The sequence below is a fragment of the Sminthopsis crassicaudata genome, chromosome 3 (assembly GCF_048593235.1).
Source record: "Sminthopsis crassicaudata isolate SCR6 chromosome 3, ASM4859323v1, whole genome shotgun sequence".
In the NCBI taxonomy this organism is placed as follows: Eukaryota; Metazoa; Chordata; class Mammalia; order Dasyuromorphia; family Dasyuridae; genus Sminthopsis; species Sminthopsis crassicaudata.
The window spans coordinates 525,793,310-525,937,488 of NC_133619.1; positions in this window are offsets into that span (position 1 = coordinate 525,793,310).

Consider the following 144,179-nt stretch of genomic DNA (forward strand, 5'->3'; position numbering starts at 1 on the left):
TAAAGAAGGGATTCAAGAGAGTCCAAAGAGACTGCCATGAGAAAAGTGATTCCATCTCTTCACTTATGGCAGTCTTTTGTGACTCTCTTGAGAAAGATGGAAGTTCACCTTTATGCCATTTTCACTAGCTCCATCCTGCCCCTCATATAAGCCTGAAACATATAAAAAAGTAAAACAAAACAAAACAATATTGCAGAGATGTTAAAAACAGCAGTTAAGAAGGGTGGGCAAATTGTTCCAAAAGCATTTCCCTAGGATGTTTTTATATTGAAGTGAGCAGCAGCACACCATAAGACCAGGCATGTCTTTGGTATGAGTGATTCTCATTTTAAGGAATGCTATAATCTAAATGGTTTCAGACTTCTAGAAAATTATTTTTAGTAACTAGCTATCTCACCTTAGGCTTGTCTGAGGCAAGAAGCAAATGATCTGAAAAGGCCTGCACTAATTGGGGATCATGAATGTAGCCATTTGACTACTGAATCGGAAGCTGTACTAGCCATTAGGTTCAGTCTAAATCTGGAGCTTCTTTATTCTTTGAGCTAGCATAGATCCAATTATAGGATTTGGACTGAGGTTAGGTTATTATTTTTTTTTTTTTGTTGTTGTTTTGTTTTGTTTTTTGTTTTTATTACTGAATATATATATATATTTTTACATACCAAATTTTTTTTTTTATTTAGAATTTTTCCCACAGTATATATGCATGAGTAATTTTTTTATAATATTATCCCTTGTATTCATTTTTCCAAATTATTCCCCCCCTCCCTTCACTCCCTCCCCCCCCCCATGACAGGCAATCCCATACATTTTACATGTGTTACAATGAGGTTAGGATATAAGAAACATAAAAGTAAATGAGCTATAGTTAGTATGGCCCTAGATGATTTGGTAAAGAGAAGGGGAACTATGAGTCATCCTATCTATTTTCTTTGAATTGTATAGATATCGATATTTATCCCTGTTTACCAATTTCAAGGAGTTTCTTTAATAAATAACAAAGCTTTTGATTTTTTTTAGGGGGGTATTTTTTGAAACTTTTCTCTTTTAAAAATTTCCAGTTAACATTTTCTCTATTTTTCCTATCTTCTTCTAGTACTGTAAAAAAAGGAAAATAAAGAGAAAATCAATAACAAATATATGTAATCAGAGCAAATTCTTTTTTGTTTTAAAACGTTTCCCTCTCTTTTTACATGTCTCTCTGTTTGTCTCTCTGTTTTTGTTTATCTCTGTTTGTCTTTCATAAACCCTCTGTTCTCTGGCTGAAGAAGCATAAATGTTACGATCTTACAATTTATTACAGTAGCAATTAAAACAGATAGAAATGATTATTTACATTGTATTCCATATTAGAAGGTTAACTGCCAGAATAGCCACTGCCCTCTTTGAAAACAGAGGAAAGAGACAGACACATTGTCACTAAATCTAGAAACAGTTCTCTTAGAATGATAATTCAGATGCTACAGGAATTCTCATCATAACATCTCTCTATGAAATAAGCTAATTCCAGTATATCTCAGATTCTTTCTCCTTGACAGTTAACTCATTTATTCTCTCAGGATAGAAATTATCTTAGTCTTTTCTTTCTGTGCTTTGCAAAGTGCCTCCATGATGGTGAGCTCTCCCCAAGTGATCTTTAAAGTGTCTCTATCTAATAAGTGATTCCTCTTTCATAAAGATAACAATATTTAAAATTTGTGTGAGAGAAGCTCTTTAAATTAAGGTATTCTTGAAAAAAAAGGATGTATCAGAAATGAAGCTATGATTTTTAGAATCTCAAAGATGTAATAAAACCAGTTTCTAGTACTTCTCAGTAAGAGTCATAGAATGTTTCCTCAAGTTTTTAAAAACAAGCTTTTATTAATATCATATTTTTTATATCACCTTTGTTATCACAAGTAGGTTCCCCCTCTTTCCCAGGGAGTTATTCCATATCACAGATAGTATTTTTAGAAAGGGAGAACAAAAATGAGCACCACTGACCAATATATTGAAAAATATCTGAAAATGTGTGCAATGTGGAATACCTAGGGACCTTTCATCTCCATGAAGGATTGGTTTGGGTGTTTGCTCTCTTATCTACTCATAAAAGTTTTGCTTGATCTTTATATTTAGTTACATTTACTTTTAATTTTTTGGTATATTAGTCTTTCTACTTAAATTGTTGTTACTGTATATATTATTTTCTTAGCTCTGCTTCCTTCATACTACACCAGCTCATATATATCTTTCCATGTTTCTGTGTATTCATCACACTTATATATACTTTCTTACCACAAAGTATTATTACATTGTATTCACAAATTATTCTGCTGTTCCTTAATTGGTGGGATTGTACTTTGGTTCCAATTCTTAGATGGCACAATAAGGACTTTCTTCTTATCAGTGACTTTATCCATCACCTTGTCTGGATAATTGCATATTGTTTTTCAAAATATTTGTACCATTTCCCATCTCTATCAACAAGATAATTAGTGTGATTTCTCTTCTGCAATCCTTACAACATTGACTATTACCATTTTGAGGGGACATTTATTTATTTTTGCCAATTTGCAGAGTGTGAGTTGAAACCTGAATGTTATTTTGATTTGCATTTCTTTTATTAGTAGTAATTTGGAGTATTCTTCATGGGGCTGTGAATAATTTGTAGATCTTTTGATAGCCTTTAATTACTCATTTATTGGGAAATGGTTATTAGTTTTAGAAATACATTTATCTATCTATCTATCCAAACTCTTATCAAAGAAATTTGATACAAAGATTATTTTCCTCACATTTGACCAATTATCTTCTCATCCTAGATGTATTAATTTTGTCTGTGGAAACTTTTCAGTTTTAAGTAATCACAGTTATCCATTTTATTTTTTATAATTACCTCTATTTCTTGTTTTGTTAAGAATATATTTCCTGTCCATAGTTGTGAGAGGTATATGATGTGTTTCTCTTCTAATTTTTGTTAGCATGATTTTTAATATTAAAATTATATATCTATTAAAATGTATTATGCACTATTGTGTAAGATATTGGCATAAATCTAATTTCTCTGCCAGACTTCTTTCTCAATTTTTTAAAGTCAAACAAGGATTTCCCCTCCTCTGGATAATTTATATGTCTCCTTTATGAAATACTGGATATTGAATTTTATGCTTCTGCATCTCTCTTGTCTATTCTTTTCCATTGATCTCTTTATTCTTTAACCAACACTAATTGGTTTTGATAACTATTGCTTTATATTACAGTTTGAAGTCAGGAAGTGCTAGTTTCCCTTTGATGCTACTTTAAAAAATTATTTCCCTTGATATTTTAGATCTTTTTTTAAAATGAATTTCATTATTATTTTGTCGTTTTATTAAATTATCTCCTTGATAATTTAAGTGACATAACATTAAAAGTACAAATTAATTTTGGCAACATTATCATTTTTATTATTTTCAGTTGTCTTAGCCATGAGTACTAAATATTCTTCCAGCTATATGGTAAGTTCTTTGTTTTTTATTTCTTTATAAAACACATTGTAAGTGAATCTCTAAATACCTTTTGTGTGTTTTGTAGGTTGATTCCCAGACATTTTACACATTTTGCACTTATTTGGAATGGGATTTCACTTTCTATTGTTGCTTCTTGAGTTTTGCTATTGTATAGATTTTTTGAGGATTTATTTTGTAGCCTGAAAATTTCTTGAAGTTATTTAATTGTTTCATTTAGTATCTTTGCTAATTTCAAAGGATTTTCCCCAGTAAAACATTATATTATCAGCAAAAAGGGATATATTTATCTATCTTTATTCTTTTAATTTATTTCTCATTTTATTACTGTTGCTAGCATTTCCAGAGCTATATCAAATAACAATGAGGATGAGTTGGTATCCTTACTTCACGGTTGTATGTATTGGAAAAGGCCTATTGTATCCTCAATGAATATAATTCTTGCTTTTGATTTTATATAGATTAATATCTATGTACATGTACATGTAAATATATATCGATATATATGCATATATACAGATATATATGCATGTATATATGTGTATCTATGATTATGTGTGCATATATGTATGAGTATTCCTGTTCTGCTTGTTTCACTCAGCATCAGTTTATGCAAATCTTTCCAAGCCTTTTTAAAATAAATTTATTCATAATTTTTATTCAATGATAATATTCCATTACATTCATATACCACAACTTGTTCATCCATTTCCCAAATGATAGGCATCTATTCATTTTTCAATTCTTTGCCACCACAAAAAAGGGCTGCTACAAACATTTCTGCACATGTGGATCCTTTTCCCTCCTTTATGATTTCCTTGGAATACAGATCCAGTAGTTAGCATTGTTGGATCAAAGGGCATGCACAGTTTGATATTCCAAATTGCTCTCCAGAATGGTTGGATAATTTCACAACTCCACCAACAATGCATTAGTGTCCCAGTTTTCCCACATCCCCTTCAACATTTGTCATTATCTTTTCCTGTCATTTTAGCCAATCTGGAAAGTGTGAGGTATTGTTTTATTTTGCATTTTTTAAATCAGTAGTGATTTAGAGCATTTTCATGTGACTACAGATGGCTTTAATTTTATCATCTGAAAATTGTCTGTTTATATCCTTTGATCATTTATCAATGGGGGAATGATTTGTAATCTTATACATTTGACACAGTTCTTTATATATTTTAGAAATGAAGCCTTTAATAGAAATACTGGCTGTACAAAAATTTTCCCCAGTATTAGTACTAATTGCTAGTTGTTAAAATTTCTCTTTTAGTGTCCCTTTCCAAAAATAATTTTTCTCACTCTATACTCTTTTTCTCTCTAGGCCAAATTCTCAATCTCTGATGCATGATCCTTGTAATTATCTGTTCTTTCTTTTTCTCTGAATTCCTCATGTAATCAAAGCTTGCACTTTCTCTATGTGGTTTCTGCTATTGCCTTATAGAATTTACCCCATGGATTCCCCCTTTCTACTGAGCATTATTCCCATAATAATATCAATTCCTGAAGGTATCAAAGAGGATATGACCCCTTAGCAGGGACCCTCCTTTCCATGGTCCCAAATATGCAGCTAATCACTGATCCATGCACTTTTCTAATTATCTTTTTTTCCCTCACATTTACCTTAAAATCTCCTCTGTGGATTCCTGCACTTTCACTTCTTTAGGTACCTTAGTGTATTATTCTGCTGATAAGTTGCTGTAATCTCTTTGCTAATATTTTATTTTATTTAATTCTTCAAGGATTCCAACTCTTTCTGTTCCAAAGTAGGATGAGTATACTTTTTAATCACCAATTCCCCCAGGCCACATCTCCCCCTCACAAACCATCTCTCTTCACTCATTGGAGCATTTATCAGTGTAACTCTCTCACACCATCGAAGTATAGCCTCTTTCTTTTCCCCCACCCCTCTTCAACCTTTCCTTATTCTTCCTCATCCATTACCCTACAGAATCTTCTTTTTCTTGGACTATAGAGGCCGCTTTTCCCTTATTACTAGCCCTTAAATTGATCCAGAGACATCAAACATTCCTTTCTCCCATTCCCCCATTTCCTTTCCACCACTGATCCACCTTCTCATATTATAATGTAGTCCCACAAAAACAACAATGGCAACCATCAACAATCATCACTATCATCACTATCATCACAACCATTGATTCATCACAGGTAATGTTTTATAAGGTTCTATTCATAATACCCTTGTTCAGTTCTTTTTTAAGCCACACTTAACATCATATACAAAGTTAAGGTAAAAATGGGTTTCCTTGGGTACAATTAGAAAGGAGTCTCTCACTGGTTTGTGCTGTGCAGTTGTTATTGTTGTCTTTGCCTGCGACATTCATTTATTTCTCCTGCATTTCTGTTTTTAGGGATGTTTGAGAGGCAAATATTCTCATTTATAGTTTTCTTTCTTATAATACTTTGAATTTCTCTTTATTATTAGAGGTTCACCTTTTTAAATGTGTAGTTAAACTCAAGTTTGCAGGATAGTTCATCTGGGTCTGCATCCTAAAGTCTGTTGTTCTTTGGAATACATTATTCTAACCTCTCCTATGTTTTCTGGTAGGTACAGAATAGTCTTGCAATATTTGAATTTTCTTTCTTTTGTGTTTGGAGTCCTTTCTTCTAATCACTTGGAAAACTTCTAAATTGCATTGCTAAATTTAACAACTATGTATTTTGGAGTTTGTAGCCTTCATTGTTCTTGTTGTTTTCAATGAATTCTTTCAATTGCAATTTCATTTTCTTTGTTTTGAAGTTCTAGATCTTTTCTATAATTTCATTATAGTTAAACTTTTCTATCCTGTAATGTTCTTCTAAGAGACTTATGATTGTTAGATTATCTTTATATATTCTGTCTCGATTCAAGATCAGTATGTTTTGCTTGCATAAGAAATAACTTCTTTTTAATGTTGTTTATTGTTTCTCTTCTTCTACATTGTTTTTCACTGTTATGTTTTTGCATTCTAAATCTGTTACCTTCTTTATTGTTTCTTTGGTGAAGCTCACATTGTGCAGATTTTAGTTTTTTCTGTTCTGTCCATTACTTTTGCTCAACAGGCCATAAATTTGGTTCTCATAATTTTCATTTCTTTGATCTTAGAAATAGAATGTTGTGGTTCCTTGTCCTCCTCAAATTATACATAGTCTCATGTATTATCAAGTATTGAATTATTTCTTTTTGTTTTGTAGTATTTATTCACATATGAACACCTTTACTATGTCAGGAGACTATATTTTTATGTATTTACTCTTAATTTACCTGTTTATGTTTTATGTTTTTGACTTTTTTTTTTATTTTTCTGAAATCTTGAATAATTTCTGTCTTTTCCCTCCTATTTTCTCCTGTCACTTATATTCTCATTCCTCTCTGATAGTAATTTCCTTGGAGTTTAGGTCTCAAAACATTTCAGCCTCCTCACATACTGGACAATTCAAAATTCACCAGTGTAGGTCTTAGCCCCAAGTCACTTTTGTGTTGTCAGAACTGATCTCAACTTGGTGCTGGAAAAAGGGAGGGAGGGGGCCTGGGGTTTAGAAGAATGTCCTAGTGCAGCCTCACTGCCAATGGGTAGAAGAGGTGAAGGAGAGGTGTTGAATGGGATCAAGGTGAGTGGACATCATCAGTTCATAGGGTATTTTGAGTTTTTTAGATCTTTTTTGAGGTAGGATTCTGGGAGTCCAAGATCACGGAAATAGCTGAAGTTTCTTTATCTTTGATGCTTGACTTATGTGTTGGAGAGGATTGATAGTCTTAAGGATCAGAGAAAATGTCTGGCTTTCCATCTTGTTGCTTATGTACTTGACCATCTTAAATTAAACTTTTTATTCTTAAACAAGAAAAACTACTTTTCTACAACAGAGCCTTAAATAAAAGAGGATACCATAAAAAGCCATAAATCTGCAATTCACTTCACTTGCTTTGAGTAAAAAACACACACACACACACACACACACACACACACACACACACACACAGGATTCTAAGCATTTCTTTCAAAACTGTTCTGCTCGTCTGTATACTTCCTTCTCTTTAAAATTTGGCATCACTATTGCTAACATATGCGATTCTTTCCTGATCACCACCCCAAGTAATCTAGAAAAAAGGAGAGAAAATGTCTTGCAACAAATCAGCATAATAGTGTTAACAATATCATGAAAATTTAATATATTGTACTTTATAAATGAAAGAAATCAGGAACTATTCTCTCCTTTTTAAAGAGGAAATTGTAAGTTCCCTGAGGAAAAAAAAAACTACTTTCCATTTTGTTTTTGCATTCCTAGTTTGCTATCTGTGCATGAGGTTGTTTGGGAATGAAGGCATTGGGAAAGCAGCCATGCATGACATGTTTACATCAATGCTATATGAAGAAGTTCTATAGAATCTGAATTCACAAACTCCCTTCCAGTAGGAGAAAACTGAGAATGTAATGTTTGTATAACTTTCTGTACAATTTTAAAAGCGAATAAAATATATAAGAACAAACCTCAATTAGAATATGGAAAAAAAGCTTCCATAAACTTTTATTCTCAAGATTCACATCTTGATTAAAATGAATGCTGCTCCTCCTCCTTCTGCACTTTTTCCTTCTCCTCTTCTTCCTTCTTCCTAATTAAGCTAGAACAATTAACTTTTTGTTCTGTACAGTTTTCGTTTTTGATTTCTTGAGATATAGCTCTTAAAAGACAGGCTTTTTAAAAAGCACATTCTGTTTTAAATGGAGATACTTGATTATGCACTCTGGTTCTCATCATTATTTTTCACTACAATTATTTCAATCAAACTAGAAGGTGTAAAATGATACCTCAAGGTTGTTTTAATTTTCATTTTTCTAATCAATAATGTTTTAGAACTTTTTTTTCACAAGAGTATAATTTGTTTTGGTTTCTTAATTAGAAAACTGCTTGTCCATACCCTTTAACCATTTATCAATTGGGGAATGAATTGTATTCTTATAGATTTGACAAAGTTCTTTATATGTTTGAGATATTAAAAAAAACATATTTGAGATGAGACCTGCAATGTTTTCTAAAATGTAATGTTCTCTGTTGAGGTTTTCTTGGGGTCTCTGGAGGCAGCCTTTGTTTCAGTTCAGTAATCACCACATGAGTAGCCAGGGGTTAAAGTCCAAATCCTTTATTGTCTCTTTCAAAGTCATATCTCCACTTGGAACTTGCTAGTTTTCTAGAGGCCTTCCGGAGTCTTGGTTTCAGTGGAGAAGTGAAGGAGGAGAGCCTGCCACCAAGGTGGAAGGTGGTGTGATTTGGGATGAATCTGTCTGAGTCCAAGGGCTTGGACTTGTGCTCCAGCCTTCAGCCTCCAGCCTTCTGTCTGCTTGTCTCTGAATCTCTGAATCTGCAAAGGTTTGTGATTCAGCCTGCAGCCACCACAAAGGTGGACGATGGAATGAATCTGTCTCAGCCTCCGAGCGTTTAGTGCACTTGTCCTTCCTGGCCCTGAGAACTTCTTGCTTATATGCTACACACTGAGTACAAACCAATCATTATATCACTAGGAAACCATTATTTGTTGTAGGATTAAATCAATGCTAAACTAGATTTAACCATTGTTTCTTCAATTCCAGTTAGTACCTTGTTTCAAGTTCTGGCCCATAACATTTCCTTGTAGGATTAAATCAGGATTTCCAATACAAGATTAAATGATATTGGTGACACACCTGATCTTACTTGGAAGACTTCTAGGTTATGCCCATTACAAATATGCTTGATGATGCTTTTAGGTAATGAATTTAATACATTCATACATATAGTTTTAAGGATTTGGTTTTTTTTTTTGGAAAATAGAAGTGGGTATTATATTTTGTTAAAACCTTTGAATCTATTGATAAAATCATATGATTTTTATTACTTTTTTATTAATCAATTATGTTAAAAGTTTTAGTTAAGTTAAACCCATTTCTTCATTTCTGGTATAAATTCCACTTGGTCATAATGTATAATCTCTGTAACATATTGTTGCAATCTTTTAGCTAGAATTTTATTTAGGATTTTGGTATCCATGGTTATTAATGAAATCATTTTATAATTTTCTTTGTTTTCAGTTTTTTTGATTTAGGTATCAGTATCATATTTGTTTCATAAAAAGAGTTTGGTAGAATCTCATTTGCCTATTATTCCAAATAATTTATTTAATATTGGAATTGATGACTTTCACGAATGACTAATAATTGCCCCAACCCAACAACAACAGCAACAATTTCTCTCTAATTCATACCATTTATCACTCCAAACCCATACTAAATTCAGTTTGACTCAGCAAGCTTTTATGTAGTACCTTCAGCACCAAGACACTGGTCAGTATAGGACTAGAGATGCAAGTATAGGACTAGAAAGGCAAGAACAAAAAAGACACTGTCTGAAGGAATTTCTATCCTATTGGGAATATATAGTATGTAGAAAGATAAGTAAATACTGAAGTATACATCCTGCTTATTTCTTTTTTATAGGCAGAAGGGTGTTTTGTAAAGTAGTGAGTTTTCTTTGACTTTGATAGTCAAACAGCTGCTTCCTTTTCAGAGAGTAGCTGGGTTTTGCAGCAGAGAGTGCCTTCCTGGAGTCAAGAGAACTCATATTCTTGACTTCAAAACTAGCCTCAAACATTACTAGCTATGTGATCCTGACTGGATAAGCCACTTAACCCTGTTTACCTCAGTTTCCTTATTTATTCATTGAACTAGAAAAGGAAATGGCAAATCACTTCAATAATTTTGCCAAGGAAACTCCAGGTGGAAGCATGAAGAGTTACACATGAATGAATAACAGTCTCTTCAGAATCTATTTATGTTGTCCATATGGCTGGATTTTAGGAGAATGGAGTATTAAATATAGAGTTGGAGGATCAGGATTCAAATCATGGCTTTGCTACTTATGATCTATGTCATTTTCGGTATCTTGTTTAATGTTTATAGGCCTTAATTTTCTGATCTGTAAAATGAGGAGATTGTATTAGATGTATTCTGAGATTCCTTCTGCTCCTAGACCTGGAATCCTACAAATATAATTACACAATTAAAAGGAAAGAAGATTATTTCTTAGGTTAATAGGGAGAAACTAAACATATAATAGAAATTTTACAGAATCTACTTTTTATATATTTAATTTTATTAATTTATAGTTTATTTATGCATAGCTACTTACATGTTGTCTCCCAAATAGATTGTGAGCTCCTTGAGAGCAGGGACTTTTTATTTTGCTTTCTTTGTATCTACAGCTATTAATAACTGAAACACAGTAGGTGCTTCAAAATGTTCGTTAACTGGATAATAGAAAGTCACTTTGCAAATATATAAAAATAAAGTAATTATTATTTTTATTATGAATTATGGTCCATTTGCATATTTTTTTTTACTTTTTGTTGAGCAGGAGAAATGTGGATTTCTAATTCTGCTCTAATTCCTGAGTCAACTTATTCCTGTTTCCATGTTTTTTGCAGTGCCTTTTCAGTTGATTAAGCTAATATGGAAATGGAATGCTCATGTTATTCGATGTGGAAATCCAGAGTACAAGTAATGATTTCTTGTTTCAGTTCTCTTGATCTTAGATACTGAATTAATGTAGCTGACAGAGAATGGTGAGGAATAAAATGGATATGAATGACATGCTAAAATTTTTAAATGATCAAGATCCAGAAACTGGAAAAAATATTTTAGGGTATGGAATATCAGAACCAAACACAAGTATGGGAGCTCCATATTGCATTAGCTTTGAGGTACAGTTGAAAAAGACAATGATGGTGATCATATGATAGGAAATTTAGATTTTCCTTCTTTGAGCTGCAGATTATGACGTTACTGAGAACAAGCTTTTTCTCTTCTTTCTTTTAATGTACTTTGGCATATCATATGTCTGGGAAAGCCAGCATTTCTCTTAGGTGTCATTTATTTATGCTTTGATTTGTATAGAACTTTTATTCTAGAAATTTCAATATGATCTTCCCTCTAATGTTATGTATGCAGAGTAATATATTTTGTTCCTAATTATGCTAGTTTCCAGATGCACAGCCATGCAAAATAAAAAGTGATCTGGGCACAATCATATAAGTAGTAAGGGCTAAGTTGGAATCTGATTGTAGGTCTCTCCTGCATTTGTCAAGAAATGTTTTATATTATATATTATAGCTCTTTGTGTTGGTATTTATTACTAATCATCAGTATCCTGAAAACAGGATCCTATGTCTGAACTCTTTTACTTTCTACTATGGGGCTTTGCTCATGATGAATATTAAGTAAATATTTTCTTAATGAATTAAGGAATAAAATTGGATGATGACCTCTCCTGTATTGTTTTTCAGGAAATATATTTTAAAGCATTCTTGGAGAGAGAAAAATGTGAAAGGAATCATTTTCTGCATCTATATTTTTATTTGTCTGAGTGATCAGTTTTCCACGAGTCCAGAATATTCCCAAGTGAGGTTGAATAAAATGAATATTAGCACCTGGTCACTTCTATGAATGAAGAACTTTGATAATATATGTTTATACTTTTGTGAGTGTGTTTAGGACAGGGACATGAAGAAACTCTTGGACCCCAAATAAATTCTCATTTACTCACAATCCTCTATTTATCCTTTTCCATTTTTATCTCTTTTAGTGTCATATCCATAACTTTTTTTATTTTGGGATTCTGGTTAATCATTGAGAAAGATTTGAATAACAAGAAGGAAATCACAGGGCAGAAAAATAAAGACTAAAAAAATTCTAGATGTGTTGCTTCAACATTGGATGACAAATAAGTAGATACAAAAACATTTCCCCTGAGTCTACCTTTTTATGTTTACAACATATTTTTAGAACTGAAACATTGGGTCTAAGATAATAAATGATGATTCATGTATCTATCTTTACATGGTTTCTGAAATTATTGTTCCCTTTGATGGAAATGACCAGTTCAATAATGAATAGGACATAGAGGTAGAAAATATCTTTTCTTTTTTACCTTTTCCTTCCCTTCCCTTCTTTTCCCTTCCTTTAACTTTACTCCTCCAATCTCTTTTGGGTTCCAAAATGATGACTTGGAGAAAACAAAATAACCAGTCCTATTTTATTCTTGAACTTTTAGGAAAAAAACCCCAGTTCTGATAGAATTATGCATCAACAGGGAATGACTCTTCCTAGTCTCTTCTTGGTGGTCCTTTGCTCTATTAAGGATCTCCTTCCCTTTCTCCTTTCTTCCCTCCTTTCCCTTTCTCTTTCCTTTCTTCTCTCCTTCCCTCTTTCATTTCCTTTATCCTCTCCTTCCTTTCCTTTTTTTCCTCTCCCTTCCTCCCTTTCTCAATCTCCCTCCCTCCTCCTTTCTCTTTCTGTCATCTCTCTTACAAATATATAAAGTCAGTTATATTAATATACAAATTGTCCCAAAAGGCTTAGTGTAACACTACATACACACACACCTCAGTTTCATATTTCAAATAGAAATGTTCCCCTTTTCCCTTCTATACCATCCATTTGTACATAAGTTAAAGTACCATTATTTTGCTGAGCTTTCCTTCTACATTTGACCATTTCTAATAATCTTACAAACATCCATACAGAAAATTAAATAACACTTTTTCTTTGTGTGAGTCATAAAGTGGCCTGAAGAGCATGAGACTTTCATGAATAACTCATTAATATTAGCTAACAACCTACAATTTCTTCTCCCCAGCCCCTCTTGCCCTCACATGCAGATACTGAATTTATTGACTTATTTTGAATGTTTTCTTTGTTGATGCAGAGATTACAGGCGACTGAGAATTGTGCCAATCAGATGTTTACATCTGCCAGGGCTCTCTCCTTATTACTTTCCAAATTTTGGCATTCTTTGTGGGAGGGCACTGGAAATCTAAGCTGAGCACAATGTCAGGGCTTGAAACACTCCAGAGTATTTCTAACCTTTAACACTCATCAATGTCTTATCTCTTCACTCTCTCATAAACCTACAAGAAAGATACTTAATCTATGACTCTTAAACCAAGTTCTCCATAAGCCACACTTTCATTCTCAGTCTCTATCCATTCACACCGATCCCTTCCTCTTATCTACTTTCTCCTGTCTCCTCTTTTTTTTTTCTTCTTCACTCACTTGAAAACTGCTCTACACTCTATATAAACACCACCAGATTCAGCTTCACTCAAAAACCACTCAATCCTCCATCACAAATATACTCAAGGACTGGATCTTGTTTGCACAAATCAAATATGCTCTATTGCAGCATCAAAGAAATGTATTGATGCCCTTTAAATAGTCTGGGAAGATAATAAACAATTGTGAACAGCTGCTTAAACAGTATGACTTTTCTGCATAGCTATCTGCTTTTTTCCTTATAAGAGCTAAAGTTCTTAACTTTTGTATCATCTTCTTGTTCTTCAGCTTCTTCTAGGAGAGGAGACTGGGAGTGGGATTAATGTTGTAGAGTCTTAGAAAGAGAAATATCTGTAATCTGTAATGGGTTCCAGGATGTTAAAAAAATACCTCAGCTCATTTGAAAGTTTTTCCAGTTCCCTCAGGTTCATGATTGCCTTTGTACAATGGAACTCTGTGGTTATCATAAATAGTTAAATATAAATATAATAACTAATAAATAAATATAAATAGTTGCCACAATACTTCTGAACAGGGAATCACCAACTCCTCCTCATTTTTTCTCTTTTGACCTTTCCTTACAGGATGAGCTCTCATTTAAGAAACTGTTTACAATGTACTTTGTAAGCCTTATAAAGCACTATGTAAATTATTCCTACCACTACTATTCTTCTTCTGTTATATGCCACTATAGCATTCTTTGGAGAATAAGTAGTTTCCTTTTTTGGAAGAACCTCATGTTAGTTTTAAAGCTTTAATTTAAGTTCAGCTGTCCTTTTCTTTCCTGATGTCCTTTGGGTTATACTTCCATTCTCCAACATTCTGACAAGAATCAAGACCCCTCTTCTTCACATGAGACTTCGAAGCCTCACTTAGGAATACTTTTATTTCCTCTAACATCCTGGCCTGTGTTTTAGGAAATGAAAATGAAGAAAGTGAGGGGCATCAGCAAAGTTAGTTAAAAAATTAAAGAAAAATTATGGAATCTGGACTAGACTCAACTTATATCAGAGAAATACACATTTATTTTCAATTTCTGAAGTATCAAGGTCACCATTATCCTAAGGCATACAGGTATGATTTTAACTCCTTTAGCTCTCACTGCATCTCTTCATCCCTATTCAATCTGCTGTCAATGTGCTGTTGACATATCTAGTCCCGGTGTAGGCTTTCATCTCCTAGACTATTGCAGTGGTCTGTTGGTTGATTTCTTTGCCTTAAATTTCTCCCTACTCCAATCTGTCCTCTACTCAGCTATTGATTTCGTACTTTATTCAATAAACTCCAGTGGTTCTTTATCATCTTCAGGATCAAATATAAAACCATCTGTCATTCAAAATCCTTCCAAGCCTCCTCCCCTCCTACCTTTCCAGTTGTCTTACTATCTTTCTAAAAGGTATTAATCATGTGCTCTATGATTCAGTGAGACTAGCCTCCTTTCTGTTCCCTGAAGAGGGAACATCTCTAGACTCAGGATATTTTCATTTCCCCATGCCTGGAATACCTTTATCTCTCTCATGATTTGCTTCAAGTTCAAGCTAAAATCCCACTTTCTATAGAAAGTCTTCACTGACTACCCTTTAATACTAGTGTCTTCCCATTTAACCTGTATGTAGGTTGTTTTGCAAATATAGTCAATACTCAATATTTGTCCATTTAACTTTTGTTTCTTCAAGTAAGATTTTATTAATAACCTCATTTTCATCATACACACTCATGGCTATGTAAAGTAGAACAAAGAGAGGTGTGATATACGCAAGTTTGTGGAGGGATTTGTATTCTACTAGATGGTCTACTTTACTGGTCTCATTCACCTTATTGTTGTAAAGAGCTTCCATGCATTTATTGCATATTTTCATTGTTTATCTTTAAAATTCAAGTTTTGTGTAGTGATTATTCCCCCAAAGCATAATGCAAGTCCTCTAGACTCTAAGGTCAGTGATGTCAGATGCCAGTCTGGGTCTCTTCTGACAGCTGTGACAAAAGTCCCAGCAACTTTTCCCTTGGCTTTTAGAAAGTTGGCAAAATAGAGCGATTTACAGCAACATAGTATACAGTACAATGCTCTCGCTATGCTATCTGACTTAGAGAAAGGTAAGATTCAAGTTAAAAATTGTTTTAGTTTTGAGAATTTTACTTGCTGTACAGGATTTATAGTATTATAGATTGTGTGTTATGAAAAGTGAATATTATTGGAAATCAATTTTAAAAATTGAACTGTTAGCACAAAAGGTCACAGAATTTTATAGAATTACTGGTAAGAAAAAAGATTTTCCATGTTTCTAATTTTGTTATGTGTAGGGCATTTTATTGATTATTTCATGATTATTGTGTTAGAAAAATACATTATCAGAATTAGTGTTGTGAGGAATTAATTGAATGAAGATGCTCTCATGGGAATATAGCTTTAAATTATACTTTACTTGTGACTTGAGACTTTATATTATAAAGTTTCTGGTGTTGTCCCCTCAGTGTTTTCCGGTTACCCCTTAATTAGTATTTTAGATTAGCTTTTAAAGGTGATGATGGCTTTGAATTCTATATCTGCTGATATATCAGTTTTCTTAAATTAAGAGTCTATTATTATTGACTTGTATTCTTTTGTTTCTGGGTTAGATTTCTACTTAGAATGTAAGCTTGGACTCCCCCAAATAATGAAGAAAAGGCCAGCCTGGGGTAGTCGGAGCTTCAAGGGCTTCTGCATTTAGGCTATTTAATCTTGTGTTTAGAAGTTATTCTTTGCATTCCCTCCACTGACAAATACCTTGTCAGGTGGGAGATGCCCTTTCTTGTGAGATTGTAATAAACCTTTTTTTGCTTTTTCTTAGTCTGAGAGTCTCTGATTGTTTTTAGTGGATACTGTCCCACACAGTTCGGGAACTTGTTCTGAGACATTTCCTGTTCATGAGGGGTGTTTCCTGTACGGAATCCTTGGGCAAGGCCTTCCAGAGAATTCTCCAGTGGTCCTGGACTTGGCTTAAGAGCTCCTCTTCCAATTGTAAACCCCAGAAGAGAGATACTCAGAGAAAAGAAAAATGGAAGTGGGCTAGCAAAGGTAGAGGATTAATTTGGCCCAGGGGATAAACCATTTGAGAGCCTCTTGACAAAAATTGGCGAGGTATCCAGATGACTGGGCTTGAGATTGGGAGAATTTAGGCAGTTAAGACTCCTATTTCTCTTTGATATTGGAGAAAATTTTAGGTGGTTCAAGTGCATAAGAAATCTATTTTCCTGTGAGATCAGGTGAGTCCTCCATGAGAGAGGACAAACTATTGTGAATCATGGGAAAAGAACAATTTAAAGTAACTGGCTCTAAGAATTTATATAGTATACTGGAAGATAGCTCTCTGGATAATAGTTTTAAGAACTGGGAGAAAGTATCAAAAGGACAAAAAGAAAATTATTAAATGCCGTTGTTTTGTTTGGGCAGGCGCCCCACTTGGAGGAGATGTCTTTTGGTCAAGGTTTGGATCTTCCAAAGTCTGGGTGTGCCAAAAATTGGATCAGTATATAAATTCAAAGGAGCTTGTTAATTCTGAGGAAAGTGAATATGCAGCCTTGTGGTGGCTGCCTACGGGACAATATGTTTTGAAGGAGGAGGGAGAGGAGCCAGAGAAATTCTATCCTTGGGACCCCTTCTTGGCATTGCCTTCTTCCTATGCCCCCCAGCCGGCCACTGCTCCTTGGCTTCAGAACTCCCCTCCTTGATTCTACTCCACAGAGGAGCAGAGGAGGGGAGTTCATTTGCAGCTCTCTTAATCTGTCCCTGCTCTTCTCCGGGGAAGAGGATCCCTAAGATTGACATCCATTTTGGCTAGGTGTAGATGGTAGGACCTAGCAATTGGTCAAACTATTCTGCTAACCCTCATGGATCTTCCAGAAGGGTTCTCATCTCTTTTCTACTCTTTTCCATGCTACTCAAGGGAGCGTTTACAAACCCAATTCCTCCCTCGGAGAGTGGGACCTCTCTAAGTGAAAACAAGTCAGTTTGCTTAAGTTCCCTCCAAAGAGAACCAGGAGGAGAGGAAATAGTTAATGGTTTTAAATCAATTGAGTTTTGTATTTCCACAAATAAGACAACCATTCATTAGATAACTTGCAAGGATATACAGGCCAGGGGATATGAACTGGGTTAAGAGTGCATCATACAGGTTATGGATGTTCCAATGACTGCCTTGCAGTAAAACCTGCCTCATATTTGCTTTATTCAGCACTTTCTGGCCATCAGGGAGGTACCATTTACCATTACCATCCTCTTGGACTATCAGCTCTTAGGCTCATTGTTTCTCCTCTTCTGACAAAGGTGGAGTGACTAGACTTGGGGGAAAGGAGGGGATCAAGACCAACAGGAGGTCAGTCCATTCAGGTTCCTTATCCCTGCCCTTCTTGGTTCCTCATTTATAAGATGGTTTCCTCTAGCTTCAATGGACTGACCAGGTTGATGTCCATTCACATGTACAGTGGCAATGATCTCAGGTAGTAAAAAGTTTTTCAAAACTTGTAGTAAAAATATAGTGTGGGCTAATTCCTTACCCTTATTATAGACCATTCCACTTTCTTCCCAAATTTTTCCAAACACATGCACCCCCCCACCCCAGGCAACTTAGAATCAGTATAAACATTCCCTTCCTTCTTTTTCAATAACTTCAGGGTTTGATTGAGCACATAAAGTTTACTCTTTTCATTAATTAGGTGCCCCAAGATGGCTCTTATCAGATGGGAGATGTGTTTTTGTATGAGAATGTAATAAACCTCTTTTTGCTTTTTCTTACTCTGAGAGTCTCTGATTGTTTTTGTGGATGATATTGTCCCACACAGTGTTTTGCTATAAAGAATTGTATGCAGTCCAGAAAGTGGACTGTAGGGATTGAATATAGATCACAACAGATACACTTTTTTTATTGTTATTTGCTTGCTATTTTTTTCTTTTTGATCTGATTATTCTTGTGCAGCATGATAAATGTGGAAATATGTATTGAAGAATTGAACATTTCACATATATTTGGATTACTTTTCTGTCTAAGGGAAGAATGGGGGGAAGAGAAAGAGAAACATTTGGAATGCAAGTTTTTGCAAAGGTAAATGTTGAAAACTATCTTTGCACATATAAATAAATAGCTATTTAATAAATAAAAAAGCTATTTAAAAACAATTATATGCAGAAAAGTGTATTTTTGGTAATTTCTAGTAAAAATTACAAGTTTTGGTGGTCCCAGTAATTTAACCACAAATTCCCATAGAGTCAATGTATCAGCATTCACATTTTTTACTTTTTCTGTTTTCTAGACATGTTACCCCTGTGAAAGTTGGAGATTTACTGTAATTGTTCACATGGTTGTCTTTTTTGTTAGTGTTTTGATTTCTTGAGAGCAGGAACTGTCTTTCCTTTCTCAGTATCACTAGTCTTTAACACAATGCCTGTCACATGGTAATAGCTTAATAAATGCTTCCTGATTGACATGAAACTACAAATTGTTAAAATCAGCACCTTGAATCCTTTCCTAAGATATCTTGAAGACTCGAAGCTATCAAGATTCATCCTGTTTTCTTGCATAGTGGAAGATAATTATTTCCTTTTTTTTTTTTTTTAAAGATTCAATATTTTAAAAACTTTTTTGATTACATATGTACATTTATGTTTCAAAACATATTTCCTTATGAATTGTGTTGGGAGAGAAAAATCAAAACAAAAGGGAAAAACCATGAAAAAGAAAACAATAAAAAGGTGAACATAGTGTGCTTTGATCTGTATTCAGTTTCCATAGTTTTTTCTCTGGATGCAGATATCATTTTTCACCCCAAGTCTATTAGAATTGTCTTGGTATTGCTGAGAAGACCCAAGTCTGTCATGGTTAACCATCATGTAAGCTTGCTGTGACTATGTACTGTTTTCCTGGTTCTTCTTGCTTCTATCAACATCAGTTTGTGTAAGTCTTTTCAGACTTTTCTGAAATCAGCCTGCTCATCATTTCTTATAGAGCAATGCTATTTCGTTAATTTTATATGCCATAATTTTTTTGGCCATTCCCCAATTTATGGGCATCCCTTGATTTTTCTAAGTCTTTGACACCACAAAAAGAGTTGATATGAACATTTTTGCACATGTAGATTCTTTCCTCTCTTTTATGATCTCTTTGGGATAGAGACCCAGTAATGGCATTCTACCATTTGTTTTGGCATTGCAACTCTCCACTGAATGAATGAATGAGTGAAAAAATATTTACTAAGCATTTACTATACACTGGATACAAAACTAAGTGCTGGGGATACAAAGAAAAAGCAAACAGCTGCTGTCCTCAAGGAGTTTATAGTTTAATGCTGGAAACAATATTTATATATAAATAGGCACATATATGATAAATACATAGTAGATGGAAGAGGGAAAGCCAAACATTTTGAATCCAATTATAGTTGGCTGCTTTTGCCATTTTGACTTCACCTATTTTCAGTACCTTCTTTTTAGATTTTTTTTTGTCTTTCCATGTCTCACAAATTATTGCCCTATCGTTTATTATTAATGTCCCATAATTGGTAACAACAATACTACAATTCTACATTGATTGAGTGAATGATAGAAAAATAATTTATTAAGTGTTTGGTATGTACTTAGCACTTGCTAAATGCTGGAAATAAAAATGCAAAAAAACAAAAGTTTCTTCTCTTGAGAGACTTAATTTCTAATAATGGAAGACTACACACATTGGGGAATAATTGGTAAGGCTTGTTTTGACAGTTAGTCAACTAGCAATTAAATGGTTACTATGTATTGTATGCATGTAAACTTTTAAAGTGTAAATTCTAAGATTAGAATGATCTCCTAGGATGAAGGGCATAGACAAAAAGGTCCAGAGTGCAACCTGGAGAAGAATGAGGTCAAAGAAGTCACAAGGATTGTGAATTGACCCACTAGGCAGTCAGTCAGTTCAGATGCCCTTTCTGGAAACAAAGTCAATATTGAGTGAATTTATAATGTTCAGAGCAACAGGTAGAAACTGGTGGAGGTAGGTTAGAAGGCAATCTGACCTGGGTGAATGGTTAGATTACTGTAGAAGATGGGAAACAAACCATAGTCTTGAGGTTAGCTAGGTAATGGAGAGCTATGTAAATTGGCATGGCATTCAGCTGAGACAGAGCAAATTTTGAGTTGTATTTAACCCTACAAAGGGTCACACCTCTCTGATATCTCCAAGATGCAGTCCAGAACCTGAAGCTCAGAAATTAGGAAGTAAACAATGAGTAGGGCTGATGATACCAGACCCAGCCTCTTGTCTTCCCTTACTGTTTATATAATGAGACACACTCTAGTCTCTCAAATTATTCATCTTGTAGATGTTATTGCTTTCTTATGCTCTGGATTGACTTACTCATTTTAACTTGCTTTCACACTAGCAAGTTTAGGTTTTCAGAGGTTAGTTAAAAAAAAAAAAAGAACCTTGAAGTAGTTAGGTGAGAGTAAAAGAAGCTGCCATTTTGGCAGCTGGATTTCAAAGAAAGTCATCACTCTGTAGGACAAAAGTTTTTAAACTGTGGGTCATAACTCCATATGGAGTCTTCTAACTTAATGTGAAGGTTGTGGAAAATTTGGCAACAGTAAAAGGTATCAAATATTCTGCCAAGACTTAATTTTCTATGTAAAAATAAACAAGCATATCCATCTCAGTAAAAAATTTACTTTTGTCTTTAATAAATGGTAAAATTATATCTATATCAAAGAATTGTTTTAAAATAAATTTCTTAATGATTTATTATCAACAAATGTTTGATTTGTATATCTATTTTATATGCCTATATGTCCAGGATTGCATAAAAATTTTTCAGGTGAAAAGGAGTTGTGAGTGAAAAAATAATTTAAAAAGACTTGATATAGGGAATGGTTTCCTATATTCCCTTGAAGGAATGGGTTTCTCCCCAGCTAAGGGATGACTGACAGTTCAGTTTGTCTTGTTCATCAGCACCACCTGGTGGGTTACATTTACATATGATATACAGGCATTCTAGGGCCTTGGACTTGGAATGATTTAGTTTCAAATTTTGCCTCTGATATCACTTAAATCACTTTGTTGTTATTGTTATATTGCCATCACCCCATTTTTTTTTTTGACAATGATACTAAAGTTGTTTGCTGCTTTCTTTTCTAGCTCATTTCGAGGCAAACAGGGTTAAGTGACTTTCCCAGAGCCATATAATTAGTATTTGAACTCTGGTTCCCCTTTCTCCAGGGCCCAAATTCTTTATCCACTGTGCCACCTAGCTGAGCAAGCCACAATCTCTGGCAACTTCAACATACTGCCTAAAACACATTAGGTGCTTAATAGTTGTTTACTGACTGAAGGACCTAAGACTTATCTATTAAATGGGTGGAGATCCCACATGAGGAGTTTCTCACTTTTATCATTGTAGTTCTGAAAACTGACTTGATCCCCCCAAAATTATATCTGATTTCTTTACCCACACTGATATTTTTTGAACATACTGGCAATTAAGTAGATATTTGCTGAATGAATGAATAAATATTTCTCACTCCCTTTTTCCCTCCTCCCTTTGCCTACTCTTGGCATGGAGTTGGCCATGTAAATTCCTGTTTTAGCAACTACTATAAAGAATATTTGACATTTCTCCCTTTCCCCAATCTACCATATGAACATCTGCACCTAGAACCTAATGCATATAGTTTTGGAGAAAATTGGAAAGAGTTACAAGAGAATAACTCAATAAATCTGACAAAGGACTGCAATTTAACTCTTTTTCGTGACAATGGGAGTGAAATTCAGTCTACATTCTTAAGATCTACAGTTGACTAATATATGGGAAATCAAAGGCAGAATACTGTGATTTTTAAACTTTTTTGATCATTTTTGAATTTTTAATCATGAATTTAGAGCTGGAAGCAATATTAAGCATCATAAAATCTAACCCATTCATTTTACAGATGAAGAATCTCAGTCTGAGAAAGAAGTCACTTGCCAAAGTTCATACAAGTAATGGGTGGCAGAAGCAGGATGCAAACCTAGAATCTATGATTCTAAAGTCACTGCTACTTCCACACTACCTCAGATAGAAAACTGCATATTCTGGAAGATGAAAACCAATAGTTCGCAGAAGGTAGTCTTAGAGTCCTTTATTTCCTTTCAGGGGGTCTATATGGTCAAAACTATTTTCATAAAAATAGGAAGGTGTTTTAATTTCTAATGTAAATATTTATAGAAGTAACCCACATAAACAAAATATCTTGGGACATAGGGTTCTCAATTTTTAAGATTGTAAAGGAGTTTCAAGATAAAATATTTGAGAACTGCTGATGAAAATAAAGAATAGTTCTTTAAGGCTGGGAAATCAGAATTCTTGATATTTGCCTGAGTATGATGGGAACATTAGAACAAACACTTTTCACCAGGATTCCCAAAATTATATAGAAAATCTTCCATAGACATTGCTTCCTTTCTTTTCTAGTCTATGTTCTGCATGATTATCCTAAGGGGCCCAGATCCTAATTCTGTTGCTCCACTTTTTATAGTCTAAGTATACTCTTTGAAAAATCCTTTTATTATGGAATTTTCTGGTAAATTTTTCATATGTATTGGGTTCCTATTTCTTTTTTTTTTTATTAAAGCTTTTTATTTTCAAAGGATATGCATGGATAATTTTTCAACACTGACCCTTAAAAAACCTTATGTTCCAAATTTTTCTCCTCCTTCCCCCCCCATCCCTTCCCCTAGATGGCAGATCATCCAATACATGTTAAACATGTGCAATTCTTCTATATATATATTTCTACAATTATCATGCTGCAAAAGAAAAATCAGATCAAAAAGGAAAAAACAATGAGAAAGAAAACAAAATGCAAGAAAACAACAACAGAAAGAGTGAAAATGCTATGTTGTGATCTATACTCAATTCCCACAGTGCTCTCTTTGAGTGTAGATGGCTCTCTTCATCACAAGACCATTAGAACTGGTCTGAATCATCTTATTGTTGAAAAGAGCCATGTCCATCAGAATTGATCATTATGTAATCTTGTTATTGCTGTGTACAATGATCTGCCCACTTCACTCAGCATCAATTCATGTAAGTCTCTCCAGACTTCTTCAAAATCATCCTATTGATCATTTCTTATAGAACAATAATATTCCATAACATTCTTTATCATAATTTTTTAGCCATTCTCCAATTGATGGACATCCACTCAGTTTCCAGTTGCTTGCCATTACCAAAAGGACAACTCTATGGAAAAAATGGTTGCACTAGAGATATAACTATTAACTAAGTGAAAAAAATTGCTATGGTATAAAATTCACATTTCGGGAGCCAGACTGACTTACCCCAAATAAAAAAAAGCTTCTCACTCCTCTGACCAGTAGTGAGCTTAAGAAGTGTTTCATTTCTTTCATATGCTGTGTGGTGGTTTTCTGATTAATGTTCTTTTCCATGCTACTATAGACTCTCATTGAATCCTCTATTGTTCCTTCCTCCAGGATCATGTAGCATAGAGGACACAACACTTGCAGTAAAACAGTGAACATATTTCATTTGAGCTCTATCCCAAGCTTCTCTCAGAGATGACTCCCAGGAGAGTCTACCTTTGTCTGATAAATTACCCACAGGACAAGGTGACTTGTTCTAACTCACAGTCAGATAGAGCTTCCTCTTTGGAGCTCCAAGAGCCCTTACTGACTGAATGTAATGAAGTAGACAAGAGCCTGGGGGAGATGCCCTCCCACAAATACAGGAATCCTCCATTGTCCTACACATGCTGCCAATTAGAAATTTCTTATGCATTAAAGAGTTTCTCTTTTAAAATACAAATACATTACTAAGAGGTTTATACATTTACTTACATATTCTTGTTTATTATTTTAAACAGATTATCTTCCTTTTAAAAATTTAGCTAAATGAAACAAAATTTTATTAAGTCCTTACTGTATATAGAATCACATTTTTAGGGGCTTGGAACATAAAACAAAAATGAAACAGCCCCTCTCTTTCCCAAGCTTACTTTCTACTGGGGATGTTTTACACACACACACACACACACACACACACACACACACACACACACACACACACACACAGAGAGAGAGAGAGAGAGAGAGAGAGAGAGAGAGAGAGAGAGAGAGAGAGAGAGAGAGAGAGAGAGAAAGAGAGAGAGAGAGAGAGCAGGATGTAATCAGAGCAAAAGAAAGATCTAGATCAAATACTTAAGGAAATGTATATAGGTGGTCCAGATGAATTTGACTATAATTTGTTGTTATAAAGGAGGACTCTCTTAGTGGTAGGGAAGGTTATTAGAAATTATTGTGATATAAAAAAGAAAATAACATTAATAAAATATTTAAAAGGACAAAAAAATAAAGGAAAGATAGTAAGACTGCTCTGGCTAACAAAAGTCAATGAGTTTTGTTGCTAGCAGATATGTATAACATCGAGAAAAATCTGGTCTCACATGGTTTCTGACCTTAGGTTTTTGTTCTTGTTCAGTTTTAATTATAGATTAATCAAAGAAGACCATGGGAACAATGTCAGTCAGTTCAATCATCTGTCATATATTAATTTATTGTTATGTGCTAGACAACTAATCTGTCTGGGTCTTAGTTTATACAACTGAAAAAAAATTATGGTATTAGATTAGATAATCTTTCAGGTCATCTAATAGTTATTATCTAAAAGCATCTTTTAGTTCTTAATCTATGATATTGTGTACTATGGGTTTAAGAAAAACCTTTCATAGGAGTCAGTACATGAGATAAGCCTTGAATGAAGGTAGGAATTTTAAGAGTCAGAGGTTAAGGGGCAATGTATTCTAGGTATGGGGAGAGAGGAGTACAAGTGTGTGGAGGCGGGGAGGAACCCAGGAATGTTGAGTTTATGAAACAGTGCATGGGCCAGTCTGGATAGAATGTCCAATCTTTGGTTACATTAAAAATGTGGAAAGATAAATTGGAACTTCCCAGACTGGGAAGGGCTTTAAATGTCAAAGATGAGTCTTTTTGTATTTTATCCTAGTAGCCATAGGGTGTCTAAGAAGCTTCTTAAGCATGAGCATGATCTGCTCAGATCTATGGTTTAGGAAAATTATTTTGTCATATTTAAATGAAGATAAATTCTCTCTGTTTTAAAGATGACAATGAAAAATAGAAAAAAAAATCACTAATTGTAGACCAGTGAGGGTGGCTAATCTTATTTATTCACATTAAGATTAAATTTTTAAAAAGAGTCTTTTTTACAACTTTCAAACACACAATAATTTGTGTTTGAAATTACTTTGGAAGCTACCAAAATGTCCACATAAGTTAAATTTTAAATTAGCATGATCTACAATTTGCATATTAAAATATCAGCCCATATATTTCTATATCTTTTGACATTGCTATTATTCATCTTCAAATGCCCCAAAATATCTCAAGGACTTTAAACAGTTCTCCTACAATTCTCTATTTTACTTATACAGATAATTAGCAAATTGGCAGAACATATAGTACAGAGATAGTACAAAGGTAGACTTCAATTTATTCCATTTTCAGATAATTCTAACTGCTAGAAAAGTCTTTCTTATACAGAGTTGAAATCTGCCTCACAACTTCAATCTCTTCTTCCTAGTTTTGTTTCCTAGGATCAAGAAAAAAAAATCTAAAAATTTGGAACACAAGGTTTTACAAAGGTGAATGTTGAAAACTATCATTGCATGTATTTGGAATAATAAAATACTATTTAAAAAAACCCAAATCTAAACCCTTTCCAACATGGCTGCTTTTGGAATACTGGAAGATAGTTGTTACATCCCTCTTTGAGCAGCTATATGGCCCAGTGAATAGAGTGCTGAGTCTGGAATGAGGAAGACCTAAATTCAGACTGGCCTCAGATACTTCGCATCCACTGAAAGACAGATACAACAGCTGATGGGAATAGAAAACAAGAGTAAAAAAAAAAGCCAGTAAAATAATAACGTGACAAGGAACAAGAGTAGAGAGGAAGTTGGGGAAACATCAATGAAATATAGAGTCCTGACATTGAGAAGTCAAGTTTTACTCTTTAGTCAGGTTAGTTTTGTACATCATAGAGAATGTACAGGTAAGGGAAAAAGTTTTACTTTACCAGAAAAAGGAGAGGATTGTTTGACTCATCTATGAGTTCAGATACAAATTCTTTCCATTTCCTTTTCTGTGCAAATAAAGTCATTTCTTTGTTTGAGAAATAAAAACCTAAGTGTTTGTAAGGAAATATGATGACTAACCTTGGGAGGTTGTTGGGTACTGAGATTCCCAGGTTCCATTTAAGTGAGGAAAATGAATTAGAAAATTATAGATTTATCCTTCAAAGAATGCCCAGATTCTTGTGTGAAGATAGAAGCCATAATATAATGAAAATAGCTTCTGATGTATTTTAATCTCTAGGATTTCAATAGTACATTAAATCCTACCTAGTGCAGTACTTTCTATCCTTCACCCCTAAGACAGCACCTTGCACATAATAGATGCTTACTAAATGCATCTAGAAAAAAGAGGGCTCCCAAATCCTATAATTAATCTTTATAAAGTAATCAATGATAGAGAATGGCTTAAAAAAGATTGCTTCACTAACTCCAGGAATATACAAATTTCTTAAAACGTAAAGCACAAAATATAATTTTAGTATAAATAACAAGGAGCCACTGTTATGTTATGCTATAACATTGCTTTGTTCTTCTAATCTTGTATTCTTCCAAATAGCTGTCAAGGAAACATTGAAACACCACTTCAAAACATTTGGCCAGTTACATAACTATAGAGTTTCAAACAGAGATGATGCTCAATAATTCCACCAGAAGGAGGCCTAGACAGGGCAGATGGAAGCTCACTACAGAAATAGAGCCAGAAAAATTTCCAGGGACATGTACACTCTGCTGTAGGCACAGCAATTGTTGGTCACACCTCTGAATCCAGCCTTTCTTTGGATTTTAGTAAATCCTACAGTAAGAGAAGTGAGATAGTAGAACTGAGGATTAAAGGGAAGGGGAAGAAGTAGGTTGGGTGTAATGCAGTTCATTTCACTCTTCTACAGAGCAGTAAGTAGTTATATTTTAGTTTTCTTGTCAAATCCTAATTCTTCCTCCCCAGGTAAATGAACAAATATTTCAACCTTTTAAACTATCCAAGTCATGCAAATTAGAATTAGTGCTCACAGTCTGTTCTGCCTTTTATTGGCTTGATTTGTTTTTCTCATTCCTTTCCCCAGGGCCCCCAGAACATCTGCACAGTACCCATAATACCCACTGAAGTCAGAGGCTGCCAAAGGACTGAGGTCACTCCCCATGAAGCCCTCAGAAGTAGACAGCTGAATAATATCACAACAAACGAATCAGAAATACTCCAAGTTGACTCTGAGTCCAATGTTTGTTTTTTATTTATACCACTGAGAGAACAGAGAGTTTCTCTTCTTGTTGAGAAGAAGAGGAGACTGTTTAAGAGGCTAGTAAAATCACTTGAAAGAAACCTCAAGAACAAAGTCAATTAGCAAAGGAAAGGTTAACAACCTAAGTAATATAGCAGGGTTTCAGGAAAGCATTATTATCTTATATGTTGCCTTATAAATTGTATTGACAAGTTTGATTAAACTTGGCCTGGATAAGAATGTAGGATAAAAAGGGTTTGTCCAAGATATAAGGTTAGGTCTCTGTAATCTTTCTTGAAGCTCCTTCACGAAGTGTTAATCTGTTCACAAGGTTAGCTTTTTTATTAAGTATTAATTCACCTACACAGAATACTTCCCTTTCCACTTTAGTACCACATTAAAGATGCTTGATTCAATGATTCAGGGCCAATTCCTTATCTGAGCTACATATTTGGATTTTGCCTTTAAAAGGGAAAGAAGAGCCAAAATTAGAGTGGAGCAGCTACAAACAGAAGCTTGAACATGGTTCTCTCTGTTAGAATAAGGGGGAACCCTTCATACCATTGATGCCAGAGAATAATGTGTCCCATAGAAATGGCAGCAGACAGAAACTAGCTTCTAGAGAAGTCAGGAGCTACAGGAATATAACTAGTTTCAATAAACTAGTACTAGTAAAACAATAGTGAAGTTACTGGCCCTAGAACTACTTGATTATGTCAGGTTCTAAGACCAAATAGACATTCTTAGAACAGACCTTTGGGACCCTGGTGACTGAATTTCTGGAATAGGTTGAAACTGGAGCCTAGAATAGTAAAGGATAAAGTCATAACCTGAAGCATAGTAGAAGGCAAGTCTTAAAAGTTGAAAGGAACATAAGATGTTATCTAATCCAACTCTCATGTTCCAGAGAAGGACCTTTGGCTCTAGAGAAGTTAAATAGATTTCCTAAAATGACAGAGAAAAAGAGCAGCAAAGTCGTAATTTTAAACTCAAACCCTATGACATCAAGTATGACTTTTCCACTGTCCCATGAACAAACACAGATCTTGCTCTTTATTGGTAATGTGAATTATGCAGGTCCTACAGGTCCAGAGAGAAGAATCAACTCTCCTAAATTCTTTCTACAAGTTGGGGTGGCTGTTTCAATCTCATGGCAGTATTTTAAATCTGGAGGATAGTATAGATTCCTGGAGATTTTGAGACTTATTCTTTAGCAATCTTTAATACCCTTCAATCAGAGAATAGTATTATAACTCCAGAAAACTATATAAATCCTTCAGTGAAGGGAAAACTCATGTTAACTATTCTTAGACTTCAACATAAGTCCTTTGTGTTTTGTAAGGTTGCTTTTTATTATTATTATTATTTTTATAATCATTATAATTATTTGTGTGTGTGTGTGTGTTTAAGTAGTGCCTGTCCTATTAATTAATAGGGTCATAGATTTAGAACAGATGAGGAAACGCAGGCTAAAATATGTGAAGTAAATTTAATAATGGTACACAATAATAAGTAGTAGAGCTAGGTTTCAAAATAAAGCCCTCTGAATCTAAAATCTTACCTTTTCAAGTTGTATCATGAGCACTTTCATGAGAACTGAGGGTCCTTTCCTTTTTTTAATTTTTTTATTAGAGACCAATATAGAATGCAAATTCTTATGTTCCTAAGGGATTCTTTGGTGGAAGACATGAACAAAGAGGGATATATATATATATATATATATATATATATATATATATATATATTAGAAGCCTCCTATAATTGGATTCAGACTGTGTAAACCCAAAACTGGAGTTAGGGATTTTGGGTTATCAGGTAATAATGACTAAAATCAGAAGCCAAAGCTCCCCAAGGACTAACTTTGTAAAATGGGATATAATAATAATTACATTTATCCAGTATCAATAGCAAATATAGCACACACCAGTGTAGTTTTAATTGTATATTAATACAATGGAAGTTTATCTCTTTAAACAATGAAAGTCTTTATTTGAATAACTTGTGAAGGAAAAGCCTATGAAATGCATTACTCATTCCTCTGTTTTATAAAGCAGGTTGTAATAGAATGACATACAAACATAGAAAATAAGCTACAAACAAATAAGCATTTACTAAGTGCTTAGTATATACAAAGCATTGTGATGCATCTTGGGGGCATAATGATAAAACATTAGTTTCTGTGCAGAGGGCTCATATACTAGTTTGAGGGAAAATTTGTTTAGCATTAGAAGAAATAGTGGGAATCACTCTAGAGTGGTAGAAACTCTCAAAAAAGGAGTGCTAGATTTAAGACTCAAAAATCAGAGATGAAAGAAAAAGAATACATAGTTGATGGGCATGCCATCAATGTTTTATCCAGTTTTAATATAAAAATGTTGTTATATACATGTTGAATACATATGCCTTGGGTTTTCCACAGTGAAATTTGGATGATTAACAATAATTTTTGATTCAGATCATGCAATTGATTCTGAATTTATCTAATTGTATTATTGTTTAGTTCACATCATTTCATATTCCCCGTGGGAAAAAAAAAAGTGGGATACTTTATCAAAAGCTTTGCTAAAATCTAAATAAACAATGTCCATAGTATTCTCCTTATCTTCATCATGCTACATTGAGGCAATAACACTGGTGAACCTTTTTACTTGTCACATTCAATTTTTCTTTTCAAATTTTGCTTCATTCCTTACTTTTCAAGGAGAAATTGTCATGCAGGGATAAAAATTCAGTCAGCAGGTGACTGGACATATGGGTTTTAGACTTAGTATCAGATATCTTATTGTTCTGTTCTTAGAAAAAAATGAGGGGGGAAATAACAGTGGATTGATTCAGAGTTCAAAAAGTATGGCATTCTGAACCTTTATTAATATAGTTAGAGAAGGCCAGAAAAGGACTGTTTATCAATGTCAATGCTTCTTGCTCCATTTGTATGAATGACATAGTCATCTGTAGTCCAAGTACTTATTTTTTTTTCCTGGAATTATGAGAGTGTTGGGATGAAATCAATGCCATTCAATCACAAACTTAATATTCTACTTGGACTAGCAAAACTTGGTTCCAAACCCACTCACATCCTGGAGAGCTTTACCATAGCTAGGTTTCTAAGAAGATTAAAATATTTTTTTCCCATTAGAATATTAGATTTTTTCTTTTCTGAAATATTCCTGACTGAGATTTCTATCCTCAAGTCCTAATTTCCCAAGTGGTGTTCATTAATCATTAATGTCTTCAATTCTGCTTTAGCCTATGATAGACCAAGCAGGAATGTTGTTTTCAGTCATTTTCACTTGTGTCCAATTCTTCATGACTACTTTTGAGGTTATCTTGCAAAGATACTGGAATGGTTTGTCATTTCTTTTTCAGGCTCATTTTATAGATAAAGAAACTGAAGTAAAAAGGGTCATGCAACTAGTTAGTGGCTAAATTAGGATTTGAACTCAGGTCTTCCTGACTCTAGAACTAGCACTCTATCTACTGCATGACCTTGCTATCCCAATCAGGGAGAGCCAGAAGCAAATAATGAGGTGAAGTTTGTTTTTGTTGAAATCCTGCCTCATTTTCTTATCTTCATGTCCACATTCCCCTTGCCTTCATCCTCCTTTTCTGTTGAGCAAAACTTAGGGTGAAACCAAAATTTTCTTGTCTATCATTACTGGCTGTGTAGGAGAGCTATCAATACTATAGGGGAGCTAAGTTTAGGACCAGACAAGCTTGCTAAAATGTTCATTAGGTGACCACATAAAATAATTATTTGCATTGTGTCTGCCAAGGTCTGGCTCTGAGCCCAGAACTGAAATCATCAGCATAGTATCTGGTTTTATTTCACCTTTATGAATAATAATAATAAAATATTTGATTGTTGTAAGGACCAAGCAAAACAATACAAGTAAAACACCTTGTAAACTTCAAAGCACAATAAAATATAAGATATGGTTATTGATATCCTTATAAATTTTGTGGGAATAAAGCACCTTTCTACCTCAAGTTCCATGGGCTGTTTTGAATAAATAATTATGAAATTCATGAGTTGAGTTCCCATTCCAGGGCATGGTCTTCAAGTATAGACTATGAAGGAACCACAAGCCAAATATTTGAGATATTTAATTGAAGCAGAACATCAAGGCAAATAGTCATAGGAAGATAAGTAGGTAAAGATTCATTATTAGCAGTTTCCTTCTTCCTCCTCCAATTCATCTCTTTATACAGAGAATGAAAGGAACCACTTACAAGTTCAAGTGGGAAACTGACAACTTCTAAGGGTGGGAAAGTGATCCCTCCTGAGTGTTATGGGGTAAGACTCTTCCTTTGGCCTTGGTAACCAGCATTATAAATTCTGGATTTCTCTCAGTCATTACCTTAATTGATTCCAGGGTTGTCAGGATTTTGTCAGGTCTCCTGGGTTTAAAGAAGTTACCATAGGCCCCTCTTCCTTGTTTTGTTCCAATAAAGGCTCTTTTATTGTTCCTACCTGTCCCAAGGACATCTTCAGTTATAGCATTTCTTATCTTTTGTGGACATTTGCCTTCTCCCACCTTCTTTTTTCCCTATGTATTCTAATCCAGAACACTGGCAATTTTACCAGACACTCAATAACTCATTTCCATTCTTTTGCATTTATTAAATCTCATGCCTGAAATATTCCCTCTCCTTACTTCCAACTTTTAGCTTTCCTTCTTTCCTTCACTAGCTTTGCTTGCTTCAAATCTCATTATCTTCAATAGACCTTACATATTTGCCTCACATTCTCCTTCAGTCATTAGTGTATTTCTTTTGTGATCAATATCTATCTATTCAGAACATTTCCTGTTTGTATTTATTTATTTACATGCTATTTTTTCCCATTAGAATGTGAGATTTTTGAGTTCAGGGACTGTTTTTGCCTTTTTTCCCCCTTTATCTCCAATAGTACCTTTCTTTCTTTCTTTCTTTCTTTCTTTCTTTCTTTCTTTCTTTCTTTCTTTCTTTCTTTCTTTCTTTCTTTCTTTCTTTCTTTCTTTCTTTCTTTCTTTCTTTCTTTCTTTCTTTCTTTCTTTCTTTCTTTCTTTCTTTCTTTCTTTTCTTCTTTCTTTCTTTCTTTCTTTCTTTCTTTCTTTCTTTCTTTCTTTCTTTCTTTCTTTCTTTCTTTCTTTCTTTCTTTCTTTCTTTCTTTCTTTCTTTCTTTCTTTCTTTCTTTCTTTCTTTCTTTCTTTCTTTCTTTCTTTCTTTCTTTCTTTCTTTCTTTCTTTCTTTCTTTCTTTCTTTCTTTCTTTCTTTCTTTCTTTCTTTCTTTCTTTCTTTCTTTCTTTCTTTCTTTCTTTCTTCTTCTTCCTTCCTTCCTTCCTCCCTTTCTTTCTTTCTTCCTTCCTTCCTTCCTTCTTTCCTTCCTTCCTTCCTTCCTTCCTTCCTTCCTTCCTTCCTCCCTCCCTCCCTCACTCACTCCCTCTTTCTCTCTCTCTTTCTCTCTTTCTTTCTCTCTCTCTCTCTTTCTTTCTTTCTTTCTTTCTTTCTTTCTTTCTTCTTTCTTTCTTTCTTTCTTTCTTTCTTTCTTCTTCTTTCTTTCTTTCTTTCTCTCTTTCTCTCTTTCTAGCTTTCTTTCTCTCTTTCTTTTTTCTTTTTCTTTCTTTCTTTTTGATTTAAAAAATTAAATTTTGTTTAACATTGTTTAACATTAACATTTTTGTTTAGCACCATTCTCTTGATTCTACTCACTTCACTTAGCACCAATTCATGTAAATCTCTCCACACTTGACTGAAATCATCTTGCTGGTCCTTTCTTTTGGAACAATAATATTCCCTAACATGCATATACCAAATTTACTCAGCCATTCCCCAACTGATGGACATTCACTCAGTTTCCAGTTTCTTGCCGCTATAAAAAGGGCTGCTACAAATATTTTCACAAATGTCTGTTCTTTTCTTTTTTCTATGATCTCTTTGGTATATAGAGCCAGTAGAAACACTGCTGAATCACAGAGTATGAACAGTTTGATAGTTCTTTGAGCATAGTTCCAAATTTCTCTCCAGAATAGTTGGATCAGTTTACAATTCCACCAACAATATATTAGTATCCCAGTTTTTCCACATCCCCTCCAACATTTATCATTATCTTTTCCTGTGTTCTTAGCCAATTTTTGAAGTATGTAGTGATATCTCAGAGTTGTCTTAATTTGAATTTCTCTGATCAATAGTGTTTTAGAGCATTTTTTCATATGACTAGAAATGGTTTTAATTTATCTGAAAATATCCTATGACCATTTGTCAAATGGAGAATGGCTTGTATTTGTATGAATTTGAGTTTTCTGTATGTTTTAGAAATGAGGCCTTTATCAGTATCCTTGGATGTAAAGATTTTTTGCCCCAGTTTTTTACTTTCCTTCTAATCTTGTTTGATTTGTTTTTGTTTGTATAAAACCTTTTTAATTTAATATAATCAAAATTATTCATTTTGCATTTCATCCTGTTCTCCAGTTCTTCTTTGGTCACAAATTCCTTCCTTCTCCACAGATCTGAGAGGTAGACTATCCTTTGTTCTCCTAATTTGCTTATATTATCACTCTTTATATCTAAATCATGAACCCATTTTGAACTTATCTTGGTATAGGGTGTTAGGTGTTGGTCAATACCTAATTTCAGTCATACTATTTTCCAATTTTTCCAGCAATTTTTTTTATTTTTGGAAAATATGAATCAAGATTTTTACCTAAGAAAGTGGGGGAGAAAGCCTTAAAAAGTTTGAGAAAGAAGGGTAAGGTTTGGAAGAACCACTGTGGATAAAGGGATATTGAATTGATAAAAAGAGGTATAATAGGAATACCTCGGAGCAGTGGGGGCCCAGTTGAAATTGTATAATAGGAAGTGGGTCAGTCAGAATGGTTGCATAATTTTTGCCACCCATTTAGCAGTATGTATATAGGAACTAGGGTAACAAATGATAGGAATTATCCAAGACTGAGGCTTGACTGGATATTATCAGAGACATTATGGGGGTCATTAGAAATGCAGGAGAGAAGAACAGTGTAAAGTTGAATTGATTCAACTATAAAATGCAACAGTATAATTGGACTACCAAATACTAAGTACTAAATTCAGCAGAGCATAAAATTCTCAGAGAGAACTGTGTTATCTTTTTCTAGACATGAACAATGCCATTTTAGACTAAGCTTCCATTTCAATATAAATGAACAATCATTTTCATTCTGTATGTTTTTGTCTTCCTTTACCTCGTTTCTTGTACAAGAATAGTTAACCAAAGGACAGACAGTGTCTTTCTTGTTTAGGATCACCAATGCTAACAAACACACAGGTTAGGCACTATCTATCCCTTCCCTAAGAATACTATAAGCTACCCCCTTGGGCTTTTACTGACTGGTTTTGAAGCCATTTTGACTATGGATTTTCTGCATTTCCTGAGTATCTAAAGGCAATGTCTTGTGTTCAGAAACTGATTTATCCCATAAAGGCTCTCTTCTCTATGTGCCAAATAATGTTTCTCTCTGTCTTGACTTATAACTACAGGCATATATTCTGAATTATAACGCATTGAAATATCTTCCATAACAAGAAAAAAGTGCCATCAAATTACGAGGAGAAATAACTCCCAAGAGGAGGTGCAAGATACACTTGATGTTGGACATGGCATTTTAGTTGATCTTTAAAGGCCAGATAGGAATTCAAGATGCAAAGTAGAGGGATATGAGATTTAGAATATCAATTTGGCAGCTATGTGAAGAATAGATTAAAGAGGAGTGATCCCATAAGTAGAAAAGACCAAATAGGAAGTTATTCTAAGAATTAAGATGAGAAGTTACAAGTTCTCAAATTAGTGTGATGACTATATTTGACTATGTTTGCGATGCCTACTTGACATGTTGGTGGATATTTCTAGCAGAGAGTTGGTGATAGGGTATAAGAGGACTTCTAAGAGTTCTGGAAAAAAATAAAGGATGGCTAAATTGATAAGAGTTAGTTGCACAGTGATAACAAACAAACTCATGAAAGATAATATGATAACAGAGAGAGATGATATATAGAATGAGAAGTCTAGCACACATCCCCGAAGCTCACTTACATATAGATGGTGTGATATGGATAAGGAGGAAGCGAAAAAATATGAGAAGAAAGGATTCAACGAATACATGGAAAACCAGGAAAGGGAAATATCATAAAAACCCAGTGACAAGACAAGCCCAGGTCAATAATTAGCTAATTGTCAAAAGTTTCAGGAAGAGCATGAAGAATGAAGTTTGAGTAAAGGAAAAAGACTATAGATTTAGCAAATAATATTGTTTATAAGCTTGGAGAGAATAATTTCAACCAAATGATGTGACCAGAAGCTAGATTGCAAAGGAGAAGTCCATGAAGGGGAGAGTTGTTCTTTTTCTGTGGATAGAACCTTGGGGGAACAACCTCATTAAAAGGCAAAGAAGTCGGTATCTTGGAACTAGTGAAAAAAGACAGGAGTGTTTAGAGAGCTGGGAAGAGAACCAGGAGTATCTCAGAAACCAAAGGAAAAATAAATTATTTGATAGGAGGTTGTGTTCAGTGGTCTCAAGTGCTGCACCAGAATTAAAGAGAATAAAGAATCAGAAAAAAAAATGGATTGGGAGATCATGAGTCATTCAGGAAGTTTTGGGTAGTGATAAGAACATGAAATTTTTACCCAGGGATCTGGATTTGTACATTTGTTTTGCTACTAATTACCTGTTTTATGTCTGTAGGAAAGTCACTTCCTCTACCCACCATCTCCCTCATCTTTAGTTCTTGGGTCTCTTCCATCTATAAACTCCACAAGCCTTTGAGAGCAATTTGATTCAAGAAGATAATTGCAAAAAAGTTAAAGAATGAAGATTGATATGGCTGAATAAATTGAAGCATTGAGTTAAAAAAAACTAGAAGGAAAATTGAGAGGAGATATTGGTTTTGGGGGTTTCAGGGTCAAAGGAAGATGTGTGACCAAAAAAAAAGGATTTGGGACATTTGAGCATGTTTAGAGGTAAAGAGAAAAGAAGGAATTGAATATGTATGAGATGGATGAAAGGACAGCTAGAGGTGGGTTTTGGGGGAAGTGGAAGAATGACATTGAGATAAAAAGAGACTTTATCTTTATTATTGAGTAAGGACTTCTTTGACCAGAGGAAAAGAAAAGACGAAAAATGGTGAAAAGAGAAAATTTTGGGAATGTTGAAAAAGAATTCAATGAGAAATGGAATCAATAAAAACATAATGAAGGAAATGATAGATGTTATAGGAGATGTGGGAAAACGGGGACATGATGGCACTGTTGGTAGAATTATGAATTGATCCAATCATTTTGGAGAGCAAGTTATAGCCCAAAAGGTTATAAAACTGTGTACATCCTTTAAAACCTGGCAATTTCACTACGTAGGTTTATATCCTAAAGAGATTTTTAAAAAGGGAAAAGAATTTATATGTACAAAAATATTAAAAACAATTATTTTTTGTTGTGGTAAACAATTGGAAATTGAGGGGATGCCCAAGTTCATCCATTGGGAAATGGATGAACAAATTGTGATATATGTGATTGATATGTGATTGAAGATTATTGTATTGTAAGAAATGATGAACCGGGTGCTTTTCAGAAAACCCTGTAAAGACTTGAATTAATGAACTGATGCAACATGAAGTGAGTAGAACTAGGAGAACAATGTATACAGTAACTGCAATATTGTATGATGACCAACTATGACTGACTTAGCTATTCACTAGTGAAGGACTTATGATGAAAAATGTTACCTACCTATTTTCAAAAAAAAAAAAGAACTTATAGAGTCAATGGAGATTTCAGCATACTTCTTTAAAAATGTTATTTTTCTTAGGATTTTTTTTTTGGTCAGTGTTTTTTATTTTTCACAAACAACTAATATTTAACTAATGCATGACTACAGTGTATCAAATTGCTTTCTTCTCAATAAGGGAGGAAGGGAAGGGAAGGAGGAAAAGAATTTGGAAATCAAAATTTTAAAATGTTAAAAAATTATTTTTCATATAACTGGAAAAAGTAAAATGTTAAAGAAAAACTTAACAAGTACAGGGCTAATGACATTTTCCCCAAAACACTAGTAATCTGTGAGCTTCCTCTTCAAGGAGTCCAGTTTCTTTTTAGAATGAGCCTTGCCTTTTTGAAGAATCATCTCCTTGCCTCATATTCTTTGTTTAACCATGTGGTACAACTCTGTAGACCACAAGTTTTCTGTTGTAACAGTAGCATTCTTATGTGGAAAAAGTTCAAATTACTCCCTCCCAAGCCTACTGGCTCCTTTGCCAACCTATCCATTCAAACTCTTCCTCCCACTATTGTCTTGCCAGGACTTCTAATTAGGCTAATTTCTCATAACTCTCTTTGAAAGTCCATGTCCTGTTTTTCCAATATGATCTTCCTTTGTTGCTTTATGTGAAAATTAATAAAGCATTTCTAGGTGGAAGAACCCCAGATAATTATCTACTTTACCCTGTACCTGAACCAGATTGTCTTCCACAATATACTTCTACAAATTTTCATCTAGCTTTTGCTTGAAGATTTCTAGAGAAGAGGTACTCACTTGCTCCTGAGTCAATCCTTTCCAATTTTGGACAGCTCTAATTGTTAGGGAATTATTTTCTTATCTCAAGCCAAAATCTATCCCACCATTTTGCAACTCCCACCCAGTATTCTTAGTGCTGCCCTCTGGACCTAAACAGAGAAAGTATAAATGATATTCTACGGGACAGCCTTTCAAATACTTGAAGACTTCTATCTGCTGTCATCCTGACTCTGGTCACTTATTGGCTATGTGACACTAAGAAAATCACTTCCCCTCTTGCTAAAGAAGGTAAGGGATAAAAATAAGGCAATATGTAAAACAAAATAATAGACTATGCCAGTTCAGATGGGTTTAAAAAAGACTTGCCCCAAATCACACATCTATTTTCATGGAAAAGCAAGGGCTTGAACAGTCCAGTGCTCATTTCTCTCCATTACACTAACTATAGCAACAATAACACATATCCTTTTTATGCTGTTTGTTGTGTAGATGTGCGATAAAACTGGAATTAGTCTATTGGACAATTAAGAGTAAAGATACCAGTAAGAAAGGCATTCTTAATAAGGGGGATTGGTTAGAAGGAAGTAGTTGCTCCCAGTTGGCCAAGAACTCATAAAATGACTTCATACTTATTAAAATATAATCACAATGAGAAATGTGATTGTTATGTGATGCTCTTAATGAGTTATTCCATGATAGATAGTAGAAACAAATGAAATGGAGAGGGAAGGACCCCATTCACATGCATTCAGAATGAGAAGCCCCTATAAAAGCTCTCATTAACTTGAATTTCATCCATTGTTGATATAAAATACATTTGATGTCTGATATGTGCAATTGGCTCTGAGAAGTATAACATCACAATGAGGTATAGAGAATTATGCTTGAATGCCATTAAAATTTTAAAGGACTTATGTTCGCTTATTATCTAAGATGGAAAGTTGTAGCACGTTTGAAATCCCTCAGTGGCAAGGAGAGGACTGCTGTCATTGGGTGAGAAGTAGTCTCCACATAGCCATGAAGCAATGATACCATCTGTTATGACAAGAGAGAGCTCATCATTGCTTACTCTAAATGTTAATGGCCAGATTCCCCCTAGAGAGGTGATGTGAAGTCCCTTCATTCAATTTTAAGCTGTCACTTTAAGAAACTTGCAGAAATTAAATGAGTTAATGGAGCAGAACAATTCATTTCTGCACAAAAAATCTACACAGGGGAACTGGTTAATTGTTCAATTCTGTTCTCTAGGATAATGGTGAAGAAGAAACATTAGATGAGCTGATTGGTTGAGGGAGCCATTCAATCCACAGAGTGTTCAGAGATAGGGGAGGAGCTAGGCAGGAAAAATGGGGCAAACAGACTTCCTGCTGAGCAATTAGAAAATACTCAGACAATGTAGCAACACTATCCTATAACAACACAGATAGGGATTTTTTAGATCTCTGATGAGCATAATGCTTAAGCCAGTTCCCTTGAGTTTCCCCACCAGTTTAAAAAGAAAACTGATAATTCATTTTTACTTCAATTCCTTTCTTCCATCCTTTCCTCAGACTCTCAATTCTTAACAACTTGTCCCCTTCTCAATCCCCACCTCAGCCTCAACCCCGCCTTTTATTACTGGAATTACATTTTCATAAATCAAGAGCCCTGGGGCTCTGGAAAGAAGTTTGAATCAGGAGAGAGGATCTTTTGTTTGGGTCATTGCTTTGACACTTATCTCTGTGACTATGAATAAATCTTTTGTCCAATATGAATTTCTATTTCTTCTTTTCCAAAAAGGGGTAATAATAGCTATAGTACCTGTCTCATAGGATTATGAGGATCAATCAATATAATGTATAGAAATGGCCTAGAGTCACTCAAAGATTTGGCTTTATATGAAACAAATCTGATTCTGAGAGTTGAGTCTAAGGTCCTATTCTCCTTGGTTTAGTACCTCAATGAAGAGTTTATTTCAGAAAAGTCTTTAAACACAGGATATTAAGTAATTAGTTATAAATTATAATTAGACTCTTAATAAGCTTTAATAGTTTAAAACTGCATTAAGACTTTTAGGCTACCCTATATATTTTGTGTCTAGGTTTCCACAAATACGAGTATGAGAGGTCCCCAGATTCCATACAAGCATTCAAGATAGAAAATATATGTGAATAGAAGAAAACTTCCCTTAAAAAAATGCATAGATGCAAAGGATTCACAGGAACTCACAGACACAGAAAGAACATATAACAAAAGACTCAGAGAAGCCCATAACCAGAGGAAAAGCAATAATTTCCTTTTGGAGTTACCAAATTTGGCACAGCCACTAGAGAAATGCTTTGTAGTTTTGGCCACTCCTTAGCAAAGTTCAACAAATCCCTTACAGACATATTCCCCTCTATGCTTTTGATTGTACTAGAAAGGGACCTATATACTGTGAACAGGAAATCCTCTTTTATTCCTCCTTTTCCTTTAGGTCCTCCTCTTTTACCACTACCACCACGACCATCACTACTACTACTATTACTATCTCTACTACTGCTTTTACTTCTACTTCTATTACTACTACTGCTGCTGCTTCTCCTATTCCTTCTCTTCTTTCTCTCCTTCTGCTGCTGCTTCTGTCATACAAAGGTCAGAGAGACTGTGACATGAAACTAGAGCTTTGGGAAAAAAAAATCAGATTAAAATTTTTGTAATCTGCTGAAAATCCTCTCCCTCCCTTCAAGAAAACATTTATTTTTATATTTTGCTATTTTAAGTTGTTGTTGCTTTAAAAGTAAATTTATTCTTAAGCTTCCTTTTTTTTTTAAAAAAAATTTAAGTTCTGAATTTATTCTCTCCTCTCCACTACCTTCCTCACCCAATGAGAAGGCAAGCAATATGCTATCAAATATATTTGTGAAATCGTGTAAAACATGTTTGCATATTAGCCATGTTGGAAAAAGCAAGATAAAAAAGTAAAACATTTATTCTTCAATCTGTACTCAGAATGCATCAGTTCTCTCTCTAGAGGTGGGTAGAGTTTTTTGTTATAAGTTCTTTGGAATTTTCATGGATCATTGTATTGATCAGAATTGCTCAATCTTTTACTGTTAATCATTTTAACAATATTATTATTACTGTATACAATGTTCTCCTGATTCTGCTCACTTTCCCTTTGCATCATTTCATATGTCTTCCCAGGTTTTTCTGAAATCATCTCGATCATCATTTCTAATAGCATCATAACATTCCATAGCAATCATATATCACAACTTGTTCAGCTATTCCCCAACTGTTGGGCATCCCATCATTTTTCAATTCTTTGCTACCACAAAAATAGCTGTTATAAATATTTTTGTGCAAATAGGTCCTGATTTCTTTGGTATATAGACACAGTATCAGTATTGCTAAGTCAAATGGTATAAATAATTTTAAAGCCCTTTGAGAATAGTTACAAATTGATCTCCAGAATGACTGGAACAGTTCACAGTTCCACCAACAGTACATTAATGTCCTTATTTTTCCCTACATCCCCTCTAGCATTTGTCCTTTTATTTTTGGTTATATTACTCAATCTGTGAAGTTGTGCATAAAAGTTGCTTTAATGTGCATTTCTTTAATCAGCAGTGATTTATAGCTTTTTTCATATGATTATTGATAGCTTTGATCTCTTCTTTTGAAAACTATCGTCCAATTCTTTGATCACTAATCAATTGGGGAATGAGTCTTATTTTTGTAATCTGACTCAGCTCCCTATGTATTTGATAAATGAGGCCTTTATCAGAGAAACTTCCTCTTTTCCTTCTAATCTTTACTGTATTAGCTTTGTGCAAAAGCTTTTTAATTTCATGAAATAAAATTATCCATTATACTTCCCATGATCCTCTCTATTTCTTGTTTAGTCATAAATTCTCCCCTTATTTAATAGGTACATTTTTTCATGCTTCCTAATTTGCTTATGATATCATACATTATCTTTCAAACATGTACCCATTTTGACCTTCCCTTGGTATAGATGTGAGATTGCTCTTGTTTTTAAATCAATAAGAAATATAGGCATAGCATTAAACTTGTTTAATGTTCTGGTATAGATCTGGTTGAAAATTTGTTTTTCTTGTTAAATTTAATAAATAATTTGTAAATTTTCCCCATAGTATTTCTGTTTTTCATGGTATACATGTGTGTATATATACATACATGTACATACATGCATATATACAAACATACACACATATATATTCAATATATATTATGTGTGTATACACACATATATCTTACATTTCTAACTAATTTCTAAATCTAGAGTCTGTGACTCCGAATCCAGTGTACCACAATACTTTCCATGGGGATTGTTATTCACTTAATAGTATTTATTGAGGAAGGCAGATGGGCTTGGGAAGACTGATTTTCTTAAGTTTAAATCTGGCCTTAGCTGTGTGAATCTGGACAAGTCACTTCACCCCTCAGTCTCCTCATCTGTAAAATGAGCTTGATAGGAAAATGGCAAATCCCTCCAGTAATTTTTGCCAAGAAAACTCTAGATAGAATTAAACATGACTGAACAATAACAACAATGGTATATCAGGCACTATGCTACGTTCCTTCTAAAAATATCATCTCATTTGATCCTCATGACTACCCTGTGAGGTAAGTGTTAGTATGATCCCCATTCTATAGTTGGGAAAACTGAAGCAAACAGTGGTTGAATGATTAACCCAGAGTCACACAACTAGTAAGGTCTGATTTGAACTCAGGGCTTCCTGACTCCAGGGAAGATTGCAGACCTGGCCCTGAACCAGCATGTTCCTAGTTACCTCAACTACAGGTTGCTGCAAGAAGAATTTCCTGGAGTGCTGCTGGTGCATGAGATCTACATTTTCCATGCTTCCTAGCTGGAAGGCTAATGTTGGATTGAGGAGACTCAGGACAATAAATTCTCTGCGGCTTCTTTCAGGCGGAGGTGGGGACCAGTCAGAATGGTGGTTACCGTGATGGATGGCTTTGTACAGGAACCCGCCTGAGCAACATATCAGCTCATCTGCATACTTGGCAGTGTACTTTTAAGAATAGAATACACACTTCTTTTCCTCCTCTGCATTCTCATGTCTCACTGTGTTATGAAGGAGTAAAATGAGGCTCTTTTCCTGGTTTTAAGAAGTAAGCTGGTTCAACCAAAAGTGCTGAGTCTTGAAGTCAGGATGCTGTGATTAAGCAGCTGGGCAACTTCAAAGTGAGGTCAGAGGCCTGTGAAATCCATCAAGCCAGACATCTTGCTAGCATCCACACATCAGGTGACAGACTAGGAGGGGCTCCTGCAGAGTAGAGAGGAAAAAAAATTAAAACTGGACTTAAAACTAGAAGGGATCCTTTATGTACTAATGAGGAAACTGAGACCCAAAAAGTTTAAGCATTTTATTCAAGGTCACAGAGGTGTTAAATTGCAGAGACAGGATTTGAACACACATCCTCTGACTCCTGATCCAAAACTTTTTCCAGGGTATTAACGATAGAGAAAATGTCTTCAGCAGAAAAGTATTGAAAATTAAAAGAAAAGAACTTCTAAAAAGATGAGAGAGTGATTGGGATTCTTTTTAATGAGACATCAGAAGGCAATGATCATCTTGTTGCTCAGTCCTGTCCACCTTTTTGTGATTCTATTTGGAGTTTTCTTAGCACAGATGCTAGAGTGGTTTGATATTTCCTTCTGCAGCCCATTTTCCAAACGAGGAAACTGAGGCAAAACAGGATTACTTGACTTGCCCAAAATCACACAGCTAGTAAGCATCTGAGACTCTGTTTGAAGTCAGGAAAATGAGTCTTTCTTATTCCAGACTCTTTAGTCTATCCACTGTACCGCTTAATTGCTCTCAATGAACATGTTAGAATCCTACAAAAGAAAAAAGAAAAGAAAAAAAAATAGTCTAGAAAATACTCAGGCCCAAATGCATTCTGTCAAGTTCTATAAGCCTTGAATAAAGGGGTCTTGTCTTTGCTCTTCTATTTGGAGTTAAATAAAGCCATTTTAGTTTGAATTTCTTTTAATTATATTTGTAGTCATCTTTTTTAGGGATTGGAATAGGAGAGAAAATTATTCTCAAGCATAAATCTTCTGAACAAATTTTAACTGACTTTGATCTCTCACAAGAAGCTATAAGTAGAGACCAATTTAAGAGAGCATCCCCTTTCTTTTCCCCCATTTCTTATATCCCCTTTTGTTCTCCTCATCTCCCAAGAAAGAAAATATTCCAAATACAATTTAGGCCTGAAATAAAAATACTTCACCTTTCTTGCTGATTAAGAGAGACAACCCTAAGGCAGCTGCTGCATCAGGTTAAAGGAATGCCTCATTGTTAGAAAGGGCTTAACAGGGAGCTGGGAAGACTTGAGAAAACAGTATGATGAAGCATTTCCATGTGGAATTTCCTTCTCCTACTAAGCAGTTTCTAAAAGTGGACTTGTGATAAGATCTATAAGGTAAGACTTGTCTGTGATGCCTTAAAAAAGCAACTGGTCTTATGATTTCATTGGTATAGAGAATTCCTGGTGAGGAAATAGCTTATGTCAATGAAGGTCAGTACATCCTTTGTAACTCATTGTCTTTTTCTGAGATGTTGAGAAGTTGAGGCTCAAACTTTCATATATTTAGAGCTAAAAGAGACTTCAGGATCCTCTAACATTAAGTGATCATGTGACAAGAGGGAAGGAAAAGGAATAAGCATTAATTATATCTTGCCACTGGACTGAGATGGTTCCGGAGGAGATAATGATTGCATGCCCTTCTTTACTTAAATCCAGTTTAATTTTGCATGTCATGGCCATTACTTCCCAGAAGTCATGGTCTCTTTGAGAACAAAGGACAAACAAACAACAATAACAATGTACTAAGCACTGTGCTAAGCACTTTCACAGATATTATCTCATTTGATCCTCACAACAACCCTGAGAGGTTTCAAAGTTGTCTGAGGCTGGATTTGAACTTGAAGCTTCTTGATCTGACTCCAGCCCAACACTCTCTACTGCTCGACAAGCTTCCTACACTTAAAAAAAAATTTAAGTCAGAAAAAAGTTGAATGAGTTGTCCAGTGTCTTATAACCAGACTGATATGAAGGATTTACACGCAGGTTTTCCTGAGTCTGAGGCCCATTTGCTATTCATTTCTCCACCAGGCCTTTCATGATACTTATTATCTATGGAAAAATCTCTCCTCATTTCTCTCTGAAGAGTGTTTTAATGCAAAGTACATGGACTGAGTCAGGAAACCCAAGTTTGAGCCCTAGTTGGGCCTCTGTATGACCCCCCCAAAAAAAATCAGTTTGATTCTCTAGGTCTCAGTTTCCTCTGTCGTATGAAGGCGTTGGACTCAAGTCTCCTCTAGCATGGACATTCTAATAAATTAAATTCAATAGAAATAAAAATGAATGGTTTAATTTATCCCTTCAATAAAATATAGCTGGGATAGCCAGAATAAAGGTGTCAGAATAATTGGCTAATCCTTTAAAAGTGTGCCTGGTGCTTTAGAAAGACCATGTCTAGGCCAATTATCCATACTTTATTTAACATTTTGAATGAATGAAAAATGTATTAAGGCTTTTCTATACAGAATATACATATACATACATAGATATACACATATATGTGTATATATACATAGAGAGAGAGAGATATATAGAGATCTCTCTCTCTCTCTCTCTCTATATATATATATATACATATATATATATATATATATATATATATATATATATATATATATATATATATATATATATACACACACACATATACACATAATGAGCCAGAATTCTGAAGAAATTCTTACAATAAGGTGTTAACTCAGTGGAACTGATGAGACAATGGTTATCTAGTTTTAGCATGGTGCTTAATAGTTCTCTAGTTCAGTACATGTACTGAGTACTTAATATAATTCTACAAGATTGACACCTATGATGATGTAATTATAATAGAGTATATAAGCTGGAACAAACTCAGCCAGAGACAGTTCCATCTCCCACTTTTGTGCTGGCTGGAGGCTGGAGCACAAGCCCTTGGACTCAGGGATACTTCAAGACAGAGACTGTGATGGTGGTCCTCCTGCCTCCCCCACAAAAAACAAGACATATTCTGGGAGACCTCCAGAAAGCTGGCCTGGGCCCCAGGCAAGGAAACAGATGGTGAAGGAGAAAATAAAGAATTTGGACTTTGTCCCTGGCTATTCTCATGGTGATTATTTTGCTGAAACAAAGGCTGGTCCAAAGACCTCCAGAAAACTAACCAGAACATTACAACACACACATACACACTTATTGAAAAGCAAAAACTATCCCTGTCTTTGAGGCACTTGTAGTCTAATGGGGAACACTAACATATGCTGAATGTTAGTGGGAGTTGGAAGGACTTTAGAAAATTACTTAGAAGGCAAATGGGACCACTAGAGAACAGTTTGACATACCCCATCCCCAAACAGTGATAGATTATTTTGATCTTAGTTTATGGTTCCAAAATTGGAGAGAGGAGAAGAAAGAAAAGGTAAGCCCTCTGAGAGAAGCAAGTTGTTAAGGAAGCTATGAAGTCAAGATGGTAGGGGAGGAGACAAAGTGGTAAAGTGAAGCATGAGTGGAGTTTTCTGAAAAGGTGTCTGGAAGAGAACACTCTATGAGATAGATTGATGCTTCTCTTCCTGTCCAGGAACTTATCTCAATCTCATCCCAGTCAAGATGTTTATCTTGAGCAAAGTCTGAGAACCTTGTACAGTGCAGATAATCCATCTAAATAAAGGAGGCCCTAGTTATCAAAGTACTTTCAGGGATATTATCAGGAACAAGGAGCTTATTTTGCATCATTTAAATTCTTATCAGCCGTGATTTAAATTCTTCCTAAACATTGAATAACTTCTCCTTATAGCTCTAGGTTAACATAGTCATCTATTTATAAAATATATTCTTAAAATCTTTGGGGAATCTTTCAGCCAAATGGTAATGGTGAAAACGTATTCCCTCAATCCCCTTTTAATTAAAGAGAATCCAGAAGTGTATTGTGCCCTGTAGTGAAGCTCATTTCTTTCAGCTTCAATTCTTTCCTTTTCCAAAAGGAAGTAAAAAGCCAGCAAAAATCAGTTAGTTGTATCTGGAGAAAGATCCAAAGGATACTCAAGGGGGAAGTGGAATTTCTGCCTTGACCATCAGAGATAAGAGTCACCACAGAACAGAAAATGGCAGAGATGCCACCAGTGGAGGGTGCTAGGCTTCTCTCTGTTATTACAAAGGGGAGGCAACCTTCTATCCCCACTCAAATGTTAGTTGGACTGATGAAAAGCTGCTGGGCCTTAGGCCTGGTTCACATCTGGAGCAAAGAGGAAGATGGAGTGAGTTGTGCTTGACTTTGGAGCAAAGGCAGCTTCAGGATCCTGACTCTAGGTCCTGAGTCCCTCTGACTCTACCAGGCCACAGGGTTCCTTGAATCTAGTCCCTCTCTTCCCTTGGAGATCCCACTTTTTGAGACTTTCAGAGCTATAATACTATTCAATTCTTATTTATTTCTAATCCAACATTTTTCACATTTCTTTTCCACATTTGACATTTGTGGTATGTGAATATGGGAAGGGTAGAAGATTAATTCTGGACATATATATATATATATATATTTTTTTTTTGTATGGAGATTCCCAGTGTGGGAACTTTCCTTACTAATATAAACCAAAATGCTTCTATGACTTAGTAGAAAGATTGATAGAAATACAGCTAGTTTCAGGGATTTGTCCAAAATCCAGATTAATTCTTATATGAAATTCTAATCTGAAGAGACAGATTACAATCCATAGAATCATAGAATAATATCAGAGATCATCTAGTACAAACCAGTACTGAACAACAGACATTGAATATAGTCTTATTTGAATGCCAAACGACTGATAACAGTAAAATTTTATACACCTTAGAAAGCTGATAACTGGAATACTTAATTTTTTAAGGATACATGGGGGTTGGTTCTATGACTGCAGAATATTTTTTGGGTAACCCCAAAGTCACAGTAATTTTCTAAGTGAGTCACTCCTACAGGACAATGAAGCACAAGTATAGTAATGTGCTGTTCTGATCCCTACCTTTTCCCTTCCTCTCTCTTTTTTTAAAAAATCTCTCCTTTCTTCTTTCTCTTTCTTTGCTTCAGTGGTCCTCAAACGTTTTAAATAGGGGGTCAGTTCACTATCCCTCAGACTGTGGGAGGGCAGGATTATAGTAAAAACAAAACCTCACACTCTGTCTCCGCCCATTTGCCATAACCTGTCAGGCCTCATAAATGTCCTCAGCAGGCTGCATCTGGCCCACGGGCCGTAGTTTGAGAACCCCTGGTAGATCAATGGTTTGCATAAATGGTATTCCAGCAAGATGACAATTGGATTGAACACTGGACTTGGAGTTGGGAAGGCTGAATTCCAATTTGGCTTCAGACACTTACTAGCAAATCCTGGGCAAATTAGTTAGCCTTTGTCTGCTTCTCTTTCCTCCTCATAAAATAGGGCTAATAATAACACTTATCTCCTAAGGTTCTTGGAGGATAAAATGAGATAATATTTATAAAGCCCTTTGACCTTAAAGCATTATATCAATGCCAACTATTATTATTATTATTATTAATTTGAACCACTCACTGAAGTAGTTGGAATAAGTGCTTACTGAGTTTGAAGAATTTAAAAATAAGAAGACTCTCTCATTCATTTCACTTCCCTCATTTGGCAACAAATACTTCTCCAAATGAATGATTAGGTGGTAATTCCAGCACCAAGGAGAAGAAAAAGGAGGAAACCTATTCACAAGACTGACATGTCTAAAAGATTTATTAAAGTATGTTCTTTATAGTTGTTTGAAGATGGGAGTGGAGCATTGTGGGTCTCTAAATCTTAGCAGATTTAGGAGGTTGATGTTATGGCAGTTCTCCAGACTAAGGTGGTTGTGGCAGCCTTGAAGATGGCTTTTTTTTTTTTTTTTAGCATTGAAAAAGTTCTGTTTATGATGTATGTTAGAAATTCCATTTGGAAAGGGAAAGGAATATGTATTTATAAACAGTTCCCCATCCTGTGTCTGTCCCTGTGCTAAGATATTTTACCAATATTCTAATTTGATTTCCACAACAACTCTGGAAGGAAGGTTATATTATTATCCCTATTTGACAGTTGAGGAAATTGAGTCAAAAAAATTTTAAGTGACTTTCTCAAGGATAAATGAGTGTCTGAGGCTGAATTTGAACTTAGGTCTTTGTGATTCCAGACCCCGAATGCTCTTCAGAATACTATCTAGCTATATTCTGGGAAATTTCAGGAACTGGTTGGTAAGGAAGCAATGTATTATCTGCTCTCTCCTTTTTTACATCTGTACTTTGGATTGCTTAGCACAGTAATTAGGCAACTCAGAGTAGGAGAGAAAAGTGTCTTCCAATTTGCTAAAGTAATCTGTGGCTCAGGTTCATTTGCATAATAGGATTCTCCTTTTTTGATGAAGAACACTCCATGCCAGAGTGTGGAGCAGAGTTGGCAAGAGTTTGAGAGAGGAGAGGTCTTTCTTCAGGTGTCTAGCTTTGAGAGAGGACACACTATTTATTCCAGGTTCTTTTCTGAGAGAGGTTGCCAGAGGGAGAAGAAGACAATATATAGAAATGCCATTTTTTTTCTCCCCCACCAGGGATATTTTACTGAAAAGAACCTGAGATGGGATGTATCTTTTTTTTTTTTTTTTTAAATTATATGACAAGAAAAGAAAGCTCTCTCTTCTCTCAAATTCACTAATTTTGCCTCTCACATGGGCATGAAGCATGGAGCATTATCTCCATTTTACAGAAGAGAAATTTTAGGCTTATGACATATAAGATCACAGCTAATAAGTAAAAGAGACGAGGGAAACCAAATTACAGATGGTTAGGGATGGAAGTGATATTGCAGATAATCTAGTTCCACCACCTCATTTTATGGAGGAGGAAACTGAGGCCCAGGGAGTCTAGCTTGTCAAAAATTACAAATACATTATAGCTAAGAGAAAACACTGATACTTCTACACTTGTGTCTTCCTAGAGTGGAGTACTTACTGGGACCCTGGGCTAATCATTCAATCTTTGTCTGTCTTAGTTTTCATATCTATAGAATGGGATAATAATAACATCTTCCTCCCAGGGTGATCGTAAGAATAAAATAATATATTTGTAATGTGCCTTGAAAAATTTAAAGTGTTATTTAAATGTTAGCTATTATTCTTCTGACATCACTTCTTACTGGCCTATCTTTGCATCAGGCATTGATTTTTGCTGTGCTTTTTCTTTGTTAAACATGGCATCTCTACTACTGTCTCCTAGGAATTATCTCTCTACTGGTTTTGGTTAGATGTGGTATCTCTTGCTTTCTCCTGGTCTCTCTGCTAACTATTTCTAGACTTCAACTTTCCAAGGTCACCTGACAAACTTGCTAGCTTCATTCAGTGTGGTCAGATCCAGAAATTAAAAAACATCTTTCTAACAAGGGATAGATCACAACTTTTTAGTTATACAAAAAGCTATGTACTTAGAAACCTAGGCAAGAGCCCTTGGGAGGGTAAATGGTTAGGGAGAATACCTCTTGGTTGAAATAAAGTTGATTCTTTTAATTGTCTACATCTGGGCCTGAATCACAATTAATTCTCCTAGGGATTTAAGGTTATAAATTTCTCTATTCCCATCCAATTTCTTTCAGGGATTCTGTGTCCCCCATAAAGTTCTATGGAGGCAAAGCTTTGAATCTTACTTCATTTTCAAGATGCTTTCTGCCAATGATTTTAAGAACAAAACTAAAATAAGAAAGCAATATCAACATCTTCTATTTTCCAGACACATTTCTGCCTTTATTAAGTATATCTTTTGGCAGAAACCTAAACCCCCAAATCATCACTAGTTTTATGTTATATTTTAGCCAGAACTAAATTTCACTGTCTGCTTGTAGATAGTGAAATTTATATGTGTATGTATGTATATATATATATGTATACACACATATACATATATATTTATATATAAACATATATAATGAAATTTATATAGACAGTAAAATTTATATACATATATGTATATTTATATATTTATAACAATTCATCTGTCCCCTAACCTTTTCCCCCACTACATAACACTAATGAAAACAAATAACAAACATAATTTCTATTTCAATTTCAATTTTCCTTAGTTTTTCTGGCCAGACAGAAAGTGCTTTTCTCAGATCCTCCCCATCTATTTAACAAAGTAGGTAGTAGGTATAATAGAGTTTTCAAACATGATCCTGCTTGGTTTCAAAGCTCTTCTTTAGGTTGCTTTTAGCCAACCTGCTCTGGACCTTATTTACCCTTGAATTCTTCTTCCAATTGGTATTTGAATGATATTTTCTAAAGCAATTTTTAAAATGCAAATTTTGTTCTTAGCTGCCTACATTTTCATGAAATGTCCTGAGTATGAAATAATTGGCAATATTCCCATTGTGTATTAAATGCATGTGTGTAACTTAAAAGATTTATTTTTCCTTTGCCTGAAGTATCTCTCCTAATGAATGAATAAGATTGACTAGCACTCTTGCAAACTCTCTCATGTTGGGTGGCAACCATAATTATCTGTTCTAATTATGGGTCTCTTCTCCAAGAAGCAAGAGCCACACCATGCTCTCAGAGGGAGGTACACTGAAGATAATTGTTTATGATCTCTCCATCTCTTTGAAGTTATTTCAGGACAGAAGACTGGGAAAACTACCAATGGGTAGTTGTTATATTGACAACTTTTGGACTTACTGAATACAACACCTGTTTGACAAAAGTCAAAAGTGAGGTACTTTTCCTTGGCACTCTGGTCAGAGGTTACTCTTCAGTAGATATCATGTAGTATTATTATATACCTCAAATAGAAACTTTTTCTTTAATAAAAGTGCATTCTCATATCATCATTCTAGCATATAATGTAATACTGCCTTATCTGTGCTATAATAAGAAATGATTTCTTACAGAGCATTAGTCTGGGTGAATTAGCTCATTTAGCCCTTAGAGTTTATAACTATAAAGCTAAGATTGTAAGTGTTAGACTGTATGGATTAGTTTCACAAGACCAAGGACTACTGATTATAATTAGCTTATAGTGAATAGAGCTTTGTCCAGGAAGGCTGATATGTGTGTGTGTAAAGAGAGAATTGTTCTTTCTCAGAATGTACACTTCTATGCATCTTCCCAATGGCATCTCCAAGAATGGATTGTCCCCTCCTAGCCTGATTGTATCCATGGTGGGTCTTTGTTCTCTGACACTGCACTTTCCCAACCTCTTTTCCACTATTCTGTGTTGCTGGGTCTATTTCCTGAATTCTCCACCCACCAAATTTCATTGGTCCTAGGCAAAATGCAGGCAATTAATTCTTCCCTCAAAGCAAAACAAAACATCTTTGGAGTCAGGAGATCTGGGTTCAAATCTTAACCTCCATTTTACTACCTTTGTGATTAGGATAAACTTTGGGTTTCAATTTCCTCATCTTTAAAATAAGGAGTTTGGTCTCAAAGAAGAGATATGCAAAGCTATCTTTCCCTTCTCTCCCTTTCCAATTGTGGGATGGGAAAATTGTGGGAGGGAAAAGGGAGAAAGATACACATGAAATAAAATTCACATCAATGCAATAAATGACTATGGTGAAGAATGGGAATTTGCATTTATAGAAAACTGGCTGGGAAATAAATGAATGAAAACAATTTATATGCTTAGAATAACTCACAGCACTGAACTGCAGGCTTCAATATCATTGGCCTATTCAGGAAATACTAACTAAACAAAACTGCTTCTCTGCTCTCTACTTGACTGTTGTTCATCACCCCTCTTAAGCTGGGAAAATCCTCTTTACTCAAATATAGCCTTTATAAACTCTACCCTAACCCTTAAAAGACCTTTTAGAAAGTGTTAGTTTTTATGTATATATAACAATTCTCTGTAAGTGTGAACTGCAAAGTTTATCTAACTGGTTATAGACCATCCCAACTAGTAATTCATTCACTCAGATACTGAGTTATCCAATTAGAACTGAATTCACAACACTATTTAGATTGTGTCTTTAAACTAGTTCACCAGGGTACAAAAGCTCTACAAAGCTCTCTCTGCTTTTTTGTTCTCAAGCCAGAAGAAGCAGAAAAAACTGGAGATCTTGATAAAATCAATTCTCTCTCCAACTGATTAGGAATGATTTAGCATATAACCTCCTCTCACTTCCAACTTTGCCATAACTCCAACTGAGTAGCTTTTAGCTCCCTTGAAGTCTTTTTTTTCCCTCTTGAGTTCCTCTTTTGGCTCATGTGCCATTCTTCTTCCCCTTCTGATATTCCTATAGCTTAAATCAAAGATTCTCAACACAAACCACTTAAGGAATTGTGACAATAGTCAGAAAGAAATTTGAGTTAAAGAAGATTAAGTTAAAGATTCTTTAATGGAATCTTAAGCAAAAAAAGACTACTCTATTATGTTATAAATGTTTTTCCTCTGTAAATCAACAAGCACGTGCATGTTGGAAACATTAGTTTATTCCTGCAGTCATTATGATCATTTTGCATAATGATTTTAGTGTTATGGAGTGATTTTTATCAAACTCTGATGATTTTTCAGTAAATTCAATGTATTTCTGTAGTTTTTCAACCTGTCGTCAAATTGTTCCTAATATTTACATGTACAAACCCCAAGTTTACAATTACTAATGATTAGATAAATGCATCTACCCACATTGCATTCTGTATATTGCACTAGAGTACCTCCTTCGTTTCCCCAGTTATCTTTGTTATTAAGTCATTTCAATTGAATATGACTTTCATGACATCTTTTGGGGTTTTCTTTTATTATTATTATTATTATAGCTTTTTATTTACAAAACATATGCATGGGTAATTTTTCAACATTGACCCTTGCAAAATCTTCTGTCCCAACTTTTCCCCTCCTTCCCTCCACCCCCTCCCCTAAGTTGGCAAGTAGTCCAATACATGTTAAATATGTTAAAGTATATGTTAAATCCAATGTATGTATATATATTTATATAGTTATCTTGCTGCATAAGAAAAATTGGATCTAGAAAGAAAGAAAAAAAACCTGAGAACTAAAATAAAAATGCAAGCAAACAGTAACAGAAAGAGTGGAAATGCTATGTTGTGGTCCACACTCATTTTCCATAATTCTCTCTCTGGGTGTAAATGGCTCTCTTCATCACTGAACAATTGGAACTGGTTTGAATCATCTCATTGTTGAAGAGAGCCACGTCCCTCAGAATTGATCATTGTATAATTTTGTGGTTGCCATGTACAATGTTCTCTTGGTTCTACTTATTTCACTCAGCATCAGTTCATGTAAGTCTCTCCAGGCCTTTCTGAAATCATCCTGTTGGTCGTTTCTTATAGAACAATAATATTCCATAACATTCATATACCACAATTTGTTCAGCCATTCTCCAATTGATGGACATCCACTCAGTTTCCAGTTTCTATCCACTACAAAAAGGGCTGTCACAAACATTTTTGCACACCTGGGTCCCTTTCCCTTCTTTAAAATCTCTTTGGGATATAAGCCTAGTAGAAACCCTGCTGGATCAATGGGTATGCACAGTTTGATAACTTTTTGAGTATAGTTCTGAATGCTCTCCAGAATGGTTGGATTTGTTCATAATTCCACCAACAATGCATCAGGTCCCAGTTTTACCACATCCCCTCCAATATTCATCATCTTTTCCCGTCATCTTAGCCAATATGAGAGGTATGTAGTGGCATCTCAGAGTTGTCTTAATTTGCATTTCTCTGATCAATAGTCATCTAAAAATTGTTTATATCCTTTGACCATTTATCAATTGGAGAATGGCTTGATTTCTTATACATTTGAGTCAATTTTCTATATCATTTGGGCTTCTCTTGAAGAAGATTCTGGAGTGGTTTACCATTTCCTTCTTCACATGAGGAAACTGAGGCAAACAGGATTAAGTGACTTGCCCAGGGTCACAAGCTATTAAGTGTTTAAGGCCACATTTAAACTCAGGAAGATGAGTCTTTCTAAGGGCAGGTATGAATCCTATCTACTGTGATATCTAGCTGCCCTAATCATACCTCATCAGCTATGTAATCACATAACCATGATGTTAGGTACAATAGTTCCTAAACACAATTGTTAGACAGTTTGAAATCATGATTGCTGGACATGCACATTATAAGCCATATTGAAATCATTTTGGACTGTCACATATGTTCTGCAGAAATGAACACTAGATCATTTCTAGTTGCAGTATTAAGGCTGCTTTTCAATTTAAATTATCCTCTGCTTATCTTATCATTCTTATATCTAGTGAATTTCCAAATAAGCTTGTTGGCAATACTGGTCCATAATTTAGGTGAATTTTTATGAGAGTATAGCTGGTATGCAAGAGATGGAAGAAAAGTAAAACAATCTAAAGAGATTATTTCCTTATAAAAGTTAGTTTACATATAAATGCTTTTTAAAATGAAGCAATATATGGAAATAAACTTTAAGTACATTTGTCATTTAATATACTCTTTGCCATTACTCAATAGGTAAGTAAATATTTTAAATTACATAACTATTTATTTTGTCAGTTGATCAGACAACTAAATAATGAATTTCCATCTCTCAGATGAGATCCTATAAATTTTCCCTACCACTTTGTAATACATTTGTTTGAGTGACTATTTTTTTACCTTTATTCTTGTTATAAATCAAAATACAGAATCAAACTCTATGTAGAATTATATTTAAGAGTATATATTTATGTGATAATGAATCATGTATTCCAAAATGTATTCAAGTAAAAAAAAATCTAAAATAGAGACTAAGTTTTTATATTATGTTAGTTAAACATCTCCAAATTATAAGTTATTTTATTAAAAATGCTATTTATGTTCAATGCAGTTTGTAAAAGAAATTTAATATGAAGTCTTATGAATAGTAGCAATTATATGAGATCTTCCTAGTTTTATTTCTTTTAATTTTTAAATAATGCCCCACATAAAGTGTTCATAATTATTTTATGAATAGAGTTGTATTATTATTTATGCATTATGTATTATATATCATGTATTAAATATTAATTAAATATATAAATATTGTATATTATTTATAATTTAGAAATAATATACATAATAAAATTTTATAATTATATAACAAATTTTAATTTGAATTTTTGGGGACAAAAATTATTGTAATTTATAAACACTTAATGAATAAAATTAAGAAAATATTATGACTAATAAATTAACTTATCCCCAAAAATCATAAAACATGGTTTATTCTTATTAAAAGGGGTTTGTGGAACAGAAAACATTGAGAACCAACGAGTTAGCTAAATCTTCCTATTTGTTAATGGCGTACATTTTACTTGCCACAATTTTTCCTATTTTCTCTATCAACACATATTCCTTTTAAAATCACACCCCAGTCAATCATAAAATATTTACATGTGAATTAACTGAGGTAGCTATCCTACTTTGCAGGTCTGAAGTCTTCAAAACAGTAGTCTATATAACTCTTAAGTGTCCTTGAAATTTTGTCTCTCCCCACTCACATTTCTCTAATTTTTAATAAGTAAAACATATTTCTCTCCTTCAATATAGAATCAACCAGTCCCCTTGTCTTGACTTTTTTTTTAACAAAGAAACCCATCCTCACATCAATACTAGATTCTTTTCTTTATAAAACTGTCCAAATACTATCTAAAAGCTCTGTTCCCTCATATACTTATATTACCAATATATATTAAAACAAAGTTCTTTTTCTATTTTATTAGATACCAAATGTTCATCCACAGCAGTGATAATATCCCATATCACTTGGTAATGAATATATAACTTTATATGTATAAAACACTACTGGAGGTTACTCTCACTCTAAACTCTATTTAATAATCAATTATCTATTGATAATTATGATTTAATTAGCCATTGTGGATGTAAATATTGTGAGTTACAGTTATCAGATAATTCAGGTAATAATGATAATAAAAATCTGCATAACCAAATTTGTTAATTAAATTAACTAAAATTCCTACCTTAATGCTAATGGGCCAAAAGGATCATATTCATATATCAAAGATATCACACACCGTTATAAGAATCTGTTTTATATATCACTATATTTTATATAACACTAACCTGTTCGCTAAATATCACTATAGATATATACACATATGTATTTCATCATTTTTCATTTATCACTTAACTAATAAACAAATTCTTTCTTTTTAATGTTGAATGCTTATGTTTCTAACACATTGTTTGAAAACTAGGATATAAATGGTATAGATGGAGACCTTTTTAATGCAAATATCTACAGGAATTTAAAATAGTTCCTGTGGTCTATTTTTTAAAAACCCAAAGATAGGATTGTGGAGTGGAATAAATATTGGACTTAGAATCAGAAGAGACCTGGCTTCAATTTTTCGGAGTGTCATCTTGAATACTTTTGAAATGTTACTAAGCTACTTGGAGCATGGATATACCTATGTGTGAAATATGTAAAATTGTACCCACTTTCAAGTATTATGGTTTGGATCAAATGAGATAATGCAAGTGAAGTCCATTTGAAAGCATTAGATCAATACAACCAATGTTACCTTTCAGAAACTGAGAATTGATGAAGTTTTTTGTTAAGAATGGAAATCTCTGATTTGCTATGATGTATATTTTTTTGGCAGAGGATCTAAGAGTCTTAAATGGAAAAAAAAAATCCCAATCTTATGGGAAATTTTTCCCACTACTGGAAAAGAGATAAAAGAGGATGCTCAACCCAAGAGGAAGGATTTAGAATTTCATTCGGGGATATAGATTAGGAGAAACTGAAGGGAGAGAAACAGAATGGTACAGAGAGAACAAGTTATTGTTGGGAGAGGGATCACAGCAAAAATGAATGGAGAACCTCTCTCTTTGAAAGACTTGATGAGTGTTTGTATTTTTCATTTTTCTCTTCTTCCTTTCTGGGCACCTGACATGGAAGATATTTAATCCAAAAGTTTTCAGGTTAACTTTCCTCATAATTTGTGATTTAATTAGTACTCTAGATAAAATATAAGTGATCATAACTGCTTTTGGTCTAAGCATTTCATTATTTGTAAACAGGTAGTTGCAATGGGTAGTCAGGTAAAGAATGTGCTAGTAAATGTTTAACAATCTAAAAACAATTCTAAAAACAATGTACACATGACCCATTTAAGCTTAATGTGCATTAGTAACATTTTCTCTGTCCATTTCTTAACATTAGATAATCAACAAACTAATAAATCAAGCCCTGATCTATATTGTTTACTGATTTCCAAGGTGTAATTTTCACATTGAAAATTTCACAATGGACTCTCTCAAGCCCCATTGAAAGGCTCCTGGCATACCTATACAATCATCCACAATTCTTAATACTGACTGGAGTCTTGGGAACAGTTTAAGACATGTCAGTCTCTTAAGAATGTCAATTTATTTAGGTGTCTCCCAAATGGGTAAGATTGGGTCTAGGGCTTTTGCCTTTAGGCAAAAACAAATTGATTATAATTGTTGTTTAGTAGGAGATTTCCTCCCTTATGCATACACAGGGAAATCTTAAAATGATTTTATATACTTTACAAAGTACTTTCACTTTTCCCAATTAGAGAGTGTCCACATAGTACCCAATAGTAATAAGCATATTGTGAACTGTTTTTCAGAATCTGCTTTATTCACCTGGATCTGATCAAAAGCACACATCCAGTGAGGAAGTAATCCTTGGAAATAAAAGGGCACTCACTTTTGTTCATACTTTACTTCTCTAAAGAGAAACACAATGATAATAACTTTTATTTGTTTTTGATCCACTTTCACATGCATTATCTTAGCTTATCCTCCTGCTGACTCTGCAAAGCAGGCAGGGAACATATTTTTGTAAGTTTATAAATGAAGGAATTGAGGCACAGAAAATTCAGGTGCCTCATCTGAGGTTACATGGGTGGTAATTAGAGGTGGATTAGACCAAGTCTTCTGATTTTCCACTCCATGCTTTTTATTGTTTTTATTCTCTATTCCTTTCTGCCTCCATATATACATAGGGTTATAGTTATATATACAAAAGGTTATAGTTACAATTTGTGGCTGAAAATGGAGCTTGATTACATCCATAGACAACATGGTACTTTAGGGAGGTGGAATCATCAACCAGCCTCTCCTGAAAATTTGATCTAGTGAACTAAGATAATGATACTAAAAATATTGAATACCCCTGAGGTTCTATATTCTGGGTTTTTTTGGGTTATGACATTTTGTGGTTTAAAAGGGCCAATTATTTATGCCTCCCTGCTTTGGGGGTTGTTTCTATACTTCTAGCTATATATAAGTACAGTAAATATCCCTTTGTAAAAGCTACATGGTGTTAAACAGTATTGAATTGACCAATAACATAAGAAAGATATTAATTGTATCAGGCAATTAATATTGAGGAGAACTTGTCAGAATAAGGTCATTAAAGAAAGAGAAATGGTCATATATTGGGGTTTTGACTTGTCAGTGTGAGTGTGACCTGGTTTAAGTGTCCTAAGAGTTTAAAAGTTCACATAAATTAGAAGTCGTTGTAGTTCATTGTTTTTCTGCTAAGGACACTATTGGGTTCCTGTTTTTATGTTGGATACTGAAAGGAGTTTCCCCATTAGTTGTTAAACCATCTATTCATTTTTCTAGGACTGTGAAGAGATTTGTACTTAAGATGAAAATAGTTAGAAAATGTTCACTGAAGACAATCCAAAATGGATGAAAATGAGTTTAAGAATAGATGGATTAAGGAAATCACTTCAATTTTAATTGAATGTTTTCAAAATTTGGATTGTATTACTCAAGAGGGGTCTTTAAATTTGATTTGAATTCCAACTTTGTATTTCTTATATGCTTAATATGATGCTCTAAACAAAGTAAGTATTTCATGTTTGTTTATTGAATTGAATTTGTTGAATCAGAGTTCTGGTTGGGGTGGGGAGGCCAGAGTAAGATTATGCTTTATCCCTGTAGGAATCCTTCACATTTCTTAAAAGTGTGTGGTGTGATTAACTCTGCAACTTCACCCAATTTCAGGCTGTCATCTTCTAAAGATTCCATTCTTTTTTTGCATCCTTTCTTATCACCCATTGTCTCTTCTTTCCATCTTCCATAGTGTTTATTAATCATTAGCTATGTTTTGGGGCCTGAGTTTTGTGCTTCCTCTCTTCCAAAAACTGAGTTTGAGCTGAGACTTCACATTCTTAGTTTTGGATGTGAGTTGGTGAAATGGTAGTAGGACTATATGAATTCTTTTGGTTATTTTCAGATCAATTTTAAAAATTAAAACCATATTATAAATATTACTTCTAGCATCTCAATATATTGTCAGTTTTCTTTAAATAAACTATTTTGAAAGTAATCAGATTTTTATATTGCAAAGAGTTTAAAGCCACAGGTTCTAGATTCAAGGGCCTAATCTGTAAATAAGTGCTCTGTGATTTTGGGTCGGTCTTTTAAATTTTCTGAGTTGAGTTTCCTCATCTGAAAATAAGAATAAATAGGGAAAATGGGCAACAGGTAGAACAATGACTAGAGTTCTGGGTCTGGTGTCAGAAAAACTCACCTCCGTGAGTTCAAATCTAGCCTCAGATATTCATTAACTATGTGACTGTGGGTAAGTCACTTAACCTGTTTGCTTTAGTTTCCTCATCTGTAAAATCATTTGCAAAAGAAAATGACAAACCATTCCAATATTTTTGCCAAGAAAATCCCAAATGGGTCTTGAGGAGTTGGACATGACAGAAATTATTAAACAATTAGAGCAACAATGCTTATACTACCTACTCCACAGATTTATTGTGAGGCTCAGATGAGATTGCAATATAAGCCACTTTGTAATCATGATGTGCTATGCAAATGTGAGCTTTTATGATTGTGTTAAGCATTCTAAAGCTGGGAAAATATTAGCTCTATCCTTTTGATTCAAAAGCATGGCTCCCCTTTATCCATTGCCTGAGGAAGTAGGTTGAATTGGAACTCACATGATTTATCCCTGTTTTTTTGTTTGACAAATCTTTCTAATCTCATAGTTATTCTTTAAAATAGACTCATCACCAGTTCCCTGCACTAGTTGTCTATATTTATTCTAAACTCAATTTAGCTGTGGCATCTGTGCAAAATGGAATGGAAGTTATTTATTGCCCACTCTCCAGAGGGAATGCTTGATATCTGACATTTATATTCCCTTGAACATAAAAGCCAGATAGAAAGAAAATCAAACTTCATGCTTTGGGGCCTAAGCAGATTGCTTACAGTGGCAAGCAAAAAAAAATCCTTTCTTTCTTAAAATCATAAATATGCTTCCAAGATTATGTCTATATGGGGCCATGCTATTGGTCTCATTAATATGCTGCACTGGGTGACAAATGCTATTGTGCATTATAAAGTACACATAAAATGCACATTCTTTTTAAAAAATTATATTTATGGGTTAATACTAACAATTTCCTTCCCTCCTTTAAATGATTATCAATTATCAACCCCTATTATATATTTTGATAAAAAAATTCCCATTTTTCCAGACTATGATATACACAGTCACATTTTGGACATAGAGTTGATTTCTTAGTGTCTATATTTGGGACTAATATGGCAATTGGGTAATAAGTGGGGCCCAGAAAGAACAGAAAGAATTGTAATGTTCTTTAAATGATCCCAAACTCCTCCTTGAAACTAATATCCATCTTTTTAATGTCATTACACTTCCCAGGTTGCTGTATAATTATCACTGATTTTGAAGAAATGAAACTGAAGCCGACCTAAAGGGCAGTGGAGTGCCATTTATAGTTTATAATAAATAAGGAATCACATGGGACGAATTCTGTAATAGATGCTATGCCAGAAATGTTTGACCAAAAAAGAAGGTGGAATGGATGATGATGAGCATTACAGTCAGAGTGTGTGCTGCCTTGGTATCCTCATAATGTCCAATGGATAGCGTATTGGTCCTGATGAAGTCAAGAAGACTCATGTGGTAAAATCTAGCCTCACACACTTACTAGCTGTGTGACCTTGGGCAAATCACATAACTATTTGCTTCAGTTTCCTCATCTGTAAAATGAGGTGCAGAAGGAAATAGCAAACTACTCCATTATCTTTGCCAAGAAATCTCCAAATGGAGTTATGAAGAATCAGACATGGCTGAAATGACTGAACAATAATAAAAGGAATATGTCACATAATGAGTTTAAAACAAAAAACAAACAAACAAAAAAAGATCCTGAGACCAGAAGGAGAATATGTCAACTTTTCAGATATTTTAAGACAAGTATTGTATTCCCTTTAGTCTTTCCTTCTTCAGAACAGACCTTTGAAATTCCTTGTCATTCCTATTTTCACACAGAGTCCTTATCATTTTCATTGTCCTTCTCTGGAACTTTCCAGCTTTATCAATATCCTTAAAATGAACATAACATTTACTAGATATACACAGAATGCAATGAATCTGAAATTTATTGTCATCAGGATGGTCTTATAGAAACATTTGGATTTCTCTCTGATCCTCTCTGTTTGAACTATTCCTAGTTTTTTGTTGTTGTTGTTGTTGTTGTTGTTGTTGTTGTTGTTGTTGTTGTTGTTGTTTTTCCTTTACTTGCTTATACTTGCAACACTGGAAACACAAAGTGCTACATGAGTAGAGACTAGGAGGAAGAAAATAAGGGAGCAGAAGTAGAAAAAGACAATTTCATTTCAGAAATAAAAGAAAACTGGGGATAAAGTGAGGGATAAGGAAAAAGAAGTGAAAGATTTTTCTAAAATAGGAATCCATCCATTCCTATTAGCATCTTTCCATACAATCTGATGCCAGGGCCTGGGAGGTAGTGATAATGGATACACTGTCTATTTTGGGGTTCTACTGTATAAAGCAAAGCAAAAAAGACCATACAGTCCTTTAGGATTTTAGTTTCTGATTATGTCTTTCCCTGGCAGCAGGGGAGGAGGAGTATTTTTGCTGGCAGGGAGCATCTTATAATAATGGACATCCCACTGCAATTTAGAAGCTATGGGAGGTACACAGATTAGATTTATCCATGGGTTTCCTACTTTTAGCAATATAGTTAAATTTAGTCTTTATGCTATTCTTACCGCCTACACTACAATGACAGCTCTCTTGGATTCTGGTTGCTGATTTCTTCTGAAAGCATAAAGTAGGCTGAATGATAATGTATACAAAGCAGCTCCTCAATGATTTGATTTTCTTTTATTTGATTCTGCTTGGTTTGGAGAACTTGAACCATTTGTGGGGAGACTATGGTTTTGCCCTAAAATGCCACATTTAGAGGGCATTGATCACTCGTAGCCATTAGAAACCATAGAACTTAGCACAAAGTTGGCAAGAACAGTTAGTATAAATAGGAAACTATTTTAGGAAGCTCTGCAACAGTGTCTCCTCCCCCTCTACCACTGTAGGGTCTTTTAAATGACACTTCTAAGGGGTATGTTTTGAAATCCTTGTCCTGGCTGAAAAAAAAAAAATCCTAATTATAGCTCAGTGGATTTGGGCAGATTGGTGCTCTGCTCATACTTTTACAGAGTGAAATGACAGCTGAGGTTCTGGTTCACATTTACCTTTGGGATTTATGGGCTAGGTCCATGCCTTAAACCCAACTCACTCTGACTCCTATTGATTGACCAATGACAGGTCACTCAGCCATTGCTTAGACCCTGATTGGATCAGAGAGAATATAAATAATACTTGTGACTGTTTTGGCAGAAACCCTGAGGGCTTTTCCCTCTCAGATCTATATCTTTATCTATATTTTTGACTAGGTAAAAGAGGACATTCTCGGGGCAGCTAGGTGGTGCAATGGATAGAGCACCAGCCCTGAAGTCAGGAGGACCTGAGTTCAAATCTGGTCTCAAGACACTTAACACTTCCTAGCTGTGTGACCCTGGGCAAGTCACTTAACCCCAGCCTCAGAAAAAAAAAAAAAAAAAAAAAAAAAAAGAGGACATTCTCTGCCTCATTGCTTATCTAGCCTTAATGACTGAATGGATATTGCCTCAGTCAAACATAAACTTTTTAAAGGCCTTAGTTAAAAAGACCAAAGTCTCCTATTTCATTCAAGGCCACCTCCAGTCATCCTGATCTATATCTGGCCACTAGATCTAGAAGGCTCTGGAAGGAAAAAGTAAAGCAGGTGACCTTGCCCAGCCCTCCCTCCCTTAAATACAGTTCATTTGCATGTCATGGCATCATCTGTCTGAAGTCATGGTCCTCTTCAAGATCTAAGGACAAAGGACAATCGCTCATGCACTTATGATATGGATATTTGTATATGTATATGGGTGTTTAATTGGGTGCAGTAGCAAATAATGGCTATCACCCCATCAGAGATGCATTTAGAAAACTGAAATGACTGAAAAGTATGCCATCAAAAGGCTTCTGTGAAAAGGTTTTCTTAAGTTAAAAGGCATTTAACCCTGCATCAGATAGTGAAGGACAGGGACAGACTTCTCATTTCGGGAGGTTATGCTCATCTTTTGTCAGCTCCATTTAGCTTAGCATTTAAACACTGTAAGTGGCTCTAGACAATTTATTAGAAAACTAAATGGTAATGACTCTAGAGATAGACAGTAGACAAGAAAAGGTTGCATTTGCATAAACCCGTGCCTTAAAATTTGAAATATGACTGGGTTCTTTTTTGCACACTTTTAACATCATACAAAGTTTTCTTTATTTAATTTTAACTCTATATTTCCATGGAGTTAATTGAAGTCTTGTCAGTGAAGATTATGGTGTGTTCTTACACAAACTTTCTGCATACTCTTATTTCTATAATGTCCTCCTTTGCCTTCCCCTGAGTGCCAAGTTTTTGGAAGGATGCTAACAAGCTAGAGAGTGAGGGAAAGGTGATCACAACTAAGAATTATAAACCATTCTTTAAAAAAGAGAAGATTTTGAGATACATATATTTCATAGGAGGATGGAGTCATAGAACACCAGAATTGGAAGGGATCTTGGAAGCCATCACTGAGGTCTGAATAAGAATTCCCTCTTTACAATCAATTTGACCAACATTCAGCCTCTGTTTCAAGGCCTCCATTAGGAAGGAATCTGTTGCTTTCTGAGGTACCATCTCATTCATAAACTAATCTAAATGTTTGGAAGACTTTCCTTCCATTGAACCAAAATTGGCTTGTCTTCCACTTGTATCTTTTGTTCCCACTTCTGTCCTTTTGTGCTTACAGACATCTAATTTTTCTGCCCCTTAACATATACTTGAACATAACTATTCTGTCCATCTCTCCTTCAGGCTAACTATACTCAATTACTCAACTTTTTGAAAAAAAAATTAATTTTTATTTTATTTTAGTTACTTAGAACCAATAAAATAATTCTCTACATATTAAACAGATATTTCTATGATCCAACTTAGTTTAACTTTATAGAAACAAAATAATGCTTCTACAAAAGAATTTTTCAAAAGTTCTAGGCCAAAAGTTTTTCTTAATTACACAAAATGTTTTATTGATACATTTTTATTTTTATATTTGTGACTGCCTATAAACCTACTGACAATAAAACTATTTTTTAGTGTAAAAATTCTTAGTACATTCAGACAGTAAAACAAAGCAAAACAAAACAAAAATAAGAGGTGGGCTAAATTTATTTTCCCTGTGTCTAGTTGATCACTTCTTTATTAGGGAAACAAGTTATGCTTAACCAATCTTGAAGTTATGATTGGTTACCTCTTTAGTCAAAGCTCTGAGGTCTTCCAATTATTTTCATCTTTATGACCATCCTAAGGTTTCATTAGCTTTTTCAATTTCTATATGATGCTAGTAGCTAACTTGTGTTGAGGTTGTAATATATTTTTTAAATACAAAATGGCATCTCTTCATGCCTTCCCATTTTGTACTTGTAAAGGTGAATTTTTCAAAGCTCATGTAAGATTTTAAATTTGTGTTTTTTATTAAATTTCATTTTATTAGGAGCAACCCAGTCTTCTAGTTTATGAAAAAGGAAAAGATGCTTATCATGAAGAAATCACTATTGGCTTCTACTGGTTGAGACATTATACCCACTCCCTTTTCCTAGGAAAATCTTCTGCATTGGACTCTCACATATGATCTAATTCAGGTCCAATCGTGAAGGAGCTTGACTCTAATAGGGGAGTACTCTCCCTTTTTGAATACTCATTGATACACTAAAACCTTTCTCAATACCCTGAAGATAAATTATTTGAAGTTCAGTCTGTAGTCATATTTATGATCTTTCCAGAGGTGTAGAAAGTTACTTAATTTACAATGTAAATAAGGTGTGTAATGAGGATTTATAAATATACATTAATAGAATGACCTAAAAGTCACTTATATAGTGTTTCAATATTTACAGAGCTCTCAGAACAATTCTGGGCAATAGATGCTATTAATATTCCCATTTTATAGGTGAGTTAACTGAGAAGGATAAGTTAAAATGACTTGCTCAAAGTCACATAGTGTTTGAGACTAGATTTGACAGGTCTTCCTGACTCCTAATCCAGTGTTCTTTATAATGTTCCATTTTGCTGCCTCTTGCAGTGCTCACTTATGCTGTTATTTACTTGACATCACTCAAGAATTGGCTGGCTATACAATTCCTGTTCAGAGTTTTAGGGATACTCCTATGGAGTTGAAGTGGCTCTCCTACAATACTATGAATTCTCTGTTAAGTGCTAGCAATTAGGTCCATGTAACAAATGTTAATTAGCTTTTAAAAAATTCTTGAGAGGCAATCAGAGTTAATGGTTCTGTCCACAATTAACATTTACAAAAAGGATATTCAACATAAAAACATAACAAGAGACCTACAAATATTTCACCCCAACACTTGAGGGCACTCTTTCCCTTATACTACTTTAGTTCCTGGGGAGTGTGGGCTCAGACTTTTAATTCAGTTTCTATAAAACATTTGTTCCACCAAATTCACTTTTGAATATATTTATAGCCATGGTTGGTGAATCAGTCTTTGTGTTCCTGTTTGGCAGGTCATTTAGGACTTGCTTATCATCCTTTGGCTTTTTGCAAGTCCTACCATCAATTTTAGATTCCAGATTTTATGGTGGGTTCCTCTTCTAACCTTTGGAAGTTCACAGGGTCATAGCTATGTCCAGACTCCACTTAAAAACAAAGATGAATAGATATAAACAAAAGAACAACTATGGCAGGACTTTAGGTTCTTGGCTTCAGACTGGTTCAGCATGAACAAGAGCCCAAGGCCCTTCTGTTCAGAAGTCCTTAGCAACTTTATCCCCCTTGTCTAAGTAAGGATTGGTTCCTGTCATGCTTAAATAGAATTCAGTAACTTGTGACTACTGTTATAATCTCTCTTGAGGCTGATAAACTTAAACCACATTAGAACATAAAAGTTATTTGAAGGACTCATTAGACACTTTACATTTCATCTTCGTTCTGCTCTGATTCCTTTCATGGAACTCATATTTTCTGGCAAATCAGGAAAAGATTCAAGCTAATCCTCTGATTGGTATTCATCTTTTCCAAGAATGCTGGTGCAGTTGCTATTAACTCTACCCTGGTCCATTAGTCAGCTCCACACAAAGATAGCTTCAGATTTTTTAAACTCTCAAGATCATTTCCAAACAAATACATGTCTATCTATGAAGATCCTTTCATGTCAGGAAAGAACAAAAATCGCTAAATCCAGTCTCACTTGTTTGAACAGGGCATGTCCTTTAGATACCATAGCTACCAACTACATCAGAGGGAGCTGACTAATGGACCAGGGTAGAAGGTCCATTAGGGAAAAGAAGCCAGGAAAGCCATTTCTCCATTACTCTTCTCTGAAAGTGGTTTGAAACAGTCTTGACATCATCATAAATCCAAAGAGAATGGACAAATGAAAGTGGTGTCTCTTCCTCTTAAATATCCATTGATTATCAATTCTTTTGACTCAGTTGCCATGAGAAACACATGGCAGAAACTGCTTAGAAAATCAGCCATCTCAGTCCAGCACTGAATTACACATGTGGTCAGCTAGACAGAGGAGGGCAATTTTATATTTGCTCTGTTCAACTTGCCACAGAGGAATTAGATTTGTTCCACTTGGCTTTGGAAGAGGGAAGTAGGAACAGCCAGTAGAATTCATGAAGAAATTGTTTTTCATTTTTATTTAAGTTTTTTTTTTGATGTAAATAAAAACTCCTTAATTATTAAAGCTTTATTAAATAGAAAATTGACCTGCTCAAGAAGGAAATGTTTGAAGCAAAAGATCACTGAATAAGAATGTTTTAGAAGGGATCCTGGCTCAGGAATGTATTAGACAAGGACACTCCCAAGTTTCCTTTCAATTTGAGAGTCTGATTTTTGCACTGTCTTCATTCAATCCATACTTGCCACTGGGAAACATTTTCATTTCTCTCCTCACCTTTTCTTTTCTTATTTTTGGTCCTTTTCTGCTTGCCATTTAAATGCACAGTCATCTAGTCTTTAAGTAGCCATAGTAACTTCTGTACTTATTTTCTGTCCATTTTGTCATTCTACTATTTTCCTTGTATTTTTATTTTGCATCTAGTGAACTCTGTTCAACTTTGTTCATTTTTTCATTCATTGTGATGAATTTTCTGACTTAAAAAAATTCTGAGCTATCTTGTAAAATAGAGTAGTCCTCTAAATACCATCTAGTTCAATGTGTCATTTATAGATGAGGAAGCTGAGACCCAGAAAAACTGGGTAATAAAAGCGGGGTAGGATTTGAATCTAGTTCCTCTCTCTCACTCTAAATCTAATCTCTTTAGGCTATAATTTGAGGAGGGTGGTGATTAGCACTAGTAATCAGTTTATAGATTCATTGAAATAACACCCAACATTGGTAAATACTTAGGGATCATCTTTGCTGATTCATGTTATGACTAACTACAGTTTAATCTGGCTCCTCCAATATAATGAGGTCTGTTTGACTTGAGGCATTAAGTTACATTTGACTGGCATGTCTAATCTCTAGAGCCATGTATATTGGCAAGCGTGGAAGTGAGGGGCTGGGACTAATCAAACCCTCTCTTTGCAATAAGCAGGGACCCTCCAGCTCCTGGCATGTTGGTTTTCCTATGTTGTGGGATTGGGAGAGGTGATAATATAAAGAATATGCTCCACATTGATGCTCTGTTACCCAATAAAAGCTTCAAAGCATTAAGTGTGAAATAATAAATGTGTCTCTGTTTTGCTTTGTATGTTCTAATTCACAACTGGGTATTGGTCTTCATTGATTTAGAATGGCTCAGCATACCTGGTGGCTTTTTGTAGAAAAGACCAGGGGTACTGGAAAACCAAAGGGGTCCCCCAATTAGTTTTTTCCCTTAGTCAGCCATTTGCTCCGGTATGAATTTCTCTCCCTGACTCCCAAAGGAAATAGAAGGACTTTGATTTATTTGGCCTCCTATTATTCCTAACTCCAGGCAAGAACGTAATATTCTTCAGGATTGCTGGTATTTTTCAGCTTCCATATTCCCTTCTATTCATAAAAATCAGTGATCTATTTGGTGTCACTGCCTGCAGTTGGCAGATGTTTGCTCAGTGTGAGAAAAGTAAGATTTCATTGGAAAAGCTCCTTGTTTGGCTTTTGCTTAAGATCACTGGCTCTTCCTAAAGTTGATATGTTCCCAGAGCAGTCAGTTTACCTAATTCTATAATCATGAGTCACTGGTAAATTTAATGGGAATGATCAATTGCTTTTGGAAGCCTCATTTGTATTTTTTTTTAACCTTCCACTCAGGTTTTCCTGGTCATCTTCTTCAAAAAAGCCTTTTCTAGTCCTTTTTAATCTTAGTACCTTCTCTATGAAATTATCCCAAATTTATTTTGTATATATCATATTTGTAGATAGTAGTTTACATATTCTTTCTCCCAATAGATTCTGAACTAGGGACTGTTTTTTGCCTTTTGGGTCCCTACCACATAGCACAGTACCTGACATATAAAAAGTGCTTAACTAATGCTAATTGACCGTCTAAACTTGGGAAGAATAGATAATCATCAATCCTAAACCATTTTTTCTTATTTGGTTCTTCACAGGGTCCCTAGTCATTCCTTTCCATATATTTTCTAATTTAAAAACAGCTATTGGTATGAAATTTTTGTGCCTATGTACCTTGTAAATTGTAGGGAAAGTAAGGAAGAATCTGTAGTTTAATCATTATGTCTAACTACCAGTGTGGGAACCTCCTTCTTTGACTTACTAGTTAGATTTTAAGGAAGTGCATGAGGGCATAGTGGCTAAGTGATTTTCTCAATATAATAAGTACTTGTGTGCCTGTTTTCCTACAATTTCCTACAATACAAGTATTGACTGTCTCCAGTTACTTTTCAAATTTCTGGGGAAATCTAGAAATTTCTTTAATTTACATTTCTCTTATTAGTGATGTAGTTTTGTTTTTTTTTTCCACTTGGCTGTTAATAGTTGTAATTCTTTTGAGAATTTTTCCTATCTCTTTACAGTAGAAGAATTGTTCTTGCTCTCATATCTTTGCATTAATTCATGATATCGCTTAAATATCAGACCCTTATGGGAAAGGGATGTATGTGACGAGGGGAGCCCCAAAACTCTTTCTCTTTCTCTCTCTCTGACTTTGGGAATGAGCCATAAGGTAAAGCACTTGAAGCTCCTGGAAGGAGAAAATCTCCTTTAACCCTGCCTCAGTGAGAGACCGCCTCAGGGAATCAGATAAAGTGGTTTATCTAGGTGGGGTTGGTTCCGTTCAGAGTTAAAGACTTCCAACTCTATTCAATTAAAGAGCTTCTATTCAATTCAACTCAAGCTGTACCCAGCCCCATCAAGCAACCCTTAGCTTGTAGCCAAAGCTCCTATTATAAAAGAGACAATTTTAAACTCATTTCTTTGCAGAGGTCCTAACATGCCATGTTATGCTTTGCCAAGGAAACGTCTGTCCACTGCAATAATATTCTCTTCCAGTGCTACCCTTTCTTTATCCTCTCCTATTTCCCTAATAAAACTTTACGCCTCTCTGTCAGGATATTTCTACTAGAAACTTTATTACCCAATGTCATTAATAAAACTCTTTTATCAATCTAGGTTTTCTGGTTTCTAAATTCCTTTACAGAGAACCTCTGTCCAAAACTCTCCATTTGGTTCCCTGAACCCTGAATCTGCCAGTAGACCTCCTCATTTAACTCCCTGACCACCAGGAACCCTAATGTCATTTTGGTTCCCTAAATCTAGACCTCATCATTTGGTTCCCTACAGAAGGGAGCCCCCAAACCTAAACCTCATCATATGGAGTACCAGACCTGTGGTTTCATTGGAATAGCAAGCTCTTAGTGAAAAATTTCTGTTAACCAATGCATATTAGCAACTTTCAGACTTAGAAATGACTGATAAACAAGTTAAGTGACATGTCCAGGACTACAAAGTCAATATATATCAGAAGTATTTCTGACTTTAAGTTCAGTTCTCCATATGTTATATTACAGTCTCACAGCATAGCCTCAATCAGAGATATTTCATGCAAAGATTTTTCCAATTGATAGTGACCCATATTGTAGCTCTTTGTTTATGTAAATTTCTTTCAACTTCTTTTCATCAAAATTCTTTAACTGTATTATTTTACTTTGTGTGATCACCTTTACTCTGATCTGGTTAAGAATTTTCCCTTAGCCAAAGAAAAGAAACAAACATTTATTAAGCACTTACTATGAGCCAGGCAATTTGCTGAGAGCTTTTCAAATATTATGTCATCTGATCTTTACAACAACACTGTGAAGTAAGTGCTGTTATTATCTTCATTTTACAGTTGAGAATATTGAGGCAAATAAAGATTAAATGCCTTGCCCAGACTCACACAGATAATAGTTGTCTGGAGGCCAAAGTAGTGAGTCTAGATTTGAATCAGATTCTTCTTGACTGATGACCTAGCATTCTATTTATGGTACCACTTGGATATCTCCAAATTGTAAAAAATAATTCAATCCATTTTTATTTTTATTTTTTAATGATCCATACTTTTATGTTTAATTTGAGTATCCATTTGGAACTTATTGTGACATCTATCTAGACATACTTTTGTTATATACATTTGAATGTCTGGCAATGAGAACTTCCACTGAACTCCTATAACTTTTTTTTTTTTTTTTTTTTTTTAGATTTCCTGAATTCACCTAGCAGAGATTCCACCTTCATTTATAAATGTATCTTACTTCTTTTCTAACCACCTCAAGCTCCTTGAGAGAATGGAGGGTCCAATGCAAATTTCATTTTGAATTCCCCATACCTCCTAATATATAGAGTCTTATTTGTTTTGAGATTTTTGGGGGATCTATGAGCTCAGGCATATGCATTCATATACTCTTTCTGGTGCATAGTCAGTCCAAAGTTTATTCCTTTCTTATAGGATGTTCATATTAAATATGTATTTAATTAATACATCTGTTAAATGTTTGTTATGTTTTCATCCTCAAAAATAATTCATTCTTTCTCTCAGTTATACAGCAATTTTTTTTTTTTTTTTTTTTTTTTTTTTTTTTTTTTTTGCCAAAAATGTTATTTGGCATAGAAAACTGCCTTAAATTCCAAATTTAAAAATTTGTACTTCAAAGGGAATTCTTATTTTTTATTTACTATTATTTTAATATGGGGCTAAAAGCTCAGTGCTTGATGCACTGTGGCTTCCTACTAGTAGTCCATGTGTTTATTGAATGAATGAATGAATGAATTGCTTGAGTATTATAAGATTTCTTGTTAAATTTTGTAAGGCATTGTGGAGCACTTAGATGTATGTCAGACATGGAAGATATCAAGGTCCTCTTCCATTGTTGTTATATAGATTTATGTTTCCTCATACTTAAAACCTAGTAAGTACACAATAGGCCCATATTAAATATCTATTGAAAGAAATCTATTTGCTTTGTAGGAGTAAAGGACATTTTTAAATGAACATTTAAAAATGAACAACTGAACTTAATTGTTACCAGAGAAAGTGATAGATTCTGTTATTTAATAACTTGGGAAGATATCTTGAATAGCATAAGTAATATGAGGACACTGAGGGTTAGGAGAGTTTCGGAGACCTAAAGTTACACAGGTAAATATCAATGGCAAGATTTGACTCTGGGCCCTCCCTTTGATTCCAGACTCAGTGTTCTATGTTAGTTGTAGTCTGATGAAGAGATTATAGTGGACTAATTATCACCTGTAATCTGAGAACTACTTATCCATAAATCCAGCCTGAATGAATTAACTTTTTAACTATTGCATAGTAGTTTTGCTTCATACTAAGCTTACTGATTTTAAAATCTCCAGATCTTTTTCAGATGAACTGCTGCCAAATAAAATCCCTGTCATCCTGTATTTATTTGCACAATTAATTTTTTGGACCTAAAGATAATACTTTAACATTGTCCTCTGTCTTTTTGGTTTTGGCCCAGTGTATCAAGGCTTTTCTGAATTGTGATTATGTTATTTCTCATGTTAGTTATCCTTCCTACCTTTGTGTCATTTGCAAATTTGTTAAACATATTTCCACATCATTATTTCAAATGGGATAGGTCATGACTTACAATTATGATTACAATTAGATTTATAATGACTTAAAATTAGAAGTCTCTGTCCACTCTGACAGAGTTGTAAACCAATACTCTTTCGGTTTAACCTGCTAGTAGTTTATCCAAAAACTTGATCTAATGAAAAGAGGAGTAATCTTGGGACTTAGGATGATCATTACCTATCACCCAAGCCATATTTCAACATATTAGGCCAGTGGACAGGGCACTAAGTCTGGAGTCAAGAAGACCTGAATTCAGATCCAGCTGCAGACATTAAGTTTCTGAGTGATGAAGAACAAGTCATTTAAGCCCTGTTGTTAGCCTCCATACAATGTAAAATGGGGATAACTACCTGCAAGGGCAATTTTCTAAGAAAAACTAAAAGTTACAGGAAAAGTGCATTATCCAGAGTTCCCTATCGGTATGAAATTATAGGTAGGTATAGTATCTATCTTTCATTCTAGCCATCACTATAGGAAAGGCTTATAAAATGCATATTTGAAATCAAGATATACTATGTCCATGGCATTACCCTGATCTGATAATCTAACAATTTTATCCTATCACAAAATCAAATTCATAGAGACAACTGTTGGTAGAGTGAAAGGAATTTTAGGTTTGGAGTCAGTAAGATATGAGTTCAAATCCTGCCTCAAACACTTAGTAATTGTGACACTGGTCATCATTTAACCTCTCTCTGCCTTGGTTCCCTCAATTAAAATGGGAATAATAATAATACCTTCTAGGATTGTCATGAGGATCCAATGAAATAATGTTTATAAAGTGCTTAGCACAGTGCCTGATCTTCACATCAGGCTTCATATAAATGCTTATTCCTTTCACCTTATTTTCATGATAGTTTTCTTGTGTATTCATGTGGACTCAGAAATAACAGTGCTCATATACATGTGTTTAATATAAATTTAATAGAAATAGAAAATAGAATTTTGCATGGGATTGGTATCAAGTTTACTGCTCTGAAGTTTTCTAGAATTTGCCGTTTCCCATTTTAACATTTGGGTCAACATTTGACCATTTCTAAGATTTTAATTGCTCTGTGATTTCTTGAAGATTGCCATAGTCAAGGTAACAATTGCTAGCAGAGAAGCAGAGCAGTTCAATAGAATTTAGAATTAAAAGGCCTAGCTTCTAATTCTACTTTTACCAGTTATAATCCATGTGAACCTGCGGAAATCATTTCACTTCTCTAAGTCTGAGTTTCCTCCTCAGTAGAAGTGGAAGATTGGACTAGATGGTTTTTAAAAATTTCTTACAATATTAAATCAACAGTCCCCCAAATCGTCACTGTGAGATCATATCTCCACTTTCAGACCCCTTGGCTATAATTTATGAAGACACTGAAATTATTTAAATAGTTCCTTTAGGAATGTTACCTGTGTCTTTTGGATATTATATTACTGGGGATCTGTGATTGATTTCTCTTACTGTAGGTATGACTACCACTTCCCCCTGCCCCTTTGTATATGACTTCTTTGTAGCCTACGTGACTATCCTCAGGAGGCACTTGGGATCTTACTGTGGCAGATACTCATAATATTTTGGTTTTTAGAGAGGAAACCTCAGTGTCTCAAATCCCAAGACAATGTTATTTAATAGACCAGTTCCTGGATGTACAGTTGTTCTAATGAGAAATAATTGTCTCATTGAGCATAATTTCAAAGTTAGTGTGGTGAAGTTCTACTCTCTCCTACGTCCTTGTTTGTAATCACACTTTAAGTTTTATTCTGTTTATTTTACCCCCTTGTACTTTATTTTGTTTTATTTTATTTTTGGAGATGGGCAAATGTCCTAATTTTCATTCATTCATTCATTTATATTTTATTTTTGATTACTAAAATAAAACAAAAGTTTCTATAGCATAGTAGAATTTAAAAAAATATGATCACATATGAAACTGCAGATCTATTATGTACAACTTGCTATTTTAAAAAATATATATAATAAAATTATAATATGACTTTCTTTTTTTCTTCCCTCTACCCCATAAATGGTTGTCATTAGACACAAATATACACATACATATGTACATATGTGTATACAAATAAATAATAAATCATTTTTATACACTTCTCCTTCATAGGTCCTTTATAGTTAATTTGAGTATTTACAATAATCAGAATGACTTATTTACTCAAAGGCATTCTTCAACAATATTGCTGTTACTTTTTACATCATGGTACTGCTTATTTTGCTCTTTAATTATTTTTTGTATGTTTTTACATATTTTCCTACAATCAATGAGCTTTGTTCTATTTCTAGTAGTTTTAAGAACATTCAATTTTCTAAAGAAAGTAAAATCAAAGGAAAGTTGAGAAATCTATGTCCTCTGTTAGCATTATAGTCTCTCCCAAGCAGTGGGCTTATCCTTACACTTTTGGCATTGGATAGAGGGAACAAAATACCCGTTTGCTTGACTTTTTCTTTTTTTCCCCCCCAAATCACAGCTTATTTTGTATATATGCTGATTATCCTGGGTGTCTGTGTAGCCTGAAGTCAGAAAGACTCATCTTCTTGAGTTCAAATGTGACCTTACATACTTACTAGCTGGGTGACTTTGGGCAAGTCCTTTAACCCGGTTTGTCTCAGTTTCCTTTTCTGTAAAATGAGCTGGAGAAAAAATGGCAGACCACTCTAGTTCTTTGCCAAGAAAACCCCAAATGGGGTTACAAAAAGTTGGACATGAAACAACAATACTTTTTTTTGGTAATAATCGATAGTCATCAAGTGTGTAGAGGGAGTCTGGAATTAGTAGTACTTATAAGGCAGGAAACTGGATATATGTACATGATACCAATAGATACTTAGGCAAGGCTTTGATTTATCCTGCTACTTTTTTCTTTCTTTTAATTCAGGAATCTTTTTCAGGTCACTAGTAACTTGAAGCCAGTTTGTGAAAGTAGTTGGAAAGAGAGAGAAAGAAAGCTCCTGATATTTATCACTTTGTATATCTGTTCTGATTCAGATTATGAGCTTGGTTTTGCTTTCTGCATAGAATTTACCAATCTTGACAGGATAAAATTTCACTTCCTTAGACTGGTTTGTGATTTTATCCAGAAATGAACAATGTGAGATGCCAGACTGCTGATAATTTCCTTCTAGCTCAAAAACTCCATGAGAATACTCAGTGAGGTAGGTAGGATGTAAGCATTCATTTCTTTTGGATTGAAACTAGCTAATAGGTACAATCCCCCCAACCTCCTTTAAAAAAAGAGCTCAAAAACTTTATTTTTCCTCCATGTCTGAAGATCTCTTATGAAAGGACATAATTGCCAAATGCCCACTTCTAGCCTTCCTGCTGAGATTCCATAATATCATATGTATGTTTGGATTCTCCGAAGAGCTTAGTCGCTTAGCAACTCTCCCATAAAGCCATCTCTCTCTCTCTCTTGAAAAATTTCAGGCTATGCATGACTTAAATGAAGATATTCTAGTTCACTGGAGCTCAGCGAACAATTACTTGTAGCTGTCTTTGGCATTTGTGCCATACCCATCAGAAAATAAAACAAAGATGCTTCTGCCCACTGTGTATATTTCTTGCCTTCATCTCTTATGTATTTGGTCCCTGAAGACTATGCATCAAAGGAAGAAGGCAGCAACACAATGAGTTGTTTTTCTGGTGCCTTATTTCTCTGCCTTACACACTGACAGCAACAATAACTATCAATAATTAACTGCTTACTGTATGTGTATAGTATGACAGGCCCCAAGGGAGTATCCTTTCCCTTACAAATAAGGAAAGAAATTATTTACTTCCTTGTAAAGATGGGGACATTTAAACCCAGAAAGGAAGTAACTAATAGGTGGGATTGTATAGGGAGATATAGTTTGGAGTTAATTATTAGGAAAAAAAAACTTAGTGAAAGCCATCAGAAGATAAAATGAACTCCCTTGTTTTATAACAAACTCCCTATTACTGGAAGTAGGGCAGCTTGGTGGCACAATAGTTAGAGTACCATACCTAAAGTCAAGAAGACTCTTTTTTGTTTTTTTTTAAATTCAAATATGGCCTTAGACACGTATTAGCTGTATGACCCTGAGCAAGCCTCTTCACACTATTTGCCTCAGTTTCCTCCTCTGTAAAAGGAGCTGGAGAAGGAAATGGCAAACCATTCTACTACCTTTACCAAAATCCCAAATGGGATCACAACAAGTCAACACAACTGGAAAACAACTGATCTCCTAAATTTCTGGAGGTATTTAAATAGTTTATTTAAGAATGTTACTTATATCTTTTGGACATTGTATTACTGGGGATCTGTGATTGATATCTCCTACTATAGTGTATGACTACTACTTCCCCCTATCCTTTTATCAGCGTATTGTTTGTAAGTATTCAATGTATGAATGTATAAGATTCTTATAATTATCAGGTCCCTATTTTTTCTATATCCCTAATGCAATCAAAATTCTAAGAGAGCCATTCTAGAACCTTCCCTGGAGGTATTTTCTGCAATTACCTTAAAGAACTTGCTCTGTGGATTTCCCCTTTTCATTGTGTTTCACTCTTAGAATAATATCAACTCTCAAAATAATATCAATTCTTGAAGGCCTCTCCCCAATCCCTGATTTTGCAGCCCACAACTGATCTATACCACTTTCTCCTCCTAATCATCATCAAAAAATATTTTTTTTCACTAAGAAATAGAAATGAGGAGGGAATGCATTCTAGATTTAGGAGCACTAAGGAGACAGACTGGATGTAACATAGCACTGATAAAGTCTGGAAAAATAAACTGGTCCCAGTTCATGAAAATATTTAACTGTCAATCAGAGGAGTTTTTATTTAGTTCTAGAATTGGTAGTAACCTATTCTAAAATAGAGGAGTGAAATAGTCAGAATTGTGTTTTAGGGATATGAGTTTGGTAGCTCTACAGAGAATAGATTGAAGAGAGTAAATGCTTGTGACAAGGGAACCAATTAGAAAATATTTCAGTAGTCCAGGTGAGAGGTGATGATATTATATAAAGTATATATTGGCTGTTCTCCAGTCTTGGTCATACTCATTGGAAGCCTACTTAATCCATAAACTTTGCTGCATTAAGATCTTCTCCAGACAGAAAAACATGTCTGGAAAAGAATATCAAAGAAACATGAAACCATCTTTCCTTCTTTAAAAGAATCATTTTTATTCTGAACTTAATAATTATAATATAAAATTTTTAAATTCCACAATTCATAGAAGAATTTATCTCTTTCTGGCAGCTAGCATGGCATCACATACCATCAAAATTTATAGAATACTTTGAAAAAATTGTGGTCACAGGGGTGTAGAACTGGAGTAAAACATGCGGATGAATAAATCAATGGATGCTTGCTTTTTTCCTGATCCTCATTCATAAAGGAGTGAACACATATGGGTCTATACTGTTGTCTATCCTTTCCTTTTATTTTCAATATTTTCTCTGCCTAGCATGTGAAATGAAGATATGTAATTGTACCAGAGATCTGGCTTTAGGCTAATAGCAGCATGTGGATAGTGTCTGGACAGGCGGTTTCCTGGACCTTCAGCAACAATCTGTTCAAGTAACAAAAGATTTAATCTTGGCTCAAATGCCAACTCCAATTCCATGCTACTTTTTCCATTAATCATAATTCACTTTTGCGAATAAGGATTTCTAGGAAGACTCATTTGATGTGAAGTTTCTTGATCAAAGTCTATTCCTCTCAGAAAAGCAGATTTCATAGATTTCTAAAAGTATGTTCCCTCAGAATCTAAATTCTTCTGTTTTCTGGCAGTCAATTCTTACTTTTCCAGAGCAAGTTTATTTTCTTATTTCCTGTCCTCTTTTTTACATTTGGTTACTCACTAGCTCATCCACCAGAAGGTAACTTCATTTGGGGGAATATCAGTTAGTCAACAATATTTAATAAGTGTCTACTAACTGCTAACCAGTAGGAATACAAAGAGTGAACCAAAACCAAAACTAAATAAAATTTCCTTCTCCTAGGAAAAACCCTCCTAAGGACCTCACAGTTTAATGGAAAAAGATAGGTTATAAAGTTCAATCACACTATTTGATTGCCAATAGTTCTTACAAAAATTGGTTGAGGAATGTTGGAAACAATAGGGCTAATCTAAGTTTTTTCAATTCCATATGCTATATACATTCTAGCTACTTGAAGAAAAAAAAAAAGGAGAATTTGCCTGTGAATGGGCACACTGGCAAATTACAATAAAGTGAGAATTATTTGCTGTGCAAAACAAAAATTAGTAAGAACACTCAAAAACAGTCACTCCTATACTAAAGGAGAAAATACTGAGGCTTAAAATAAAAGAAATGTGCTTATCTTGGAGAATACCTCTAAACTTTATGGTACCTTAGGACTAAGTTCTAACACATATTTTATTAGAAACAATGTGAAACATCAATATAAATGACTACACTTGCTTAGGAAGTATTTCCTTTGAAAATAATTAATGTTAATTAGATTAACTAACGTGTATTACTTTTTCATTCCCTTCCTCTCTGTTTCCATCAATACTCTTTTTTTCAGTCATTTCTCCTGGAATGTTTTTAACTAAAGTATACTGTATTATTCTTTTAATTATTTTTCCACTTAGAATTATTTCATAAAAGATTGTCCATCTAAATTACACTGTAAAATTTTGCATAAGAATGTTGACTTCAGTATTGAAACAACATTTAAAACAATTGAAAACTGTGTTTCTCCAAATAATGTTTGGAATAGCTGAATCTATTCTATTGGTGGAAAAATGAGATTAGCAGACATTCATGATAATGAAAGTCATTAGAAAATATAGTTCAATGATATGACTAACCAGATATGTGTAGATGGAAAGCATATCATGGAAAGAATAGTCATGGAGAGTAATGTTGATAATGTCATCAGTCTGTAGACCAAGTAGGGGGTTTATACAGAGCTGGGTGCAGTCACTATGGTGGAGTAAAGGCAGCAACTCTGTAACATGCCCTCCTGGGAGTTACAATTACTAGTCTGTCCTAGGCCCAACAGAGTACCTTTAACCACTGACCTTTGCAGTGTCAACTCTACCCGGCTGGCCTCCTCTGAGGCCTTCAAAGGTCTCTGGCCACAATCTCTTGAATCTATATTTAATAACCAGTAGCACACTCAAGAACAGCCACGTGTAATCTTAAAAGCCTTTATTATACCAACTAATGACCTGACTTGATGTCCTGACTTGTTGGTTCCCTAGTGAACACCTGGTCAGAAGACCCACGTGCTCATTACCAAACTCCTTACCTCTTGGCTATCCATCCACTTGGCTTGGTTACCCCAGGTTAGGGAGCCAGGTTAAAGAGAGCGAATGCTGTCTGCAGTGGGCTTATAAAGGGCCTGAGGTCACACACACACAGCCAACCAGCGAGAGAGCTGTCACCCATTACAAAGCTATCTCAATATGGCCAAGATCCCACCCACAGGGCAGTCCTATATCCACAGAGATTACTTCTGGGCCACTCAAATCTCCTGTTGTGCTGTGCCCACCCATTTAAAGGACCCTTACAATTCCCTTCTCTTGTTTTGTGGGAACCGCATCCTTACACAACTCAGTTAAATTTTTCCTACATTCCCTTCTAAAAAATAATGTCTCAAATTGAACTTTGGATTAACAGAGTCAATATAAAGTCAGAGTGAAGCATTTTTCCAGGCTAAGACAACCGAGGAGGTCAGTAATGCCAGGGTAGACAGGAGTCCAAAGTACCCAGGTAACTGGGACAGCAGTAACAGCAGCTATGGGAGCTCTCAATTCAGAGATGGTAATGAGGTCAGTAACTGGTCAGAAAGAGATCATGGGGAATCCTTTGCTGGCCATAGATGCAGCTGGTGCTGATTGGTAACTCTACTGAGTCTGGATTTGAACTCAAATCTTCAGCCAGATCCACTGATCCACCTTCCTGCCTATGGGATATTAAGTAGGTCCATTTAATTTTCACTTTTTCAGTTTCCTCTGGGGAAAAGTTAAGGTTTTAGACCAACTAACTCTCTAAGATTTCATGTATCTCTGGAATCTGATATGTGGTAGAGGCACTAAGTACTTTAAGAGTTCAGGATATCAGTGTAGACTGAAGTAACCAGGGAAAGTGTCAAAGAGAAGGTGGTAGTTGAATGAGGCATCGAGGTAGATCCAACACTGAACTTGGAGTCAGGAAGATGTGAGTTCAAATCCAGCCTCAGACACATAGCTGTGTGGCCCTGGACAAATCACTTGTGTTTCATTTTCTATTAGCAGCTCAGTTGTTTCAGTGTCATAGAACGTTATGCTCCCATGTTGAACATCCCTTGCTGGCTTCCTCTTTCTTTTTCAGCTTTCTTTTATGTGTTGTTTTTGCCCATTAGATTGTAAGCTCTTTGAAAGCAGTGATTGTTGAGTACAGTGTCTGGCACATAACAGACAAATGTTCATTTGTTAAATTGAATTGAATTGAACTTAACCTCTGTCTATATCAATTTCCTCATCTGTAAAATAGAAATAATAATACTTTCCAGGAATGTTGTAAGGGTAGCATGATAAAATATTTATTCTGAATATTGCAAATCTTAAAGTGCTATATGCTATCTACACATCCACATATTTATCTATGTACATATCTTCCTCCCTCCTTCACTATCATTTGTCTTTACTACTACTACTACTACTACTACTACTACTACTACTACTACTACTACTACTACTACTACTACTACTACTGCTACAGCTACAGCTACAGCTATAACTACTACTTGGACCATGAAGAAAGGAAAGATTTGGACTGAGGTATTCCATACCAATAAAGCTCATTTTTTGAGTACTATGCCTTATAGTTATATATAAAGTTATGTAACTTTCTCCTAGTTATTTGTCCATTGTTCTCTTATCACCTTAGATATCCATTCTGCCTTTGGTCTTTGTCTGCTTGCTGTCTGACTATAAATAACATTCTGTTTACATCTGACTCCATGATAACAGACCTATCCTCAATACCTTCCCCACACACAAACTCTATGTTCATAAGTGCCAAGGACTCTGTCTCTATTGCTCAGAATTTAGGGACAGAAATGGTTTAATGCTAGCATACTGAGTAGGAAGGTGACACATTCATGTCTGTATTTTAGGAAGATCACTTTGATAGCTGAGCGAAGGATGAATTGGAAGGATGAGAGATTTCATTGAAATTCTTTGTGCAGAATGCTAGATGAGTACACACTGGATATGTTTGCTCAGTCACCAAACATTTATTAAATGCTTTCTATGTGCCAAGCATGGTATAAGACACTAGATCATTGGTTGTGTACTTAAGACTAAGTCTCAAAATGTAGATGAAAAATGATAAAAAGGGAATAAAGAGAACAAAAGAATCATGCGGGACTCATTGATGTTTTATGTATTTATTTTGTGTGATCCAGTTTTCTAGATATTTAATATTTAATGCCCAATGCCTAAAATAACCCTTTTTGCATAGATACCTAGCCCAAGATGGCTAGGCAGGCCCCTCTCAACTGAGGCCTGAGGAGCTGGAGACTTTCACCAATACCTATTCTTTATCAGTCTTCAAAGGTTTGCCTGAATTCATTGCAGTGTGGTTGCCTGCTGTGGCCGGGTGAAATCTGAAATAACTGAGGAAACAAAGGTTTGGTCTTCTAAGCATATTTATTGAGAACTTGGGATCCCAGGACTCTAGTTCTACTCCATTTCTCTATCTTTTATTTCTGAAAATTCCTTATGTTGACAGAACATTATGATTTTTTTTGCTTCCAGACTAATATATATCTATATCTATATCTAAATGGGTGCTGGCAGAAAGTTGTTGAATATGCTTCATTTTGTAGTACTTATCAGTAAGATGAGTTAAAATGAGTAAATTTGTTAACTTTCTTGGGATACAATTCAGATTTACTAATGTTTTGGATATGTATGAAGAAATTATAGATGATCATAAAATAATAGGGCTGTCCCATGTCAAATGACATTTAGTTAAAATATTGTTAATAGTTTTAGAATTTTGGGTCCCACCAGTTTTTCTATGAAGGCATGTATTTGATTTAAAATTTTTTAGTATCCCTTGTTTTAAGAGCACATATATTTCCAAGAAATATCTTTTTCTACCCAGTAATTCATCTCTTGTATCAAAAACTAAAAGAAATAAAAAAGAACAGTTTAATAAAACCAACCAATACATCACTGGTGTCTGACAGTTTTTGTAATATTAGAGAAGATTGCAGAAAAACAACTACTCTGTCATCTTGCCAATCATTTGATTTAAAAAAACCTCCATGTTACTGTTACATGTTCCAGCTTACTGAAAGTATGATTTTACTTGATTCACTTAGCAGTCTGAGGAGCTTCTTCATTTGTTTCACTAGTAACTATGATACTCCTTCACCTTCTAAGAATAGCCATAAATCTATTTATTTTCCTAAAAATTCTCCTGAATAAAGTTGAAAAAAATGAACTAAATTTTCCCTTCTATAACTATTAATTAATTGATTGATTCACTCATACATTTACTTATTCATCCATTCACTAATTCATGTATTAATTTATTCACTCACTCATTCATTTATCCATTCATTCAATCCACAAAATTGTCTGGATTACTTTCAGCTGCTTCAACCCAGTGTTGATCAATAAAAAGGTGCTTAGAGACTGGAATAAAAATATTTAACTTCACATTACTTCTTTCAATTATCTACTTATTGAAAAGTCAGTCTACTTAAAAAAAAAAAGAAAAAGGAAACTTATGCTGCTAACCTAGTTTGCAGTAGGAAAAAAATTATACAAAGCAGCTCTGCAGAACCACATGATATATAGGTAATTCAGCAGAAGGTCAGGGGTGGCAGATGTATTGGAGGCAGCCTATCATGGGAAAAGACATTGGGTGGGTTTTGTAGCAAGGATGATGGATAATAGCTATACTACTCACTAACATGTTATATCCAATGGGAATGTAGTGTTGCACCTGGGGTATGTCTGACACGTGCTGGTAATTAGGCAAAACTAAGTTAGGAGTAGAGCTGTCTTTGTCAGAAGGTGAAATGGGAGAGAAAATATATAGGCCTGTGATTAAGCTCTGCACAAGCATGAACTAAAAAAACAGGTTGGACTAATATCAGGGTTTCTTTGGAGAGCTAAAATTCATGAGCATATGATTTAGAAATGAAATCATCTGGAGAGAATCCAGTCTCTTTAAAAATACTTATTTTTCATCATTTTTCTTTTCAATTATCAAACATTTATCTTATTCCCTTTTTACCCCCTTCTTTGTCTTCTTCCCTTCTCTCTCCCTCTGCTCCCCAGGGAAAAAAGAAATGTATAACCTACCTTTGTAACCAGTGAATATAATCAAACAAAACAAATTCCTTTGTTGGACATGTCCAAAAATGTATGTTCTTGTTCTTCATTATTCTGTTACCTCTCTGCCAAGTATCACTCCTATGGAATCATGCTTTATCAGAGTTTTAAAGTCTTTCTGAATTGTTCGTTTTTATAATATTGATGTTATAGTATAAATCAATCATTATCCTATTTAGATCCATTTCCACTTGATATCAGTTCATGCAAGCCTTCCTAAGTTTTTCTGAAAACTCCTATACATATATATATGCAAGGAAAAATTGACTTAGAAGCAGATTCAGGGTTAGTAGGTCACGATTGGATTATGAAAAATATGGGATTTTGTAGTGAAATAGACCATTTTTCTGAATCAGTCATTTAATCAACTAACAAACATGTATTTAGTACCCTGTTATCTGCCAGGTACTGTGGTTACAAATACAAAGAATGAAACAATTCTTACTTTCAGTGAGTTTACATGTTGATCTTTGCTGGCAGTTGTTTCTATTTCCTATTTCCATTTTGTATCAATCAATATGTCACTGTGATTTGGGTAGGGTTTACCATGCCTTTCCTGACTTAGATTCTCCATTAAGGGCTTCAACATCCTCCCTTCCTTCAGAATGTTGTCCTAGACCCTGAGGCTCTAATGGTATAGTATTAATGGAAAGTCTTGACCAATTCCATAGCATATAGATTGTACTCATCCTTCTATATTCTTTCCCTGAACTTGCACTTTTTACTAGCCCATTATGTGCTGAAGATTTTGGGTCTGTGGTCTCTAGGAATCACAGACCTCTAGAGCAATGTATATCATGCATTCTTCTGTTCCATCTACAATTAATAACAGTGAATGAAAACTCAGGTTTAGTTCAATACAAACAGCAATGGATAATGAGGAAAATGTGTAATGAGGAAGGGAACCCAATCAGATAGTCCACAAAATTTGTCACTTGAGTTCTGGAAGGAATCTACTACCCTCTCAATCAGTTTCCAGAGATTTCTGGAAGTATATAGCCAGATCTGATTTTTTATACTCAAGAGTTCCTTATCTTGCTTTAGAAATAATTTCATCTTTAAGAAGAGGAGGGGGCAGCTAGATGGCACAGTGGATAGAGCACCAGGCCTGAAGTCAGGAGGACCTGAATTCAAATCTGGCATCAGACATTTAACACTTCCTAGCTGTATGACCCTGGGCAAGTCACTTAACCCCAATTGCCTTGGAAAAACAATTTTTAAAAAAAGAAGAAGAAGCAGAGGAAGAGAAAATGAAAAGAAGTTATATTTTGGAGCTGATTCTCAAAAATGGGAGTAACTGAAAATATGGGTGGAAATTATGGGAATCAAGGGAGAATTGACAGCTTTCACTTAAAATTGATTAAGGAGCAAAATTAATCCAAGAGTAATCTAACATGTATTCTAGATTTTGTGAAAGAGGATTTCACAGGTTTTCAAGGAAAAATAGAATCCCACAATGAAAATGCTATAGGAGATACCATCCCAGAAAAAAATGAAAGATCTCAAGAATTAAATTCTAGCAAAATAAAGGAAAGTAATTTTCTAATAATCAAACATTATCCTATACATGTGACTCTAGAATAGCAGTAGTTAAAATCATGACTCGGATAAGGCAAACAATAATAAATTATAGAGATAAATACAGCATATTAAAATACAACAACAATAACAACAACAACAACAACAACCCAACAATATTAAATATGTGTGCATCAAATGGCATAGTGGCTACACTTTTTAGAAGAATAGTAGAACTGCAAAAAAAAAAAGACATTGATAATGTAATAAGAATTGGAGATTACAATATTCCTCCCTCAGAGCTGGATAAACAAGAAGAAAGATATAACTTTCATTAACAATGATAACTTCTGAGGAACATATGGTTTTCTTAGCATCATTTGATATCTTTACAAAAATTTACCATGAAACATGACATAAACTAATAAAATCAACAAAAGCAAAAGAGACAAATATAATAAATGTATCATTTAAAAACATTTATTATTTGTTCTAATTAATAAGCATTGTCTCTTTCCTATCACCTATTGAACAAAAAATTTAAAAGAAAACAACATAACAAAGAGACAGAGAAACAAAGAAAATTTGCTCAATGATCATTTGCAAAAATATATGTCTCATTTTGCATTTTGAGTCATCACCTCTTTGGCAGGAAGTGAATATAGTGCTCTGGTGAAATTGTGGTTTACCATAATATTGTTCAGAGTTCTGAAGTTTTTCAAAATAGATTTTCTTAATAATATTGTTATCATTGTATAAATTGTTTTTCTTTTTGTGTTCACTTCATTCTGTAACAGTTCATGATATATTTCTGTGAAAATATTTCTCAGAAACTATTGATTTAATTATTTTCTATGGCACAGCAATACTTTATCATATTCACATATCACAATTATTGAGCCTTTTCCCAATAGATACATACTCCCTCCCACTTATACCCCTAGTTTTCAAGAATATTGTTTACTATGAAGAGAATTGCTGTACATATATAGACCTTTTCCTTGTTGATGTTGTTGGGATATAAAGTCTAGTAGTAGTATCATTAGATTAAGGAGTATGTACAGTTAGTGATTTTGGAGACATATTGTATAAACAATTTATCAATGTACTTTTTTTTTCTCACAGCCCATTCCATCCAACATTTATTATTTTTTCCTTTTGTCAACCTTGTTAATCTGATACAAAATAGAAACTCAGAGTTGTTTTAAATTATATTTCTCTAATTATTTGCCATTTGGACCATTTTTTTTTTTTCATGTGGGTATTGATAGCTTGGATTTCCTCCTCTGAAAATTGCCCATTACTCTTCTTTGAACGTTACCTATCAGAAAATATTTTTTATTTTTATATATTTCAATCCATTCAATACACATGTAGCCAGTGAGATCTTTATCAGAGAACATGTTGCAAAGATTTTTCCTAATTTGTGCAAAAACTTTGTAATTTTATATAACCAAAGTTATTCATTTAATCTTTAGCAATCCCCTTTATCCCTTATTTGATCATGAACTGATTCCCTATTCATAGATCAGAAGGTAATTTCTTACTTGTATAATTTACTTATGCTATTACTTTTTTTCTGTCATAAATCTATTTATGCTTATTTTTGTATAGCATGTGAGGTCAGTCCAAATTGAATTTCTGCCATGCTGTTTTCTAGCTTTCCCCAGTTTTTATCAAATATTGAGTCCTTGTCCCAGTCACTATTGCTGTTGTCTTTATTTGTTTCTGTATATTGCATACATCATGTGTCCCATTGATTGATTTCTATATTTTTATTTTTAATGAATACTACATTTATATTATAATGTTTACACCTCTATTTTCCTTGCTTTCTCTCATTATTTTCTTTGAGATTCTTGACCTTTCATTTCTCCAAATGAGTTTCATGATCATTTTTGTAGCTCATTTGATAGTTTAATTCATTTGGCATTGGATGAGTAAATTAATTTAGGGTAATATTATCATTTTTTATTATACTGGCATGACCTACACACAAGCAATCACTATTTCCCCAATTATTTAAATCTGCCTTTCTTACTGTAAAGAGTAGTAAAAGTTGTAATTATATAGATTTTGGACATGTGTTAGCAAATAAATTCAAAATAGTTTTTCTATCTATATTTATTTCAAGTGAAATTTCTCTTTCTCTAACTTTTTAAGTGACTGAATGCTAGTTATTTATGTGGATTTTATTTTATGTGGATTTTTTTATGGAAAGGAATTATTATTAATGATCTCAAGATCCTCATTTCAAAACCCCTGTCTCTGAAGGTTGAGCTACTGACCCCATGCAACTTTCAAGTTTAGGTGGAGATAGATCCTTTTATCCTGATTGTCCTAGGCTGGGGGGTCTAGATTTAGATGATTTCTCTGTCTAAGAGGAACAGATGATGTCACTTTTAGAGCCTCATTGTATTGAATCCATTTCCTTTTGTAAAATCCACCTCTCATTATTATTAATTATTAATTAATTAATTAATTATTAATTATTAATCAGAGTTGATCAGCATCTCTGGACAAACACCTCTCCTCCAAGGCCATATAAACCTCAAGAAGTAGCCATGCTTCCTCTTTGATTTTTGAGAGGATAATGAGTCTTTGTTTTGTCAATTGTTTGTTGGCCATGATTAATAAAATTTATTGTAACTTACCCAAAAACTTTATACTAAGACATTGCAAAACTTAAAGCACAATATAAATGCTAGTTATTATAATTTTATTTTTAGAACATCTCTGAACTTTGAGATTTTTTCTTGTTATTGACATTTCAGTCATGTTTGTTTCTTCATCCCCCAATTTGGCATTTTCTTAGCAAAGATACTGGGGGGTTTGCCATTTCTTTCTCCAGCTCATTTTTTAGATAAAGGACTAAGGCATACAGGGTTAAATTACTTGCCCAGGGTTTTATAGATAATGTTTGAGAGTAGATTTGAACTCATGAAAATGTGTCTTCCTGAGTCCAGTTCCAATGATCTATCCACTGTGCCATCCAGCTGCCCTTGAGATCCTTTACTTAATAGTAAATAGACTCAATCTATATTTACTGAAGTTGTATGTTTAATTAATTCATTCTACATTACAAAACATCTGTGGATGGACTTTGGCTATGTCTTTTTTCAGTGGAAGGACATGATCTGGTGTGATGCCATGAGATCAGACTGGTTCACTTGTATGCCTATGATCTGTAATTAGTACACTTGCCAGTATCCTAAAGCTAACATAAATTGACCTGAGTTATTGTCAACAAGGAGTTGAAATCTATTTTTTTAAACTTAATACTTTCCCCTATTACATGTAAAAACAGTTTTCAACATTCACTTTTATAAGATTTTGAGTTCTAATTTTTTTTTTCCTGCCTGTCTTCCTTTCCTCTCCTTTCTCCAAGACAGCAAGCAATCTGGTATAGGTTACACATGTATAATCATTTTAAACATATTTCCATATTAGTCATGCTGTGAAAGAAAAATCAAAACAAAAGGGAAAAACCATGAAAAAGAAAAAAAATAGGTGAAAATGGTATGCTTTGATCATCTTTCTGTCTCCATAGTTCTTTCTCTGGATGTGGACAGCATTTTCCATCCCAAGTCTATTAGAATTGTCTTACATCACTGTACTGATGAGAAAAGCTAAGTCTGCCATAGCTGATCATCACACAATCTTCCTGTTACTGTGTACAATATTTCTCTGCTTCTTCACTCAGCAACAATTCATATAAGCCTTTCCAGGCTTTTCTGAAATCAGCCTGTTTATTATGTCTTAGAGGACAATAATATTTCATTACATTCAAATACCATGACTGATTCAGCCATTCCCAAATTGGTGGGCATCCACTCAAAGAGAAAGCTGGTACAAACATTTTTGTACATGTGGATCTTTTTCTTTCTTCTATGATCTTTTTGGGATACAGACCCAGTAATGACACTGCTGGATAAAAGAGTATACACAGTTTTATATCCTGGCATAATTCCAAATTGTTCTATGGATCTAGAAATTGTTCTACTAGATCATTTCACAACTCTACCAACAATGCATTAGCCTCTCCAACATTTATCATCATCTTTTCCTATTGTCTTTGACATTTTTATAGGTATGAGATGGTACATCTAAGTTATTTTAATTTGCTTTTCTCTAATCAGTAGTGATGTAGAGCACTTCTCTTATGTGAATATAAATGGCTTTAATTTTTCATTTGAAAACTACCTGTTCATATTCTTTGGTCATTTATCAACTGGAGAATGACAATAAATTTATAAGAATATGACTTAATTCTCTATTTTATAAATGAGTCCTTTATCAGAAACACTGACTTGTAAATTCCCCACCCCCCCAGTCTTCAGCTTCCCTTCTTATCTTGACTGAAGAGGTTTTGTTTATGCAAAACCTTTTAATTTAATGTTCTATATTTCTTGTTTAGTGGTAAATTCTTCTTTTCTCAAAGGTCTCACAATTAAACTATTCCCTATTCTCCTGATGTGCTTATAGTAATCACTCGTTATATCTAAATTATAAATCCATTTCAACTTTATCTTATATAGGGTGTGAGATACTCATCTGTAACTAATTTCTGTCATACTATTTTCCAGTTTTTCCAGCAATTTTTGTAAAATTGGCTAAATTGGAGTCTATGGGTTTATCAAACAGTTGATTACTATAGTCAATGACTATGGTGTCTTGTGTTCCCACCCTAGTCTACTGATCCACCACTGTATTTCTTAGCCAGTTTTGATAATCACTGATTTATAATACAGTGTTGGGTATTGTATTGCTAGGTCATCTTCCCTTATATTTTACCCCCCATTAATCCCCTTGATATTTTTGCCCTTTTTTTTCCAGATGAATTTTGTTATAATTTTTCCTAGTCCCATAAAATAAAATTTTGGCAGTTTTGTTGGTATGGTCTTTAATAAGTAGATTGATTCAAGTAGAATTGTCATTTTTATTATATTAGCTTGGCCCACCCATAAGCCATTGACATTTTTCCAGTTGTTTAGATCTGACTTTATTTGTATGAAAAGTATTTTGTAATTGAGTTCATATAGTTCCTGGGTTTGTCTTGTCAGGTAGACTCCCAAATATTTTATATTGTCTATAGTTATTTTAAATGGAAATTCTCTATCTATTGCTAATGAATGTTCTTGGTAATATATATAAATGCCAATGATTTATGTGGGTTTTATGTCCTGCAACTTTTGCTAAAGTTAATATTTTTGAGTAGTTTTTTGGTTGATTTTTTAGGATTCTCTAAGTATATCATCATGTCATCTGAAAAAGCGATAGATTTGTTAAGGAGTTAAAATCATAAAGTACACATCTAGCTGTTTTCACTCCTTCTTTCTTCATCCCACCAATGAGACTGCTGACTTCCACTTATGCCTTGCCACTTTTTCATCCCAGTGTTTTCTCATTGAGAGAAGGCATTCAAGCATGGAGAATGATTCTACAAAACACATGAAGCTATGAAATTTTAGCAAATATATAGTACATGAAAAGTAGTCTAGATTGACTGGGCCTCATCAGAAAATAATATGAAACAAGGTTGGAAAAGTTTTTAGCGAAAGATTGGCGAAAGCTTTGAATGCCAAGCTAAGGATTCTGGACTTTGGTATGGCTTTGGGAAGCATCTGAAAATGTTTGAGCAGTAGAATGATGATTGGAGCTTTGCTTTGAGCCAATCAGGCATCTGAGCAACAGTCTAATATAATAACCCTGTATCCAATGGATAGAATATTGAGCTTGGAGTCAAGAAAACTGGAGTTTAAATTTGACCTCAGACACTTACTAGCTGCTACTGAAGAAAGAAATGTCAACTCATTCAAGAATCTTTACCCAGGACAACTCCATGGGCAGTATTGAGTCATGAGATGTCAGGCACAACTGAACAGTCATAGCTTCTATATGGTAAATTTTATTCTTTATGGCTTCTGAAGGGGCAGCATCATATTCTCATGTCCTTTCTTATGTGATTCTAAGTCTATTATATATTATGATTACTGGGGGCAAGCTATAGTGTGCAATACCTAGCACTTAATCACAAGCATTCAGAATAACACCTGATAGTGAATTTGACATTAAAAAATTCTTTCAAAGATTCTGCCTTTGATGAATATGTAGTTAATTCCAATAGTGCAGTATAGATGATCTCCAGGAGGAAAGGAACATTTGCCCAGCACTGGGGCCCTTCCATAAAAGCAGGATAGCTTCTCACAGCATTTAGGAAAAACTAGTTCAATTATTTGAGGAGAACCTTTGTTTTGATAGCATTTTTCTGTTTCTGTTGATATAACTGCTTGTTCTACTTGTACTCCTCACACATTCTACAGGAAGGGAAATTAGCTATTATAGGGAACAAGCAAGGATGTGTTTTTGTATTTTGATTCTCTTTTGGTAATATTGCTTTTCAGAAGAATATCTTGCTAAGGCTCCAGGGTCAGACTGGGAGCCAGTCATTTGTTTATCTTGCAGACAGCAAGGAGAAACCCCAGAAATTCTCTTTTTTGACACATAAGGACTCATGGAAACAAAGCCAGGATACTGCTTTCCTCATTTGGTTATGTGATTGAGTCTCCCAAAGGGCTCTCACATGCTGTCTTTTCTAAATAACCTTCATTTCAAAGAGATCCTAGGCCTCTCTCTTGACCTTTCTCATGTTATATCTTATGGGGGCACTATCAAGAGGAAGAGGTTCACACGGCAGAATTTTTAATATCATTTCTAATATCGCATTAGGAATACAAAGGAGAGAGTGATTGTTGAATGAAAAAATGAAAAATCACAAAAAATGTTTTACTATCTTGCTTTTATATCTGTTGAATTTAAAGAAAAATGTTTTGGTTAGATGGGTTCATCAGCTTACATAGATTCAGCAATAAAATTCTCACATAGCTAATTTATCTAGATAATATATGTATATCACATAATTAAGGATCCCATATTGTTAATATAGAACAATAACAAATCAATTGATAAGTTGACAAGCATTTTTAGTTCTTATTATATGGCAAATGTTTTATTATGCACTAGACATGCCCTGTTAGATGGTGTGGTGGATACAATGTCAGACATGGAGTGAGGAAAATTCCTCTTTCTGAGTTCAAATCTGACCTCAGATTCTTACTAGCTGGCTGTGTGACCTTGGACAATCACTTATCCTTGTTTGTCTCAATTCCTCATTAAATGAGGAAAATTAAAATTAAAATCAGTAAAATGAGCTGGAAAAAGAAATGGCAAACCAATACAGTATCTTTGACAAGAAAACCCTAAAAAGGATCACAATGTGTTGTACACAACTGAAAAATGACTCAACAACAGCAGCAAGCAGGATTACACTCTAATTTATCTGGGGAGTGACTACATGTAACATTTCTCCACAAAACTTAGAGGTCTAAGGCTTTCATTGGTTGTGTCTTACAACCGCCTTATTAGGCTTGCATCAGGTCCTGCCAAAAAGAGATGTGGGAGAAGAGGAAGAAAGATACCTCATTCCCAATCTGAAAAGACATTTTAAATTGTATTGCTAATTTATGCATGATGTTTACCAACCAATGCTAAACAGTAGTTTCAAAAATGGATTCCAGTACTAATTGCTGATAGGCATTCAAGAAGGCTTTTTCAATTAGTTAACTGGTCTCACTTGGGAAAGGGAAGACCATGTCTACCCAGAAATAATGCAGGAAGCAGGTTACATTCTTAGATTTTAATTTCCATCAATAAGCAAGACGAAAAAACAAATTTTTCTGGTTAAATCATTTGTGGGTAACCCTATGGTTAGGTGTGATATCCATCACCCTCAAGGACACAACTCAAAACAGCATACAAATTTAATAGGGGACAAATTTAGCGTGAAACTGAATACACATAAGATGGGGATGTGCTTAATAGAAAGGTTAATAAAGGTAGATGAAAGGAGTTGAGGTCAGTAGCCAAGTGAGGTCAGAAGGAAGGAAGACAATATTCCTCCATTCACCTTCTCCCCTACTTGTAAGATCCTGAACCTATGGGTCTGGGATCTTGACCAAGATGTTGAGGTTGAGAGACAGGACATTATATATACATACACACACACACACACACACACACACACACACACACACACACACACACACATAAATATAATTTAAGGTCAGATCTGGGATTTCATTGGATTGAAGAACTCCTGGAGGAGAAAAGCCCTCTTCTGATGCACACTAGCACCTTCTTTGCAATTTATGGTTTTGCAGAGTCCCTGGGGTCACTGAGAGGTGGTGACTTGCCCGGGATCACACAACCTGTATGGAGAAAGCAGGACTTAAATTCATGTCTTTCTGACATAAAACCAGCTCTTTGCGCATTATTCCAGGCTTCCATTAATTTTGTTGTCTTTAATTTCACAAACTTCTGTTTGAGAAGTAGATATTTTTTCCATTCCATATTACAACTGCATAGGTTTGGCACTTATGTCAGACATAAGGGAGTTTCTGTACCACTTGAAGGAGTTTTTGTATCACTTGAAGGAAGAAGATATTCTCCGTGACCCATAGATGTGTGGTCCTGAGCTGGGAGCAGGGAGCAGGGAGGTAGAGGAGGAAGAATTCATGAAGCACCTACTATGTGCCAGGCAGTGTACTGGGATTACACAGATAAAAATCACATTTCTTGGGAGAAAACAACCTGCACAAATATAATGAGATTAAAAGTCTATAAAGATAAAATAATTTTCTTGGGCTGGCCTTTGAAGAAAGCTAGGGATAAGAAGATGCTTCTCCTTGCTCAAAAATGCTACTACTCTATGATAATCTAATGAAATCATAGTGAGTTAGGGTGGGTTAGGGGAGAATGGATTCACCTAAACTCTGTACAAAATCATGTAGTTTTCCCATGAAAACTAAAAGGGGTCATTGGGGAAAAAATATAAGTGTTTCACATGGAGAAGGTAATAAATTTATGGAACTTGTTACATATTAGAGATGGTAGAATTAGAAGATTTAAATAGGTTTAATATTAATAGAGTGTAGATGAATTTTAAAAACATTTTCTCCATGGTACAGTTTTGAGGGAAAATGGGATATTTTTTTCTTTTTTTTCTTTTTTCTTTGCTGAGACAGTTGGGAGTAAGTGATTTGCCCAGGATCACACAGCTGAGAAGTGTTAAGTGTCTGAGGTCAGATTTGAACTCAGGCCCTCCTGACTTCAGGGCTGGTATTCTATCCACTGTACCACCTAGCTGCCCCTGGGATATTTCTTGAAACACTTCTATAAAAGGTTGAATTTAGATTTTCTTGCAAAGAAAACCTTGAATATTTTCAATTAGGAGGACTCCTCCTAATTGACTCCTAATAGGACTCCTAACACAGAATTTAAATGTACAAACAACAGAAAAGGAAAAAAATATCAATACACTATTGAGAATTTCTATAAATAATTCAAAATGGATAGGTGGCTTAAATATTAAAGACAATGTCATCCCCCCCCCCAAAAAAAAGCAGAAGAGAGGCAAATCTCCTTCTATATGAGAAGGGATCGAATTGTCAAACAAGAAGGGGATAGAGACAATACAAAAAAATATAACAGAAAATTTCAATTACACCAAATTAAAAATCTTTTACAAAAATAAAATCAATGCATCTAGGATAAAATAAGAAGTAGTGAACTAGGGAGACAATTATGTATTCAGTTTGATTTCTATTTTATTATGTAAACTCTCATGTGATTCTATCTAATTCTATAATCAGAATAAAATGAAAGATAGCAGTGGGTAGCAGAAAGAATACTGGATTTAGAATTAGGAAAAACATTGGTTTATCTCTTCTGATTTTAAGTATGCCACCAGGTGCATGTAATTTAACCTGGCTGACCCTCAGTTTCCTCATCTGTGAAATGAGTGAAAAATAATGCTTATAATACCTAGTACTTCACAGGGTTTTGGGAAGGATCAAATGAGACAATGTATGCAAAGCATGTTGTGTAACTTTTAGCACTATATCAATGTCAACTATTATTAATGATTGAACATGACTGTTTCTTGCTCTGTCAGAAATGAATGGTGGAATATTAGATGACCACAAAAGGCAAAAATCTCTGGGGAGAATACTTAATTAAAGCACACATATGTGCATGAGCATACATATACATTCCAAGCAAGAGCATAATTTGACTTGTGATTTATAAATGCCATGTCAAATCTTTTATTTGTTCTCCAAATTCCAACTTCCCATAACTCCACAAGATGCCATTTTAAAATAAATATTCAAACTTGCACCCATGTCTCCACCTAAAGGTCTAATGGTCTGCTTTATTGTGACAGGATTGTTAGTGATAATAATTAGGCTATCAATCTTTTTTTTTTTTTCTCTCAACATTGCTTCCTATGTAGCTGACTGAAGTAAGTGGAATAGTCTCTGATACCTTCATGCTGGGTGGGGATATAAGGGCATGATAGAGAATCGGGAAACCTTGGTTTGAACCTGAACCCTGTTACTTTCTACTTGTATTGCTTTTAATGAGTCACTTGGACTCTGAATCTCAGTTTTTGCACCTTTAAAAAGAAGAAATTGAACAAAAGGATCTCTGCCAGTTTCCCTGCCAGTTTTGAATCTACTGTTTTATGATTCTATCAGTGCTAGTGAAAGACAGTCTCCCAATAACTGGATATTTGTCCCATCTTTTCCATTAATTCATGGGGTGACCTTGGGAAAGGGTTAGCAGTTCTTGGAGTCTCTGTTTGTTGCCTATAGCATGGGGAATAAAATATCTCCATTATCTACCTTGCAGGGCAGTTGTGGGAGAGTCAATGAGATAGTAAGCATGAGAGCATTTTATAAGGAATGATGTCAATGTATGAAACTGTTTTTATTATTTGTAGAGGAGAAGAAGTCTTTAGACAGTAAGCATTGCTAGGGAACACTGACAGGCAATGAGTCATTCTTCTAGTTTGTGTGAAGCTCATTATTTAGCATGAAGGGCCAGAGTGCCAGTTGGCATGGCCAGGAATAAATATATCCAAATGTTGTCAGCAGAACCATCCAGACTTTAATGGGAACATTAAAATGCTTTACCAGATATTATTGAAGGTTGAGATTATGAGAACTAGGTTGGGGAGAATAGGCAAATTAACAGGTTGTCTAGGGCACAATATACTAAGAAATTTATTTTTGGAGATGCTTGTTATAAATACCACTGTTTTTCAAATCATCTATTTTCACTTTTCACAGCATACAGAATTTACTTTGTAGTAACTCAACTTGCATTACTTGAGGAATGGTCAAAGTCTCTGGGAACAGTAAGACAAAAGGGGCACAGTTTTTAAGCCTTATCTGAGGTTTTCAAATCCCTTGTTCTAGGTCTGGTATCAACGTGATAGAAGTGAAGTGGATAGTTTTGCAAGACATTATATGAGAAGAAATTCCAAACTAGGATTGACCAAAAGTCAACTTAATAACCAAGACAATGGTGTACTTTCTGATCTTCACCTCAGCTCCACGTTGTTCTCTCTTCTTGTATGTGTTTGTCTACGAAAGAAAGATACATCTCTTTTGTACCTACAGCCAATGAAGAAAATTTGTAATGGAATATCCTAGATTCATAAATCTTAAAATTAAAAAGGACTTGTTCATCTTGTTCGATCCCCTGTCATTAGTCATGTCAGTCTTTATTAGCTACTTTTAGCTCAGGCCCAGAAACTTAAAGAAACTAATCTGAGCTTTGTTCTATTTCTCAAGCTTTGTGCTTTCCCTCTGATTCTTCAATATTCAAAGCTCCATCTCTTCAGTAATTACCACATTTTCTTCCATTCACTCATGCCGCTATGCTTTTAATTTTTTCCTAGAAGCGTTTGAAAGAATGATTCATAGAATTGCTGGAAATACACTCACCAAGAAAAGCTTGAGGAGGGGGAAAAATCTAATCTGAAAATAAGATCAGTTTACTTACCACATGAACTTGTCTGTGGTTAACCAGAATCTTTCCCCTAAACACCTGTAGTTTTGAACTTCTCTCTAAGTCCTTAGCACCCTGAAATATTTTAAAAATTATTCTTCCTTCTAGACATATGGGGCTTTACTTTTCCAGATACATTAGAGGTCTTTATTCCTCCAATTTAAATTGAGTTAGTAATACAATATTTATTTCTTCTCTGATAAAATGCAACCCATAAAATCATGGCAAAATACTTAGAGTTTCTGTTCTTTCACCTGGGGATTCTTGACCTTCGTTCTCCAAATGGAGCCAAATCATGGCTGGCAACAATCAATAGGGACCATTGCTAGAACAGGCTAATAAAAACAGGACTCAAGACTCACATGTTCATGTTTATAAACCTCTTGCCAAAAGTCATTTATTAAAGAAATGTCTGTGGGCCAAGTTGTCTCATAAGACTTTGTTGACACCATCCTGCGTTCCCATGCTTACTGTTGAAAGTGATTGCTTATTTCTTCAGAGTTATTCCAGCAAGCATAGGGACTGCAAGGAGAGCTAACAAGACCTCTGGGGCACTAAACATTATGAAAATATTTGATTTTGTTTTGTTTGAAAAACATGCGATCCCTCATGAACTAATGAAAAGTTCTATCCAAACCCCAAGTCAAAGCCATCCTCTTTTCTGGGTCCACTTAGTCTGTGCTTCTTCCTTATTAGACCAATGTGTTCAGGAATTTATCTCTAATCTCAGAAACAAGCTAGAATGTGAACTCTGATAGATGTGTTCCTAGAAAGCTATATATCTAGGATAGTCCCATGATATACATTTTCATATAATTACATAATCATTTAGTGAAACTTTCAAATTCAAAAGTTGGAGCTGCCTAAAAACACTGATCATTATGTACTTCTGGAATGATGGCACTTACTAATTTCCTCCTCCTTCTTGATCTCACCTTCCTAATAAGGGGAAATATAAACAGAGCTGGCCTTGGCCACAGAATTGGAACTATAAGGCTGGGAGGGGAAGCATTAGGAAAACTGAAACTGAAATTAAACAACCTGACTTCTGTTGCTTCTAATTTGTATGACCTTCAATAAGTCACTTCCCCATTTCTGGGCCTTGGTCTTCCCATCTTTAACATCAGAGGCTTGGATCAAATGGTTATCTCTAGGGTCCTTCCAGCTCTGAAACACTATGCTCTTATTATAATTCTTAAATGATTGAATACAACTTTCCTCAATTTATAATTAATAAAATGGAGGCGTTGAAAGCCTAAATAGATTTTTCCATTAATTAATCTAGAGCTCAGGGTTCCTCACTTTTGGTTCAAAGTATTTATGTTGGAAGGTTTTGATGTGGTACCACATAACTTCAATGCTGGATTCCAGAGCTAGGGGAAAGAAGGGACTTGCATAATGTCACATATTTACTTAGCAGCCAAGTCAGGAATTGCCCAAGGTGCTTAGACAAATATTGTAGTTTTTCCACTAAATTGTGAAAATGAAATTATCCTCATTAAATAATTTTGTTTACTATCAGTTCTTAATAGAAATACAATTTTACTCTTTTGTTATTTTAGCATTGGTGTCTTAAGTACTTTCTATGTTGAATCTGTCCCATTTTGTATTGTTGTCTAAACTGAGCTCAAATAGTGATGATCTCTAGCTGTAATAGTGAATGCTATTCACGCATGGAACAATGCTAGAATCCAGCCTAAAAAGAAGAGAATTCTCTTGTTGTTCAGCCATTTTTAAGCTGTGTTTCTGTCTTTGCCTCTCTAAGTGATAGCGACTAAAAGAAGAAACTAACATTTATATAGAATCTATGATGTGCCGTGGCACATCATAGTGCTAATCACTTTAAAAAATATTGTGCTATATGATCCTCACAATAATTCTTCAAGGTAGTATTATTATTATACTTTTTTATAGTTAAGAAAACTGAGGCAAACAGGGTTAAGTGACTTGCCCAGAGTTACACAGCTAGCAAGTATCTGAGGTCAGATTTGAACTTTTCCAGATCTAGTCATCTATCATTGCACCAATAGCTGGTTCTGTTTTTATTCAGTCACTTCAGTTGTGTCCATTTTTTTGTGTTCCAATTTGGGGCTTTCTTGGCAAAATACTTTTTCCTTCTCTAGTTCATTTTTTAGGTGAGAAACTGAGGTCAAAAGGGTTAAGGGGCTTGTCGATGGTCACATTGCTAATAAATGTTTAAGGCCAGATGTGAACTTAAGAAGATGAGTATTCCTGATTCCAGTGCTCTATCTACTGCATCAACTAGTTGCCTCCAGAAGGCATCAAAATACTTCTGAAAAATGAGAAATCTTTGCAGAATCTGTCAAGTCTTATAAATTACCAGCCAGTCTGAACATCACAGTCATGTATCAGTGCTAGAAGAGGGATTTTCTTATTGTAACCAAAAGTTACCCATAAAGACAAACATAACATAGTGGAAAGAGTTTTGAATTTAGTCATGAGAAACTCAGTTTCAACTGTAGTCTCTGATATGAACTATTTGATTAAAGGCATATCACTTTTTTGCCATCACTATTATCTTTTTTTTAATGAACACTTTTTATTTTCAAAACATATGCATGGATAATTTTTCAACATTGACCCTTGCAAAGCCTTATGTTCCAAATTTTCTTTCCCTTCCCCCCCATCGACTCCCTTAGATGGCAAGAAATCCAATATATATTAAATATATTAAAATATGTTAAATTCAATATTTATATAATTATCTTGCTACACAAGAAAATCAGATCAAAAAGGGAGAAAAATGAGAAAGAAAACAAAATGCGAGCAAACAACTACAAAAAGAGTGAAAATGCTATGTTGTGATACACACTCAGTTCCGATGATCTTCTCTCTAGTGTAGGTGGCTCTCTTCATCACAAGACCATTGAAACTGGCCTGAATCATCTTGTTGTTGAAAAGAGTTATGTCCATCAGAATCGATCATCATATAATCTTCTTGTTGCTGTGTACACAGATCTTCTTGTTTTGCTCATTTCACTCAGAAATGAGTGACTGGAGAGACTCAGGTCTCTCCAGGCCTCTCTGAAATCATCTCGCTGATTATTTCTTATAGAACAATAATATCCCATAACATTAATATACCATAATTCATTTAACCATTCTCCAATTGATGGGCATCCACTAATTTTCCAGTTTCTATCCACTACAAAGAGGGCTGACACAAACATTTTTGCACATGTGAGTCCCTTTCCCTCCTTTAAGATCTCTTTAGGAATATAAGCCCAGTAATAACATTGCTGGATCAAAGGGTATGCACAGTTTGATAGTCCTTTGGGCATAATTCCAAATTTCTCTCCAGAATGATTGAATTAGTTCAAAACTTCACCAACAATGTATTAGTCCCAGTTTTCCACATCCCCTCCAACATTTGTCATTATCTTTTCCTGTCATCTTAGTCAACCTGAGAAATATGTAGTGGTATCTCAGAGTTGTTTTAATTTGCATTTTTCTGATCAATGTGATTTAGAGCACCTTGTCATATGACTACACATAGTTTCAATTTCTTTATCTGAGAATTGTCTATTTATGTCCTTTGACTATTTATTATTTGGAGAATGGCTTGAATTCTTATAAATTTGAGGCAATTCTCTATATATTTTAGAAATGAGGCCTTTAATAGAACTCATGAATGTAAAAATGTGGTTTTTTTTTCAGTTTATTAGTTTCCTTATAATCTTGTCTGCATTAGTTTTGTTTGTACAAAACTTTTTGATTTAATATAATAAAAAATCTTCCAGTTCTTTTTTGGCCACAAATTCCTTCCTTTTACACAAATCTGAGAGGTAAACTAGACTTTGTTCTTCTACTTTGCTTATATCACTCTTTATGTTTAAATTATAAATCCATTTTAACCTTATCTTGGTATACAGTATTACGTGTGGGTCAAGGCCTAGTTTCTGCCATACTAGTTTCCAATTTTCCCAGCAATTTTTATCAAATAGTGAGTTCTTATCACTTACCCTAAAAATGAGTCTTTGAGTTTCTCAAACATTAGATTATTATAGTCATTTATTATTAACCTATTCTAGTGACAAACTACTCTATTTCTTAGCCAGTACCAAATGGTTTTGATGACTGTTGCTATATAATATAAGTCTGGCATAGTTAGGCCAGCTTCATTTGCAATTTTTTTCATTAATTCCCTTGAAATTCTTGACCTTTTGTTCCTTCAGATGAACTTTGTTGTTATTTTTTCTAGATCTGTAAAATAATTTCTTGGGAATTTGTTATGGAACTGAATAAATAGATTAATTTAGATAGTATTGTAATGTTTATTATATTTGATCAGCTTACCCATGAGCTCTTGATTTTTCCCAATTGATTAGATCTGACTTTATTTGTTTGGAAAGTGTTTTGTAGTTGTGTTCATATAGTTCCTGATTTTGCGTTGGCAAATAGACTCCCAAATATTTTATATTATTGACAGTTATTTTGAATGAAATTTCTTTTTGTATCTCTTATTGCTGGACTTTGTTGGTAATATATTAAAATGCTAATGATATATGTGGATTTATTTTGTATCCTGCAATTTTCCTAAAGTTGTGAATTGTTTCTAGTAGCTTTTTAGTTGATTCTCTAGGTTCTCTAAGTATACCATAATATCATCTGCAAAGAGTGATAATTTGGTTTCCTCATTACCTGTTCTAATTCCTTTAATTGCTTTTTCTTTTCTTATTGCCAAAACTAACATTTCTAAATACAATATAGAATAATGGTGATGGTGGGCAACCTTGTTCTACCCTTGATCTTATTGGGAATGGTTCTAGTTTGTCCTTAATACATATGATGCTTGCTGATGGTTTTGGATAGATGCTACTGATCATTTTAAGGAAAACTCCATTTATTTCTATACTCTCTAGCATTTTCAATAAAAATGGGTGTTGGATTTTTATCAAATGCTTTTTCTGCATCTGTTGAGATAATCATATGCATTTTTTTGTTAGTTTGGTTATTGATATAGTCAATTATGGTATTTCCTAATATTGAACCAGCCCTGTATACCTGCTATAAATCCTACTTGATCATGCTGTATTATCCTGGGGATGATTTGCTAATATTTTATGTAAGATTTTTTGCAGCAATATTCATTAGAGAAGTTGGTCTATAATTCTCTTTCTCTGATTTCACCCTACTTGGTTTAGGTATCAGTACCATATCTATCTCATAAAAGGAGTTTTATAGAACCTGTTCTTTCCCTATTTTTTCAAATAGTTTGCATAGCATTGGAATTAATAAAGGTACATCACTTAATTGCTATTTGCCTCCATTAAAGACAAATTGTGGCATTGTGAATAGAAGGCCATTTGTGGAGTTATAAACACCATATTTAGGATCTGCTTCTGATATATATAATATTGGACCTTGAACAAGTCCTTTAACTCCACAGTGCCCCAACCAATAATCTGACACTCTATTTAGAGGAGTTGCTATAATGTATAGTGAAGGAAATTCCCAACTTGGGATTTCCCTGTACAGATGAAATCAAGCTACATATTTGGGAGCAGGGAGGAAACAGGACTTATCTCACAACAAAGCTATTGAGAGGCTTCATTGAAACAATAAATATGAACCAATTTTTTACCTTTGAAGCTATCCTTACTGTTTCAGGGAGACAAGTAGGGATGGACAAACATGTTACTTTGATAGTCATCTGGTGAAAGCAATGAAAAAGGAAACATGAGTCTTAATCAGAACGTTTTCCAACTGGAAAGGACTTTGGTTCACACCTAATCCAACTTCTTCTTTATATAGATATGAAAACTAAAGTTCAGATTGGGAAAATGATTGGCTCAGTATCATACAGTTAATTGGTCCGAGATTATATATATCAGAAGCAGATCCTAAATATGGGTGGGGTTTATGACTGCACAAATGGCCTTAAATGGCCTTCTATTCACAATGCCACAATTTGTCTGAAATGGAGGCAAATAGCAATTAAGTGATTTATTATATATACGTGTGTATTTACACATATGTAGATGCATCTAAGATAGTATTAATATGGCTGACATAATGTAGATTTCTCTCTTGATTGAATATTTTAAGTTTGACTTTGAGATCAATGATTACTAGTCATACTTTTTTTTTCTTAATGAACTCTAATTCTGATCCTTGTTATCATTCTCTTATTTCCTATCCTTGCTAATTCTTCTACTTTAATTCTATACTTTAACTTGCCTTGCTTTGAGCTGCCCAATTACTGATGTCAATACATATGGTATACATTTCCATGTAAAAAACATAAATAATTTGGTTATGCTATCTTTCTTAAGTTTCTTCAAATTAATCTTTGATTTTGGCTTTTATATGTTAAATTTTCTATTAAGTTGAGGTTTGTTTGAGACAAAGTTCTGAAAATCTGCAAGTCTACTAATTGTCCATTTTTATTCAATATTATGGTTAGTTTTGCTGGATATGATTTTTTGACCACAGACCTAGTTATTTTGATTGTTTTTATATATATATATATATATATATATATATATATATATATATAAAATTCCTGGATCTGCAATCTTTTATTGTAGCTGCTGATAAATAATTGTAGCTCAGCATATTTGAATTTTTTTTATTTCTTGAATCATTTTCTCTTTGCTCTAGGGTTTTTGAAATTTAGAAATAATAATCCTATGTGTTTTCTTGAAATAATCTCTTTGAGATAGTGATCAGTGGATTTTTCTTTTAAATTTCAACTTGACCCTCATGTTCTATCATCACTCCAGGACAATTTTCTTTGCCCATTTCTTACATTTTTTGCGTTCCTTTCTTTGTTCAAATTACTGCATTTTCTCTTCTTGATTTGTTCTTTAGAACAAATTTTTCTTATAAAATGTTTCTCATTATGTTCTGTTTTTTCCATTCTTTAGATTTTGTTTTGTTATTTCTTGAGCTCTTATAACTTAACGGGATTCCTCTTGGCCAATTCTAATTTTTAAAGAATTATTTTCTTCTTTAGACTCTGGATCTCCTTTTCTATTTGTTTAACTTTTTTTTTTCATAATCTTATTTTTCTTGAATGGTTCTTATTTATTTGTTTTTTTAAACTTTATTTAATCTCTCTCATTTTATTCCTAAAGTCTTTTTTGAGTTCTTCTACAAATTATTTCTAGGCAAATAACCATTTAGCATTACTATTTGGGATAGAAAAGTTTTTTTTTTTTTTAACTTGAAAGACATTGATTATTAATAATCATTTCTTTTAGAACTCATGGTGGACAAGCAGGTAGTATGGTAGATAGAACCCTGGACCTTGTGCTAGGAAGACAAGTTCAAACCTAGCCTCAGACACTTACTATTTGAATGATTCTGAGCAAATCATTTAACTTCTGTCTGTCTCACTTACTTATCTGTAATATGAAGATAGAACTTAGCTTCCAGGGTTGTTGTAAGAATCAAGCGAAATAATCTGCAAAGATTCTTTGCAAACATGAAAGTACTATATAAATGTTATTAATTATTTGCCATTTCTAAATGCCATGACATAATCATGTCAAGATTCTTACCCCATGAAGATAGCATGGAGCAGAGAATTAGGAATTAGAACTTTATTCTAATTTCAGTTCTATCACTAACCAGATGTGTGACTCTGGGTGAGTTAGTTGACTTCTTATTATGTATTCCTTGTGTATAAAATGAAAGGGTAAATCAGAGGTGTCAAACTCAAGTCCTCTACCCAAGTTCCTGAGTCAGCTGAAGTTGATTAAAATATAATTGGAAAATATTTAATAAAATAAATAAAACATATCACAGCAATGTTAATTTGTGGTTTTCTAAGTCAAATATGCAGCCTATAGAGATCTATTTCTATTTGAGTTTGACACCAATGACTTTTAAGTTCAGTTAATTAATTAATTAATTAATTTAAGTTTCAGGTTAATTGCCCAGGGTCACACAGGTTTTAAATGCCTCAGTTAGGATTTGAACTCAAGTTTTTTTCTGACTTCAAGTCTATCTCTGTTCACCAGAATACATAGTTTGGCAACTACCCAGAAGCAAGTAAATATAGGGAGAGAGGAAAGGGACAATATTTCATACATTTTAAATAAATAAATACACATTTAAAAGATGCTAAACAGTTCTGCTCCCCAGGACCCACAAATATTTATTTTGTAACATGTTATCATCATGTGTCAAATTGAGGGCTTAAAGCCTCAGGGAAGCAGAAATATAGGGACCTATGTTTGTGAAAACATAATACTCTATCCCAACTCTTGGTCTTAGTGGGGATGGAGAGAAGGAGGGGAGTAAGGAAAGCTACTAATGATGGCCATCAGGAAATCAGAATTAATGTTCTTCATGTCAGATTAGCTATATGATTCTATGCTCAACTGCTAGAGACAGACTAGGTGATGAGGTTAAAAGAGAAAGTGGTACGTGAAAAAAAATTGACAAAATTAATTTCGTATAAAAGGAAGAGAAAGCTCACTTGATTTACTTCAAGTAAAACTTGAAGAATCAAACAAATATCTTTATGAACATAAGCAGTTGTAACTCTTCATCAAAACATTCCTCCAGATAAAACACCCTGCCAAAGGGGTTGACCAATAGCTTACATTAGCAATTCTATACTCCCTGGGAAAGAAGGGATTTTGAGAAATGCATCAGCTGAAAGGATGTGAAGTTCAAAGCCAACAGTAAAAAAACAATTAGAAACAGATATCTTCCACTCAAGGACTTGGCATAAAAAAAAGAAATGGGAAGGCTTATAAAAGTACAATGATCCTAAAAATTAAAAATAAGCATAACTTCTAAGGGAATGTTTTGGGTGAATTAATTTTTCTGGGGGAAAAGGAAAATAAAATATTTTAATGCAATAGTGTGCAAGCATAGGAGAAAACACATATGTATCAGATTTACATGTGTATATTTGGAGTCAAAGAAGCAACTTGGGCAAACATCTTTAAACAAGGAATGATTGTTAGCAAATTAATTGTAGTGGCTTGCTTTTGTAGTTATATTGTGAAAGCATAATCACTTGGGAATTTAAATAAGACCTTATGCAATTGTTTTAAATTATCTTCCTGTGAAATATTAAGTGAAGCTGAGTACTGTTTGAAAATAAAGCTTATGAAATGTCACCAGTTTCTTGAGCTTCAGTTCCAAAAAAAAATCTATCACCTACTAGTCAGAGGGCTTGGGATGTCTTGTTTGGATTTGGGAGAGCAAAAGACAAGATCAAGCAGTCTTCTCCAACAAGATATTTCCCAAGCATCTATTGAGATGACAAGATTCCCTGATAGTTATAATCTCAGATATAATTTTATTCAATGACATTCTCATGACCAACATTAAGTAAGACATAAGGAGGGTAGATACATTCACCAGATTTGTTTACTTTGGTCATGGAGAAGGTCCCAAGTCCCGAGCAAAGCAACAAGTATAAGAATGATTCACTGTTGAAAATGAAATTCTTTAGTTAACTTTATTTGCAGATGACATTATGTTCATTGCAACTAGTCCTATCACACTATAGAACTTCCATAAGGAGACCTGTAACTCCTTAAAAGAAATCAACTTATAGGAATATAATAGGAATTTTCATAATCATATTAGGAAAATTCAAGTAGATAAAGAGTGGAAATTTGCCAGATTTTGGCATAGAGTTAGATGGGAAGTCCATTGAATTGCCACTCAGTTCCATCAGGCTATATAAATATATAAGCTGTTTAGATATGTGTGTGGTGTATATATATACATATATATATATATATATGTATATATATACATATATATGCATATAAACATGAAGATACACATAGAGAGACATTAGGTAGATGATGAGATGCTCTTAGAATAAGAAAAAGAGAGTGAGCAGGATAGATCATATTTGGAAGATTGCGCATCACTTCAAATGATCCTAAGCCATTCTCTAGCCAAAGGACATCTTTATAATATGAATATTCTCCTGTTGATGTCATCTTCTTGTGAATAGTAGAATCCTACAATTTTAGAACACATAAAGTTTCTAGTGATTCACAGATTTATTCTCAGAGAGGACCAAAGGACTCAAAGTGGACATCAGGAAGGTGATATCTTGACTTGCAACTCAATTGGATTTAAGTAAGGGACAGCTGTGCATAGTCTTCAGCCTTATTCTCTCCTCCAGAGTTATCAGAGTCCAGTGGCAAGACACAGATCAGGGCAACTGGTGATGGCTATGGACACAATTGGAGAAATAGAAAAATATATAGTGAGTGCAAAGTGCCTATAAGCTAAGACCAATGATGAATAAAATATGGCAAATGGTATAAAATATGCCTTTAAAGATAAGTATAAAAATAAGTCATATAGCATCAGTGAATGACAAAGGATACACAACCCACCTGTTGTATTTGTAATCATGAAATATTAAAAGACTTAGAAAAATTGCTCATTGAATAGATTTTCTATGGAAAATTCTTAGAAGGTCATTGAATATAGTCATATAAAATGGTTAGGCATTGTTAGGTTGCATTTTGTATTAGTAATGGGGATACCCTCATTACTGTCACAGTGTTAAAAAGTATAAAAATGCTATTGAACTATAAAACAGAGACCATTATTTAATGACAGCTCTGGATGAACCCATTCCTCCAGCTACACCCATATAACTACTGCCCCCTTTTCCTCATCATCTTCATAGTTGTCCAGATGAATTGAATGTTACTTTTATCTCTCTGCTGATCTTGGCAATGTGTAGACAATGTACTAGTTGCAAACGACTATTGGGTTGGTTCATAGAATTACTTAGTATGCCCTATTTTCATGTTGATATTCTATGTACCCTTTAGGGCCTAGTTCGAATATTTTTACCTATGTGAAATCTTATAATAGCAAGTTAGTATTCCTGCTAATTCTCATGCACAGTGTTCATCAACTATGTAATTGTCTTTTCATTGGCTATGACCCATAATTGGACTGAAGGACTTATAGTCTAATGGGAGAAGATGAAACAAAGAAGGATAATAGAAGGATGACTGAGGGGGAGATCAAAGGTAGACTTCCATAGGAGCATAGTAAGGAGATGGCCAGAAAATGTTGGCACTTTATCCACTGTGCCACTGATAGCTGTGTGTATATGGGGGAATTATCTACCTACTTGTGTCCAAGAGATATAGGGAGAAGGTACATCCATTCCCCACCATTGACATCTATCTCTCACCTTAGTCCAGAGCTCTCCCCTTCATGGATGCCACATGAATATGACCAGAGGTAAAAGGTATAGAAATCATTATTTTTGGATAACCAAGAGGGAAAAATCATCTTCTTTCACCAGGAAGGATGCTAACCCTCCTATTCCCCCAGGAATCATGCTCCTTGCAGAGCAGCTTCTCCCTAAGGGTGACTCTGAAAGAAACTTTAGAAGGCACCATTTTAATCCAAAATGTCATCATCAGATTTGCCGGGCTATTTTCAGTCCTATTTGTATTGTCTTTAGAAGGGATGGTTTTCTATGAAGGAATTTTTCTATATAAGTAGAAGTTTTTGAAAAACCTCTTTTCTCACTTTTTTTTTCTTTTTGGTAGGGAAGAAGAAATGCAAATATTCTTCTTGGAAGTCCTCAGTTAGAATAATTAGCAATTCAAGAATAGAGAACTGGAGCTTATTTACTCACTGCCCTCTGCATCCTTGGAGGATATCATGCCTAATATCCACTGACCCAGGGAAATGGTGTAAATGTCATACCATTCTTTTTAGTTTTTTAGGAACAACTTTCAACTAGTCTGAATCCAGACCAGTTTATCCTGAAAAATGCTTTTCCCCTTAATCCTTTGAAAATCACATTAAAAAATGTCAAGTGTGCACACAAAGTAATTGTTTTGGCAGAAGTTAAATAGCCATTATCCTGATTATTTTTACCATCATCAACAGCAACATCTCTCTCTCTTTTTTTAATTCAGTAAGAATTTATTAAGCATCTACTTAGTTCTGGGGACTGTGCTAAACTCGGTAGGTACTAAAACAAAATACAAATAATCCTGCCCTCAAAAAGCTTATATTGCACTTAAAATACATCTTACTAAAACTGTAGATGAACCCACTCCAATAATCTACCAAAAAAACATGAATTGTTCCTATAATAGTCTTGCCAGGTGGTCATTCAGTCTCTATTGGAATACTTTATTAATACCTATTTCTAAATTCTAGACTTTGTGACCCTGTTTCCAGGGACTAGAAGAATACTATGACCCATGGACATCCTGGAGTTAGCTCAAACTGGCTCTGGAAAGCTTAATGTTAAATTTTCAATATGAGCATTTATTTCTCTGAAATATATTGCTTTGTTCACATGAACAAAGCAATATTTCTGGACTTAAGAAAGGATACAACTTTACTTTTATGGAAATGTTTTGCATAACTTCACATGTGATTTCTTAATTGTGTATAAGGAAGAGATCTATAACTTAAAAATTTTAAAAACAAATGTAAAAATTTGAACAACAACATCTTTACAACACTAGGTATTACATAAAGAAATTGTAATAATGGCCAGCATTTGCATCTTTTATACATGTCATCTAATTTGATCCTCATAACACCTGTATGCAAATTCTATGATACCCATTTTTCAGAGGAGGAAACAAACTCAGATTAGTTAACACAACTTGTGAGTGTCTGAAACAGATTCAAACACAGTTCTCCAAGTGTAGCACTATGCTATACAATTAGTGTAGGAACTTCTTTCTTAAGACTGATACCACCAAGAAAAACACATTTATAAGGCTATCATATTGTGAAATACAATACTTGCATAGCATTTGGTTAGTTAAGGAGCCATTGTACAGGAAGAAAATGTCTATCCAGCATTGTGCCTTGAGTATGCAGACTAGTTCACAATCTGATGTTTCACTTCTTGGACATGAGCATCTCACATCTGGATGCTTGTCTGCGCTGACTGTCTAGGCTGTCATCCTCCCAGAACTCTTTCTGGATGATGGTACATTTATGATCCTAATTTTGCCATGTATTATTTGGACTGATCTCAGTAAAGTCAATCTCACTTGTAGCTCAGTTTCCCCATGTGCAAATGAAGTGGTTGCTTAAGGTATTCTTTTCAGACACATTTCAGAATTTTATGATTCCAAGTTGCATGATTTAGGTTTAAAAGCCAGGAAGATGTATACACATTAAAGATTTGATGTGGATGCTGATGGAGAACCAGCAAAAGTTGTTTTGTTTGTTTGTTTTGTTTTGTTTTTAGGAATGAGAAGATTGTTATGGTAAGACAGCAGACAACAGGAGTGATTTCTTGAAAAAATTTATTATTGACTTTTGCAGTCACTTCACAACTGTTTCTTTTTCTCAAGTAAGATGTTTGTAAAGCTCTTAGCATAATGTGCTAGGCACATTAGGTGATTAATAAATACTTCTTTTCCCTGCTCCCTTTCTACCCTTATATTCAATTTATACCATTTCTTTTTTTTTTCCCTCCCACTTCAAGTATTTATTTATTTATTTATTTTTAATTTTTATTATATTTTTTATAATATTATCCCTTGTATTCATTTTTCCAAATTATCCCCTCCCTCCCTCTACTCCCTCCCCCCGATGACAGGCAATCCCATACATTTTACATGTGTTACAATATAACCTAGATACAATACATGTGTGTAAATACCATTTTCTTGTTGCACAATAAGCATTAGATTCCGAAGGTATAAGTAACCTGGGCAGACAGATATTAGTGCTAACAATTTACATTCACTTCCCAGTGTTCCTTCTCTGGGTGTAGCTGATTCTGTCCATCATTGATCAACTGGAAGTGAGTTGGATCTTCTTTATGTTGAAGATTTCCACTTCCATCAGAATACATCCTCATACAGTATTGTTGTTCAAGTGTACAGTGATCTTCTGGTTCTGCTCATTTCACTCAGCATCAGTTGATTTAAGTCTCTCCAAGCCTCTCTGTATGCCTCCTGCTGGTCATTTCTTACAGAGCAATAATATTCCATAACCTTCATATACCATAATTTACCCAACCATTCTCCAACTGATGGACATCCATTCATCTTCCAGTTTCTAGCTACAACAAAAAGAGCTGCCACAAACATTTTGGCACATATAGGTCTCTTTCCGCTCTTTAGTATTTCTTTGGGATATAAGCCCAGTAGTAGCGCTGCTGAGTCAAAGGGTATGCACAGTTTGATAACTTTTTGGGCATAGTTCCAAATTGCTCTCCAGAATGGCTGGATTCTTTCACAGCTCCACCAGCAATGTATTAGTGTCCCAGTTTTCCCACATCCCCTCCAACATTCATCATTATTTGTTCCTGTCATTTTAGCCAATCTGAGAGGTGTGTAGTGGTATCTCAGAGTTGTCTTAATTTGCATTTCTCTGATCAGTAGTGATTTGGAACACTCTTTCATATGAGTGGATATAGTTTTAATTTCTTCATCTGAGAATTGTCTGTTCATATCCTTTGACCATTTATCAATTGGAGAATGGTTCGGTTTCTTATAAATTAGGGTCAGTTCTCTATATATTTTAGAAATGAGACCTTTGTCAGAACCTTTGCTTTTAAAAATATTTTCCCAATTTGTTACTTCCCTTCTAATCTTGTTTGCATTAGTATTGTTTGTACAGAAACTTTTTAGTTTGATGTAATCAAAATCTTCTATTTTGTGATCAATAATGATCTCTAGTTCTCCTCTGGTCATAAATTCCTTCCTCCTCCACAAGTCTGAGAGGTAGATTATCCTCTGTTCCTCTAATCTATTTATTATCTCCCTCTTTATGCCTAAATCATGGACCCATTTTGATCTTATCTTGGTATATGGTGTTAAGTGTGGATCCATATCTAATTTCTGCCATACTAATTTCCAGTTTTCCCAACAGTTTTTTCCAAATAATGAATTTTTGTCCCTAATGTTGGTATCTTTGGGTTTGTCAAAGATTAGATTGCTATAGATGTACCCTTTTTTGTCCTTTGTATCTAATCTGTTCCACTGATCTACGGTCTATTTCTTAGCCAGTACCAAATGGTTTTGGTGACTGCTGCTATATAATATAGCTCTAGATCAGGTACACTTAGACCACCTTCCTCTGAGTTTTTTTTCATTAGTTCCCTTGCAATTCTCGACCTTTTATTCTTCCATATGAATTTTGTTGTTATTTTTTCTAGGTCATTAAAATAGTTTCTTGGGAGTCTGATTGGTATAGCACTAAATAAATAGATTAGTTTGGGGAGTATTGTCATCTTTATTATATTCGCTCGGCCTGTCCAAGAGCACTGAATGTCTTTCCAATTATTTAAATCTGACTTTATTTTTGTGGCAAGTGTTTTGTAATTTTTCTCATATAATTCCTGACTTTTCTTTGGTAGATGGATTCCCAAATATTTTATACTCTCAACATTTGTTTGGAATGGAATTTCTCTTTGTATCTCTTGCTGTTGCATTTTGTTAGTGATATATAAAAATGCCGAGGATTTATGTGGATTTATTTTGTACCATTTCTTGCAACATAGAAAAATTTAGGTTAATGGTACCAAAAAATGTATGCCATATTTCAAATTTATTAGTCCTTATCTTTCTACTGAGTAGAAAGTGTACCTTGAATGATTTTTTAATACCAGAATGTTTGTACTTAAGTAAAAGGGAGAGAAGCTAAAGGTGTCTCATTTGAACAGAAAAAAAAAAGCTGGGCAATTTTCAATCTAAGGATCACAGATTTAGAGCTAAAAGAAACCTTCATGGATCATTCAGTCCAGTCTCCTCATTTTACAGATGAAGAAAAGGAGGCTTTTGACCAAGGAGCAGAGTTAGCATTGAACACAGAGCTTCTGACTTCAGATCCATTTCTCTTTCCTACTACTCCTTGCTCCCACTCCACACTTCTGGGAATTTGATCAAATGAAGTGGAAGGGGATAAATGTGAGTATTAAATAGTGTCTCGATGATGATGATGATGATGATGATGATGATGATGATGATGATGATGTGTGTGTGTGTGTGTGTGTGTGTGCACGCGCGCGCGCGCGGGGAACCAGGACTAGCAAATACCTCATGGGAGAGTAAAGGCAGGGAGAAAAGAAAGATGAGTCAAATTCAATTTTCATATATCTGCCTAGGGATAGGACCTCTTACTTTCTGTGTGGTTCAATTTTTTTCTAACTTTATCATTAATACATGTACACGATTACCCCAGGTTTTAAGAAAAACACAGATAGAATGATTTCTGCTTCCTCAGCTGTAGAGGGTGGGAACTCTGAAAGGTGCACTTGAATCAGAGCAGTTAAGGCTAATTACCTATTTGATGTGAGACTATGGCTGTATATACATATTTAGATGAGATGGTGATATGATGGCTCTTTTCACCATTGGTGCTTACTGAATGGTGTTGAGATAATGTAGGCAAGGATTGGAGGGCTGGGGGAGAGAAGCCAGAGTCACTTGGCTGCAGGATGAGGAAGAAAGATGCTGGAAACTCTGGACTCCAGAATTCAGGATACATCTTTGGCAAGCTGCATGGCAGCTTGCCTGCCTCCTTCACTTTTCCCCCTAAAGACCAAGGACTTTGATTTATCCTGACTCTGGCTGGTCCTGAGGCTTCTAGGGAGTTAATCCAGACATTATACTCAGCAAGTGATTTGGAGTCAATCATGTTTATTATTAGTACTTTCTTCAAATAATAAGGACCACTGGCTTTTGAAAAGAGTTTAATTGTATATGTGATCTGGTACTGGGAGCTGGTAGACTGCATATAGAACTATTGCACTGTATGGAAATGGGTTGAGGATATGAAAAATGACAAGGAGGATGGTTTCAGAAAAAACATGGCAAAACCTTTATGAATTGATGCAAAGTGAAGTGATAAGAACCAGAAGAGAATTGTGCACAGTAATAGCAACATTGTAATGATGATCTAACTAGGAAAGACTTGGCTATTTTGATCAATACAATGATCCAAGATAATTCCAAAGTAATCATGTTAAAAGAAATTGCTATCCAGGAAGAAAGGAAGGAAGGAAGGAAGGAAGGAAGGAAGGAAGGAAGGAAGGAAGGAAGGAAGGAAGGAAGGAAGGAAGGAAGGAAGGAAGGAAGGAAGGAAGAAATTGGACTGAGGAAGTAAAGTATCCATCACTGAACATCCACCAATCCCATTGTTTTAGATTCTGCTGGGGTTTTTTTTTTTTCCTGAGGCTGGGGTTAAGTGACTTGCCCAGGGTGACACAGCTAGGAGTGTTAAGTATCTGAGGCCAGGTTTGAACTCAGGTCCTCCTTACTTCAGGGATGGTGCTCTATTCACTGTGACACCTAGTTTCCCCTGGTTCTGCTAACCCAGTGGGATAACTTCCACTCTTCTCCACAAACTGTTATCTGAGAACTTTGGATGGGTTAGAATTTGAACAAAACATAGCCTCTTTTATCTCTAATATTGCAAAGAACATCCTAATGTCTACAAAACCCCAAGATGGTTATCTATCATTGCAGACCTCTTGTCTTGATTTGAAGAAAATTCTAATGAAACCCACCAGAGAAAATAGCTAAGCTATGATTTGGAGGAATGAATGGCTGCATGAAAAGCATGGGAGATATGTAACTACATCTTAGTATCATCAATAGTGTTAGATGTGTAGTCAGTGAGACCAGGATTCAAATATTACCTCAGACATTTCCTAGTTGTGGGAACTTAGGCAAGTCACTTAATATGTTAGATAAAGTTTCTTCCTGTCATAAATGAGAGCCAATAGAACCTTACTTAGAAGAATAAAATGAGGCAATGCACATAAATCATGTTACAAATCTTCCATATGAACTATAAATAAGCTGATAGTGTGATGTAATATAAAAATCACTAACTTGGGAAACAACAAACCTGGGCTCTGCTACTGGACAGATGTCTGACTTTGGAAAAAAAAAAAACAAAAAACTTTTCAGCTGGCTGGTCTTCAGCTTCCTTGGATAAAAATGAGAGTTTTATAATAAATAATTTCTAAAAACCCTTCTAGCTGTGACATACTATTGTTCTATGAGGTTTATTGTTGTTCCGTAGAATCGCCAGAATTAATACTTTCTCCTGAAGTATTGGAATTGGAAATTACACATTAAACCACTTGGCTTTGTTCAACTATATAAGTTGAATTTTTTTCTTTTTTAATTCCAAAGAAAGAATTTACCTAGCAAGGCAGATGGAGATAAAGAAAGGAAAGGAAAAGCTATGGATAATTGAGGCTAGAGTTCCAATCACCATATTAAAAAATAAAAGAAAGAAAGGAAAAACAACGAGTGATTTGTACAACAATGAAATGAGCTTCACATCTGGTTCTGTCTCCAACGGGTTGTAAATGGTGCATATAGGCCTGACTACAGTGTATATGAATCTGGAACTTGGATCCAAATTCTTATTTCAATGGTTCCCAATGTTTTTTGTTCTGCAAACACCTTTCAACCAGAAAAAAATATGCTGTGAAGCTCCAGGGTGATATACTACTTAAAATGTTGTTTTTTTTTTTTTTTTAATTTACTTGTTAAGTGCTTACAATAACGACAAAGATAACTTTTATCTCCAAAAGGTCCACAGTAAAATACAAAATTTTATTCTACTTATAATTATGAAAACTTTAAGTATAAAGTTTTAAATCTGTTTATAAAATAATTTTATGTAAAACCTTCTATAAGAATTAAAAGAAGTAATCCAGTAAGAGTTCATATATTAACTATTATTTATAAGACATCATAACAAATTTATTTATTTTATAAATGTTTTTATTTTATTGTAGTGAAATTAGTTACAACTTGGAAGATGTTTAACAATATATAATAATCATATATGAAGTTAATTTCAGTGTTGATTTTATTTTATTTGAAAAAGGTTTGCAATATTTGGCTCAAAAGAAGACAAACAGGATCTTAAATGTGGTTCCTCCTTGAGCTTACCTATATATTTTCATTAGAAACAAGAAAAAATAAAAATGTTCGCCCACATATATAATGAAAAATTATAGGATAATTTTGCAATTTTCCTTGTTAAGGAATGGAAAAACACCGCCTCCCTAATTTTTAGTCACTTAAGTAGTTGTTAAAGATGAAGAGGTGCTGATAAAAAACATTTACTTATCTAGTGGCTAATGACATGATCTGTATTAAAAGAAAGGAAAGGAAGGAATCATTTAGTAAGTGCCTATGCTTTGCTGGAACTATGCAAATTGCTTTTAAAATATAATTTTATTTAATATTCATAATAAAATTGGGTGGTAAACACTGTATTATCCCCACTTTACAGTTGAGGAAAATAAATCAGACAGTAGTTAAGGGATTAAGTGCCAGGGATTAAGGCAAGATGTAAACTCAACACTATCAAAATATCTGGTAATTGTTCTTAAAATTCTGTCACAAATACCACTTTATTTGATACAATATCATGTAAAAACTAATCTTTGTAAGGAAAGAATCTTTTTAGACATGATTTTCTTCTATCACTGTAATACTGGATATATTTTCGCAGAAATTCTACTGAATGGCTTATTAATAAGTTTTGTCAACTAGTTTATTTGAAAAGCTACCATTTATAAGAATAGTAGTAACACGTGTGGAAGATAAATTTAAATTAGAAAGCAGCCTGTAATGAGACAATAAAGTTTATTTCTGCAATTTGTGATGGCCAAGATGGTTTCAAAATGTCATTTAAAACATATGCCCCGGGATTGTGGTTTTCAATCAACCTGATATTTATTCTACAAGAAAAAATACAAGTTTTCATAACATCTTGGTCATATCATTACAAAGTCGGTAAGGCACAATTATAAGGTAACAGTAGAATGAAGGATTTAGTGCAGTATATAGCACACAAATAAAGATTTATGCATGCATCTTTTTTTTTTTTCTCCATTGGGAACTGATTTGTACTCAAATATTGAACTCATGTGGTGGTTTGGAAACAATTTGATAAGAGGTTGAGAAACTGCAAGAACACATTGCCTTTAGTCAGAAGTGATCAGAATTTGATATCATTACTACACGAATACCAAAACTTCCATATGCATGATCATAGTTTTGATTCACTACAGAAACAAATCTATAATGCTTCAAACTTGCATATTATTTTTGTCATAGAAGAAAAATATATTTGTAACTTAAGTAGATAATTATTTATTGCTTAAGATGTGATAAAAATTTTTAAAGCATAAACTCCTTGGGCCCTAATCATGGACCCCTGAGAGTTTGTACTGTTATAATAATTCATTCTATTCTATTGCCCTTATAGCCCATGTAAGGATAGATCACATTGTCCCTAAGGATCCCAGGAAAAGTAAGGCTGGGATAAGACAAAAATTCATTATCATTGCTTGGTTTGTGGCCTATAAAGAAATAGGACGTTTTTTCTGTCCTTTGGTCATGAGGTTTTAGAGTAGGAATGGCAAGAGGATCAATTAGGTATTTGCGGTAGAGTTTTGTTTTTCATGTGGTTATAGATTCAGAGATGGAAGGAGCTTTATGATTTGGAAGGAACTTCCTCTAACCTCTTCATTTTATAGAGAAATAAGATGAAATCTAGAGAGAAGATATGACTGGCTCATGGTAATCGAGAGAAAGTGACAAAGCTAAGGTTTGCACCTATGTGTTCTTACTCTAAGTCTAATCCTCTTTCCTCTAGACCACCCTGTTTTCTCTCAAAATTTGAGACAATAAGGTGGTTGTTGAATGAAGTAAGAAAGCAAGAAATAGGAAGTTTGATTGATGTGGCCCATCTATTGTGTTCCTGTTGGAAGACTGTGAGAGGAGAGAGAGAGAGAGAGATAGAGAGAGAGAGAGAGAGAGAGAGAGAGAGAGAGAGAGAGAGAGAGAGAGAGAGAGAAAGAGAGAGAGACAGAGAGAGAAGAGAGAGAGACAGAGAGAGAGAGAGAGAGAGAGAGAGAGAGAGACAGAGAGAGAGAGACAGAGAGAGAGAGAGAGAGAGAGAGAGAGAGAGAGAGAGAGAGAGAGAGAATGGGAGGGAGGGAGGGAGAGGGAGGGAGGGAGGGAGAGAGAGAGAATCAGGTTGTGAAGGGATTTGAAGAGAAATTTATATCTGATCCTGGAGATGATAGAAAGCCATTGAAGTTTATTAAATGGTATATGTGTGTTTATATGTATGCTCAGATCAACACTTTTAGAAGATTAATTTGATAACTGAGTGGAGGATGGACTAAAATGGGGAGACATAAGGCAGGAAAATAAAGCAATAGGCTACTGCTGTTGAAGTGATTAGGACCTTCACCAGGACTGTAGCAGTGTCAGAGAAAAAGAGTATACAAAGAATGTTACAAAGGTAAAATCAATAGGATTTGGCAACAGATTGTATGGGGAAGCAGAAGGCAGATAAAGGGAAGGAAGGTTGGGAGAAAGAAAAGCAGAAGAATAAGAAAGGCACTTATGTTGAAGATCGTAGGTAATTGAAAAGATGGTGGAACCTTCAACCATAATATGGAAGTTTGGAAGAGGGAGGGTCTGGTGAGGAAGATAATTAATTCCATTTTTAACATTTACTTTAAATGTATATGGGACATCTCAGCTTGAGAAGTCTAATAGGTAGCTGATATGTCTGGATATTAGGAGAGGGTAGGGCTAGACAAGAAAATCTGAGAATCATTAGCACAGAGATCATAATCAAAATCATGGCATTTGATGAGATCAACAAGTAAAATTGTTCCCTCATTTGGGGGGGGGGGTATTTTTTAATGATTCTTGCCAGATATTTTCAGTAAATACCCCCTGTATTAGTAAAGTAAATTAGTGCAGTAAAAAGCTAGTTGATGATAACTGGTTAGGTGATATTTGGATACTAATCACTGGGGATTGATATTGCGGAAAATATTCCAGATTTGGAATATTAGAAGAACTCTTTTGTATCTCGGAGAAACTTCTAGGACCATGAGGGGTAAATGTAGCCAGCTGAATTCTGGGGGTACAACCAAAGTGTGTGTGTGTGTGTGTGTGTGTGTGTGTGTGTGTGTGTGTGTGTGTGAGTGTGTGTGTGTGTGTGTGTGTGTGTGTGTGTGTGTGTGTGTGTGAGCGAGCACGTGCGTGTGTAGTGGAAAGAGGAGTTGTTGGGAGAATAAATCCAAAGAGTGGAAACATGTGCAATGGCCTAGAACTCTGGGTTTGGGGGATTCAGGTAGAAGGCATAGCTTGGCAGGAGAATGATCTCCAAATCTAGTGGCATGGGAAAGGGAGGTACTATTATTACAAAGAAAAGGTGGGTTAGTTGAAAGAGCCCTGGGATTCATGACAAGATGGAGATCATGTTGTTTTGAGGATTAGATGAAATAATGTCAAGTCAGGAAGTATTTATTAAGTGCTTACAATGTGTCAGGCACCATGCTAAGTTTTGAGGAAACAAGCAAAGAGAAAAGCAGTCCTTTCCCTAAAGAGCTTACATTCTGATAGGGGAAGAACCATATATTAAAAACAGCTGAAAAGCTGCAAGGTAGGAGGGAGCTAATCCTTCCCTGCATTTCCCTTTCCTGGGACAGGGCCTTGTAGTGAAATCCAGAAAATGAAAAATGGCTTGTCTGGGACTTTTCCTCAAAATGGAATTTCTGGATGGGAATCACTAACAAGAAAAGTCAGAGAGAGAAGGCAGCTAAAACATGGAGACAAAGTCTGTAGAATAGAATATGGCTGATCTTGGACTTTTTCTCCATATAGAATGTAAAGAATGCATGTTTTAAGTGATGTGTTATATAAAAAACATATCATTATTTTTTGCCAAGGGATACTAGAGATTGGCAAGAAAGGATTCCCTGTCTTAGAAGCAGAAATGAAAGTCAGAGGACCAATTAGAGGAATGTATCATCAATAGATGTTGGGCAAACTCCCAATTTTGAAGCATCTATGAAGGAAGAAAGAGATAGGACTCTCTTTTTTTCTTGTGAAACATTAGCCTTTTCCCTTGGGCAGAGAGCCAGTCTTGTTTTTTACGGTTATTTTTAAGGTCATGACCACTCTCTTAATAATTGGGAAAACATGATCTATGAGAACAGGAGTCTGTAAAAGATTTTCTTTTGCTTGGGGATATTGATTTTGGGTGCACTTCATCTCTGGCTCAAGTTCACTCCTTCCCAGCTTTATAATATAATGTCATGCCTTGAATGACCAGTGGATTGAAAATCAAAGGCACAAGCTACTAGTAAAAACCAATGATCTTAGTGTGTAAAATAGGTCACTTCTCCCTGCATATATAAAAACAGTTTTCACTGCACTTATTCTCAAGTCCAAGAAAAATCATAAAGCACTGAGGCTTTGAAGGTTAAGATAAATATTCCTGTATTTGGATGATCACCCAGACAAACTATGAGACCCAGTCTTCCCTCTGAATATGTAAAAAACTTTCATTCCCCATCACTGAGAGACATGGACTGCCACAAAAATAAACAGGTCATTATTTGTGATTGTGTTTCCAAAGATAACAATATATATTGTTCACTTAACAAATTTCTTAAAGAGCCCTTAAACTAGAGGGCTAGAGATTTAGATTAAAATTTCAGCAATATATTACTATCTGTGTCATTTTGAGTCAAACTTACACATACATTTTGGGTTTCAGTTTCTTCTTTCTATAAAATCAGGATGGTGACTTGGATGTATCAGGTCCCTTCCAGCTCAAGATGCCACAAGTTATAAACTAGCTTGCTATTTCATACAGTTGACCAGAAAGATCAAAGGTATTTCACCCAAGTACAATAGGAAATACACTGAGATTGGTTTAGGAGACTTCCATAACTCCCTATGGGGCCTTCTGGATTTCAATTTCTTCTGTAAAATCAGGATGGTTTCAGGTGCTTTTCAGCTCAGATGCCAAGAGTTCTGACTTTGCTTGTTATTTTATAGAAAGCCTCATAGGGAATGGCTGTGTCTCATAAACCAATCCCAATGCTCTTTCTATTTCCATAGGTGAAATGCCTTTGACCTTTCTGATTGATTGATTTTTTCATGTTTCTTTCTTTTTTTATTTTAATAAAGCTTTTGATTTACAAAACATATGCATGGGTAATTTTTCAACACTGATCCTTGCAAAGCTTTGATCAATTGATTAATTCAGTGAAGATGTCTATGTCTTGTTCACACCTATCTCATAGGCCTAATTAGTTGATTTAATCCAGAAGTCTATGCCCTTTGCAATAATTGAGTTAGGAATATGAAACATATTTCTTATTCTATTTTTCTTGAGAAGGTTATCTATTATAGATGCCTTTGTTTGCTTTCCTTTCACTAAATCTAAACTTTCTACATTCTGGCTTCCAGCCTTATCATTTTAACAAAAACTACTCTCTCCTAAGTTACCAATGGTTTCTCAAAGACCAAATTCAATGGTCTTTAATCAGTCAAAAAAAAGAAAAAGTCTTCTTTACTTTTCTGCAGCCTTTGACACTGTCAACAGCCTCTTAGATATTCTCTTCTTTTTATATTTTCATGAATCTGCTCTCTCCTGATTCTCCTCCTACCTATTTGACTGCTCCTTCTCAGTCTTGTTTGCTGGAGCTTCATTTAGGAAATGCCTATAAATTGTGGATGTCCCATAGGGGTCTCTCTGAGTCTTTTTTCTCTTCTCCTCTATATTATTTCATTGGGTTATTTCGTCAAGTTTCATGGATTCAGTTATTTCTATGCTGATGATTGTCAAGTATACTTACCTGTTGGGATTACTAGGTGAGAACTGAGGTTGTCTGGATGGTGACAAGGTGAGAATTCAGGTTTTCTGGACAATTACAAGGTGAGAACTCAGGTTGACTTGATAGAGGGGGCAAGCTCATTGGCTGGGGTGGTTCTTCCCAGAAGCCCTTGCATTATCCCACGCCCATTCTCTGGGAAGATAAAAAGAGACAGCAATGGGCGCAGAGGGCAGATCGGCCTGGAGAAGGATAAGAGCTGGAGGAGATTCAGAGCCAGGATTCAAGAAGAAAGACTCTCTGCATTACATCAGGCCTGACAGGGCTCTCTGCAGGAAGGGAAGTCACTTCTTTGGACAAGAGTTAACAGCAACTACCTCGAGACAACGGTTCGTTACAGGAAGAAGAATCTGTCGGAGAGATTTGAGTAGAAGACACAGCAGATCTCTTCCCAGAGAGCGATCCAGCAGCTTCTAGAGACGACAGCTCGTTACAATTGGCGTCCACACGTGGGGCAAGGACTTTTGCTTATCCTGACAAGAGGAGCTAGACCAGACCTTCGCAATTTGGCGCCCGAACAGGGACAGACACGGTCCTGATTCCAGTGGAAAAGCCTCCCATCCAGATCTCAGTCTCTCTGACCCAGAACCGTGAGTAACAAGGAAACTTTGTTAAAGATTAAGTGAGCGTGCTAATAGATAAATAAGGAACTTAACTTGTTAAGGGCTAAACCAGGAATCTCTTATAGCTGAAATGGGGCAGATGTTAGCTATATTCAATCCCTGGACCTCAGCCGACTCAACCCCAGCCCCAGAAGCAACCTCAGCTCCATTCAGGAGTGGTACTATAGAGAGTATAATCAACATAATTGAGGAGCAGAGTTTACTTGTAACCTGGGTACAGATTGCTAAACTCTTGGCTGCATTAAGACGTACATCCCCTTGGTTCTTAGAGGAAGAAAAGATAGATGTAGATAAATGGAAGCTAGTGGGATATGAAATGAAAGAATTTCAAGCAAAAAATGGGCCTCGTTCAATTTCTGCAGAAGTATTTTATATCTACAACATAGTTCAATTAGCTTTAAACTATCAAGCAAGTTGTAGGAGAAGGAAAAGTTCTAAAAATGAACAGAGGAGGAAGTGTGAGGAAAAAAGGAAAGATCAAGATCTTTCCCTAGAGCAAGAGGATTTAAATGAGGAATTATGGTATGATTCTCTTGAAGAAGCTTCAACCCTGCCTAGAGAACAGATTATTGACAGGCCCACATCAACCCCACCTTCAGAGATGGAGGAAGAAAGAGGGGAAGAGGCAGAAACACAAACAGAATTGCCTGTGAAGAAGCCTAAGCCTATGACAAGATTAGAAAAAGCATTGGTTAAAGCTAAGAGAGAAGGACAGGATATAAGTGATTTTATACATGCATATCCTGTGATTGAAAATACTGACTCTGTAGGTAAAAAAAGGAGAAGATATGCACCTTTAGATTTGAATACAATTAAGGATTTGAAAAAAGGTTGTACCCTTTATGGGGCTACATCAGCTTATGTCAAAATGTTACTAGATGGTTTGTCTTATGAAGTCCTAACCCCGAATGATTGGAAATCCATAGCAAGGACATGTCTGGAACCTGGAGAAAATTTATTATGGCTTGCGGAATTTCATGAATTATGTAAAATTCAAGTCAGATGCAATTTGGAAATAGGAGTTAACACACAATTCACTTTTGAGCACTTAGCTGGTGAAGGTCAATATGGAGAGAATTCGGAACAGATTAATTATACCATGACAATATATGAACAAATTGCTAAGGCTGCAATAAAAGCTTGGGGTGTCCTTCCTGGACAGAAAGATCGTGGAGAGGCTTTCACTAAAATACAGCAAGGTCCCAATGAACCTTTTGCAGATTTTGTGGGACGTTTGCAAACTGCTGTCAAAAGAACTATTGGAGAAAATTCAGCTACAGAAATAATGACCAGACATCTGGCTAAGGAAAATGCCAATGAGATTTGCAAAAGAATTATATGGGGATTAGACAAAGATGCTCCTTTAGAGGAGATCATAAGACGCTGTGCTACAGTGGGAACAAATGCTTTTTACACCCGGACAATGATCAACGTGGAAAGACAGGGTCCCTCCTGGCAAGGGCCTTCTAGAGAAACTCGGCGATGTTTTCAATGTGGAAAAATTGGACATCTAAGAGCTCAGTGTAAATATGGAGATAGAGTGAGAAGACAGGGTGAAAGAAGACCTAAAACCCCATGTCCAAAATGCAACAGAGGGCTCCATTGGGCATCAGAGTGTAGAATAATTCAGGGAAATGGGATGAGGGGCCCAGGTCCAGGGCCCCAGGCAAAAAAGACTTGGGGCATGATGGCAGCTGATGTTACACCTAAAGAGCCTTTAGAAGGCCAGGACTCTGATTTAATCAATCAGCAGAGAAGCAATCACATGGCAGAAAGGGATTACCTGATAAGTCAGTCAAAAGGCAATCAGATTGCAAAAATGGATTACACTTGGGGAGAATACAGGCCTTTTAAACCAACAGGGCTGTGCCCAGTGCAAACAACTCCAATGTAATTGTCAGATGATGAGAAGAGATTTAGAAAGCGGTTAACTGCCTGGGAGAGAGGGTTTGCTTGTATTTCTTCAGCAGGAGAAGGAATCAGATGGGTGCCAACAAGTCATATTCGCCTTGTCCATCAGAGAGAGACAGAAAAAGAGAAAGACCTCAAAATAAAGGAGAAGATCTAAGAAACATCTGACACTGAAAGAGCATGGATAATAAGAAGACTGTTAAAGAACTTAAAAACCAGCAGGAATCATTGGACTTCCTCACACAAGATGAGAATAATGGACAATGGACTTATGGACATTTATAAATTTTCAATTTATGATTATGATTATGTTATATACTTCTAGCATGTGTTATGTTACTATGTTACTATGTGCTTATGTAATTTATGTAATTATTTGTAATACTTCCCATATTGATGGATTTATGTTTCAAGGTCATGACTGTCCTATGTTCTAAATCAAAAGAAAGGGGGAGATGTTGGGATTACTAGGTGAGAACTGAGGTTGTCTGGATGGTGACAAGGTGAGAATTCAGGTTTTCTGGACAATTACAAGGTGAGAACTCAGGTTGACTTGATAGAGGGGGCAAGCTCATTGGCTGGGGTGGTTCTTCCCAGAAGCCCTTGCATTATCCCACGCCCATTCTCTGGGAAGATAAAAAGAGACAGCAATGGGCGCAGAGGGCAGATCGGCCTGGAGAAGGATAAGAGCTGGAGGAGATTCAGAGCCAGGATTCAAGAAGAAAGACTCTCTGCATTACATCAGGCCTGACAGGGCTCTCTGCAGGAAGGGAAGTCACTTCTTTGGACAAGAGTTAACAGCAACTACCTCGAGACAACGGTTCGTTACAGGAAGAAGAATCTGTCGGAGAGATTTGAGTAGAAGACACAGCAGATCTCTTCCCAGAGAGCGATCCAGCAGCTTCTAGAGACGACAGCACTCAACACTTACCCAATCCTATCCCCTCTGCTGACCTCCGATTAAACATCTCTAATTGGATGTCCTGTAAACATCTTAAACTCAACTTATCCAAAACTGAACTAACTCATTGTCTTTCCCAACAAATCTCTTTTCTTTCAAAATTCCATGTAACTCCTTCATCAATATTCCTCAAATACATGTAAAAATAGATTGCAACATTCATTTTTGTAAACCTTTGTGTTATAAATTTCTCTCCCTTCTTCTCTTAACTCCTCTCCACCCCCTCATATAGATTAAATATGTGCAATCTTTTTAAACATATTTCTGTATTTATCATCTTATACAAGAAAAATCAGATTAAAATGAAAAAAATCACAAAAAAGAAAAAAAACAAACAAACAAACAAAAAAAAAAGGTGAAAATACTATGCTTTGATCCACATTGTCTCCATAGTTCTCTTTGTATGTGATTGGATTTTCCTTCCCCAGTCTAAGGAATTTCAATATGGAGAAAGAGAGGGCCTATAAAGAGATCCTAAGTGCACTATATTCTCATACCATAATCTTGTTGTATTAAGACAAAGTAACCTTCCTTATTTAAGCCATATGCAGCCAAATTAAAAAATGCTCTGTCACTATTGGTTAGAGAAATGCAAATTAAAAAAAAACTCTAAGTTACCACCTCATACCTCTCAGATTGGCTAAGATGACAGGAAAAGGTAATGATAAATTTTGGAGGGGATTTGGAAAAACTGGGACGCTAATGCATGTTGGTGGAATTGTGAATGGATCCAAGCATTCTGGAGAGCAACTTAGAACTTTGTTCAAAGGGGTATAAAACTCTTTGACCCAGCAGGGCCATTACTGAGTCTGTATCCAAAGGAAATCATAAAGGAAGGAAATGTAACCTACATGTGCAAAAATATTAGTAGCAACTCTTTTTTTTGTGACTCTGAATTTGCTCTGGACTGGCAGAATACACAAATATTGGGAGTGCAACAAATTACCAGCAGAAGATAATTTCGAAGATCACCCGAAAATTGGAAATGGGAGGAAGGCAGCCAACTGCAAGCAGCTGAGCCCAGTTGCCAGAGCAGACAGCTCAAAGTCCCAGAGTAATGCAGACGCTGAATGGTGGAGAATCTATGGGGAGGAATCTACAACAGCAGTGTTGACTACTCTGACCTGGTTGCAAGCTAGTAGATCAGCAGAGAAGTTATAAAATATCCAACACAAACACAAAAGGTAAATAGCAAACCCCAAAATGCCAGAATCTCACAGGACCTTGCCACGCCCATCCATCACCCGGAGTGAGTCAGCACTAACCCAGTGCAGCTGTGGCCACTTATAGAGGAAGCCACTGTTTGTAGAAGAAGCTTGGAAAACCTCCCCCACCCTAAAAACAGATCTTAACTTTTTAAAAAAATGAGTAAAAAAGTAAAGAGAACTCTGATGATAGACATAACCTGGTCCCTATCACACAAGACTCTCCTACAAGAAATTACAAAGGATCTTAAAAGAGAGGTAGAAGAAAAATGGGGAAAGGAAATGAAAACTTTACAAGAGGGTTTGGAAAAGGCATTGACCCACACCTAACACCTATACCAAAATCAGGTTGAAATGGATTCATGATCTAGACATAAAGAATGATATTATAAACAAATTAGAACAACATGGGATAGTTTATCTTTCAGGTTTGTGGGGGAGTAAGGAATTTGTGACCAAAGAAGAATTAGAGATCATTATTGATCACAAAATAGATAATTTTGATTATATTAAGTTAAAAAGGTTTTGTACAACAAAACCAATGCAGCCAAGAATAGAAGGAAAGCAACAAACTGGGAAAACATTTTTACATCCAAGGGATCTGATAAAGGCCTCATTTCTAAAATATATAGAGAATTGACTTAAATTTATAATAGTTCAAGCCATTTTTCAATTGATAAATAGTCAAAGGATATGAACAGACAATTTTCAGATGAAGAAATTGAAACTATTTATAGTCACATGAAAAGGTGCTCCAAATCACTATTGATCAGAGAAATGTAAATTAAAACAACTCTGAGATACCGTTATGTCAGATTGGCTAAGATGACAGGAAATGATAATGATGAATGTTGGAGGGAATGTTGAAAAACTGGGACACTGATACATTATTGGTGGAGTTGTGAATAGATCCAACCATTCTGCAGAGCAATTTGGAACTTGGCTCAAAAAGTTATCCAATTGTGCATCCCCTTTGATCAAGCTGGGCTTATATCCCAAAGAAATACTAAAGAAGGGAAAGGGACTCACATGTGCAAAAATGTTTGTGGCAGCCCTCTTTGTAATGGCTAGAAACTGGAAACTGAGTGGATGCCCATCAATTGGAGAATGGCTGAATAAATTGTGGTATATGAATACTATGGAATATTATTGTTCTATAAAAAATGACCAACAGGATGATTTCAGAGAGGCCTGGAGAGACTTACATGAACTGATGCTAAGTGAAATGAGCAAAACCAGGAGATTATACATGGCAACAACAAAACTATATGATGATCAATTCTGATAGACGTGGGTCTCTTCAACAATGAGAGGATTGAAACCAGTTCCAATCCTTCAATAATAAAGAGAACCATCTACACTCAAAGACAGGACTGTGGGAACTGAATGTGGAACACAATATAGTATTCTCATTTTCTTTGTTGTTATTTGCTTGCATTTTGTCTTCTTTCTCAGTTTTTCTTTTTTTTTTTCTTTCTTGATCTTATTTTCTTGTGCAGCAAGATAACTGTATAAGTATGTATACACATATTGAATCTAAAATTTATTTTAACATATTTAACATGTATTGGAGTACTAGCCAGCTGGGGAGGAGATGGGGGGAAAGAGGAGAAAATTTGGAAGAAAAGGCTTTGCAAGGTTCAATGTTGGAAAAATTACCTATATATATATGTTTTGTAAAAAAAAAAAAAAAAAAAACCTTTAATAAAAAAATTAAAATGAAAAGAAAAGAATGGAACATCATTTTTTTCTATAAGAAATGATTAACAAGCTGATTTTAGAAAAGTCTGGAAAGATTTATATGAACTGATGCTGAGTGAAACAAGCAGAACCAGAAATACAATGTACACAATAACGGCAAGAATGTGCAATGATCAGCTATGAAAAATTTGGTTCTTCTCAGTGGTTATGTGATCCAAAACAATTCTAATAGACAATGGACAGAAAATGCATCTGCATCCAGAAAAAGAACTATGGAGACTGAATGTAAATCAACACATGCTATGTTTATTTCTTTTATCAGGTTTTTTATCTTTCCCATGGTTTTTTTCTTTTGCTCTGATTTTTCTCTCCCAATATTATTCATAAAGCAATATGTATTAAAAATAAATTTGAGAAAAAGGAAAAAAGTAACTTTTTATTAACTATTTGATGACTCTCACATATCTCATTTTGTCCCAACATAGAATCTGAATAGGATTCTAATGTTAGGCCAGCCCTATATCATCATCATCATCATCATTATCCACGCACATGAAATTAATTATATTTTAAAAAACAAAAAAATTACATCACTGAAGTAAAATTTCTGAATCAGCTATCTGTGTGCATTGCCCACTTGCTCAAGAGAACAAAGATCAAAATTTGGAATTGGAATTAAAAAAAAAAAGAGAAAATATAGTATGGAATTACAATAATTTCATGGTACCTATTTTAAAACAAATAATGACAAAATGGGATATAAATGGGAGAAAAGGTATAGACAATGGATACAATTTTATATTGACCAATTTAAATTTAACTGCTATAGTTATAAAAGGAGCCTAAAATGTTCCCTAGTTAGCAAGAACTCACTTGACTCTCTTGTCAAGCAGAAGCATATGATACACAAGAGCAGGATAGATTTGGAAACAAACTTGCTTGTAATTGCTTTAGTGGAAGGATAGAGGAAGATGACATTTATAACACTTCATAACACAGAGAGAAGCAGCACAGCTTTTAATAAAGTTTGCCATAATAAAGTTACTCCATCTAGGATAAATCCCTTTACCCATTTTGCCTCCTCCAATTAAGATGTGAGTTTTTTGAGAGCTGGGACAGTCTGATTTTTGCATTTGTATTCCCAGCACCTAACAAAGATCTTAGTACACAGTAAGCATTTAACACATTTATTTTTTATTCATTCTTTCTTTCAGAAAGGCTGAAAGGAGAAGAAAAATGCTGCTACAATTCTTCTTACTCATCAGCATGCCTAAAGAAATAAGAAAAGTAGAAACAAGTTAACAAGTCCTCTTCCAAGCCATAAAATAGAGCTAAGAGCCAAAGTACAGAGTGGACAAGCATCTGTTTGCCTTCTATTTCTTCTTAGAACACAAGTAATTATTTGTCTTTATAGGAGGGTGTTCACATCTTGAGCCTCACCATCCTTAGAGAGATAAGGTTATAAGAGAGTATAGAGTTTTCAATTAAAACTTTGAAATTCATGGGGGCAACTTAGTGCCACACAGGATGATTTTGGGAACTAAGCAAATAGGCCAGTTTTGGCCCAACAGTAAAGCCTAACAATTGGGCCTAATAGGCCCAAACCTGGTAAGAGGAGAAAGCTACTTCCACATTCCATTCTCATGGCTCATTGTTGCCCCCTTTTCTGAGATCTGCTGTTTTGGCTGAAGCCCAGTGGGAAAGGCATACATCTACCACGATTCTTTCCATTTTTCCATTTTGAAATATCTTAAAGATGGTAGGCAGGTAGATAGCACAGTGAATAGAGGTCTGGGTCTGGAAGTCTTCTGAGTTCAAATCTGGCTTCAGACATTTACTATCTGTGACTTTGGGCAAGCCACTTAACTCCATTGGCTTCAGTTTCCTCATTTGTAAAATGAGCTGGAGAACTCTACTGTATTTTTACCCATAAAACCCCAAATGGGGTCATGATTTGGGTTCCTGTTGTTCAGATATGACTGAACAGCAAGGTGTGAATGAATCATCCCTCACCTGGCCTTGCCTTCTCTTCCCATCCCTTCTTGTGTTAAAAGAGGTAGAATAAGTTAGAAGAATGGGTGTAGCAGTTCTTTGCTCTCTAGAGCTTTGCTCAGATGGGAAGAGAATGAGTGGAAGAAATTCATTAGAAAGGACAAAATGTAGAAATTCTAGGTTATAAGGATCATAGATTTAGAGCTATAAAGGATCATGAAGGTCACTGGTCTAACCCCCTTATTTTACAAAGTAAAAACCTGAGGTCAGAGGACTTTGCTAAGTTCATAAAAGCAATGTTTTCTATGATAGAAGAAGAATTTGAACGAGAGCCTCTGAGTCTAGAATTGAGCATGTTTTCCACAATGCCTCACAATACACTTTTTAAAGTCCTGAACTGAAAATAACTGATGAAACAAGTCACTTTTGTTTGTCTTTGTCATTAAAAGCTGAAGAAAACATTTTGGATTGGTAGAGGGAGCATCCAGAGGTTTTTATTTTGTAGATTAAAAAATAGAAAAATAGTTATTTTAAATTTTCTTTTATTTTGGTCTTATCCTTATCTTTAATTTTATAGAATACTAATCAAGAGACCATCTTGGGAAATATTCTGAACTCAGATCCCACTTTAACATGAAAACCAGTTTAATGAGAGAGAACAATGGAGTCTCATAAATGAAGAACAATAAATAAATAATTCAATAAAGTTATAGTGAAAACTATAATTAAATATGGTTGACCCCAAGGTCAAGCTGTTCACTCAGGTTCCAACAATAAAGAGGGCTATTTAGACCAGTTCATATATTTTGAACATTTGGAAAAGTTAAGAACTTTTCTAAGTCAAAGAATTGATCAATTTTAGAAATATTTCTATCAAGAACAGATATGCCCCAATTCTAATATATATATATATATATATATATATATATATATATATATATATATATACTGATTGGTTATGGCAAGTCAGTTACAACCATCTGAAAGGATGGTAGTACCATAAACAAAAATAGAGATGTTTGAATAAAGGAAAGTAACAACTTCCATTTTGGACAAGTTGCATTTGAGAAACTGGTGAAACATCCAGGTTGTTTTCATAGCAACCTGGGGGATTTAACAGGACCAAGTGAAATGAGCCACTACCACAACTCTGGGCATTGAATAGTAATGGTAAGATGAAAGAGAGTCCTCTGCTTTGCTCATTTCTAATAACAGTCAACATTAACATAGTACTATAAGGCTTGGATAGCATGTTTACATATACTTTGTCATTTGAGCTTCACAACCACCATGTTTCTTCATTTTACAGATGAAGAAACTGAAGCTAAGAGGATTAATGATTATTCCCATTCACACAGCTATTAAGAGTCAGAGACAGGATTTAAAATCAGTCTTCTTGACTTAAAGCCGAGACTTTGTCTATTCTGCCACCAACTAAACATTTAAGCAGCTTAGTGACTCAGTGAATAGAGCCCTGGATCTAGAATCACTTAATGTGTCACTGTCCCAGTTTTCTTATCCGTAAAATGGGACTGATGATAGCACCTATATCCCAGGGTTGTTGTGAGAACAAAATAAAAACAATATATAAAGTTCTCTATGAATATCAGTTCATTATTATTAAATTATAATTATTTTATAATATAATATTATATATAACATTATTATTAAATTGAAATTAAATATTGGCTATTATTTAAAAAAATTTTAAAGACATATATTTATTTATAGTAAATCTCCTTACAAGCCAGGTATTGTCAAGTCTTATGGTATAAAGAACATTAGAGGGACCAGGCAAAGGTTAGATCTATTTCTGTACTGGGACAATTGAATACTACCAGACCCCAGATGAAAATTCCTCTCATCTCAATTATGACAAGGAGAAAAATCAATACTCTTCTGGTAGCTCTGACTACTTCAACTCGTCTACCTTACAATTCATCCTACATTCCTCCAAGGGATTTTCCTTAAAGCACAGATCTGATCACATAAAACCTCTTATCTCCCCAATCCCCCGGGCTCCCTATTGTCTCCAGGAGCAACTATGAAATTCCCTGCTTGGTGTTCACAATCCTTCATAACCTAGCCCCTTCTTACCTCCACAGACTTCTTATACTTTACTCCCTGACATGTATTCTTCTATCCAATGACACTGGCATCCTGGCTGCTCTGCAAACAAGATACTATCCTGATTCTGGGCATTCTCTCTGGCTGTGCTTTATGCCTAGAATGCTTCTCCCAACTAAAAGCTCATCTTCAAGAGCAACTTCTATTAATTTCTAGTGCCTTCCCCCCACCCCATTAATTATTTCTTATTAATCCTGTATATAGCTTGCTTTGTATTCATTTGTTTGCATTATGTCTCCTGCATTATTGTAAGCTCCTTGAGGCCAGGAAGCATCATTTGCTTTTTTTTTTTTTTTTTTTTTTCATATTCTGTGGAGTTACCATAGTGTGTGGAACATAATGGGAGCTAGCTAACTATTGACTGATTGGTTGATTGATTGATATTTTTGTGATGTATTTCTGCTGATATTATTATTCCTGATTCCAAAATCCAATTCCTTCATTCTATCCATTGAATCAAGTTACATCTCAAGGAAGAAGCCTTGATGATTATAGATTTAGAGCTGATGGGATCTTAGAAGTAATCTACGCCAATCCCCTATTTTACAGATGAAGAAACTGAGGTCCAAGGAGGGAAGTGACCTTTTCAAGGTCACACCAATTGCTCTGACTCAAATCCAGTGTTCTTTCCCTGACACCATATTTACTGATCACCCACTATGTTGGGTATGTTGGGCACTGAAAAAGAAGCAAAGGAAAATGATAATGATTTTTTCATTGTAACTCCACAAGGAATTTGTCATCTTAGAGGGTAATAATATATTATTCTCATAAATCTCTGTGATATAGAATAGAACATGTTACGTGAATAAATGAGATAAAAAAGTCTTGTGATTGATCAGTCATAAACATTTATTAAGTACCTACCATGAGTCAGATATTGTGCTAAATGCAGGAGTTACAAAAAGAGGCCAAAGATAGTCCCTGCTCTCAAGGAACTTACAATCTTTTGGGAGAGACAATATGGTTAGACAGAGCCACAACTAGGAAATGTTAATTTTTTATTACAGAGCAAGTACCCTAAACCATTCTGAGGGCAATTTTATTTAACAGAGGGGAGACAGAAAGCCTAAGAACCCAATTTTAGGCCTTTCCATGAGGGACATTGCCATTGTCTTGACTCTTGTCTAGCCATTGGACATCGGTGACTTTGGAGGGGAGAGTGAGGGCTGAAGACTTTGTGCAGCTCTAGCTCACTTAAATCTAATTCACATATAAGTCAAGACATTGCCCTTTGATGTCATTGGTCCTCTTCAAGAATGAAAGATGAACAAGATCCTTCCAGGAAATCCGCAAAGACTGATGAAATAGACATTGGAGAGCAAAACATAAGGGGGAGGAGGTCCATCCTTGCAGGCCATTTAGTGGTTTCCTATTTTCACTTTGAACTAATTATTCTTCTTAATTCAATACAAACCTCATATGTTTCTATGCTATGGAAGGACTACCAATACTAGTAGAGTCCTCAGAACAGAGACCTACCTCACCTCACCCTTATTACAAATCTGAGTTTGGAGCATCTGTAGATCTCTCCTGATGGAAAGAATCAGGAAAGGCTTTATGGAGAAGGTTGTTCTAAGAAGAACTGAAAGAATTTCATGAAATGGAGATAGAGGGAGAGTATTCCAGACACTGAGGACATTATAAACAATGGTGCAGAGTCAACAAAGCAGGAGACAATTGGCATAAATGGGACATTAGATCCAATATCTTTTGCCATTGATGGGCTAAGCTGTCAATCAATAGCAGATTTGGCTATTTCCTAATGTAACAGAAAAAGAAGGTCCCAGGAAGGATTCTGAAGATACAAAATATTTCCTGTTGTTCCTAAAAGCCAGAGGAATAGCAGACTGTTGAATTCTGAGAGTGCAGCCTAGTGTCTCCTTCACCAATTTATAAATAAATAGATGAGGGATCTGGGATTTACACCTGCACCCCAGGCTCTGTCAGCATGAATTGATAGAAAGCTATAGAGAGAGCAGTCTCTTTCCCCCAGAGGTTAGCACACATACTTTGCTCTTGTATATATTTTTTTTATTTGCTCCCTAACTAAACTCTAATCATATGAAATTCTAATGTATAGTCTTGGCAGACACCCTAAGAAAGTATACACACATGACTTGAATGCACAAAATTCTCTAATGGGAGACACAACGGGAGATGCAACAGTGAAGCACAAATCTTTCCTTCTTTCCCCAGCATGGTGCTCTTGAGCAATAATTTGGATAAAAGTTGGCCAGGGCAGGGAAAAAGAAGAGAAACAAAAGATTAGGATAATCCACATATTGGATAATCACCTCCTAAGCACCTGTGAATTGGACCTGCCTATCTAAAGTGGTAATTGGTCAGGACAGCAGGTGTGCTGGTTGGTAGGCCTGCTGCATTTGACTGCTTAGGAGGAGAAAATGGCAACAAAATAAATTTGAGTGATTCAACACAAATGAAGACTTCCAAGGCTCCTAGCCGGAGTTTTTCATCTCTATTACATCAAAATGAGATTTGATAAGGCTTGCATAACTCATAAAGGGACATCAAGCCAAGTGCTCCTATATTTAAATTTGGGAAAAAAATATGGATGCAGATGCTTCTGTGCAGAGTAAACTTCCCTCTTTCCATTTTCTCTCATCCTTGGCAGCTGTTGTGAACATAAACCAAGTATTTTTGTAACTGCTTCATAAAAAAGAGTCATTGCAAAGACGGTATGGGGAGGCAGATGGAGGAGGTTATGAAGTGAACGAGTCCTTTGATGGATTCTGGACTTCATGCAGAGTAACAGGTGGCTCTCTAGAACCAGCCTGAAAATGTGCTCAGTCAGAGAGCCTTACTACATATGGCCTGGATTTTCAGATTCTTTGTAGATGCAAGACAGGCTTGAATGGAGAAGAGAGGGATTCTGGATTCCAGGGTCTTGAAACTGTTGATCCACCTCCAAGAAGGCTCAGAAGGTGTTATCTAGCAGGCAATTGTTAATGACATCACAACTCATCCTTTGGTGTCCTTTGTGCCTAAAAACCCTGGCACTTTGCAGTACAGCCCAACTCACAACTTCTCTATTAAAATATATGACATTGAGGAATGCAAAAGGTCACTTGTGACTTACCAGATAGATGACTCTAGAGGTACACTGTTCTGCCTTAACAGGTGTCACATGGCTGTCTTGTGCTCTTTATTGTCAAAAACAATCAACTGTACAGAGGGGACAAAGATTAGGATATAGATTGGGAATAAAACTCCAGAGAGTTAGAGGTTCCTACTGGTATTTGTTTTTATCTATGACTTAAAGCAGGAGAGAAGTAAATGCTCTTGTTAGAGATGGGGGAAACTGTTGCTACCTTTCTGCTCCCATAGCTCAATTGCTCTTCCTCCAAAATTGTATTAATAGGAGTAAAAAAGCAGCTGAGCCTGGACTTACAGGATGACAGCATTTCTAGGGAGCTGGATGTCTGCTTAGAGGGCCATGAAGGGAGTCATAAAATGTAATGAGAGCCTGAATGCACCACGCAGTTTTATGGAGCAATATTCCAGGCAATTAGATGGGTCAAACTGATGAAAATGACTCATGAAATTTGTGCTGCAGAATAGAGCTTTGGAAAATAATCTGGTTGTTCAATCAAGACACTAAGCATTTAAAGGAAAAGATAAGACTCCTACCACTAGGACTTTATTTATGATATTGTTTTGATGCACAGGGGAAGACTTAATGGACAATTTAGTCTATGCTACATTCTGGAAAGGGAGTAGTGTTTATTTTTAATTTTGTTTCTGGATATATTTTTAAAGGAGAATTCGCTGATTTCAAGTTTTTTATTGCCTCATCTCTTGAATGTTTTGAAAAACTGTAAAATTTCAGTGTGTATATCTCTCTGACCTTGGAGAAAATGGTTTAGTGTAGTCACATTCAGAGAAATAGCATGCTAAGAGGGATAGTACACTGAATTTGGAGAAAAAATACTTGGGTTTGAACACACCTCTAACAACTACTAGCTATGGAGCTGGGTAATTTTTTGCTAATCTATTGGATGAGAATAGTAGATCTTGTTCAATTGACTCAGATTATTTGGTGAATCAAAGAAGGCATTAGATATTTGAAGACAGTTTGAAAAGTTAGGAGAAATGTGTAAACATGAAATACTGTTGTATTATCATTTAAATTACAAGACAAAACCTAATTAATTACCTCAATTCAATAACCAGAATGCTATAGTATCATAGTAGTTAACAAAGCAAAATCAGTAGACCCCTGAACTGTGGGGCTGGAAAGACAACAGTAATCCTGAGAACTATTCCAACCTCTCTGCAATTTGGAGCTATTGAAGCCAACATATAAATACAAGAAGCAATAGGGAATTATTGCTGACATTTCAGAGTAACCGTCATGAAGGAGGTTTCTACATGTAAAGAACTATATAACAGCAGAAAGAGAAAAGAGACAACTAGTTTATTATAGTTGAATAATCTAGGTTAACGTACTCCTTATTGTCTATGGCAATTTTAGTTTTCACTATGAGAATCCCTTGGGGTAGGATGGGAGTGTTTTATGTTGAGGCAGAATGGATGTATTTTACATGCCAGGCCATGTTGCCAAGCTGCCCAGGGTCTGAAGTATAAAGAATGCCTAAAGAATTGACAGTGATATATATGTATTATATAATATCAAAGGTGTATCTTTGACTTTACTTTTGGAATTTCTCCCACTCTCTTAGGGTGTCTGTCAAAAGTTGAAAAATTCTTCTAGTTATAGGTCAAAGGACCCTGACATTCAATACAGTTGAAGGGTACAAAAAATAATGGCCATTCACTCAACTGTCTGTGCCTTCCCTCAAAGAAATTTGGGTACACTCTACGTTGATTAGCATAGGCAGAGTTCTCATTTTGGGATCCACAGATCTCTAAGGGCTCATGGATAGATTTCAGAGGTTCCATGAATTTGGAAGGGAAAAAATTTCATATTTATTCCTACTAATCTCTAATTAAAAAGTGGCATTCCCTTAAATAATTTAATTTTTTTAATAATAGCTTTTTGTTTTCAAAATACATACAAAGATAATTTTCAAAATTCACCTTTACAAAACCTTGTGTTCCAAATTTTTCTCCCTCCCTCCCCATCTTTTCTCTCCCCTATATAGCAACTAATCCAATATATGTTAAATATGTGCAGTTCTATATATATTTCCAAAATGCGCACTACATAAGAAAAATCAGATCAAAAAGAAAAAAAAGAAAAAAGAAAAAAAGTAGGCAAATAAGAACCAAAAAAAGGTAAAAATACTTTGTTGTGATCCACATTCAGTCCTCTTTCTGGATGGTTCATTCCATCCCCTTTGATTATTTAAAAACATGAGAAACATTCTGTATGCTTCACCAGATTGCCCAAAGGGTCAATGATGCAATAAAAGTTTAAGAACCCCTGACATAGAGAAAAAAAGAATTTGTTATTGGACCCAATATAATGTTATTTCTTTATTTGTTTATTCAAATAAAGGAAGAAATGATAATTTATGGAAAATGAGTCTTCTCATTAGTCAGAGGAAGATAAACATTGGGCCACAATCTAGTTTTTTAATTTTCACTGTCTGGAAAATGAAGCTTTTCAAACCTGTTTCTCTAGGAAGTTCTGGCTTTGATTGAATTAAGAAAAATACATTTATCACCTGCTTATAATATGCAATCTTATCTGTCAGTTATTTCAGTTGTGTCTGACTTTTTATGACCCCATTTGGGCTTTTTTTGGCAAAGATATTGGAGTGCTTTGTCATTTCCTTCTCCAGTTCATTTTACAGATGAGGAAACTGAGGCAAAGAGAATTAAGTGACTGGTTTAGGGTCACATACTAGTAAATGTCTAAGACTGGATCTGAACTTAGTTCTTTCTGACTCAGACCTAGCACTTTATCCACTAAGCCACCTAGCTGCCCCCACAACTGTGCACAAAACATTGTCCTAAAAGCTGAAAATAAACAGAAAAGCAAGACAGTTCCTGCTCTCAAGAAACTCACATTATAATCAGGAGGGAAAACACATACAATAGGTTTAGATCCAAACCAAATGAAAATGTCTCATGATTTTCAGAATAGAGTTGCAATGAAAATAGTAATAAATCTTCTTTAGTGTCACTTCAAGTGACAAACATTATATTGATTTCTGATGCTAGTGATAGTGCCAAGGACTTTGGTGGAAATAACTTTGGTTGCTGAATTAGAAGTGGAGCTAGTGGTCTAGGAGGCACTGCTATTGTTGAAGTTGGGAAAGGAGGGACCCCAAAAATTTGGGGTCCCAGACCAATGTCACAAGGTGTCTCAAAAGAATTTGCAGGCTTAAACCCCTCTCTTTAGCCAAGGGGCAAAGCTTTATTGCAATAGTAATGCCATTACAAAAGTGGCAAAGGGATTCTAAGGGAATTCAGCAGAGAAACAGAAGCAATGAGTTACATTTATACAGCTTTCAATCATAAATATGCTAATTTCATGGCTCATAGGTAGGAAAGAGTGGTCTCCAGAAGGAGTGGTTCTCCTTGACCATTCCTTGACCAGATAATTACTTACAAGATTACCAATCACTAATGAATTGAGGAGTGGTCTCAGATTGGATGTGGGAGTTTCCTGAGACAGATTCCAAAGCTAGATTTAGGACTACAGACTTATTGTTAGAACAGAAGTCCCCCAAGGTTAGGGGACCACAAAATCATATTACATTACTATCTCTGTGCTCTTTGCTTCAAGATCCTAGCATATTTCTTTGATATCAAAAGTGGAATTAATGATTTATTTTACTTGCTTAACACATGCCTCCCCATTTCTCTCTAAAATGAATGGAAAACTCTTCTAGACAGAGTTTCTGGGCAATTAATGACAAGTTTACTAATTAATTTAGCTAACAATCAATAAATTCATAGTCAGTGGTTTCTTTCAGTAACCAAAGATCCTCCAGTGGAGGCCCTGTGAGACTTAAATACCTTTCTGAAAGAGATTCCCCTGACAAGTGAAAATCAACACTGATTGGTGGACTTTTAATGAGGAGGTAGGCCAGAAGTTTTCAGCCTGGCTGATGATGAGACTCAGCAGCCTCCAACAATTTGGGCAGGAAATTCATTTCCATTCAGACCTCTCTGGTGGGCTTTCACCTTCATGAGCTGAGTCACCCTTAATTCTAATGGCACAGACATAGTGATAAGGACTTCTTTCCTCAGGGGAAGAATTTGCCTAGTCTGGGTTCTCTTTATACTCTAAACAAAAGTTAGGTCTCTTAGTTGGATGATGTCCCACCCATGGTGGAAGATCATGTATAATCTTATCAATCGGTCTTACTTCAGAGACTGACTTTAACCACGATCTGAGCCTCCATGAGAACACCGAAGAAAAGACTGTGTTCCAATTTAATACTTGGTTGTTAATAGTATAATGGTTATTTCTCTTATTCCTTATTGCTTTGGTTCCTTAATCACTAGAGATAGACTAAGAAAGGAGATGGGATGACTATCCATTGGAGCAGTAGTACTCCCTGAGGACATAAAGGGGATGGGTCAAAGCTCAGGAAAGGAACCCCTTTTTTGTCAGGGATCCTGTGATGTTCCAAGGACAACCTATGTTGGAAACATACTTCAACTGAAAAAGTGCTTCTCTGGCCCAGAGTTACTCAGAGGTTGTCAATTACTTGAACAACAACAACAATAAAAACAATAGTAATAATTACTAGTATTTATACAATACTTTTTGAAGATTTGCAAAAAGCTTAAATAGGTTATCTCATTTTATTCTCATAACAGCCTGCAAGGTTGATATTGTTATACCTATTTATAAATAAAGACACTGTGCTTGGACAAAATTAAATGACTTACCTAATATCACACAGCTAGTGAGTGTTTGAGATAGAATTCAAACTCAATTCTTCTAGACTCTAAGTCCACCTTGCTATCCAATCTCAATGAGTGGCAGACTAAACTCCTCTCCAGCATCATTTCATCTGGCATTTGTTCTGCCATGAATACTCAGAACAATGTTCTGAAATTCCCAGTTCTTTTCATCCCATTCATTGCCCTGTTTTAAGTTCCCTATACCTTTTTCTTATCTTTCTCTTACATGAGAAAATTATATAGGAAATGCTTCCCCCTAGCACTTCTGACTGGATCTTAATCTCCACTTGAAATGTCATATTAAAAATGCTATTGATGAACTGATGCAAAGTGAAATGAGCAAAATCAGGACATCGTTGTACACGGCAACAAGATTATATGATCCATTCTGATGGATGTGGCTCTCTTCAACAATGAGATAATTGAGGCCTGTTCCAATGATCTTATGATGAGGAGAGCCATCCACACCCAGAGAGAGGATTGCAGGAACTGAGTGTGGATCACAACATAGCATTTTCACTCTTTTTATTGTTGGGGTTTTTTTTGCATTTTATTTTCTTTCTCATTTTCTTTTCTTTTTGATTTGACTTTTCTTGTGTAGCAAGATAATTGTATAAATATATATATATATATATATATATATATATATATATATATATATATACATATATTGGATTTAACATATATTTTTACCATATTTAACATTTATTGGATTCCTTGCTATCTAGGGGAGGAGACTGGGAGAAGGAAGGAAAATTGGAACACAAGGTTTTGCAAGGATTAATGTTGAAAAATTATCCATGCATATTTTTTAAACATTAAAAAGCTTTAATAAAAAAATGGAATAAAAAAGAAATTTCTTAGAAAAAATGCTGTTTAAGTCTTTGGCTTCATCAATCCATCTTGAATGTTTACATCCAAGCATTTATACTAATTTCTGCCCCTTCCTCACTTCTCAGTCTGCACTTGCAATCTTGGATTAAATCTTGTTAACTTTCTGAAGTTAACAGTAATCTCCTGTTAAAACAGTGATCTCCAGGATAAATTCAATGGCTATTTCCTAACCTCTACTCTTATTGACCCTTTTATAGTCATTGTCAGTGTTGACTACCCCATCCTCCTAAATACTTCTTACCTGAACTTTTGTGATCTTCTGGCTTTTTTCCACTGGGATGACTTCATTTTCAGGCTCTAATATCATGTCCCAACCTCTTTGAAATGGTATAACCCATGATTCTGTCCTGAGACCTTTTAATTTCTCATTCTATTCTTTCTCGATAAACTCACTGCCTACCATGGATTCAATTACTATATCCATATAGATAACTTCCAAATCTTCTATCTCCCCCTAATTTCTCCCCTAAGCTTCAGATCTGCTATCATCAGCTGCATCAGATTTACTGTGACCCAGAAGGACATTATCTCCACAAAATGGACTTATCTCAATTTCCCTTTTGCTTTCAAAGGTATTACCATCCTTCCAGATACTCAGGCCCAAAACATTGGAATCAATGTTTCTTTATTCCTGCTCACCCTACACATTCAATCAGTGTCAAAGTCCAGTTAATTCTGACTTTACATCATCTCTTTTATCCTTTCCATTCTTTTCAGCATTTAAGATTCTAGTTGATGCCTTTTTCACCTCTTGGCTACACATTACAAGAGCTGCCAAATTATTACCTGTGGTATTTGCAAAGTACAGGATTGACTGTCACTGCACTGCTCAAGAAACTTCAGTGAGTCCTTCTTGTTGGCAGGATACAATGATAATAATAGCTAATATTTATATAATGCTTACTATGTGCCTGGTATTATGCTAAGCAATTTATACTTACTATATCATTTGATTCTTACAACAACCTTAAAAAGTGGATGCTATTATTATTATTTTATAAATGAGAAAACTGAAGTAAATGCCTTTAAGAAACTCACATTCTAATGAGGAGACAACATTCAAAAATTGTGTACAAATATGATGGGATAGAAAGAGAACCATAGCACTAGGAGGGGATCCCTTGAACCTCTCGAGTCTGTGGGTGGCAAGGTCACTGTCACTCCCTCAGAGGCACAATTGTTTTATGATAATTTAGTCCACAACCACTGTTCTTTTCTCCAAAATGTATGGGGAGAAACCATAGAATAACATGACTGTTTTTACAAAACAATTATATCCTAAGTTTTATATGTTCATAGTTTTAATCCTTCTAAACTATCAACTTGGCACTCTCTGCAATGACTCCAAGGGTGGTGTTTCTGTCACTTCAAAAAATGTGTGTTCCTCCTCCTCCTCCTCTATGGGTTTTTTTCAGAGCCTGAAGCACATTCTTTTGGTCGTCCCCCATGGTGACAAGTCTTTGTCCTTTGCGGGTGGATATGATTTTTCAAAATGGCAAAGATTCCCTTAGAGCCAAGTATTGTGAATAAGGTTGATGA